This window comes from Plectropomus leopardus, chromosome 11 (assembly GCF_008729295.1).
Source record: "Plectropomus leopardus isolate mb chromosome 11, YSFRI_Pleo_2.0, whole genome shotgun sequence".
In the NCBI taxonomy this organism is placed as follows: Eukaryota; Metazoa; Chordata; class Actinopteri; order Perciformes; family Serranidae; genus Plectropomus; species Plectropomus leopardus.
This window is the reverse complement of record NC_056473.1, coordinates 16218639-16362817: the sequence shown is the minus strand read 5'-3', so window position 1 is coordinate 16362817 and position 144179 is coordinate 16218639. Positions and strand designations below refer to the sequence as shown.

The window sequence follows — 144179 nt, the reverse complement described above, 5'->3', positions numbered from 1 at the left end:
CCATGACATGCTGCATTAAAAAATTCAAAATCAACAATCACTTTCACATATGCGCACATAATGATTATTTCGACAGTATGACAAATAAAGAATACACTGACGTCACTGAGAAGGCAAAGCCAGGAAATGACCTTGTTTGACAGCAGTGGCAGCAGTGGATGTGAACTGTGAGCTCCAACAGTGAGACGCAGACTGTTTGAGTCTGTTAGGAAGTGCCGTTTGGTGTGTTTCTTCTGTATGTTTAATGATGCCGTGTAAGTCAATTTCCCCCAACCGTTAATGTTTCACAACTTTAATTTCTTTCGGTCAGTGGGGATACCATGTGCTTTGAATTACCAGCAGGCAAGCTATAGTGCATATTTGATTCTTTTTGCGTCATCCCACCATTTTTATTTTTTTGACATTACGGTAGCGTATGAATATAGTATGAATGTAAATACATTTTCCAACTTTAAGAGTTAGGTTTTAAAAAGTAAAACACCATTGTTAAATTGTTTAGAAGTTTATTATAAACCCTACTATTTACAGGCTTCCAGTCTTGTTCCCACATCTTTACACTACTCGTCCATGTTATTGTTACAGCTGTCAACTCTCAAGCACAAACCCTGTCTTAAACCATCAAGTAGTGATTTAAAAAAAACCTGTTCCAAAAGCTACATTCACGTGTGGTCTGGACCAACATTTGACCAGAAGGATTGGAACTGATTATAGTTGGTAAAAATAAACTGATTTCTATCATTGTCAGGGTTTATGTATTTTCCTTATTCGACTGCTTGTTTTTGTGTTTTTTTAACTGCTTCATAAATCAAAATATGATTATGTTTGGATATTCCTTTCTGCTCTCCATCTACTATACTCTCTGGGATTCAGCTTACTCTGACCAACCACAGCTGTGTGGGTTGTAAGGCTCTGGCACAGACAAGTTCTTGCTCCCTGAGGTCTACATCAGGCATATAAAATGTTTCACTTTCTGCCATAGGCAATCAATGTTAACGCTCTGTTTACTCGAAATGAGCCACACAGGCAGTGTGACTGACCGTTTTTAAAAACTTTTCCCCTCCTTTCTGCAATGCCTCCATGATGTTCACTGTGCCAGCATCCAACATTCAACACTGAATTCGGTTCTTGGTTGTTGTCATGTGAAATTACTTAAGTGAATATTTTATCAAAGCTTAATGCAGTTAAGTCATGTGTCTTTGGAAATAAATAGTCTTCATAATGATTGGATTAAATGTTCAGTTGATGGTTTATTAAAGAACATACCTTCCTAATATGAGCAATTCAATGATTGTCTGGTAGTTCACATCATGCAAGAAGATGTAGAAAAGGCAGACACATACGGCATGCTGAGTGAATCTGTTATTGAAGGCTTTGCAGTTTGACTTTGGAATGCACTTGAGGTCTTTGTCCTGTATTTGGCCATATAGATCAGACTGTGTTATTATATTGTTAATGATGGATGAGCCCAAGTGCCATCAAGACAAATTTCCAGACATTCAGCATATATGTATGGTCAAAAGATGGTCAATCTGTTGTTTATGGTCAGTGGCGGTATTCTCTGCCTCTTTATGTTTTACCTCACTCTACAGAGGAAAATAACAACATTTAAAATAAGGAACTTACATAGAAAAATGTCAACATCTTATGTAAGGGTAAACCAAGGAAACTGTCTTTCAGTATGTGTGTGTGTGTGTGTGTGTGTGTGTGTATGTATGAATAAATGTATGTGCGTGTATATATTCGTATATGTATGTTTGCATGTGTATGTACAGTATATGTACAGTATATGTACACACACACACACACACACACACACACACACACACACACATACATAACTAAATTTATATTAATTACATTTTCGATTCCATGAATAACTAAAGCTGTTAAGCACTGCACTTGCCTCTGGGCCTTCCCACAGTCAGAGCCAACATGACAGTACAGTTCTTCTTGCTCTTTTTTATGTTTCATTTGAAGTCTGTTACACATCAATGCATCTTGACAGTTGATGTGCAAACACACCAAATGTAATTTATTTCAGTGTTTAGTGTCACCCTTAGAAACCACTCATTACATGCTAACAGTCACCCACTATACATGCCAACAGCTGTTGTTTTTTCTGTTTAAAGTGCTTTCATATGATAATTTCTGCTGCTCCTTCTATTATTTCCTTATGCCCTACAGCTTGCAGGGCTGGCTCTAAAACCTTTGGAGCCATACGCCATATCTGTTCGGGGGCAACTTTTCTTCATTTTTCCCAATTTATTAGTTTCCCATTAAAGATATGGTGCTGCCAACTTTCTCAATCGGAAAGCAAAATTCTCCTAGAACTCATAGAGACCTCTAAAGACAAACCCTGTTATCTGGGTCAGCAGGTGCTGCCTTAGAGGACTCACTTGTTGGTGGCTGTGCTCTCACTGTACATTATGTAGCATGATGTAGATGGTCAATATGGGGCTGGTGGTATAATTTGTGCATCTGCAGACAAAGACAGACTTGAATGCTCATAGTTATATACCCACTGTTTATGTTGCTCAAAATATGGCACATTATTGGAAATAAATACCATTTAGTATGCAACTGTGTTTTGCAATAATAGTAACTTAACTCAGTTTCACAGTAAACTCAGCACCTTGACTAAACACCTGCTACAGGCAGTGTTGGAGCAGCAAAGGATGAAGAGTTTATACTTTAATTTTCCTTCCACAGTTGTAGAGCCGCTGGGCTGTGCCAACATGTTTTTGCTCCCAACTAGTTAACTACCTTCACTTGGTCAGTGGTCCTTTGACCTGAGATACTCGTCCAGCATCAGTTTTGGTATGTCAGGGACAGTGATTTATGCTCATTCCATGTATTGTGTACAGTTTCTACGCATTATCCATATAAAGTACCTTTAAAAAACAACTTATAACACAGGTTTTAAAAAAAAAAACTTTCAAGTTTTACTTAGTTCATTTTAGGCAACAAAAGCAAGTAGTTCACTTTTCAGTTTGCAGTCAGACTATAGTCAATGCACATGCAGAACGCCCATGGGTGAAGTAGCAATACATGTTGATTGTATTTGTGTAAACTATTTGCAGTTGTGTTGTTTGACCCCATCTGTTGTGCTGAGATCACTGAAATTTAATTCTTCCATTGCAAACCACTACTTCAAACACATCCTGCTACACTCAAAACACTGTATATGATCCAACAAATACAGTCAGAGGCAGGATAGGCTAATCTTGCACTTCCTTTTTAAAAGATCCCCTTGTGTTCTGTGAGAAAAGCTATATTTAGCCTGGTGGTCACTGGCCTAGTCTGACTTTTTATAGCTAACACTCAGGGTCAGAACAATGATGGGAATTAAGTAAAGAGAAGATGGAGCAGAGAGGTCTGCACCCAGTCATTGTGAATACACTGGACTGCACAGCCACAGGTCAAACTCTCTCAGTGTGTGCTGGTTTTAAGTGCTACAGAGCTATTTTTGTGATACAAGCAAATTTGTACTCAAAGTATAACTGCAGCAAATCTTTACGTATTATTTATCAAACAATTCAGATAAAACATCCTAAGATGCTTAACGAATGCAAAATATAGGACTGAAATAATCAGTGCGTGAATGAATTACATAATTATTAATCTTCAAAAAAATAGATTACTGTAACTTAATAATGTATACTGAATACTGTGAATCATTTTGTCAGTTGTCAAGCAATGATGCTAACAATTTGCTGGTTCTTGCTCCTCAGATGTGGGCATCTGCCACGTTTTCCTGCTTCACATCTAGTCATGTAACCTTCAGATTTAATGGCAAAAAAAGAAGAAAAATACACAGATGAGTAATAAATTCAAAGTTAATATGTGGAGGGTTAAGTCAGAAAGGAGTGTGGCCAAGGATCTTCTTTGATGTAACCACATATCAAACAGACAAAAAATGAAACGTGTATAACTCCACTGTGGCCTCTGTATTTTCCTTCTTCACTCCCTCTCTGAATCATCCATCTCTTCTCTTTACTCCCGACTTCACGCAACTCTTAACCCACACATGTGCTTTTCCTCAGGGGCTGCCATCCATCTCTCTCTCTCACTAAATCATATGACTGCTTCTCTTCCCTGAGAGCTGCACATTTGCTTTGCACCAGAGCAGGAATATGGGAATCATTCAAACTACTGGCTGTGGTAAAAACATAATCTCTAATGTGCCCTCTCATCTTACTGAAGACAGCTCCCAACTGTGTTGTGTTGAATTAGTTGTGACCTAAACAATCCTTTACACACTGAAACCGCTCAGAGAAGGACAGTCAGCCTTGTTGTTTATTCCAAGACTCCATTATTGTGGCCTGGCCCTGCCAGATCAGCAACAGCAGTGCGTGCAGTCCAAGTTATGACATTGAACTACTACTGAACTAGGGACGGGCATTTTAAGTAACTTCAAAATTCAAGCACTCATATTAAATTATCGTAGAGTACTTGAAAACTCGTAAAAAAAACCACAACAAAAAAGTCTAACATAAGAATAGGAATGTAAATGGCTGTAGTTTGCCTATTAAACAGTCAACTGATGGTTTGGAAGAGAGAGTTAATTAAATTTTTTCACAGACATGGATGTAAACTGTAAGTGCAACTTGACTGGAAGAGGAGGCATACAACCACATGTCAATGTATCCAATAGTTTGTCATTATTTTGTGTCTCTGCAGTTTCCTTGCATCTTTTTGTGGTCTTTTTGAGTGTCTTTCTGAGTAGTACATATTAATTTAAGCAACATTTGGCAGGCCCGTTAAGTAACTGATACATGTACAGGGATCACTGTTATTGATTACGGCCACCAATAACACTGTCAAACTTCTTGCAGTCAAGTGAGAGTTAAATTAAGATTCTCTTGAAAAGTTCCTTTAAAAGGAAGGAAAAAAATGTTTGCCCCAAAATGTTGTATTGCATTTAGTTGTTTTCAAAATATTCCTGGATTTTTCTGATCACAAAAGTACACGTTCTATGAATTGCAAAATGTTTAAACAAAATGTTCTCACAAAATTATTATTTGAACTTTGTCTAACCAGCTCTTTGTGTAAAACATTTATTACTCTTTGGATTCACAGAGGCAGCATAAAATGTTTATATATATTTACATTTAAAAAGATAAATTAATACTAGTGATTATGTGTGATCCACAGAGTGGAATTTCCATAAGGGAACACAGGAGGAGCTACTAAATATGTTTTTATGTAAAGGGCTACATTATAGCAAAGAATAAAAGGGAGATTTTGCATTGGCAGAAGAGAGCATCTTTCATTTTTTTGGCAGGGAGGAATGTGGGAACACGTGTGCAGCACATGTCAAACAATCTACAATCTTTGAATGACAAGAAAAATGCATGCAAGCCCCAATTAATAATACAATGAAAGAAAAGAGCTTTTCCTCATATTTACAAAAAGCTTACCTTACCTTACCAGCTCACCTTAAAGTGAGTCAAATAGGTCAGAGCCCTGAATCACACATCTTAACACTGTTCTTTCCTCTACAGGTTCAAACATAACTCAACACTTAAACAACAGTGCATTTGTGCACACAAAGTTTAAGGTCACCCATGACTGCCTGCAAATGGTAAAAATGCATGTAGTTACAATAAGAAACCACTTATGCCACTCCTCACATAGCTTAGATATTCTTTTTATTCCTCGAAACTCCAAACTACTGTCTGACTTTATTTATTTAGTTGCAGTCTCAAGAGTATCCTGTCAAAAAGTCCAAAAACCTGACTCACAATATTCTTCCAAATCTGAGAAAGAGCCAAAGCGGTCTTCAGAGGATTGATGGCGTTTTGAACTTGGTTGCACTGCAGAAATTGTTTTTATAGACTGTGTTTCATGCAGATGGCACTTCATCTGAGCATATCTTGCCAAGTATAGTCACAGCAATTTAAAATAGCTATTTTTACATGGGTGGGATGGCATGATGGCCAACAATAAATTAAGTTTTCTTACTGTGCAGAGGAGCCCTTTTGTCCCTGTCCAGACTGTGCTTTCGTCATCCGGCCACCTGTCACATGATCAGACTTTGACAAAGCCTAAAGGAATGATCCTTCTATCCTTCTTTGTTTTCTGGTAGTTTCAAAACTGGCTCAAAACGCAGACACTGAATTTATTCTCGATCAGGATGTGCCTGAAACAAGACTGTGCAAGGACTGTTAGCATATAGGTATAGCTTTATTCATATGAACAAACAGACAAATGAAAAATAAGAGAGAAAATAATTATTGCAATAGTATACATGCAGCCGGACAGCACATGCCCTCAGGCCCAAACTCACACCACAAAAAAAGTTAATACTTTGAAACTTGGGCAAATTGGCTTGATTTCTTTCAAACACATGGGAAGAAGACTGAGTGACAAAGGAAGACATGACCCAAACATTTGTTAAAAAATATATATATAAACCAGGAAATTGCCTGAAATTTATAAAATAAATAATGAAACTATCATAATTATAAGAACATTATTTTTTCATAGCCCAGGCATTTTTCCCTAGCTTCATTTTCTAAATCTACTAATTTCTTGCAATTTGTGAAGCAGCACGATGAAAGTGGTGATGCTCCAGGTTTTAAGGCCTAATGCAATCAACCATTAAAGGAATATTTCACCCACAAAATGATTCACAATAGTAAACATTAAACAGTAAAGTAAAAGTACTGGTTTTAATACCAAAGCATCAGTCTGTGAGCATCATGTTACTGTTATAGTTGTATGAGGTGGACCTCATACCTGATTACTACAAAAAACCAAAAAGGTTGGAGACCACTGGTTTTAATGGTAATCTTCAACAATGTGCTGTATTTAAAAAGCTTGTCATAGCTTCCATTTTGTCAAATCTTAATTTAATAAGTTAATAAAGCTGTCAAATAAATGTAGTGAAGTATAAAGTACATTATTTCCCTCTGAAATGTCGTGGAGTAGAAGTATAAAGTAGCGTTAAATGAAAATACTCAAATGCAAATTTTACTTAAATACAGTACTAAAGTATATGGATGACACTGACACCTAACCTTCTGTTAATTTTACAGTATATATATCTATAATGTTTGATAATAATCCCTAAAACAGGTGCAATAGATCCTGATCCATTAAGGAAACATGGAGGATTTTATTATCAAAGGTTTTTTAAAGGTGTTTATTTTGCCTATTATTTTGGGGGGATTTTGTTCTATTATGAAACAAATTTAATCCATACATAAAATGTGCTCTTTTTTGTTGAACTTTGTCATCACTATGGGATGACCCGTTCTGCAAGCTGTTGCAGTAGTTCATTAGTTGAATATGGTGAATACTGTTGACTATATTGGGTGAAAGCATGTGTTTAGACTTAAATGTATGATATGCCCTTGTATGTATCACTCAATTATTTTCAACATTAATCCCAACTAGACAGGACTTTATTTCCCCAAATCATCTTTGTCCTTGGAGTTACAATGGACGAAGATTGTTTCAGCCTTAAAATGCCTTGGGGAAATACATCCACATGCTGAAGACCCACCTTGCAGTGACACTCACCAAGAAATTAAAACAACCAGATAGACGCACTTGAGTAAACTGAATGCTATAAAGTGTTTCTAATTTAACTTGAAAAGTCAGAAACATTCAGACATGTATAACACTAATTCCTCCTCATCACAGTTTGCATTTACAGGGGCCGGGGAGGGAGCCTCTAAACTCATTAATTTTGCAGTGATAGTCTAACTTTTACAATCTGACATTATTTTTTAGTTTAATCTGTGCACCAGCTGCATCTGCAAATGTTTCTATAGCATGGGCACACTGCAAAACAAGGCTAATTTCAGCTACATGTATTATGTCATTTATAATATCAGTCAGAGGTAACAAAGCAGTACATTTACTGTAATACTTAAGCATAGTAATGACATAAGAATCAGATCAGATGTAACATACCAATCGGATGTAAGAAGAGAGCAGCACAACAATTTAAAAAAAGGAATGGATGCAGTCTTCCAATTTTTTTCATTTTAGATGTGGAAAACTGAACTGATAAGCATTACATGGACCAATGTTAACCCAAAACATGTTTCTTTCTTACACTAACTACATTGTACATTTCCTGTGAAAAAGGAAATGTAGTCTATTTTAAAGACACAATGCATGGAACCAGCTTAAATTGACATACAAGGGTGGAGCATCATATCTTGATGTATACGTCCGTTAACAAAGCCGCATTACTTGACCGATTAGGACGAGAACGTGTTTTCAGCACAGCCTCACAGAGCAGCTAGTGTAACTTTAGACTTTTAGACTTGTTATAAGACCTGAGTCACACCACAAAATGACAGAGAGAAATGTCAAAAAAAAACAGCCTTGCAATAAAACACTTCTTGTAGCAAGGTATCAGCTTGCTCATGAAGGATTTTACAAGTTTTATTTCACTCTACAGAGTATCTGCCCCTTCAGGCTTTAATTATGTAAACACAGTGTGCTATCAGTGGCAAATCAGGGTATCAAAGTTCACTGAAGTTGAAGTTGACAAGAAAGTTTTGCATGGATGTACAGCACTCTGCCTCGAGGACCAAATTCTCTGATTGTGACTGAAGTATTCTATTGACCCACGAGCATGACCAGGACCTACAACTGTGTGCCCATTTGGCATCCTTGCTGAACAGAAAAGGGCTGTAAGGTGAAATAGCTGTTTAAATCAACTTCAAGTTATTGGAGGCAGCAACATAAAAAAAGTTTGAAAAACAACACTGGTAGGACAGTGATCACTCACACACTTTTAAATGTCTCGTTTCATGTATCAGAAATATAGCCTGCTAATGATGACTGTTTCCAACCAGCAGTTTGTCTATTTTTTGTCTGCAGGTGTGTGCTTTCTCCATTTAAAGGTCATAGGTTAGAAAGCTATTGTTTAGATGAGCTGGTAGAGGCCACCATCCCTTTCCCACATGTGAAATATTCCAATCATTCAGTGGTGAATCTGTAGAAATACTGGCCTCACTGGGACACTTTACCTCCTCTGCTGGTGTCACGTTACATTCTTTGTTTTAGAATCACTTAGTCTTTGGTGCATTCTTGTTTTCTTAAAATAGATAATAACCTTCATTAACATAGTTTAAGACAGTTGACTCCACGAGTCTTTACTTGCTCCACTGTGTCTTCATTTCCATCAGTGTTGTCGTGAACGTGGCTGGTGCAGGATTGCAGCAGAACATTTGAGGCTTCTGATGTGGGTATTTAGTAAAAATCTGAGTTCAGGCAGATTTAAGAGGGTCTGAAAAGATTAATTTCCCTCTAGCATCATCCTGAACAGCCGGAGACAAGTTGGGTCTGTATGACAGGGGAGTTTACTGGGTATAGGTTTAACTCTCCAACATCAGGGTGACAGACATCCAACCGGCTCCATTTACAGAAGGAACTCATTACTTTTGTTGTTTGTTTATGTGCCTCTTTGTTTTGTCTCCAGGAGAATTCATGCACTTCCTCTATTTCCATATTCCCTTCCCTTATGAAGAATGCCAACAGCCAGACCTTCTTTATCCACACAAAGAAAGCTGAAAGTTTTTACCCAATTCTGTGCAGATATTCATCATGCACTCATAACCTACACTGGACTCCAACCTATTGATTCTTTCTCTGGAAAATGATCCCTTTAATTTACATGATTGCTGAGCAATTTTTTCTGTTCAAGTTTTACACGAGTTTCCAACCTTAAAGAGGTTAATGTTACCCTCCACAGATTAATGACACCTTTCTTCATGATGGACAAATTGTATATCTAAGGCTGTATAACAAACATTTAGAGTGGATTTGTAGAGCATATTCAAGTGAGGGTTAAACCTTTTTGTGTGTTAATTATTCAGTATGAAAGTGCCCCAATCTTCTGCACTGTGGAGTCCACAGAGCATGTGGACTAGAGACTTAGAGCTGCCAAGCACGGCCGAGCAGCCAACTTTCCCCATCCGAGTGGCTGACTTCCACATTAACTAATGTGACTGAAGGTAAAATTATTTAATCTTGTGGTTCTTCTAGGCTTTCCAAATATTATTGGAACTAATGGACCAAATGTTGATATTAAAAGAAGCCTGGGGGGGGGGGGGGGCACTCTGGGGGCCTGGCCTGATCTGTTAACGTAACATGATGCACATGTTATATGTCAGACCAGAGGCCGACACTGTTGTGTTAAACGTCACAGCTGTCATGCCTCCTTTGCTTTTGTGATGCTGGCATTCTGTCTTTTATCACACATTGGAGCAGCATAATGCCACATTTGTTGGTTCTGTGTAAACCATAAAAGCTGCATAAAGTGGGAATCTCTGTGTGAAAATGGCTACTGTCACATCTACATCCATGTCAGACTTGTTAAAAAATTTTAATCCAATTTTAACATTTGAATGATTACTTAACAAAATTCAAAACAGACAAATACTTGACTTCAGAATCACTCTTTTAGGTGGACCTGTTATGCTAGGGGTTGGAATTTAACAATAATTTGCAGATGACAGTTACACAACTCTCTGCCAGTCTCTGAACACAAACAAAAAAATGCATCATTTTCCCTGCTAAATCATATTTTAAAGGACTATAGAGATACAGAGGAAATGTTTTTCATGTTAATACAAACACAATTAATGTTTTTTTCTTTCCAGAATAAAAGAAGAATATATGTGGTGCATTTATTTATCCCTGCACCCATAGCGCAGTTGTTGAATTGGTCCAACCTGCTTTCATGCTGCACAAATAAGAAGCATCAGGAGGCGGGAATGGTGTTTGTCTTCAGTCAGTATAATCCCAAACAGACTTCAGTTTTGTTTTTTCTCTTTGTAAATGAGAATTTGTGACATGATATTTATGACAAATGGCAGTATGAAACACAAAGCAGACACTCCTGATGTACAACTGACTAATTTTCACAAGAGAGGGAACTAATTTTTCCCAGAGAGGCGATGTAGCCACATCTATGAAAACTTTTTATATGTTGTTGTCTTTTTAGGGTATAGTGTGTCTTGAATTGTAAAGGGAATTAATTGTCTCTCTTAAAGAAATGTTTGACCTGATTTGTGCAAAAAAAGATTTCAGCACATTTACATCTATACAGTGAAACACTACATTACACTTCACTCTAAGTTTGGACTTCTTTTTCGGCACCTTGCCAAAACAGAGCTAGGTTGAGCAGCGGTTGTCCTGCGTGACCTCAAGTTTGCAAATTGTCTCAAACCAAATTGGGAACAGAGCTATGAAGACATATGATGCATTCACATGAGAAAAAAAAACCTGCTCTGTGTTTCTTATGAAACGAGATAATTATGTAAATAATACTGAAAAACATGAGCAGATGTTTTTCAATGAAATCTTTTCTCAGAGTTCTGAGAATGTCTTACGTGCATATACACGCAGTGGTTATTTAAGAGGTTTAGAACCAATCCAGATCTGATATTTTTGAATTATTACAATGGGCTGTAACAATATTAAGCCTTTCTGAGACTGAGCTGATGGAGCTGTGTAAATGATTAAAGGGTCTTTTCATCCATAATTACTTGCTGCCCCCTTATACATGAAGGAGAATTTTGTTTTAAAGCTTTAAATGAATACTTCCCCTCATAAATAATCATTTGTATACTAGTAACTCACCCTTTGTTACATTGAATTTGTGAGGAAAATGTTGTTTGTGTAGGTCAAAGGGGTTTAACAGCAAAACTTTGACAAAAACATGAGTAAACAAACTTTCACACAACCTTTGCAGTACAATGCAAGTGTTGTTTATCAGTTTTATCTTCAGTACTTTTCCAACGGACAGCCTTTTCTGACAGGGAGCTGACCTGAAAGTGAGGCTCATCTATGCTCTCTCCAAAGCCAGACTCCACTGACAAACACAGTATCTGTTTCCTCTCTAAACACAGGGCCTGCTGTTGCCTGATATTAGACAGACTTATCAACCTTTTTACACCTCGTTTCCATCTTCAGTCTGACATTGCATTCACTCTAACTGAAATCTGTGGGGGACCTGGATTCTATTTTCCCTAATCAATCAATAGAGACCAACGTTTCGCCTGAGTGGAGTTAAGTAAAAACAACCTACAATGTCAGGCAATATTAAGAGGTCATCTTGATTTAGAACAACCTAGATAGCAGTGGTTGCCTTGTCTGTAGCATTGGCCATTGTTGTCATTACTCCTTGTTGGTTACGGCACACCGCATGACAAAAGTGTTGACTTGGCCCATGGCACTGAAGGCTTATCATTACTCATCATGCATCACTCATTGGTTAGTTTTTTATTTCAAAGTGTTATTGCAATGATTTGTTTTTATTTTTTATCACTAACTAAATATCCAAAGAGTGCCTCACTCATTGGTTATTTTTTTAATTTCAAAGTGTTGTTGCAATGTTTTATTTTAATTTTATTGTATTTTATTTTATTTTAGTCTCTACCTATGCAGGCCTCCATATTAGTTGAAGTACATTTTGTTGTATACATTGATTTTATTGTATGTTTCTAATGGTTGTAGTATTTTCAGCTCAGCACTGTTATGTCTGTTTAAATTTTGGAAGCCTAACCAGGGGCAGGGATTGCAAATTAGCCTTGGCTAGAAACCTGTATGGATAAACATCTACTTTGTATGTCTTATGAAGCAATGTTTCATGCACTTGTCCCTATCAAATAAACATGTAAATAAATAAATTGTTTGATGTCATGACGCCAGGCGAATCAGTCGATTTAAACTCTGTGGAGTGGGCAGATTCCAAGGTGCTGACCCAGCCAAGAGCTGCTGGTCTTCCGCTGCCTCAATCAGTTAGTGTGTTTTGTTATTGGACAGCTTTTGTGTTGTAGTTAGTTTGGCTTCAGCAATGTCACAAATTACTGATTGAATGCAGTGGTAGACCAGCAGCCAGTGTGTTTGGCAAGGTACAATGAAGTCTGGCTTGGAGAAGAAGAGCATAGATTAAGTTTTACTATACGTTCAGTTCCCTGATGGACAGGGCTGTCAGCTTGGGAAATACTCAAAATATGACAATAATTAAGCCTAGAATAATACTGCATGATTTTTGTGAGAGTTTTCAAACAGAAGTTTAACTGTTGTGAAATACAGGCACCTGTCATCAAGAATTTTCTTTATTTTGGGATTCTTCATTTATTGGAGGCATGCTAGAAAAACAAAGTTTTCTTCATGAATTTAGCGTAACAGTCATATGGGGGGTAGGGGGTTGAAGTATTTCTTTAAGCAATGAATAAAGACATTTATTCAACAGTAATGAGTCTCCTCATAAAAAAAAAAAAAACAATGCCCCATGTAATCAAGATAAGACTTTTCAAAGAAACCAAAGAAACTATTTCAATGAAAACCTTTTCACAGAAATGTTTATTCTATTGACCACTGAGACTCGAGATGGTGTGAAATTATTTTTAGTGCAGGAAACTAGAACTTTCTGTCTTTCTGACTTCCTATTTTCTCTTTGTCAATGACTCTTTGAGGTTTCAGGCAGTGTGACTTCAGTGTTTGATATGTTTCCAGAATTTAGTTTTGGCTCATTTTTAGTTGAGTGTCAGTGTGTTTCTGTTTGTGTGGGGCTGTGTCACATTATCAAACACGGGGTTACAGTTGTTTATTTTTCAAAAGTGACATTATCTTCCCCCTGCCCTTCCACTACCTATGGCTCATGGGTTAGTTTAACTCTCAGACTGGAAATGAGTCCCATCCTGCTCCTGGGCCTCCCTGTAAAACCTGTGCAGGCAGCGCACACACTTCCTCTGAGGAAAGAGCTGTAAATGTAGGGAGCTAAATTAAAGCGCACACATTGGTTTGATGGCACAATCTAGCTGCAAACAAATGACAAAAGTACAGACATTTAATTATTTTTTTAAAGTTAATCCCAAGTGAAATATGTTTTAATGGACTTTTTATTTGGTTTCTAAGCCCTTCCCTGTACTCCGTATGAAAGCAGTATAGAGGAGACATACATCCATACTTGCTGCAGAACTCTGTCTTCACCTCTTATTCCGGTGATGAAATTAGCTAGCAACATTGTCTAATGCAGAGTCGCCGTGATGGCGAGCTTCAAGTGTCCTGAAGGGTTTAACATTATCTGAAACCAATTATACACTGTTAAAATACCTGATTAAGTTCATAGTCCACAAAACAAAGTTGACATGCTGAAGAGACACAAAGTTTTTGCCTTGGAGCAAAACTCTTTGTTTTTCTCTAAAACACTTTGCCTAACCAGGCCACACAAATCTCTCAGAGCAGGTTTCTGCATGCAACAGTTTTGTAAGCATGTGAGCGTCTCACCGTACAAAAGTATTGGGCAAAATGACAGCAAAGATGTCTAAATACAAATGCATCCACCATTAAAGAATTTTTGTTTCTATATGTTTGCTACTTATTATAGTTTTTATCTGTTTTGGATTCACCCTGCATTTACCAAATCCCTAGGTAATTTTTTTTCACAGATTTCTTGTTAACTTCTGGGGCATCTCAGTTTGATTGTATTCCCCTTCTTTGCCTGGGCTATTTATTGAACTTTTATGTTATTAAAATAATATATTGTTATTATTATTGTTATTATTATTATTATTATTATTATTATTATTATTATTATTATTATTATTATTATTATTGTTATTACTACTATTGTTGTTGTTATTGTTATTATTATTATTATCATCTTTGTGTTTTCTTGTGTAGTTTTATAGTTTTTTGCTATATTTTCATTGTACAACACTTTGATCAGTTCTTGTGCATGTATGGTCAATAAATTAATTTGGATCTGAATTTTTGGATTTTATTCAAATGAGGAGAACAGCGCCCCCGTGCACCGCGACGTCACTTCCTGGCCTCCAGGTGAAGCTCTGTCCTTTAATTAGATGAATTTGAAATTAATGCCACCCGGGCAGATTGTGAAGGAAGAGGACGTTCGAGGATAAATCAGAGTAGAGGTGTCCAAACAAACTTGAACGAAGTTTTTAAATTTAAATAAGTAAGCTCGTTGTTCAGTGTAGGAAATTAAATTAGGTGTAGGTTTACAAAGCTATGAATGATTTTTTTTGTGGCGTGCTCGCGCTCAGCAGTGGAAAATGGAGACACCAAATGCCCTGGGAAATCATATGACGTGGATATGAACAACTTGACCTCCTTTAAGGTAAGAAATAATGCCACCTTAAAAATGGCGTGACTCAACATGTCTCTGTGTGTCTGTTGTGTCCTGGGGCGTTTCAGGTGGTTAAATACCCGCTGCTGCTCTTTCTGTTGACGCGCTGTTTATTTGTTGACGTTTTAACGTCAGTGTAAGTGAGATGTTAAAGTGTGCCACGTTTGTTTGTATAATTTGAAACTGTCTACACATGCAGACACAGTCAGCAGAGACTGGGGCTCTGCATGCATTTCCACATTTTTGCTTTCCTCAGTCGTCCTCGTCTTTTTATTGTTCGTGATGTGTTGTTGTGCTGTAATGTTAAGCCTGTTCAAGGGTCTTGTTGCTGTTGTTTCTGAGCTGTGCTGTACAATGAGTTTCAATAAGTCACTCAATAATATGCCAGTTTATGCTGAAACTATTTTAGAGTTGTGTTCAGGTGTGGTAATTTTGGATGCTGTAGTCTGTGGTGCTACTGCTTTGCATTGAGAGATCTTTTTAATATTTTGTCCATATTATTTATATCATGTGCAGTAGTGGATGAACCTAAAAGTCATACTTTAGGAGAAGTACAGATTTCTTACCAGAAAAATAACATTGGTTGAAGTCAAAGTCGCCTATTGAAAATATTCCCCTACTTGAGTAAAAGTCTCAAAGTATTTTGAGATTTTTTTATGTACTTAAGTAACAAAAGTAATTTTATGATATCAATAGGCTACACTAAAGTTTTGAAAGTAAAAAGTACAAGTAAATGCTGCTAATTAAAAAGCAAGTAGTCAGAATTTTGTGAGTAATTACATTTATTTTTCCGTAACACATTCCACCTCAAAAACGAAGTGTACATTACACTTAAAAAAATGTTGTTGTTGTTGTTGTTTTTTTTTTTTTTTTTTTTTTTACAACTAAATAGTTACAGAAAACATTTTTTAAAATAAAAATCAGTTTTTCCTTCCCTCCCCTTTCTTTATTCATCAGGACATAAAAGACAGACATAAAAACTCAAATGAAGCACAGATACATTTAAAAATTACTAAAGTACTGTAGCAAAGTATTATTTCCTTACATAACACCACTCGCAACGTCTTTATGTACGTATCATTTTTGTTTTGCTAGACGATAGATGAGAGATACATCTCTCTGCTTGTGATGGACAGAAGGCAGGCTAGATAGTGTTCATGCAGTCATTCTTTCTTTAAAGTGTTTGTATTGTCAGATTTAAGGGATTGTTGAGATTTTTTGAAGTGGAGGTGTATGGGGTACTTATCCCTATTTAGTGTGTTTCAGTAGATGTCAGTCGGCACACTTCAGTTTGGAGAAGCAGGAAGGAGTCTGACATGGAAGCTAAGCAATCTGCTGCTATGGACAGAGGTAGCAACAATACATATATTTCCACCTTAAAAAAAATCGATGTTAGCTTAAAGGTACACTAAATCAAAAGTATTTTCACTGCTTTACCTTTCTGTCAGACAGCCCATTTCAACAAGGAAGTTATGGACGGCTTCAGATACCCATCTATGCTGTCTATGCTCCAAAGTCACAAAATAATACAAACAAGCTAACTGATAGAGGCAGCAGAAGGCCAGCAGCTCCTAGTTCAGCGATATTAAATCACAGTTTCTTCACTATGGTCTGGCTTTCAAGAAAGTGACATAATGGCCTAATTTTCCCATTGGAAAACTCTGACTGTCATGAAAGTAAAGCAGTTAAAATATTCTACATAAAGTGCAAACTTGCATGTTGGAGTTCAGTCAGTTGAAAAACTAAAAAAATCTGAACTATGCTTCAACTCATGGTTAATTTAAGGACGTTTGCATTGGTTAGTGTTATATATATATTATATAAGATATATATATATATATATATATATAACCTAGATTTATCTTTGGGCTAATTAATTCCCATCTGTGAACTATGACCTTTTTGAGTAGAATAACCTATCACAGGGGAACCTGCGGCATCTGTTTCATGTTATTGTATCCTTTAACAGTGTTTTTACATGTCCGGGACCTTAACAAATATACTCGTAAATAAAATAAAATAAATACATGTTTAAAAGCCAAAGTCAGTATGCCCTGTGCTAACAAAATATTTCACAGATGTTGGTCTCCAAGGTTAGAAAAGAGCCAGATAAAGAATATTTTAAATGCCCTTCCTCTTCCTCCTGGAGTAATGTACAGAAGGACCTCAAGCTGTTGGAGTTAATCAGTTACTTTTAGGGAATTTATGTCTATTTTTGATTGCTCCTCTTTTTTTTAAAACAAAAAAATGATTCGATAGGCAGAACCATGTTGTGCTCATGTTTGTACTTCAGCTAGGAATGATTAAGTGTATTCTCTAACCTTAATGAAGTATTTCACTGCTGGAATGATGGCTTTTTAATAAAACTAGGGTGTCCATGCTGTAGAAAGACAAAAACGCTTTTGAGAGATCTCTAGGTGTTGGATAGATGGAGGAAAGTTTACCACAGTTCATCTGCACATACTGCTGACATTGTTTTGATACAAAGCTGGTTGAAAATCAGCAAACTATCCCTTTACCCATTTGCATGCTCAACATCAAGCATTAACCGTTAACATAACGCATCTAAATCTCATTCTGCCCTTAAATGTAATAGCAGTTCTCAACTCTTAAATAGCCCTTAAAAGAAAATGGTCCTCGCTTTCAAGGTCATACTCATAAAAGTACAATAAGGGCTGGGACACATTGTGTGTCTTTAACTGCCTGAAAACACAAGGTTGGACGCTGGATGCTACTCTTGTGCTTAGCCTATGCCAAGTTTCAAGTGCTTGGAGGCAGGTTGTTTCTGAGGTTGGCAGGACCCTGTCATAGTTTACCAGAAATCCTGAGTCTAGACCTGATGTTCTTTTCAGATGCTTTTTTAAGTGTGTATTAAAATATTGTCAGTGGGACAGATGTAAAGCGCTGGGTAGCCCTGCACTCAAACGGAAAAGATATCTGGCAGTGATTGGTTGTTCCTTTCACATGACATGCATTGCAGGCTGCTTCCAAAAGCTGAGTTGAGTTAATTGATTGACTGATTTATTTACCAAGTTAAGGCTTGTACAGCCAGGAAGAGCATTTCCTCTCTGACAGCCAAGTTTGGATCAAAGCCTGAGTCCTGTCCTGCTTGTCAGGGGATGCAGTTTCAGTCAAGTCAAGCCAAGTCAGTTTTATTTATAGAGCACATTGTCACAAAACACGGTTTGCCTCAAAGGGCTTTACATTGTACGACATCCCTCTGCCCTTAAACCCTCACATCACCCAAGGAAAAACTCCAGAATAAAGAACCCCTGTAATGGGCAAAAAAAAAGGAAGAAACCTCAGGAAGAGCAGTAGAGGATGATGAGGAATCCCTGTTCCAGGACGGACAGTTGTGCAATAGATGTCGTAAATAACAAATGAAATACAATTGTGGCAAAAAGGAAAGAGAAAGAGAGAGGGGGAGGGGGAGAGAGGCACAGCAATAGTGGAAACAGACGCATGTCATATTACAATAACGATAGGTGTGAAATTATCAAATGCAGTTTATGATGATATTGTGGGTGTTGAAATGAGTCTCATGCTTTTATTGATAGGGAGGTATCCAAAGGCATGATAACGCCATCAGTGCAGTGAAAGCAGGAGCACAACCAAAGGAAGGGTTCAGCAGGAGAGCTGGTAGTGCTGTGTTTGGGACCTGCAGCATGAGAGCTGCTGGCACGCTGTCTGGTATTTTATAGCTGCAGGGCTAATGTTTGCATCCTTGCCACTGATGTTAGTTTCATGTTGTGTGCGTCTAAATAAATGCGGATATTTTTGCCTGTTTTTCAGATGGTTGGGGTCAACGTCTCTCCATTAATAATTTACTCTTTGGCTTTTAGAATATGATTTAATATAATATGTAAAATATAATGGTAGGGGAAACACTGCGCAGTAAATTTTACATTGATGATAATGTCCTCTTAGTAACTTTATCCAAAGCAATCCCTTTCTTTGCACACAGCTTTTGTGTTTGGTTAAAATAAATCTGTCGGAAATTGTGGTGTGTTTTAGTTATGTTAAATTGTTTTTATTTGATTCAGTGAGACAGACCGTTGGGCGCCATGTGTATTCACTGACAATACACTGTGCACATGGTAGATTTTACCCTCAAGGACAGAAGGAAAAAAAAAGAAAAATCACATCGTCAGGGAATGTGCTTGCACAGTTTTGTAGCCTTGAAGTGTTGACATATACACGAGGCCATCTTCATACCGTGACTGAAGAGGTAACACAAGCATGCATGTCTTTTTGATTAATATTTAACTTGTCATCACATAATGGGAGATGAAAGAGTAGGAGGAAAACTTGACTTACTCTTGTGTTCTGCTGAGATGGGTGTGATTGATATTTTCCAAGACGGGTAGCATTCTGCTTGTGATAAATGAAGCGTCTGACAGCGAGGACCTCAGTTAGTATCATTGAAGTCACTCCTATGGGATTCTGCTGACATCTGCTAGAAAATCTCCAATAACATAGCACAGTTCTTAGCTGTGAGTGTCCGCTTCTCTGTTGGTCATGATCTTCTTGATCTTAAGTGCCTTGTATTTATGCAAGAACAGTTTATATACATGCATGTACATGTTTATTTTTGATGAATCTGCTCTTTGAGCTGCACGGATATTCTTGCTTTCTCTACAGTTATCTGATCAGCAATAAAGGTCCTTAAGGCTGCAACCAACCTTTTTTCATAATCTGTTGACTGGATTTTGTACAACAGTGAAAAATGTTTTCCAGATATCCTCATATGTCTTTCAGTTGTTTGTTTTGTCTGCTTAACATTCAAAATCCCACTTATTCAATGTATGAGTGTTTTGTGCAGGTATTCTCTTGCTAAAGACTGTATGTATGGAAAAATAAATACATATTTAAATAAAAATACAATAAGAAAAAAAAAAAAAGAAATAATAAAAACAACTAAACATTAAAAATGAGTTTTAAAAAAGCGTATTTGTTATAGAACTACTTTATTCCCGAAGCCATGGTAAAGGATGTTCAAACCAGAATTCCTGCCTTGCAAAACACATCCAGAGATCTTTGCCTTTGCGTTGCAGTGTGAAGTCTACCACCTAGGACCAGGCGGAGCTGAGCACCCAGGTGAGATGTGCTAGCTCTATAACCTAAAGGTCCTTTTGGTTGGCAGACTTCACTGACACTTGAATTATGTACTGTTTGCCTTCCCAAAATAAGCATATCTGCCTTGTTTGCTGTGCGCCTCATCAATGAGACCGGGTCAAAGGTATCAGGCCGAGAAAATAAACAGGGTGACTACAGTTGCCTTTCACTCTACAAGCAAAACTACTGTTTGATGGTTTCTGGGAAACTGGAGGACCTCCAGCAGACACCCTGCTAGCTACTTTTAGTCCTCTGACCTACAGTGACCTCAGCAGGTTTGTGTCATCAGTGTTGTGTCAGGCTTAAATGAGTCTTGGTTAAAGGTACAGGGTTCCCACAGTCATGACATTCCTGGGAAAGTTACCAGATTAGAAGAACTATTTTCCAGGCATGGAAATGGTTAAGAGTGTTTTGGAAAGGTTTTGATTATTGTTTTGGTTTTTGTTTTGAAGATGTTCATAAAAATTCAAAAACATGTCTAATGTTACGAAAAATACATTCCTTGTGATTCTACTTTCAAGTGTAGTGCTGTGCTGTGTTACTATTAATATTACTCAGCGATGGCAGTGTCAGAAGCCGTTACCTGGGCAGTTTATGTGGCGCTATTCTGGGGCACCATTCATCCCAAGTCTCAGCTGAGTAGAGCATGCGAATGCGGCCGGATGTATTTGATGGTTCTAGGTTGGGCAGATGCTTGGCCGTGCCATTTTTAATAATGGCAGTGATGGCAGTGTCGGCAGCTGGAATTGGGCAGTGTGTGCAGCCAAATCTGGGCCAGATTATTTTGGGTTATTTGGGATTCTGGGATGTCATTCATCCCAGTCTCAGCCAAGTTGGGCAACCAGACAGGGCCCGATTTATTTCTTCTGGTGTGCTGAGAATGGATGAATATATAGGGAATGTAAAACAAATGAGTAAAATAAGCAAGTGCTTGCAGTTGGCTTATCCTCAAATGCCTGGAAATTGCGTGTTTAGCAATATAGTTTTGGAGTGACAAATATAATACATGACTCAAAAAAGAGAGGCAGCCTCAGCCAGCCATGCTGAGAGAGATCCCCACCCCGAAACTAAAGCACCACCTAGTTTATACGCAAATCATAAAATGTGATCCTCTCTATTACCTGCTATAAATCCTCTTGAGAAGACTGTTTCTCCTATTTAATCAGTCATCAGCCCTTGAGCTCATCATCACATTATCACTTTCTTTTACAGTACATTGTGTCATTTGTGTCAGCGCTCATCTCTGATGCAATCCTGCAATGCAGACAGACATTCCTGTCAACCACACACTGTGGGTGCTACTGTGAAATCCTCTTCTTCTCACTTAATATTGGCAGTTCTGTAGGCAGTCGTTCTTATTTGTCTGTTCACCCACGGTGGCTCCAATCCAATGCTTTTTCTCTGACTCGTGTGTTTTCTCAAATAGAATGAGAGTAACAAAACTTAGATTTATTTATATGTAAAAGCTTTGAATACTCTGAACTCATGCTTAACAAGAGGACTATTAAGCAATGACATTTATTTGATTAACCTCTGTTTATTCAAAATTTAGTTACAACTGATTCAGTCAGTTAAAAATAAGACTTAGCTTATGTCAGAACAATAAAATAGCAATAAGAACTTAACAACATATAAAAATGTGGTTTGAAATGTAATAAAAATAGATGAGGTAAAGAAAAAAAGAACCACTTAATGCAGCACAGCAAGCCTATAAAATAACTTCACTATTAGCAAGTTGAAATAAGACAAGACTGTTCAGAGCTTGAGCTTTTTCTGGGCTGCTGGGCCTCTTAGTAGCAGTTAAGACAAGGATTACTGTTTCTACAATGGGTATAGTGATATCAATATCATAGACAGAATTATGCTTTCAAACTCAAAAGGGCTGAAATGCTTTGCTTTATTAAGTTATGTTCTCTCTCATTTGTTCTCATGTGGAGTTTGGTGGCAACATTCTTTGTCAGTTGGATATTTGGTCTTCAGATGCTGAATATAAAGTTACAATAATCAATTCTGGGAAAAACTAAAAGAAAAAGAATGTCTTCAAGACGGAAGATTCTTTGAAATAAATCTCTTAACATTTTTTATTTGATAAAGACATTACTCACTTAAATTTCTTGGCATAAGCAATTTATACTGATGCAGTGCTTGAATTGGTTCGCTTCTCACTAGTACAGAGAATTGTTGGGCAAAATGGGCTGAAACAGGCTGCAAGAGGTGCAGCAATGCAACTCTCACCCGAGCCAGATAGTGCACAGTGCAGTAAATGTAAGCGAAATTAACCTGTAGACCGACATGTGTAACCGGTCAAAAATATTCCACTGATTAATGGTCAACCATTGACATTTGACAGTGGCCAGTTTAGATTTCTCCCTCCAAAATCTTCTGTCTATTGATTGTCTAGAGAGCCTTGCAGGTATCTGAAACAAATTTGTTTAATGTGGACAAAAGTTAATGTCAGCATTTTGTCATTTGCACCCTCAAATAAGTAGTTTTGTGCATAAAGTGTGCCTTTCAGAGTACTGGTATTTTTAAATTTCAGGTTAAATGCTGTGCTGACCTCTGTGATTTTATTTACCGAAACTTCATTACTTTTGTGGGATGGCCCTCCAAGATTTGTCAGAGGACAGTTTAGTTGAGCCAGAATTATGTTCTCCCTCCTGCTTATTTTTTGACTTTGAAAAGACGCTAGCAATTGTTGGTGTTTGTTAAATAGCTTAAGGCTCACCATTAGACATGCACATACTTAAACGCCATACAGCCATCAATCGTCGAAAACTTCTTAGATAAATATTCCCCCGAGTTAGTAAAAGGTCGATAAACTTTTCATATTTATTTTTTTCTCAGGAAATTCTGCCATGCACTCACACATTTTTCTTTGAGAGCTGCAAGGTACCTTGTTGTGTTCTTCATCAAGGGCACACCAAAAATAGTTAATCAGAGGACGGGAGAGTGGTCCTACAGTACAAGGCTTTGCTCGTCAGTCTGGATATTCAGTCCCTTTAAAGCGTGTGTTTGCGTCTTTTACCTTGACCCTGTCCCCCAGAGTGGAGTAGCTTTGTTGGGAGTGAAACTTTCTTTTCATTCTTACAGTTGAAAAAACAATTTCAAAGCACACAGCTGTTATTAATTAAAACTCTTGTAGTTCCAAATACCACCCAGAGTTTTAGCAATTGCCTTGAGCATTTTCTTGTGAGAGGATGCTAATGTTGTTGAGTGATGGGGAGACCCCCTTCGGCTGCGTGTGTCTCAACAGCACCAGCTATGACATTCCTAACAGTCAACCAGCAGAAGCTATAACTAAAGTAAAAAATTTAGTCTCATGGCATGTTCTGCATACAGCGGGCCCCTGAAGTTACTGCATGTGTGTGTCATCGGCTCATGGTCGCACGCACCACCCTTGAGAGTTTTGGGAAGCCTTTGAAAATTCATGGACAAGAGAGACAATGTAATTTATTTTCTGCCTTCAACAAATAATTGAAAATTGGTATTTAATTGGTATGCAGTTAAATTTCTCATTAAAAATGATTATTTTATGTGATTTTATGTGATTGCATCCACCCAATAAAGTGCTGCTGGTATAATCAGGCACATTTCCTAAAGATTTATTCACCCAACAATAGTGTGTTCAGTAGATGTTATTTGTCAACTTTTATTTAGTAAATTGTTGTCATATTCTGTGACAAAATGTGCAACATTAATAATGCATGTTGTGCAACGCATTTAAGGGGCACTTAAAATCTGATGAATGTGTTAAATGATTTCAAACTGCTCATATAATATGCACCTTTTTCGAAAAATGTTTAACCTGATAGATTAAATTGTCATCAATTTTGACTGATTTCTGAGTTAATTGCTACTCTTAGACTAGTCAACTAGTTAATTTTTAATCAATTTATAGAAAGAGGTCATCAGAAACATCCCTAATATCCAGATATTGCGTAACCCCAATTTACAATGTTAAAAAACAAAAACAAAAAATATCAGTTGATATATTATTTGAGTTTTTCTTAGCTCTAAAATATTGATAAATTAAATCAAGTATTCCAGTTTTGATAATCATACTTAATCATTTAAGGTATTCAGTGTTTCCCCTAGGTTTACTGGTTTGGGTGGTGCCTGGGCTGGATGAGGATGGTCTCCCACGGGACCCCTCTCTGCTGATTACCCATGTATTTGCTATGTATTTTATTCATCTATAGCTTATTCATTCATTTAGCCAGGAGGAGGATTTCCTCTCTGACAGCCAAGTTGGATCAAAGCCTGTCATCCTGCGGTGAGTCCTGTGCAGCTTGTCAGGGGATGCAGTTTCAGCAGAAGAGCTGGTAGTGTCTGCTCAGGACTTGGGCCTGGAGCAAGAGAGCTGTGAGCACTCTGGCTGGTGCTTTGCCAAGCAGCAGGGATAGCATTTGCATCCATGCCATTAATGCTAGTTTCATGTTGTTTACATCTGAAAAAATGTGGATATTTTCACCTGTTTATCAGATGGTTGGGGTCGACTTCTCTCCATTAATGACTTACCTGTTTTAGACTATCACTCTTTGTCTGGTGATGTATCACTCGCAAAAGCTGCAGTGCTTTGCAATACACTTAATACATGTAGAATCTCTCCTCTGCTCCGCTCTACTCTCTGTCTGACTGTGTGTGTGTGCGCCTATCCCTGTGTGTGTGTGTGTGTGCGTGCATGTGTGCATGCGTGTAGGGGCATGGTCCACAATATAATGGTAGAGGAAACACTGGTAGTTATTAAGCACAAAGATGTTGTTTAACAAGTTTAACAGCTGTCAGGATTGCTGCCTCTCTCTGTTCCTTTTAAAATGTTAACTGTTAAATGTTAAAAAAAAATATTGAATGTAAGGGTTTCAACAGCTAGTTGGACAACACAAGCAAATTCTAATATTAAACTATTTTCTGAGAAATTATTGACCGAATGATTAATCATCATAAGTGATTGTGAGAGAGTTGAAACACTATTTATTCACAGTAAAATGGAAGTGAACATCAAAAATGTCTGACACCCTTGAAGCACAACTGAGTCCTGCATGTTGTTAGCCTTAATGTTTCAGTTAGTTCATGTTTCTTCTCTCAGCAGAAATGCTTGAGGTACCCATTACATTAAGGAAAACTTGGTTATGTATGTTTTTTAGTCACCCGTGACTGTGTGCAAACTAATTATCTTTAACTTGTTTTTATCGGAAAAGATTACATAAATCCAGCTGAAGCTTCCAAGAATCATAATGCCTAATATTGAATGCAATATTTCACATAATATAACTCCTGGCAAGAAAGCTTTAGATGGTAACCGCACAGCAGGTGTAAGTGACAGCTAAAGCCCTGAAGCAAAGTGTTGAGGCGGCCAACAGCACATCACACTGCATGAAAGGCACATTGTGACTGATAGCATGACAGTTACACTCTTCCTCCAGTCAAGCTGACAGATCAGGCTCCGGCTCGGCTCATGGGGTTGACAAGTTCTCACTCTGATTTGTGATGCTACATTCTCACACTGTTCAAAAGTAATTACCAGAGTTTTTATACATTGGCATCGGCTGCTCCGTCTTTCTTTTATGTCCCAACACCTGAAGAATACAAACTAACTACCCAAGACAGCAAACAAATCCATGGCAGGAGACCAGGGAATGTGAAGGGAAGCAGGGTGTAACTTTATTTAACATTCATGGTTTAAGAACATTGATATTTTTTCCTCTGAAATACACTTAGATATTAAAGGGTCACACAGGATTCCTACAGCTTGGGGCAAGTTAGATTTAAGACGTTATCAATGCCGTTTCAGAATGAAATTTCTAATCAATTTTACAGCATGAACCAACATCAGTAGCCCTTTTTACATAGAGATCATGCTATAGGAATGCTACCTAATCCTTTCTTTGGCCCTTTGCAGAACTAATCTTTGGCATTCTGCTCCAGTGTGTAATTTTAAATTGGTTCTGGCATACCAGAACCAAAGGAGGCAAATATTAACAAGGGCATTTAAATGTAAAAAAAATAATCATTTATCTTTGGAAGAAAAAACAAACAAAACAACCCCCCTCTCCCCAAGTGACAGCTGTATAGCTGACAATGAATCCTCTGCTGAGAGCATCGTGTCAGGAAGTGCTGTTGGTTTTCCTTTCCTGATTTGCATGACATTAATGCCAGAAAACAATCACATTTAAGAAGCTGGCACATTTTTTCTTAAAAGAGTATCTCAAATGGATTTATCATTTCGCAGATTAGTTGGCGATTAATTTAATAGTTAATAACTAACCATTAATCATTGCAACTCTAAAGTAGGGTTACTATGGTATACGATTTTCATTGTATGATAACTGTTTGAGAAAATATTGCGCTTTCTATCCAGGTGCACTATTTTTCCAATACTGTAGATAAGCAAATGTAAACGGTATGATAGCTCTCAGTTTTCATACCACAGTATAACTTGACACCAGTGTGTGGCCTCAACCCTTCTCCATTTACCTTCATTATATTGAAGTGGGAGCAGAAAACTCAAAACCTGGCTAAATCAAATCAACGACATAGCTAAATACCCCAGAGGTAATAAGAAAATGTTGTTTCTTTTTATATAATTTGGGTGAACTGACGCTTTAAAACTATATCCTCGAGCAGATCTTTACTCCGTATACACCTCCAGCTTTCTCTATTGTCAAAAATCCTAGTTGACACATTGTTACAAACAAAACATTTGAATGTTCTGCACATTTCCCCACAGACACTGAATCAGAGCAGGAAGTCAAATGATGCCAAAGGATAGATAGTTGCATTAGATGCTGTGTTTATGCCTTGTATTCATAAATTACATTACATCCAAAGTGTAATTGGTCAGAGGGACGAACAACAGCATACTTCTGGTACATTGGATTTCAAATTGGAACCTAATTTAGGATTTAATATTGGATTGGCCCTGGGCTTGACATTCTGTGAGGGACGGCACACTGTTTCTGTGCCATGAAATGCACAAAAGAACATGATGCTTGTCCCTCATCACATATATTTCTGCAGCTCACAACCTGGGATGCTGCACCTAGGATGCTGCATGCATTGGCTTTACCTTAAAAATTGCAAACAGACACAGGAGAGCAAAAGCAATGAGTTGTCATCTGACTTTATTTATTAACCTAAACCCCCACCACCCAGGGCTATTGCATAAAAAAAGAAAAAAAAAATTGTACAAAAATCAGCCACTCAGAAAAATGAGGTGAAACAGAAAATGTTGCAAACGAGATGTTTTCTCATTCAAAGCTGTACCTATTTTTTGGGGCGGACAGTTGGCTAAATAAATTTCATACATGTTTAACACTGACATGGCTCTGTTGTTTAAAAGTGAAAAACATTTATGAAAGGTTTTACAAGTGGCATAATGAAAATTAATAAAGACAAATAATGCACCATGAATTTAAAGCATACTGTAAGTGGTAAACAAAAACATCTACAGCATTTGCAGTGCATAATAACATATAATAAATAACACTGGATACAAGAACACTGTAAATATATGTACATAGAATTTCAGGGCTAAACAAAGTCAATGCATAGCAAGGCTCCTTAGTACCACCACAGTGCTGCTATCTTACAGTGATCACTCTTCTTTCCTGTCATTCCACTATTTCGAATTGCACTGAGCAGGGGGTCGTCGTACTGAAACAAATTATTGCACTGTGAAGTAAAATCAGGAACACTGTGGGTACTGTGAGGACATTAACATCAGCTTGCAAGGGAGAATAATTTGAACTTAACTTGCTTTGCAGTGAGTGTGATTCATTGGACATTGTTGATATTTTTTGAGTTTATATCCAGTGGCAACCTCTGGGGTTTAAAAGGAAGTCAACATCGAAGTTCCAAAAACTGCAGGTTCTTGACTGGCCACCTAAGGCGTGCTCAAAGAGTAAGCCAATCCCTTTAGACCCTCATGTTAAAATGTCCAACTTTACAGCAGAAATAAACATGTACAAGAGGCAATTTTCTTATAGCTCACCTGTTTAAATGTTATTAAGGCTTAAAATTATGCATACTTAAAGGTGCTGCTGCTTTGAGTGACAGGTGAGTGCCGTCTGTTTAAAAGTTACTACCACAGCGACAATGTTGGTTGAGTAAAGTATCCATGGCATAACCCCTGATTGACACAGTATTGGCTAATGGTGTCCCAAAAGGTTTTGTCAAGATTTTTTTGTGATTAACTGTAGCTTGGAAGGGGCTTCATTATGTGTTCCTGCCCCTTTGTTAGCATGTAGGTCACAGTAACATTAGCCATAATAATCAAAAAAAAAAAAAATACTTTGCAAGGTGGCTAAGCTGCAGATGCAGTTTTTCAGGTGATTTGCCAAGCTCGTAGATTTGTGATAAGCCAGTTTTCTTTGGCATATCTGGCATCTGTAAATTTTGAAATTATTCTAGACGCTTAACTTTTTTCAACACTTTGCTAGTGCATCTATAAGCCCGTCACTGGCAGTTAAACTGTTGGAGTCACTTTAAATGTCATTGTCTGACAATAGCAAATAATGAATTTAAATTCAGAATTAACTAAATGGCAAATTCAAGGCTTCAAAATGGGAGTCCACACACCAATGGGGAGTTTCACATTGGCTGTGTCCATTATTTTATAGCCTGATTTTGACTGCTCACCCACTGCTGTCTTAGATGATGGTTGTAAGAACTTTTTATTGCAAGTGATCACGAGTGTTAATGCTGAATAGAGTCAATACAAAGGCTACTTCAAACATCCAAATGTTATTTTAGTGCCAGTGAGCTAAAACAACATGGCTTTGGAGCTGCATCAATAAAGTGAGCTGTTTATTTGCAGATGTGCTGTGAATACTCTCCTTGTAGAGTGGGAGGAACTTGAAAATGAGTAACACATGATGAAGCCTGATGCTGGGAACACGTGTGCATTATTGTTGACCATCACATAAAATGGCGTGGTCAAAGCAATGTGAATGGTAAAAAAAAAATAAAATAGGGAAAACAATCATCTGGGGTTGCTGTGTCTAAAGAATGGGAGACAGGCGCTAAGATAAGAGGAGCTAATGTGACAAAGGGAGTGAAATAATGGTGTTTAGATGGGATCACAATGAAATTTCGAGGTGAAGGCAGCTTTTAGCACAGAGGCTGATGATGTAGTGTCAGGAAGTGCTGAGCGAGATCAATAAAGATTAGAAGATGTGTGAGCCTGCTGTTGATGTAGAGTGGAGGGTTATTTTGCTGTTTGTGTGGTTTGGGTTATTTTGAGGCGCGAACTCTGCAGATATCATCCTGCCTTGAGGATATCTGGGGAACACGTCATTTCCTTTAATTGTCCAAGATACAATCAATCCGTTTTTAAAAACAATAACAAGTGAGTCACATCTTAGTGAAAAAAAAAATCCAGTGATAAACAATGACTACACATAGAAAAACAAATATTTATAGCTACTGCAGATCTACGATATGTGAAATCACATTCAGATGAAAGACACACGCTGGCAACTACATCTGCCATAAGCTTTAAATAGATTATCCCAAATTGGCTTTGTGCTTTGTTACATGAGTTTCATGTGCAGATCAACATTTCCCTTCCTTACATGATTAGTGTTAAATCAACAGGGCCATGCCGAGCAGCCTGCAAACATGTGAATGAATCAAAGGAATAAAATGACAATTGATTAGGAATACACAATTTCCAAGGGGGGAAAATGCAGTCTTATTTTGGAGCATTAAAGAGCTCTATAAAAGTAGTCCAGCTATAAATTACAACAGTGTCAATCACCACTTAATATGCGCTCAATCTCCTCTAGTCTCTTCAAGGCAGCTGCCCTTTTTTTCTCTATATCTTTAATCTCTTTAGTGGACTTACCCTTAGTCTGCTTGTCAGACTGGCTACTGTCCAAAGATTCTGATTGGTCCACACCCACACCTCCGAGGCTTTCTGTAGAGGATTTCCGCTCATTCTTCTCCTCCCCAGCCCCCTTCACAACAGCATCAGCACCCCTCCCTTCCTTCTCACCCTCAGCAACTTCCTCCGCTCCCTCTTTAACTCTCTTCGGCTTTTCCTCCTTAGCCAATATGGTGGCTCCACCTGCCGCAGTAAGAGGTTGCCCTGCTGCGCTCATGGCTGCCATTTTACTTCGAACAATATTCAAGTGACGACGCACGTACTCCTCGTTTGGTGCCAGGGCCAGTGTTTCCTCCAGGCAGCGCTCGGCACGTGGCAGGTCGCGCTCCTCAAAGTAGACCACGCACAAGTTATGCTTGCCTTGCACATTGGTGGGGTCCATGCGCAAAATGCGCTCAAAGCAGGCTTTAGCACCATGTGTGTCCTTCTTGTGGTTCATGAGGATGTCACCCTTCAGGATGAGGCCCTTGATGTGCTCTGGGTGGTGACGCAGCAGCTCGTCCAACACAGGCAGTGCATCCATCTCGCGTTTGGACTGAGAATAAAGCAGTGCCAGGTTAAACAGTGCACTACGGAACCCAGCTTGCAAACCAATGGCTTTACGCATCCACCGCTCAGCTGCTGCATTTTCATTGGCATCCATGGCCAGCATGCCAAGGTTGAAGTAGCCGTTGGCATCTTCAGGATCCTCCTCCACATAGATCAGGAAACGACGGTTGGCTTCAGGCCAGAATTTTGGCTCGCCTGCCACAAAAACAAGACAAAATACAAGGTGTCATTTATTTTTGCAATCCACTCCTAATATTCAACTATATAGTCTACAGCAGTGTTTCTAAAATGGTTTTGAGGGGTACCTGAGGGGTACTCTGGAGTACTACAGAGGATACATAAGATTTTTATCTCCACCGGGTGTAAGCCTGAAGGGGATCATGCGTTTGGTCATGTCAGTGGGCGTCTGTCTGTCTGCAGCTATTCATGCAAACTACTTGACCAAGTAGCCCCAAATTTTGTGTGCATTCATGATTATATGCTCAAGGATCTCTTGTGGTTGCAGTTATGGACATTTTTTTAAAAGTCCGTTTTATTGACTATTTAATATCGTCACTGGTTTCTTTTTGTGTATTTTAGTTGCGTTTATTGTTCTTATTTCCTACTTTGTTGTGCTTTAGCCTACAGACAAATTTAATACTATTGAAAAATCTTGATAAGAATGACATGGGCCACAGATTTGTGGCTGTTTTAATAATAAAAAATAGATTATTCCTCACAATTATATTGTATCTAAATTTCAGACACAGTTCATGTTAACAGAAGAAATGAATCTGCTTTATGCAATGTGCTACAGCCCTATCAAAAACAGACACCGTGTATATTTTTAATAACTTCTTGGACCCTTATGAATAGTGCTGTTGTGCTTCTGCTGGAATTACAAAATCAAAAAACTAGAATGGCCCTGATCTGCCTGGGTGACTGCCTTGTGGAGATTTTTACTCTACTGAGCGCACTTTTTTAGTTTTTAAAGTTTAATTACAAAATATCAATCATGCATTATTCCTAAAAATAAATACGCTATAATAAGTTCAATGCAAAATGTAAATGTTATTTTAATGAACCACATTTTATATTCGCTGTTTCTATTTTCATTTTCATTTTCATTTTCATTACTGCTGCAATAAACACAATCCCAGTCACTTTAGACAGAGTCTCTGAGGAGTCTCGCAGAAAAATACACTGCCATGCACTTGCAGTCGGTCATAAGTGATGATTGGGAGGGATTACTTCTGCATGAGTCGTGTAATGTCTTTTAGGAAAGTCCTGCAGCCTATATCTTTAAACGTATATAAAAGTGGGCTAACCTCATAATTGCTGAAGGCAGTTGTTGTGATCCATTAAAGTGAACACAAACTGCAGCCGAAGAAGGAATATGTTAAATGTGAAGAAAAGAATTTGTGGCATGTTTGGAGCGCTGCACACTTTAACACCTGTGTTACCCTGGCCACTTTAGCCAGAAAATTGAAAGTAAGATGAATTTGGTGAAACAGAATCCAGCTCCAAACATTCAAAAAGCTTTCAGACTGTCTGCAAAGGTATTTCTAAAAGAGCTTTTTCTAGCCATTAGGGTTACAAAGGCTGTAGTGCTGTAGCTTACTGTCAAATGACCCTGGATTGAACTTTGTCATCTGAGAGAAAGCGGCATGTCTGCAGTGGACTATACAAATAAAGAGCTGTGGGAGAATGCTGTGAAAATGTAACAACGATCATATCACATTGTGAAAGTGACGTTCTACTTGTGTTGTTGATCCATGTTTAAAATCTCTTATTACACAGACTCTGCTATGTTTTATATCCACACATTTATAAGACTGTAAAAGAGAGAATCATTTAAAGAATGTGACACATCAGTTGAAAAAAAATCTGCAGAGTGGAGGAAGCAGGCTCTGTGAGTTTGGCAAACATGAGCTTGTTGTGTAATGCTATTTAGCACTTGTTATGAATCATTTTCAAAAGGTACACTTGGCAGAACAAATCAACTGTTAAAAGCCCTTGATTGATAGAGTAGCAATGGAATACCTTTACACATGTGCTGACACATCAAAGGTTGGCAGGTAACAGTAACGCTCATACTAGAAAGGTAAAACACAATCTGTTGACAAGAACTATTGCTACCTTGAGGACTCAACTCCTTGTTAATTTTGTTTGAACCACCCAACAAAAAGATAAATAGACATGTCATCCTTAGTTTCTGTGCCCTCAACAAGTGGGTAGTCATATGTGTCTCTAAAGTCCAGATGCTCCAAATGGTCCAAATGTTTAAACTGGAAAAACCTGCTGCAGACGTGCTGGGGTTAAAGAGTGCATAAACACCGCAGCAAGATTTAGAAGAAGCATGGGTGGAAAAGCTTACACAAACTAAAAAAACCACCAGTCGAACTTGCTGTAAATATAACTGCTTATTAAATGTGTGAATTGTGATAGAGCAAATGAAGTGTGACTTGACAGAAACTTGGCTTCGAACTCTGCGCCAGTGCTCAGATTTATTGTAATGTAAGGGCCAATTCTAAGGAACCTGGTTACACCCTAAAGGTAACATCAGGTTATTTCCTTTGTTCCTACCTGTTGCTTTGAAAGATGCCTTGAACAAGTAGTGTCCCACCTTTTCTCCAGCCAAGGACAGGATTAGTTAAAACCATTCACATAGCTCACTCACCAGACTCCTGCATGAGAAGTGCTGAGTTGAATAGCGCCAGCTTGTGGCGTGGGTTTAGCTCAAGGGCGTGGTTGAAGTTCTTCAGGGCCTCTGATGGGTCCTTCATCTCAATGTTGACGATTGCTAGGTTGTACCACAGGTCAGCGTTGGTGCGGTCAAGCTCCAAGGCCCGGAGGTAGGCATCCCGGGCTTCTGTGAGCTTGTTCATCTTCAGCAGCAGCTCCCCTCTGAGACAAATAAAATTCATTAAATAAAAGCACACAAAAAGAAATCAGTAATCAAGGTGTGGTAAAATAAAGTGTGTAAAATGCTCAGTATATAATTTTTTTTCTGTGGCAATCAAAGTCCACTTTCACTTAATACTAGGAAGGCCAGACAAGTAATGGAAGCAGATTTTTGTGCCTCTGCCTGGGGTTGTCCGTCTGTCCGTCCATTCGTCCTTCTGTCACATTCTCATAAGCACATTATCCCCAAAACACCTTGGGGGAATTAAATCAGATTTGGTACACATGTCCATTTGGACTCAAGACTGAATTGATTATAATTTAGTGATCAAATTTAAAGGTCAATGTGACCTCACAAAACATATTTGGCCATTGGCCATAATTCATACACAGGGTAAAATGAAGAAATAATGACTTTTTATATACAAAAGGTCAATCGTCCACCTCACTGTGACATAATGTTCTACGAAAACACTTTTCTGGTGGATGTGTGTCAAGCATCCATGTTTTCAAAGACATGGATGCAAACTGTTGCCCTTTGTTGGGTTTACGGAGGCATACATTTGCGAGGTAGTAGTTTGAGGTGCAGGTGATAAATAGAATAGAGAGTCTAGAAACATTGTGGCAGTTACTACAGGCCTTCATTGCAGAGCAGGAAAAAAGAGTGTATTGAATTAAAATTCAAGAATGTGTGTGCTGTGTCCAGGGTTTTGGACTAATCATTTGGTATTTTGGAACGCTTTTCCTCCAAACTGTAGATGTCACTTAACGAATATGCAGATTATTATGGAAGAAAATCAATCACATCATTGCTGGTCAGTTTCAGATGGAGCTGCATTCTTGTGTACTTCTAGCTACTGTTAAACTTTGGATTTTATTCCAGAGGAACTGTTTGCTAAAAAACAGTAAATAGGAAGCGAACAATTATGTTATACACATTTTATTTAAGGAAAAAAAGAATAAAACTCCTGTCCAAATTGACATTAAGTTGTACCATTAAGTTATGAGTAGTGATGAAGTCTGCTAAATCATGCTCAAAGATTGACATGGATAGGTCCAAAGTAAAAAATCTTGCCTGCTGATGTAGGCCTGTTTGAAGTCTGGTCTCATGCTGATTGCTTGTCGGTAGAGCTGGTCAGCCTCCTCCAGCCTCGATTCGTTGGCCCGGATCAGATTGGCCAGGTTTATGTAAACGTTCAGGTGGTTAGGGGCCACACGTGTGGCATATTTCTTACCAGGAATTACCTGATGAGCCATCACAAAGAAGTCAGCGAGTAAGGTCAATCACAACATGTTTGAATACACAGTTCCTGAACAAAGTATTACAAAATAGACACACTTTGTCTGTCTCCTCTGACAATTCAACCAGATTAGATTGTAATGTTGACAATATTTTTGGGTGCTAACTTCCTGATGTGCCCAAGCCCCCAGGAACAGAGCTGGGCTTTGAAGCCAATTTGACATAGTGGCTAAACCATATAACTAAAACTTCCGAGTCCATCATGTGATGCCATTTGGTCTAAAATGAATAACAAGTGGGTAGGACGCAGTAAAAGATATGCATGGAGATGATCCAAGTGGTTTGGCTTAGCCTGACTGGTGAATGAAGAAGTGTTTTTTTGTTTGAACTTTTACTTAGCACTATGCAATTTGCTTTATGCAACTTGCTGCAGACATTTGTGCTCTGTCTTTGACATGATGAGATACCTGAGGCATGAGAGATTTGGCAACCAAGTAAGCATCTTCTGCCTCTTTGGACTTGTTCAAGTTCTTGTAGGTTCTTCCAACATTCATGTGAGCACCAATGTCATCTGTGGAAACATTGTATGGAGAATAAGAAAAAAAATAACTACAGGCTGAAATATGCAGAAGTCAGTGTTTTTTTAAAGTCCATTTTCGTAAACTGACCCTGTTTGTTTCCCATGTATTTTGACACGTTTCTCCCACTTTACTTTGTTTCCACAAATAAACTGAACTAATGTTAATTATACATAATGAGAAATAACACCTAAATGCAACTATGTTTTGAGAGGGAGCAAAATAACTGCTTCCGGGAACCAGTAGGACAAGTGAAACATTGAAAAGGGTCAGTCAGGGCAAGCAGAGTTGATGCTTGATGATTAGCATAGCAGGAAATCCTCATCGGGTTAATGTGTTTACAGTGTTAATCTTGGGGAAACACTCTTGGGTGGTGAACCGGCAAAACCGTTGATGTCTCAGCTGATGACGGGCTTCCTGAAAACTAAGCAATGAAGCAAAACAGAAATGCTGGGAGAGGCCTCACTTTCTCTAACAGGACATCTAATGTATAAATATTAAATATTAGTTTAGTATAAATTCTTGAGGTGAATGCAGTCTCAGTTATTGGAGTATGATTAATGGACTCATCAAACAACAGGGTGGCCAAGTGAAGAGGGAAGTTACTGGAAAATGAAATGACAATCCAAGACAAATATATGAACACAGCCACCCTTTATACAGTGAGATTCACAAGGCATCAAAGACTTAAAGGGGCAGTTCACCATAAAATCAAAAATACATGCTCTAGCTGTTACCTGTTGTACTATTTATCAATCTAGATTGTTTAGGCTTGTTTGCAATGAGTGTTGGAGATATCAGCTGTAGAGATGCCTGCTTAGTATCGAATATAATGGAACCACATGACAACCAGCTAGCCCCGCAAAGCGCCAAGAATTTGAAAAACAGAACAGCATTGTCTCTTACCAGATATCGTGACCCAGTGTCTGAAGATAATCCACAGACCTTGTTGAGAGCAGTTTAATCGGGGAATTATTTTCTTTTTACTGAACTACACCCGCCAACCACATAACCGTGCATAAAGTGTGCATATACTCACGGACAAGAGGCCAAGCCCCTTGTTTAGCAATTATAATAGTACTGTATTTTGTTTGCGACTTCTGCAGCAACAATGTGGGCAGTAACTACCTGGAAACCTTTTATCTCTGTGCACTTCCTCATGTTTTTTTTCATCTCACCCATTTAACTGAATATGTAAATGTAAGTGACAGTTGTTGCAGCATGCATTAAAAAAATAAGACACAAAGCTACAGCAGGAAAACCACACTGGCAAAAACAACCACACCTCACTGAAAGAAAGACTGGAAAAAAAGAGAAGCTCTTGAAAGGGTATCTGCTGAACAACTCAACACTTTAACACTGAGTTAAATCAGCACATCTGAAAGTCTTAAAAAAGGTTCACTAAATGAGTCTTTTGGCACAGGGCTATTGTATGGTAGGTCTTGTTTTGTCTAGCCCTCGTCTGATCATCTGGTCTGCATTTATCTTCAAAGAGCTGGTAGTGCAGTTTATCAGCTGACAGTGAAAATCTTATTGTGTCACAGGTGATAAATTTACAACATGAAAGATCTCACAATATCCTCTCGTACTCAGTTAAGACATATTTGGACAAGCCCCGGCAGATTTTTTTGTCATTACGTGTGATATCTCTCCCCAATGTCAAAATATCCTAATGATTTACAAATGGCTGATTTATGTTCCTTACCTGGCTGGACGCGAGTGGCCTGGAGAAAATACCGCAGAGCCCTTGCATAACTGTTTTGGTTCTCTAGAGCATGGCCAACATTGTTCCACAACTTGGCATTGTTCTTGTTAACCTGAAGCAGCAATTGAAGAAACATGTAAATAAGCTTATTTTGCCTTGTAAACGACTTGTTTTGAGTTGTTAAAGACTGATTCATCATTTGTAATCTTTTGACAGTTTAATCAGGCCTTTTAACACAAGCTGATCAAAGATTTGTTCTAATGTTGAAAAACAGCCAAGATATACTGGCAAGGTGGACAAGGATAGTCTAGAAACGGCGCCTAATTGTCAGTCAGTCTTACCTTCAGGGCTGAGGTGAACAGAGTATATTCTGACTCCCAGTCCCAATTCCTGTTGAAGGTTTTCACTGCATGTGTTGTTAAAAGAACTCCAATGATCAACCAGGAAACTTTCTTCAAGTGTCTACAAAGGAAGATATAAACAGTTTCAAATTATACTGGTTAGGTAATACAATAACACAACATGGTTTGGTGAGTTTTATTTTGTTTCTTTTGAGTTCGAATGAAGTGCATGTTATGGTGAGTTAACAAGGCAATTCAGCTGTTAGTCTTTGAGCAGTGGCAGAGTGAAACTTGGATTGGTGTATCATTGTATTTTTCAGTTGATTCAGGAAACTAGTTTGTCTGATACACTTTAAGGCCCCATTGATGTGTGTTGTCACCATAAGAACTAACAACAATCACCATTTTCTTTTGTGCTAGTCAAATAACCACAGCAAACAGGTTAATGTCCGTTTTATTCATTCTGTTTCTGTGGGAAGAGCACTCACCCTTTATGTGAGACAATCTTGAATCCATGCGCCACAAGGACACAGAATCCCATGCTGGGTACATAAAGTACCCGTTCTGCCACAACAAAACCCACAGGGAAGAAGAGGTTGGACGCAGGAATAAAAGGCAGGACGATCAAAGACAGGGCCTGAAGGAGAAAGACAAGAACTTATTTCAGTCTGTATGCAACGAATTATTAACGTGCACTTAATTTTAACTACATAGTGAAGTTCAGAGATCGTACTTCAACTGTCAAAAACATGTAGAAAAAATTTAAATGATTCCACTACAGCTGGCACATTTGGTTAACTGATCAAATTGTTGATTGACAGATTATCAGTTGACAGCTATTTTGAGAATTTAATTAACAATTTCAGTACATTTTCCAACAGAAACAGTTTTGATTCCAGTTTCTCAAATGTGAGGATATGCCACTACTCTCTGTCATCTGACAGTGGACTAGATAATTGTGTGTTGTTGTTTTCTTTAGTCTGTTGATAGGACAAAAGCCATTTCAAGATGTCACCTTGGCCTTTCAGAAATGATTATTGACTTTTTTTGTTTGGTTTTTTAGTCAATAATGAAAATAACCACGAGTTGCAGTCAAAGATTCAGCTTCTAAAAAGGTAAACTGCAGTAAGAGTCTCCACGCAAAACAAGCTGATGTTACAGTGGTTAATCAGATATGAGAGGTGGCAACAGGCAGGCTAAAATCTAACCATCTCATCGTGTGTGAAATGAGCTAAAGCCAAGAGATATGACACTGCAGGTTTTTCATACCTCTGCACAGGCTGGAGCCTGGGGTTTAGTCAGTTTTTATATATAGCATCAGTGCAATCAAAAGAAATAGCAATCCATGACTAATGCAGTTATATGGTTATTAAATAGAATGCTGTGGGAGTTACATGGTTGATATATGGGATACTGCCAGGGGAAGCGAAGAGTGCTAAAAATAATCTGTTTTCATATTTATTATAATATATGCCTTGGTATCTTATTACTTGTATTTCTAGAATATATATTGAGCCAAATGTTGGTTCTGTTTTCTTACACCCCAACGAAATAGTTTACTGCTCCATGACAGGTGGCATGATTTAATAGCACAGGACAAATTTCTCTGCAATAATCAACTGAATGCAACTCAAATTAAACCCATCAGGTTTAACTTCTTTATTTTCAATTGCAGTGCCTGGAAATCACATCTCTTATTCTGATGGAGAGTCCGTCCATAAAATCCTACTAAAAGTCATTAAAATGTAGTGTAGAGACTTATGGCCTCATTAGTTTTTATTTGCTTTGTTGACTTTTGAAAGATGTTTTTAGTATTATTGATTCCCATTATTAAAACCTATAAATCTGCATTTACTTTAGCAAAACTAACATCTATGAAAAGAACTGTCCACGTTTATCTTTCATTATTGCTAATCTCCCGTGTCTTCACAAGCAATAAGATTGAGCAAGTCACAAAAATAAATGCCTTATTGTGTCACATAAAATTGTTTAACAGAGTACGTACTGCAGTGTATGCCAAGATGAAGGCGATTTTAAGAAGTTTGTAACTCGTTTACATGCCAGCAACAGTATGTGTGGAGTAGGGCTGAAATTTTGAAAATCAGTTTTTCATTTAAGTAACTTTTAGGGGGAAAAAAATCACCTGAGCCAAAATGTTAAAATGCGACTGTTTGCTGGTTTTCTCAAGTCCTCTACAGAGTTGCAGCTGTATACAGCTTTCAAAGTATACTGTAATACAAAAATTGAATGTTAACGCATACATTTCCTTATCTGCGGTATTGAAAAAATTTGACTGGATGGAGAATCTCACCTTCATTTTTGTTATTTTCAAACGGGAGATTTTTTACACACACTTCCATTAAAAGTAAATGGTTTTAACTTTACATTATAGTAATAAAATGTTTGCTCAACCGAATGAAAAACCTTCTGTTTTCACTCCTTTGTGGGTCATTGTAACTGATGATAATACTAATTCTGTAATACCGTGATATCGCAATATTTTCTGAGACTGTGATCATACAGTGAAAATCTTATACAGTTGCAGCCCTTGTCTTCTATATCAATAGTACTGTAAAAAAACAAGAGCAAACAAACAAAACAGGTTTTTACTTGTTGGTCGGACAAAAGAACCAATGCGTAGATGTTAATTTGGGCTCAGGAAATTATAATGACACATTTTACCTTTTTAAAGACTAAATAATTAAAGGATTAATCATGAAAATATCCAGCAGATAAGTTGCTGAGGAAAATAATCATTAGCTGTAGCACTCTTGTACAGCCAACAGTCACCACGGCTAGGAAAGGGCAATCCAGAACAGGCCTCCTCAGTGGACAACTGTTATCTAAAACCATTCAATGTGTCTCATGCTCTGTGTGAGACAGCTGGCAGCCTTGCAGTAAAGCAAAGTAGGGTGATGTGGTTTGATATTGTTATGCAACATTTTTAAAAGGCTCTAAGCAAACCAGAGTAAACACCGCAAAGATCGTAACTCAGTTTATTTTGTGTTGACTTCTTGTGCCTTTTTCTAAAAATGAATAAGAGAAATACTGTTAGGAAGTTTACTGACCTTAAAGTAGGAGAGAGATGGGCTTGTTGCACAACAAATGCTAATTTGTTTCTGTGTGCAACAATGAACAATCAACATTCGCTCGAGTGAGAACTTATCTTTTATTTCTCATTATTCTGCTGACTGATATATTGCCTATTTTTGTCATTTTATTTTTTTCAGGTTGCTAAGTAATAAAAAATATCTTATTAGATTTGTTTTATTGATAAAGCTGTCAAGAATGTTCTGCAATCTGGATTTTGCCACAGTTAGTGCTTCAACGATGTAGCTTATGTCAAAAGAATTAAGTTCAATCAATAAAAACTAGATGGTGAAGAACAAATATCTTCAACAATGGTACTAAAATTCAGACTATAGAAAAAAAAAGTCTCTAGCAAGTAAATGTCAACAAGTTTAGCATCAGCAAAAATGTTCCAGTTGAGAATTCAATGACTTTGAGGATAAAGTATAATTATCTGGATTTTCTGTGGAACTAAAGTGGCTGATGAGCACAAGGAACCACTTTAGCTGAGAATTTGGTTAAAACCAGTTTATTGCCTTTAAATGGCCCCAGTTTATTATTTCTGAAAATAAAAGTAGCCCTTTCTGGACTAATAACATATAATGAAGCTATTCAACTAAATATGAGTAGTTCAAAGTGAATAAGAAAACATGTAAGATCATATTTACTGATCACAGACACTAAAATGTGTTATAATAATGCTCCACACAGAGCAGTCATCTATAGTTGGCCTCTATAACTAACCCTATACCCACCGATTTAAGACGACAGCCAAGAGGATCCCAATTACCCCAGCGACAAACTGTTGTGTTTCTCATTTTGTTTTTACTTGCGTGATCTTTTGGGTCAGGTATTGTTAAGGGAACTCCTAAGTAATACTAATACCTATAGAGTACTTAAACTGATGATTCAATACCCATCATGCAATTACAAGCATTCAGTTGCATAAAATGCGTGCAGATGCCACAGGGGTGTAGTATAGAATACTTTTGAATGTTGTGGTGCTGTCTCAGCTTGCTGAACAGCCAAGTCTGTAAAATACATTGCGCTCATCTTTACCACAGACTGTAATGGTTATAGCTGCTGCAGTAGTGAGCCAAACACACGTCACATTTAATCGAAGGCCGCTTGCAGCAAAAACATACCAACAGTCATTTTTTTTAGATCTGCGTACAAAAAAAAGATTAAATGCAGGTAATGTTTGACTAGAGAAATTTCAATAGTACTTGATACTGGGTTATTTCAGTTGATACCTTAAAGATATCAAGTACAGATACCCATCCCAAGAAAAAATCCTTTTCTTTACTGGAACTGTTGTAGCCTGAGACTAAAGATTTTAATTGCCAATGACTGCTTCTCTGTAATAGAGAAATATTTCAAAACAAGCCTGTTAGTAACAAAGCATAAACTTGGCCTCTGGCATTGGTGCCTGCCTGTTTCTCAAGAGCTGGGAAGTTACTTCCCACTTGACACTGCACTTTATTTGGTCCTGAGCAATACATCTGCTATGATATCGTTGCGTCCCCAAGCAACACTCAGGAATACGTTCATTTGCCAATATCTAGCTATTTCGGGCCAGGCTACCGGAACAAACGTGTTCATTCTGAAAGTTATATCTGTGATACTCAAATTGGTTGAGATTGCTACAATGTTACATCTCCAGGTTTCTTTCAATTTGTTGTTGAATAAGCTGAAGGGAGTGACGGAGAGTGAGCTGTGCCTAGCATGCTGCTCGGTGGTGTAACAGTTGATAGGGGTCCTCTCCAATACATTACACAGTGTGTACATAAAGCACTACTAATAAATGTATCCCGTAAATCTCAAGAGCTTGCACTGTATGCTGCACTCCCATGGGTTGTCAGCAATAAACCTGCCAGCTGTGAAGTCAATCAAATGAATAGTTGTCGAGAAAACTGTAGGACAAACACGCATTCACACCATAAACTGTGTAAATAATGGACAAAGCCACAGTGATAAAACCATTGGTTTGTTATCTGCTGTTTTAAAGCCTCCAGTTCGGCATTAGGGCTGGTTATGGTAGGGCTGTTCGGCATTTGGTTGAGAGGGTGAATTCTAAAAAAATTCACCCCCTGTACAGTTGTCATGAATGCTGAAATTAGCTATAGAGACCAAAACTGTTTGTTTGTGCCAGGCTGTAAGCATGTTTATTTCAGCTGTAAAGTTGGGCATTTTAACATGAGGGTCTCGGGGACTGACTCTGTTTTGGAGCAAGCCTCAAGTGGCCATTCGATGAATTTCAGTTTTTAGCACTTAAGCACTGGCTTAATTTTTCAGCCTCGGAGGCTGCCACTTGATACAGGCAAAGACTCCTTCCATTTTATTGAGCTCAGCAGAGAAGCATGAAAGTGAGGAGCACTCAGTCTGCAGCTATATCTCGGGACAGAGGGACGTCCCCAGAAGAACACTGACTGACAATACAAAAAAAAGACTGCTTGATTTGAAGGAATCTCAGTTGACTGAGGGGTCTCGACTGATTATTCGAATCGTCGAATTGTAGGAGGCAGTCCTAATACTAACAAACAAAGCAGTTTATTTGAATAATCTGGATAAGCATCTTCTCACCATGATGACAGTCTTTGCAGAGCTGTGTCTGTAACGCAGGCTGTGGTAAGCTAGCAGGCCCAGAAAAGTGTAGAACACAAGGGTGGCCAGGTTTCGCAGGTCTAGAAGTGACTCCACCAGAGGGATGGTTCCCATAGTCCAGTCACAGCAGAGCTCAGATGGATTCAGCAGAAGCCATGCATTCACAGGAAGTAGGTAGTTGAAAGTGAGTTGTCTAGCGGGAGTGGGGCTGACTGCTGCAGGGTTATCAAATCTAGAAAGAGAGGACCAAGAAGAAAAGTTAAACTGACCAGTAAAGCCTGACCAAACATGCCATGGAGCATGGTGTGCCCATGGAGCACTTTTTTTTCCACAGAATGCATTAGAATATATGCAAGGAAACACTTTTGCTTGAGGAATTTGAGGTCATGTATACTGAGCAAAACTAAAAAGATCACAAGTTAAATGTGGTTAGGAGTATGGGTTCAAGGAGGCAAAGAAGAGCTTAAATACAAAGTGTCAGGAAAGGGCATGTCAGCATATATTGACACCTTCGCACAAAACTTGTTATTTTAAACCTCAGAATTTCATTTGGATAAGACTTGGGATTTACACCTCTGTTTGCCTTTTAATGCCTGGAAAGCCGTGAAGAAAAATGTCTTATTAGAGAGATAAAATACCTGTGTTAAAAAATAAATACCATATAGCTAACCAATGACGGAGCACGGATATTAAATAGCAGTGGAATTTGAGTAAAAAATGATTCATTTTTTTATGATTGATGGTAATGTTTGAAAATAAAAACACAGGTCTATCATAAATCAAATGTAGCACAATTCATCTTCTTCAGGTTCTTTATCTTTTGCACAGCCTCAGCTGTCAAGAGAACAATCACCCATCTTAGTCAAGAGAACATGCACCCTTCATCATATCCCATAAAATACTGCATGTCAAGTTGATTTTGTTTAAAGTATCTTTATCTTTATCTGAGTTGTGAGCTTCTTTTCCATCAATCATAGTAAAAAAAGAAGGCTGAGCTATGATGAGTATGTACCCAAATACACTGATTTTTGTTTTCTACACCTTGAAATGCAGTATTTGTATCTCATCTACTATAACTATCTAGATCTATAAAACCGATATCTAAATAAGATATAAGGCTACAATATATCCATCTGCCGAAATCAATATCTAAAAAATTAGTACAGCAACAGAGTTGAGAGACAGCAAAGCACACAGCATGTGATATACAATGTAGATGCTTTTTATAGATGTTCACATTCAGAACAAAGATGTTATTTAATCTTGCTATATAAAATTTTGTCATTTAATGTGGTACAGGATAGAGGTTAACCGCTGGTGGATCTTTAAAGGCTGATAAAATAACAATAGTTTAGAACAGAAAAAAGCAGACAGACGCTAAATCGTGGAAAAGAAATGACAGTTTCAGATATGAACAGTCTTTGAATTTATCCAGCAACTGGATAACTGTTGAATTTAATATCAAACTCAAAGTAATAAATGCTTCAAAAAAAAAAAAAAAAAGAAAAATCTCAATCACTGAATATCAAACTCAAAGTGATAAATACCTAAATAAATATGAAAAGCATTAACTGAACAACACTAAACAAAATCTAGATGGGAGTTAGTTTTGTTTGCACTATTAATTTTACTCAACTTCAACCTGAGATTCTCAGGACACTACTTTGATGATCATAAATCCAACAACACTTTTTATTCCAATGCTAACTGAAAGTCCAAGTGGCCATCTAAAATAAAAAGGGCCTAATATTACTCTGAGAAGATGAGTGCTAAGAAAATTTCATTGGAATTTTCAATTGAATAATGAGATACCTGGAGTGCATGACTGTGTAGTAAATTTGTAATGTAAGTGACATAAGATAACCCTTTAAAATGTAAATTATTATTTATCACTATGAACATGTTTTGTCTATTCAAGAGCCAGTGAGACCCCCATATCCTCAACTTAAGATCTGTCTCTCTTTGGTGTCCAAGGTATGCATATCCAGCCGGTATCTAAACTGCTCTGGTACAGTAGGAAATTTGAACTACGAGACCACCTGTTAAGGCAACTAATCCCAACTGTGATGGAGATAATCTCAATGTGCAGTATTGTTATGACTTGAACACAGAAGTTCCTGCAGACAATCTGGAGACATCTTTAGGATTACGGCTAGAGGATTAGCCGATCGTGCTAATTGTCTGAATTTTATCTCCACTATCAAATGCCATTAGGTTGAGTCTGTGCAGAATCCTGTGCAGACAATTTTAAAATAGATTACACTCAATCAACACTTGAACTATTACCATTCATCGCTGGTTTAGTGTTCTTACTGGTCACATCCTTAATCTAAATATAAAAGATTTCTCCCTCTGAATTATTACTTGTAGCAGCTATGCCTCTATTTTGCTGATACTGAAGAGATACTGTGCACAGAATCTAAGCTGCAGGCACACACTGATTTTCCTCTCTTTGTTTAATTAAAGATTCAGTATTTAGGATTCAGATGAATATACTGGAAGAAATTAAATATAATACCATGAGTATGTTTTCTGTAGTATATAATCACCAGCAAATGAGTACTTGTGCTTTTGTTACCTTAACATGACCCCTTTTGAGCCATTTATAACTACACAGGGAGCGGGTCCTTGTCTACAGAGATTATCATGTTGCACCGGCAGGTTTTTACGGTAGCTCAGAACGGACAAACCAAACACTGGCTCTCCCGTCAGCCCCTCCGCGACGAGCACTGTCAGAATAAACAGATTTTTTAAATGTGAAACCTGTTTATAGTATTTTTTTATGGTTTAACTCATCGGCTCCATCTGTTTTGGAGAGTGTTTTTAATGTGAGACAGCTTTATTGAGTGTTTACAATTTTTAATAACCAGGTCTGTTATTTTTGCGTATAATTCGGCTCCTAGTAAAAACCCTCTGAACAATGAACATTGAAGGAATTCTGACTAGGAGAGCTTTCAGCTAGTTGTAATCTGCTAGAAACCACTAAACCCCCCTAAATTTTACACACTGCTCCTTTAAGTTTAAAACGTACAACTCATTGGACACTTGGCCCATTTGCATTCATAGGTAGGTAAATACAGTGTAAAATACAGCAGCAAGTATTGTAAGCAATTGTTCCTTATTGTAATTTGATGGTCCTTGGATTGAAACACAATATTTTAACAAAGCTGTAATGAAAACGAAACATCCATTTATAAATAAGAAATATTGTCTCGTCAGAAAGTAGGTTTAAGTAATCTCTTAAATAAAAAAGGAGCTTTTTTCAAAATTAGTTAATGGATTAATGAAATTTATATTTAGTCTCGTATTTTAAATGATATAAGTATTCTTCGACAATAAATTACATTACATAAATAATATCTAGAATGCAATATTAAGAAGATATGATACATTTCGGTTTGTTATTGTTGTAAGTATTTCGTTACTTGATAATATGTCAATATCTTATCTTATTGACATGAACCTAGACTCCCCTGCATTTTCAGGTTCATGAGGGTACACATACATCACACAAGTGTGTCACACTTGTGATGAACAGGGTCTGCATTCCATCCAGAGCAGGGCTGCACTGAGCCTGTGCCAAGTTCAACAGATGTTTTGTCATTATCAAAGGTGTCATGAACAAGAAGAGATGCTGTGCCCTCAAAATGTTCAGTGCACCTATCATGTTTGTGATTAACTTCCAGTGATAACAGTCTTACCGTTCACTACAACACCATAAATATCTCATTGCAGCATAAATATAACATGCCACATAAATTTACCTTACAGGGATATCAGCATGTGTTAAAGGGGGCATGGTATTTGACCGAGAATTGTCACAACGCAGTGGAAAGCATTTGAGGAATAAAAAGGATTTTTAAAAAAACACACTAGCTTTTTTCATGTAAGAGGATTACAAGGCCCATTTTTAGTTGTTTTCAAGTAGCTGCAGCTTTGGCCTTTGAACTCCTCACGACTGATTTAATTGTTCTTATCTGAGAAAGCAAATGTATATACAGTATGTATAATTCATTTTCATGTAATGTAGAACTCTGTTCACTACAAAATAGTTCTAGGCCTGTAAATAGCATCTGACAGCGGCAGGAAGTCAGAAGCCATGGGAAGATTTTCTACTTTAATCAAATAAAAAGACATTACATAAACTATTACATAATCTGAAATAAATAAAGAACCAGAGTAGTATAATGTGTTTATATAACCCTGAAATCCATTTACATTCAAATCATGACTTTAACTGTACTCCAACGCCCTTTAGTGTCTACAAATGTCTTTTCCTTTTGTGCAGATAAGAAACAGCAGCTGCAGACTCTTTTCTAAACTGTTCCAAATACAAACCACTAAAACATAATGCATTCCCCTAAAAATTATCATACCAAACCCTAACATCCACCCACCCACACACCCACACACCCACACACACACACAAAGACAAAAAAAACAAAAAGTAAAAGAAATGTACACTATTAAGGTCATTGATTTTTTGACACACCAATAAAAAAAAAGGTCGACAATCAGGGAGAAACAGCTTTAGCGGTTGTAAGGCTGAAATGCTATTTTAACAGCATATAGTTGCTGCTGATGGGATAATGCTACCTACCTGGTGAAGACAGGAAGCTGAGACTGGATGACTTGAACCCTGATGATGACGAGCAATAGTGTGCTGATGATGAGGACAATAAGCTTTAGCAGAGTTTGCAGGACAGCATAGGGGAAACCGTCTTTTCCTTGTAAGACTTGCCGTAATGTGTCCAACAGCATGGGCAAGGTAAACTAAAAAGAATAGTAACATGAAAGCACAGGAAGGAGGGGTCAACTCGACATTGTAATGTAAAGGATTCCTTCCTACACACCTTCAGATTTAAATCCCGCTTGTTATGCCTTTGCACCAGCAATAGCAAAGGCTGGAGCCATCATACTATCTGGTTCTCTATTTGTCTGTCAGTCCATCCTTTTCTCGTCAATATCAAACACTTTAAGGGAATTTCCTGAAATATGGCACAGACATCCAATTGGACTGATAAGATTTTGGTGGTCATAGGTCCAAAGTTCTGGTCACTGTAACTACTTATGTCTAATCCTCACATACCTGATATTTCAAGAACACCTCAAGGGAATGTCTTCAAAGTTGCCATATACGTCCACTTGGATTCAAGGATGAAATTATTAGAATTAGGTTGTCAAAGGTCAAGGTCACTGTGACCATATATCTGTCTCATTCTTGTGAAAGTGATATATTAACAACACCTTGAGGGCATTTCTTAAAAATTTGGCACAGAAGTCCACTTGGACTCTAGATGAACTCATTGGAAATTGATGGCTGATTATCCAAGGTCAGGGTCACTGTGACCTCACAAAACACATTTTTTGACCATATTCAAGAATTTATACTATATAAATTTTACATAAATGTCTGACAGGATAAAATGATGACATTATATATATTTCCAGAAATCAGTTTCACTGTGAGGTTACTTTTTACATTACTTAATGTCATAACTCAGGAACAGAGCGGGAGGCATTTGGTCGGATATTGAGTTGGTGACACTACTCCTAAAAATGTGGTGATTGTATAGATTTGTGCCACGGGGGGGTAAGATGTGTGTGAAGCATCCATGTATTCACAGACATGATGGTCAACTGTAAGTGCAACTTGGATGGTTTGGAGGCATACAACTGCTAGTTTTTACAATTTAATTGACTTTTCCATTGTGATTTAGGTTTTTGATGTGAAACATTTTAAAATCTCATTTCCCTGCCATTCAGGCTCATTCAGTGTTAGATATGTTCATTGTGTATCAATCTAATATACTGCCTAATCTGACTAATCTCATCCAGGTAGCAACTGCTTTTTAAAACTACCAATTTAGCAAACCAAAGTCTCAAGCAAAATCCAGCCATGCTTTGATGTAGCAAGTTGACCAAAAGAAACACAGAGTAACTAAGCTTCAGTGCCTTACCCCTTGTGCAACAAACACTTCATAGACACAGCAGATGCCGACGACAGTGATTCCCTGCTCCTTACACAGTGTTGCTGCAGCCACTAGAACAACTGTCAGAGCGATGGGAGCCCAAACTAAAAAAAGAAAAAAGAACAGACATAAATAACAAACAAAGTTTCTGCAACTGAGACTCCCAAAATACACAGTATTTCATGGTGCTTTACGTCCTGCATTACACAGAGTGTTCTGTGCCTAATGTGCGTTTTTGTCGGCTCGCATTGAATCATCTCATTGCTTTTTGAGAGAAGCTAGCAAAACCACAACCTGAAAAGTTGTTTATTGAATTATCTTTGCTTTAAAGGTGCATTATGTAAGATGTGGATGTAATTTTAGTTTAAAACATTCAAAAAAACCTAACTATCAACAGAGTGTGAGGCAGTAACACCTTTGACGTTGTGTCCAAGATGCATTGTATTGTAGTGCAGAGATATTCAATGCTAAACAGCCAGGGATGGGCGGCCCTTTCTGTAATAATACATCCTGGCTTGAGAGGTGATAGTGAGTCACTGTGTGATGCAGGAGAGGATGAAGAAGTTGAGCTGGCTGGAGCATAAACTCAATGGATACAGTGTAGAAGTTACAGTCTCAGTGAATTAGTTAGTGTGTAAGAAACACAGTGATGGCAGAAGATCCAGGAAAACAACCAGGTCCTGGCAGAAAGCAATGTTCCATGGCAAAGAAAAGAAGCGATGTAAGAAGAAGCAAAACTAGAGTAAATATTCGGTGTGGCTTTCCAACGCAGGAGACAGCGCTTGGAGAGTAAAAAGTTGCAGTTTGACGCTGAATTCGTAACGTTTCTTTAAGACTGGTATGTGACATCTAACGCTGGCTATTAACCAAATCATATCTTTAATTTAACTAATGATATCACCAACTGTAGGCTTACAGTTCATGATAAACTTTTCAAATGGCGGGATGCCACTTTTTTCTTGTTACTGTTGCGTCACTAAAGCTAAGCTAAGTAAGCCATAAAATAAATTATCTACAAACACCAAACGTGAAGATCATACGATACGATAGCAGCCTTATTTTGACCAGCTGTATTCTTGCTCTGCTGTCTGTTCTGAGTTGGCCTTAGTTATGACTGATGACACTAATTGTGGTTGTATGGACATAGAGAAACAGGGGCTTGTCGATTTTTTACTCATGCCATGTGCGTTTGTCAGCAGACACAGACAGTGAAAATGGTGTTTTGATGATTATATTGACTCTAGACCACCTTTTACTGCAGTTTAAAAGTCTCTCTCTGACACAGAGATGAGGAAATAAAACAATGTCTGTTTTACTTCAGCTTTCCTGCTTCCCTTCCAAAATAAAAACCCTTTGACATCGTCTCTGTGGACAGAATCCCACCAGTAGCTGATACGAGGCATTTTATTTTGAAACATTTGCAGGACCGTGTTAATGGCTGTGCAGGAGCTTGCACGACTTCATAAGTGAGTGGAATTTGTAGATAAATATGGAAATACAGTACTCATAGCAGCAGGAAGCGATGCAGCAGTGACGTTGCAACAATGCTGAACACCACAAGCATGAAACATGCTGCAGTTTGGCGAGGCTGCCGTCTGGCGAGGCTGCAGTCACACACAGATGATGCATGCTGTGTGAAACGGGCTTTACACTCAAAAATATGTGAAACTAAATAGTTATAAAATATACTGACATTTAGATGGACTAAAATGTTCCAAGCTTTAAAAATAAAAACAATAAATAAAAATATTCTTTGCCCATCCCATACAGAAGCTTTTACAGTGGCTCATTTAATACATTTCTTAGTACAGATATTTATCCAAATTTAATACACCAAACTCTAGTGCAATAAAACTTAAGCACAGCCCCTACTGAGGACAAAACCACTTGTCCTTAGCAGGCCCCATTTTATCAAAATGCATGATTTAATGGAGCATGATAAAATCCTCATCAACATATCAAGTAGGGAAATATTACAATCAAGCATTTGCAGTTAAGTGGCAATCAATCACTGTTAAAATACCACTTGAACTTTGCTAGACCATAGAAAGGAGCCAGGTTGAAAATAATTGATGCCAGACATTAAACCTTGCGTTTGCTCTTGTCAGCAGTGTGGGTGTTGTTAATCATTACAGGGAAATGATGTATTTTATGAGGATATATTTTGCATTAGCTCAGCATTCTATTTCCCAGTCATCAACCTTTTGTTGAAGTGAAATATCACAACCCGTCCTGTAAACACCACTATGGATTTTAATCCATATTCCCAGATGCCCAGCCCACAGTGTTAATTATTCATTGGTAGCCAAGAAGGGCCAATTCATGATGAATCTTGGTCATAAACTTTGAAATATGTGACTTTGTGACTTAATAAGAACTGCCTGGACTGACCATTGTTTTAGGGGAAAATTATCTTGTTAGGGGGGGAAGACCCGTTTTAGCCCCGTTTTAGGAAAAGCACAGGTGAAATTGTTATCATTAACGATGTCTCAGTTCTATTAAATGCCCCAATAAGATATTTCAGTGAGCCAGCATGCACAATACCAGGGCCTCCCCTAAGTGGAATGCAGCTATCATAAATCATATTAAATACACCAGTGCTTTCCCTAATATGACATGTCATAATGTCTGCTCTGAAAAGGTTTCTCATGGGACACAGCTTAAATGAGCTGCCAGGTGTCTGAGCTGCCCCTGCACACTGTACGGCTAATCCTGCCTGACAAACCGGAAATTCAGCATGACTCATAAAATAAGTCATACGGCTCAAAAATCAGATCATAAACTGACTTAAGCCGTTAAGTGTAAGCCCAGCTTACATAAATTTAAAAAAATTGGTAGGGCTGTGGTTCAAGCTTAACAAGTCATTGCTGTCATGGTTTCTGTTGGTTGGCACAGGTAAACGGGTAAACAAAAGACTGACAGAAGTAGACCAATTCAATGTGAATCCAAAAGTTTAAAAGCCTTTGTTATGAATGGTTCGCACACATTGCGCATACAAAAGAAATAAAAGGGCATAGGTGTGCTGTGTCATTTTCCTCAGGGTGCAATTATAAAACAAATACACACAGGTGTATTTGATGACAACAAGCCCCACCCTACCCTACTACGTGAGAGATTTCATCGCACTGAGAACCACAAACACAATACCAACCAAATACAAAGCACAACAGACACAGGTCTGTCTGCATTATCATTTCAATATAAAAACTGTAACAATGTGAATATAATTACATGATCCTATCCCAAACCTTCCTGTTGCCACAAACATTTGACTGTGGACTAATACTGCTTATTAATGAATGAGGAGGGCTGCAACATTGCCAGAGATCTTCCGGGTCACTTGCGTCATACAGTGGGAATTTTGGGTTGGGTTTCCTGTCTCTGTCTTGAATGGATGGGCAAATGCTTAGATGACATAAACTCAGTACATCTTGTACATGGGTTATATTCAAGTGAGAGGTGTGAAGTACAGTAGACTTACCAATGGAGTGGTCTGCACCTTTTGATTTAGTGTAGGCCAGGAAAGCAGCCAGGAGAAAGATTGAAGAAAGAAGTTCAGCTCGGCCAACCACACCTGTGACCTGATAAGAAGTGACAGCAGTTAGTACTGTGGCTCATCTATACTGATTTGTTAGTTTTACGTCTCATAGAAGTGTAGGTTAATCTATTTATTTAAAAGTCTGCAAAAAATGGTGCATGTTCAATCATACAGATTGCAAACATTATTTCCTCACGAGAAGATACTTGATGAATGTCGTGCTTTTACAAATATTTATGGGTCCACATTGACAACAAGCTTAACTTGCACAGTTGTGTTGCAAGTGTAAGGAAATCCATCAGCGCTTCTATTTCCTTGGGACAGTTTTTGATGTCTGTGGGAATTATATGCTCATTCTTTATAGAGCTACCATAGAGTCTGTTTTACATTATGGCTTTCCAGCTGGTTTTAATACCATCAAATGATCAAGTTCAAGGCCTGCAGTGCTGGCCCTCGCCACCCCTTGTCAGCTTTTCTTCAGTCGATTCAGCATGTTGAATTGGTGTCGGAGTTGGCAGAGCTTGTAGGTGAATGAAATCACTCAAATTAGCAGATCAGTGTATCACACAAGAAGAGAAATTTAAGTGAGGAATGTAAACAAGAGCTAAAGTCAAGAGGGAGTAGGACTAAAACTAACTTGTTATGTAAGGTAAGATTGTTCTCATTAAGTCATTGAGCCTTTTAGCAGAAAGGTTTCCTGATGGGTTGTGTTTTTGTTCACTGGCGCACGGTAGATATGCTTTATTTCTTTCGTTATTGGATTGTGTTGTTAAAAGTGCATACTGGCTAAATATTGTCATAGTTTCCCTTTTTAAATGACAATTACAGACAACTACCAGCAGGTAGTTGTCTGTAATTGTAATTTCCATTCACACAGGTGCAGAATGTATGTGCTGGTTGGCCATCAGGTATATCTGTGTGTGTGTTCATGTGCAACTTTTTGTCCAAGACACGGGCAACATGAGGTGACACAACAGTTGGCTTTCACACCACTATTTGTTTGATGTTGGTTTGGTGTGTCTGTGCCTTTAAAATGCTGTTTTTCAATCGAGACTGTTTTGATGCGATTTGCCGAGTGTTGGAGATGTCAGCCGTAGAGATGGCTGCCTTCACTCAAATATTGTGAAACTAGATGGTACTGAGCTTGAGGTACTCACAGCCCCTAAAAACTTGTAAAATTGGACAGCAATGTCTCCTTTCGGAAATCATAACGTGGTTGCTGAAGCTAATCCACAGACCTTGTTGCTGGCAGTGTTGTGTAGGAACTATTTTCTTTTTTACCAAACGATACCCGCCAACTGTATCATAACGCAGAAGGAGGCGTGCATCTACTCATGGATGAGAGACTCATATTCGTGACAGCACAAGATGTAAACATTAATGGTGTCATCCTCAGCTGAGCCGTAACATTAGCTAGCTCAGTAATAATTGAGTGTTCCCTTCTGCGCTGTGATACGGTTGGCAGGTGGAGTTTGGTGGAAAGAAAATAGTTCCTACATGAAACTGCTCACAACAAGGTCTGTGGATTATTTTAAGTAACTGGGTCATAATTTTTGGAAAGAGACATTGCTATTGAGTTTTTCAAATATATTTTCTGGCCCTTTGAGCACCACAAGCCGAGTGCCATCTAGTTCCATCATAGTAAAGTGAATGGCCAATGTCTTTAACTCTTGGCAACTCATACCAAAACAATCTAGATTAATTGTAATTAAGTAGCTGGCTGTTTTATGTCAGGTTTGCATACGTGCAATGCAGCAGGTTCCCCCCCATGGCAGACAACAAGGTATCCATAACCTTGTTTTGACACAGGCTTTCAAGTGTCGAACATGTCAGCACATGACCATTCCTACCCTGAGTTCAACAACAACCACGTTTACATCCTCAAATACACTTCAAATAAAGAAAAACACAGAATAACTCTGATCTAATCTCTGAGAGCATTACACACATGTCCAGGGCTGGCAGTAACCAGAGCCCACACGTTTAAGCCCTCAAATCCAGCTGTGAAAACAGGTCCAGTTGGGTAAATCTTTTGAATAGATGACAAGCAGATCTCCGCAAAGCAGCCTCTCATGAACATCTGTCATTTGTGTAAATGATGACTGCCCTCGTGTGGAAGAAATAACATTCTCACTTAAGCCGTAACTAGAGGCCTGAAGTTGTAGAAATAAACATACCCTAAAACCACATGAATGATCCCACAGACAGTTTTGCAAGCACTTTACAAAAACAAAAGTATCTCTTAATGCTGCAATTGATAACTTTAGTGAAAATACATTTTTGTCATATTTTTTGAAACTGTCAGTATATTCAGTCAGCACAAATAATAATCTGTGAAAAAAAATCATGTCCTACCCCCTCTACCGATTGCTTCAAATGGCATTTGCTGAAATCTACTGCTGTGCATGGAAAATCTGCTATCAATCATGTCAACCATGGCGGGTGACCAGCAGTCAAACAAGGTAGTGCTAATCAAAATTCTGTTACTGCATTGCCTATTTCTAACTTCAAGTGTTGTCAGAAACATGATTTTTTTTTTTTTTTTTACCAGGGTTTCCCACACATCCCTTTATTTGTGGCAGCCTTCCACAATTAAAACATTTGCTGCCACATCTAGATTTTTTTATTTTTGGAGATGGACCATTCATTAGGAGCACTTTGGGAATATACGTATATATATATATGCCTTTTAACATCAGGCAAGGGATTACCGATGAAAATAAGCTCCCCAGGTAACACACACACACACACACACATTATATATATATCTATATATATATATATATCTATATATATATATATATATATCTATATATCTATATATGTTTTTTTTTTATAGCATCACACTGTTGGAGTGCAGAGTACAGCCAGGGCAGAGAAGTTAATCATAAATTCTGCTGGGTCTAAAAATTGGCATTGCAGCAGCTGCTCCTCTCCTCCATTGATCTGTGCTGATCAGCTCAAGATGAATTGACTGATCAATTATCTGCCCCCTGCGACTCACAAACTGCTGCTGAGGAAAAACACTCATGGAGAGCCCCGCCTGCTCTGCGTTCACTGACATGCAGAAACCTCAGAATTTAGAGAGGGGACACAGAAAGAAAACAAAAACTAAATTTTGATCACAGTTCACAGGGTGATTGATATGATTGACAGCTGTGTTAGAGACTCCTTGCCTCTGATTGATTATTTTTGTTGACTTGCCATAAAGCCATTCGCGGCACTAGAATGCAGAATAGGCAGAGGAGTATCACTTTTTTCACAGATTATCTGTCTCATTTAGTACTGTGTGGATGAAGTGACATGAAGTTTCAGCCAATATGAAGTTTTTTTTTAAAATAAAAGTTCCAAACCACAGCTTTGAAGCTAAAACCAGCAATTAGTGTATATATATATATATATATATATATATATATCACTGAGTCCTTTGAATGGCACTGCCTACTATTAAATAAAGACATTTTCAAAAACTGCACAAACATGGTCACAATACCAACCTACACTTACTTTATCAGGCAGTCACACCACTGCATTAGCTCACTTGATAAAGTGGCTAAGTATGCAGCGACCCATTTTGCTACAAGAACACTACGAAACATGTATGCCCCTGTGGCTCATTCACTGTTGAAGCTTGATTCCACTGATAGCTGTTAAAGTAAATAACTGCATTATTTAAATAAGTCTGGAACGTTTTTTTTTTGCCACAGTGTTCCTAATAAGTTAACACACTGATTTGCTCACATAACACTGAGAGGATAAATTCACAAGGAACAAGGAAATCTTTGAAAAAAATCTGAAGTTCATGCAGTACATCTACTTACAGACAGCCTCAAAACGTCTTTGTTAGCTTATTAAAGCTAACATAGCAGAATGGTAGAAAGGTTGACCACAGTTTTGGTTTGATTAACTGAACTACTCAGACTTTAAATCCCATATTCTCAGTGTGTCTGTGTCAGAGTGAGCGCTTGCCCCCTAATGCCATTTTAGAGCCTTAATATACTGTATTGTTGTGGAGCACACTAAATAATTTGTATTTAGAGATACTTGGACATACTAAAAAAATCCTGAAGTCCCCAATCCAAAAGACAGATAACCAAAAACACACTGAGAAAGACATGGGGACACACAGGGACTCTTTGTACCCACGTACCATGAAGGGACCTTCAGTGCTTGGAGCATAACTCAAAAACAAATGATCCGTTCAGAGAGAGATTCCAGACGGCGATAACATGAAGGGCATTTGCTGGACTAACTCTAAGGGCTCATTTGTGAGGCAAATTGTTTCCATTCAAGAAGTCTGAGAGACTCTGCATAGATTAGAGAACACCATGAGGACGACTGGCACAGCACTGCATGCTGTGTAACAGTAGCACTCCACCCCAAGAAGCAGAATGTTTTCTTTGTTTTTCTGCTCTGGTCAGGGCCTGTCTGGTCATCAGTTCAGCTATGCTGAATAGGATGAATTACAAATCCTAATTGGGGAGGAGGCTTTTCAGACAGGCCCTGCAGAAGAGATAAAGATCATATCATAAAGTATACGCAAAAGGTTTTTGGTTCAGTGAACATTGTGGTCCCAATAAAGTTCATGATAGACTGCTATAGCAACTATTTTTTTAAATTCAAAAAGGATCAGCACAAAATAGTGTCCATGGGCATAAGAGGAGGACTAACAATAATTGCTAAAGGAGTCTGAATACTGGAGAAGGCTGCTGAACTCAACAAATACTCCCCTCCCGTCAATGCTCTTTCAGAACCTCCTGTAGTATCTCTGATGTTTGATAAAGTTTCATTTCTATGGTGTAGCCTTAGGGAGGACGGGGAAGGAGAGCAGCCAACATAGTGTTATGTGGCTCGGTCCAGTCTACTTTGTTTGTTCCCCTTTATGGAATCAGGGCTGTGTATGAATACAAGGGGCCAGATGCATGAAATTCTGTATAGACTGATGACTAAAACTGTGTGTATGCACAATGACAGATATATGCATCAGCATTCTTTTTGTCAGATTTATAAAGCTGCATATATGCATGTACTGTTTTATAAATCTCAGCCTGCAAAAATAACACCATCAGTGAAATTGGCAAACAACTAAAACCAAGATGCCCATCTCCTTAAATTATATTAAATCTCCTCATAAAATCACCTGCAGCTATCTCACCTGTATGCCTAGTCTTAAGTCTGAGTGAGGAGCACACTTCCTATTCTTCATTTATAAATACCTGTTTGTGTGGGAAAAGGCATGTGTGTGGTTTTTGCATGCATGTATTGTTTATATATCCTAGATTTCTCCAGTGCATAGAACAGACAGTAAACAAACCATTAGGAGATATTTGCTGAGTTTGACAAAAAGGTTAGATCAGAATCACTGTCTCCACCTCTAACAGAGGGCTTAAAATGACAGCTGCGGTAACTGGAGTTGACCTAATCCCGTTAGAAGGGAGTTCATTGCATGCAGGTAAACACATTCCACCATGGGAGGGGATGTCTTGGATAAGGTATGATCAGACCCTTTGCAGGCCACAAGGGCTGGATTTAACAATATGTTACGTGTGCAGTTTTTTCATCTGCTGCTTACTGTCATATTATAAGTAGTTTAATCACAAAACAATGTCAGTTTGACATGGCTTCTTTGTGTGTGGAAAACTTTTGCTTTTTGTTTGTGGAGAAGTCATGCAGCCAGAAAAATATGACCTGTTTGATAACCTGTACGATAACCTGTTTTGAAGCTGACTAAGATGCCTCATCCCGCAGACAGACCTGGTGGGCATGTTGAAGCAACGGTGAGGTGATGATTTTATAGAGGTGTTATAAGCAGCAGATGAGTGATGTCCCCTAATCCCCCTCCTCTGTTCAGTGAAGACATGCACCTTGTGTACATATACACATGGCTTATACACTATAGCCTCCTATAGACCTTTTTTTTTAACCTCAAAGCCATGCTTGGTTTTCTGTTAGTAGAAGCACTACTGTGTTCTGGCCTGATATACTGACTCTTTTTGTTTTGTGTGATGCATATTTGGATACATTCATTTAATGACACAGTTGTTGACATGTTGTTTGAAATATATCCAAAATGTCTTGTCTTGTTGCCCAATTTATGGTCATTTAGAAAATCAAAGTCAAACAAATAATGGTGCACAGGTAAAAAAAAAAAAAAGGTTTGTGTGGACAATTGCACTGTAAGACCACTGCTGCTAACAATGTACTTCACTGTCTTAGCATTTTTCCAATATCCCTACTGGGCCTCTCCAGTGTGGTGGAGCATCAGCTTAATTTAGAAAAGGCCTCACATTTGCTTGAGGACAAATGCTGTGTATTTCCTGCCTAGTACTGATGAAGTCTTATGAAGATCCCAGGAAATGGGCACTTCAACTTCTTCAAATGTTGCTTCCTAGAAAACAGTGTCTTCCCTATGGTGACCTATGTTTTGCTGCACTTGTGGTAACTTAAAAGTCCAACCAATACACAAAACTAATTAATTTCTATCAGTACTAAAAACCCATTACCTTTAGGGTTGAGTTCCAAGCTCTATAATTTAAAATGTACCATCCTAATTAAGTAGGTACTACCAAGTGAGTATTCACATTAATATATCTGTGCCAGATTTCAATAACTGAGAATGCAGCTGGGTGAAAGAGTTGAGTTAAGAAAGGAGGCGGAAGCGTTACAAATTCTTGTGCGAGCAGCTGCCTGGCTGTTTACACCAGATGTACATTTTTTCACGCCGGTCAACAAGGAATTCTGCTCCTCTGCTCTTCTCTATTAACACGTGAAGCTAATCTTTATCATAAGTACCTTCTCCCTCTCTGTCTACCTGCATGTGTGTGTGTTGCAACTAACAAATATTTGGTGGAAAAAGTATGTGATCACAAAATACACAATCACAAACTGGAGTGAAACTAGATTATTTCTCATATATATTTTGGATGGGCAGAATCTGTAATTCCATCGTGTGGGGTTAAAATCATGTGAGATGGGAGAGTCTATGAGCATGGGGTGTATATTTTGTCATTTATCATAATCAGATAATTTACAGTATATCATATATATCCTTTATATTATTTATAATAAAGTCTGTTGTTAAGCCACATTTAGTTGCACAGACGCCAAAACTATCACTGCAGATTGAAAGGTGACCACATCTTCTCTGAACAGCCCAGTTGGTTAATAAGGGTGTCTAAAGGAAGCTGGCAATGTTTTCCAGAGCTTCCTTGCATAATTAGGAGAATAGAGAGAAAGAAAAAGAGTATGAATGTTTCCCCCTTGCAGCTTTTTCAAAATTTACATTTTTTGTACGTTGGATGCTGGTACCAAATCCTAGTTATCAGTACCAATTAAAATGTGAATGATACCCAATCCTACTTCACACGTACAATTAATCACTCACTGATTTTTTCAACAGGAAATAAAACAAACTTTGAAGAAGTAAGAAATATAATTTCAGTGGACCTTTGAACTAATAAACTTCAAATTTTCAGCTTAAGTCAAGTGGATAAGTTTAAGACAGCGACAGTCATTTCATTTGGTAACTGTGTGTACTGTATGTGAAGTTATTTTCTGCCATAGCGTACATACATTGCCTTGACCCAGGAAATGTATACTTACAGCTTCAGTGTGGATGGGGTGCACAGCAAACAGCAATGCTGCCACCAAGCTGGAAGTTTTGTCCAGGAACAATCTGCACACTCGCAGGAAGAGCACACATACTACAGCATGTAAAACAACATTGAGCAGATGGTAGGAAGCTGCACTCAGCTCACTGAAGAGGTAGTTCAGTCGGAAAGTGAGTACAGTCAGGGGTCTGTAAGATTTATGGCTCCGCTCCTGTAATTGGAAATACACAAGATAATATTAGATTTAAAACATTCAGAACATTTTAGAATAACAAACACACATTCACAAAACAGGTCTAGAGTGTTAAAACTACAGTTGACAAAATGAATTTAATTGACAAGGACAATGTTAACAAGTCAAAGTACAGCGCTTATATTTCTCAGGGTGAAAATCGCAAATGGAATGAAAAAATTACGCCATGTTGGGAGTTGCTACCACAGAGTAGTACGCCCATGCAAATGACTCACACTTCACTCACTATATACAGTAAATGCTGTCAAATGGAGGTCTATGGCTGAGGCTTGAAAGACTTGACCAGAGTAAAAGAACATATTCACCACCCCTTAAACTAAATAATTGCTTGAGATATGCCACCTCAACTTTTATCAATATGATATAAACTGAAAGTAAGCCCATACTGATAAACCACAGGTGTGTGTCATGGCCCATTACTTACCTCGGCCATGGGTGTTCCCCAGAAGTCATTGAGGAACAGATTGCGTAGAGGGGTAAGGGGCCGCAAGTCCTTGTTGTCAAGGATTGCTGAGACATCATCAAAAACAAAGCCACACGACAGACTGTTCCAGTAACATCCCACCACCAGTCCAGTCAAAAGTAAAATCTCCTTCCATGACACCACAGCCATGGCTGACCAAAGCCGTCATTGATCACTGTATAGGAAAACACAGAGGTGTAACATATATTAAAATTAGCATACACATGTGAGAACTATAAATCACTTGTATATTTGTTTCCTGATTTGACTATCATTTTAAAAGCAAGCATTTAATCATACCAACAATAAAGCTCTGAAAGGGATTTGATATGGCAGGTTTATGTAGCAACCTCACTCAATAATTGCGTTATAGTAAGTAACACAAGCATGGCTCACAGGTCTCTTTCTGATTTATGTTGCTGCCTGGTCACAATACTCACTCACCCTTATGGTGGCTTAAAATCTGTGGTGACAATAGTATCCCTCATCTGAGATAGGCCTTGTTCTTGTTTCGGATTCTGGAACATAACCGGGCACATAAACTGTCCTCCAAGTAAAACTACGGGTGGGGATATAGGCCCAAATGCTGAAAAGTCAAACAGTCGAGCTACCGGAACAGCTGTCTGCGAACGAGCAAAAGCAATTCAGGGTGGATCTTAACATTAAAAAAAAACCTAAACAAAAACCCACCATTGCCAATATTATCATCTTTGAATGGCTGTAATGTCAGATAGTGGATACACGATTAAAACCATCATAAGAGTTGCTCTATCGCTGCGATATAAACGTAAAAAAACCCTTAATAATACGCTCTGATGATCAGCATAACTAGCTGGCGATAAAGCTAGCTAACGTTATGCAGCTAATGCTAACTAGAGTTATACCAGATTTTACGACGGAAACTGTGGACACAGACGTATTAAAAATCCTCTATTGTAATTCCTACCTATCGTGTCTATAAAAGAGCAGACAGTGGCTGCAGAGTGGATATCAAAAGCCAGAAGTGGTCAAAGTTTGCACACTTACGGGGTAAACAATTCAGCCGACGGCATTCCAATTGTGAAAGCTAGCCTCCATACATCAGCACTATCACTTCCGGTTCAGAGGTGACCGCGCGAGTCAAACGTTAGCAACATCAGACAGACTGAAATGAATACGCCCGATACAAAAGTTGTTAAAATTACGACTTAAAAGCACCGACGTGTCTCCGCAGTTTGGTAAAGTTCCCTGCAATGGTCCACTCTTCGCTTCTCACTTATTGTATTTCCTGAGTGACGCAATTATTCTCTTGCGGACTCAATGTTAGCATAACAAGCTAACTAAGTTAGCGTTGTTGTTGTCAGTGGTAACCGAGCAGCTGAAGCACCACATCATAGAAACCCCAGGGTTAATTCAACGTACCGTTAACTTGATGTAACGTGACTAAAAAGTCATTATCAATTTCGTTAATGCTCTCATTTCATTTTAGCATTTCTGCGGAAAGTATGGCACATTTTGAGAAGCGTAACAAAGTTTATCCTTAGCTCCGTAACTCCAATGAGCTAGCTAACCAGCTAACACAAACATTGCGTAACGCTAGCTAGCCCATCACGTCGGTTTCTGTTTGATTCCTGTTGAAATCTTTGCAACCACTCTACGGCCAAGATGCCTGCTGCTCTTGATTGGGAGAAAGTGGCCACAATCGACCCAGTGCGTCTCCCTGAATGTGAAACAGACCAAGTGGACGAGGTCTTCAGCATGTTCGTTTTGGTAATTGTAAACACTTCACACCAGTATTAATCACACCTCAAATTAGTGCTCTGTTGCCCAAACTTAAAAAATTCTCTTGTTTCAAGTTACAAGATGATCACAGTGATGATGTGTTGTTAATCCTTGACTACTTGCACAAACAAAGACTACCGTCCTGCTGATCCGAGATTATTGTTAAGGGTATTACAGCTCCGTAATCAATGGCTTTGTCAGCAAAATGTATGCATCGGATTGTTTTGCTTTGACTCCCCCTTTCCAGTGTAGTCACCCAGTACGTTTACATGCACAGTTTAGGCCATTTAATTGGACTAATGACCTCGTCCCAGTATACATGCACCAAAGGAGAATAGATTTGTTGATGGAAGTATGTGTTACTCCACCAATGAGATATACCCTCTTTCAGCTAGTTGCAACAGTTAGACCTGCATTTTTATACAGTCTATGCAATTGACAGAATCACAATCATAACTGTTTATTTATAATAACTTCAGGGTAGAAAACTACAGAATCACGTACACATGATCAAATAGCACTGAGCAAACTCTGCATTCATCGAACAACAATTTTAGTTATAGTGTAGCCTGCGCTATATTTACAATATTTTCACTGCTTTACTTTGCTTTAAGACAGCCCTTACAGATGGGGATTTGAAGTCATTATATCAAAAACACCAGACTCCATTGAGAACATTTTATTTTACTCACAGAATGGCAGAATTGTCGATTTATTGCTGCCTTGATCAGCTATTGTGGAATGTAAAGAGGAGGAAATATTCAAATATAGTAATCACTTAAACTGACTTTTTTTTTAGTTGGCTAAAGTAGCTTCTTTTGCTGGGGCCACATCCACAACAGTGCATTGCTTAGCATCTGTGCCAGTGTTGTGGGACTGTGCTTTATTTATCAGACGAGGGGGGTGGCTGCGGTGTGACTTTTTTTATGTAAAATATATATAAATGACTACGTTTTCAATTTGTATATCCCCCAACTAAGCCAAAATTAAAAACACAAGTCCCTCTTCAGTGCTTACATTTTTCAATGCCTTACCCTTTTTGTAGCACCCTTTCCCCCCCTCACAAGTAATGAGTAATCGCTATGGCTAACCACCAAGGGAGGCTGGCGTGGCGACAAGAAGCACGTACAGAACGCAGAGTCCACTTAAAATCTGATGCATTTACAGGACGGAAATCTCAAATCACAATGTCTGTGTATGTTAGTCCAATTTTGAGAAATTTGATAACAATAGAGAGAAAACAATAGTTTTGCTGGTGTTGCTTTTCTAGCAACACGTCCTGGTGTGATCGACCCTTCAGTTGGCCTAACACAATAATTCGACTTCTTCTAACATCATGTAAGTGTACTGACTGCTGACTTGGATATCTCCCATAGTAGCCCTACATCTGCATTAGATCATTGTTTAACTTAATGCAAATCTAAAGTGAGTGCTGTCATCTGAGCTTTGAACAGGAGAATTTGTTTGACATGCCTCCCCCTTTTTGCACAGCCTGCTACCCTCTTAAAAAATAACAAACAGTCCCTTAGCTGTAACACACACAGATAAATCTGTGTGTATACACACACACACACACACATACATATATATGTGTACTAGACAATTGTTAAAATAAGTTAAAATGACTATGCATTTGACTGTTTTTCCACTTTGAACCATGCGCTCCATGCAGACGGAAGATTGGGACGTGAACGATAAAGCTCCGGAGGAAATTATTCAAGTCCTCAGAGTGTTTCAGTCCCTATTGAAGGTGATAATTATTTTATTTGTTGTATTGTAATCTCTCCCATGCACATCTACAACCCTATTAGCAGCATGTATAATCTATTTCATTAAGCAGGAATATTTTGCTCATATTTACTAACTGTAGTTTTTTTTCCACCCTGATGCTATTTTATGGGCATATATGTTACAAAAAAAAAATCTAGGTTTGACATTTTCGACATTATTGTCTTCTTTTCTCTGTTTTTTTAGATTAAGGATCGGGAGGTTTCTATTGCTTACAACTTTATTGAACAAATTGGTGTAAATAATGCTAAGAGTGGTAAGTGCATTGATGAAGTTTGGTAGTCAAAATACTTTTTGCTAAGAAAGACCATCATTTACATTAGTGCTTATGTCTTACAACTGTAGAAAAGGAACTCCGCGGCCAGTTGTTGAGGCTCGAACAAGAGCACCAGGTAATGCTTTTCAGGATCTGTCTGTGTATTTGTCTATACTCTGTAAGTCAACATGGTTTCTTACTGTATGTTTTTAATCACTGGGATGAATTTCAGTACAAATATAAATTTCTCAAGTTGGAAATTACGGCAACAGTACCAAATCAGCCAATCATAGAGAGTAACCCTGGCTACAAAGTGATTGGTTGTGGTGACTACTGAATGACATCCCCTAAGAAGATTACAGCTAATTCCTTGCATGCTCTTAGCCATTACCTCTTGTGTCAACGTCATTGTTATTTTCATTTTTTAAAGTTTCTATGTAATCAGAATTTCCATTCTCACAATTGTTATGCAAAGAGGAAGGTAATCCTTGTTTTAGGACTTAATGACTGTATGCATATATTCATGTTTATGAACAGATGGAGGTGATGGGAGACTAAGAGGTTTCTTGGTGGGGGTTGTTTGGGTGTTTGTTTGTCTTGTTTCCGGTCCATACGATTCAGCTCTGCGGCACAGTGGCAGGCACCCGCTTTCTGAGAGATGAGGCTCGGCAGCTCGAGACCCAGCTGGAGCAAAAGGACAGAGAGTTGACCCACTTAAAGAAAGAGATGGGCAAGGGAAAGAAAACCAACGAGGAGGTATGAACATGTTACCCATAATTTCCACGACTAGCATAGGACTATGGATTCAGTATTCTGTCCTTAGATGACCTACAGATATTAGCTCATAAGTACATGCTGGTGCAACTGAAGTGCTTGATATATTAGTAAGACATTGTACTGGTAAGTCCTTTGAAGTATATGTTAGTGGAGATAATTATATTTGTCCCATAACATCACTCATGCAAAAAGATATTGTCAGTTGATGTGATTGGACTGCACATATTTATTTTTTTAATAAACTCAGGTAATAGATATTTACTCAAATACGAATTTTTCAAAACTAACATTTTATTTAATTTATGGTTCATAAAACAGTAATGTAAAGTAGAAGAAGAACTAAAATCCTATATAAATGGGTGTGTTCTGTAGCAATACATTTTGATATTAACTTTTAGTCACTGAGACAGATTACATAGATGTTATTGGATTAAAACTGCTATTATTTGCTATTAAAATAATTATGTAAAATAAACTGCAAATTAATAATGATCATAAGTGTGCTACATTATACAATTTTTGTATAATTTTTCAATCATGATGGCCACAAATATTGACAAGTCAGCATGAAGGTATTGAAAAATACTTTCTTTGTTTTGTTATTTAAACAGTAATACATTATAGATAAATAAGTCAGCACCCAGCAGGTAAAAAGAAGGTTTGGAGATGAGCTCATTGTTCTCCTTTTGCCAACATCGAGTCAAACTGAGTAGGAAGACTGGAAGACTTCTCTGGGTCCACAGTAAATGTGTGTTGAATATCCAACTTCCAAACTTGCTACAGTGCTGCTGTTGTGCTGTGATGTTTTGTCTGTCTAGGTGCTTATGGTGCGCTTATGGTTGCGCTGCAACATTATCAGTTATAGATTTGTTTGCTACTTTAATGAATGTCTATAAAATGGAGGGGTGGTGTGAGAGCTTAAGAGTAGTGTCAGTTGTGTGAGGCAATGTGTGAAAGTTGCCAGCTATACCATATTACATGCACTGATACATGTAGACCTGAGAATTACATTCACAACTCAAATTGTGCGTACACTACCATGTATATGCACAGGGTATTTTGACGCATGACAGTATTTATATGCATATAAATATTATGACTAATAATCTGCCATTGCACTAGTCTTTGTCATCATAGTTTGCCATTTATTATTGCCATGTGCAAATGTAAAATATCTGTTGTGCATCTGATGTGGTTAAAACTGTTTTTTTGCATTTTGTACTCTATTTTGTTTTACTAGTTGGTTGTGCGAGCTGAGGAGGCTGAGGATGAGGTCAAGAAGCTGAAAAGAGAGGTATGTGGCCGCTAGCCCTACATGACACAGATTATAAATATTTTTTCATTCATTGCTTCTTCTTCTCTGTTCAACATATATTCTAACATAATTTAAAACTTGTGTAGTCTCATGTGCTCATCTAAATGCTTTCTCAAAATTCATCATCTCTCTGTATCACTTTCTGTTCCATTGGCAAAGGTAAAAAAGCTTAGGAAGAAGGTAAGAAATATAGGTAGTGAAGTAAAATTAGTTTTCAGTGATACAGTAGAAGTAAAAGTTTGGTAGTATTTGTAGCTATAAAATGATGCAAGTGTGTCAGTAAATTTAGAACACATTTAAAAAAATCTCTCTGCAAACAGTTATTTACTGCACACGATACTGCTGCAGAATTATTTAATGTTATATTGACACAGCTTTTCATAGAACTCCATAAAAAGTCAGAAAGAAGAGAAATCTTAAGACCACATATATTGTATGTTTTCCCACACAGATGGGTGCCAACAATAATAATAATGAGAATAATAATAATAATTGGTGTGCGTCCAGGAATGTTGTCAGGGCCAGCGGACTTGTTCATATTCACTCTTAGCATCTTAGAGTTTTCTCACATCTGCTGTGGTCACTGAGAGTGCCTTAGTCCTCTGGAGGCGGCGTGGACTTAACAGCTGAGTAAAATTAGTTCAGCTCGTCCAGAAGTGTGGCCTCACATATGATGGGGGCACTCCAGCTTTTGTAGCCTGTAACATTTTGAATCCCCTGCCACATATCTTTAGTTCTGTTGCTGTTGAGGTCTCTCTCCAGTCGCTGCTGGTGTCTTCTCTTAGCCTCCTTGATGCCAGCTCTCAGTTGTGCCCTGACGTATGCCTAGTTGTCCCCTGACTGAAAGGCAGCTTTTTTGCTCTGAGCCTTCACCTCGCCATTCATCCAGGCTTTCTGGTTGGGGAATGATCTCGCCATCTTTGTGATCACCATGTCATCAAACACATTTGCTGATATATGGTGTCACATAAAATGCATATTCTTCAAGATTGATCTTGTTATTTTCAGTGGCAGCATCTTTAAACATTTGCCAATCTGTGTGCTCAAAACAGTCCTGTAGGGCTGCTGTGGCTTCATCTGTCCATGCTTAAATGGTTTGTTTGACTCTTTTTATTAGCTGACAATATGTCTGCAGAAGGAGCAGAGAAATATGATCTGACAGGCCAAAGTGAGGGCGTGATAGGGCTTTGTAGCTGTCAGGAATATTTATATACACGTGGTCCAGGATGTTTCTTCCTCTTGTGGGGATCTGGACATGCTGGTGGAGTTTAGATAAGACAGATTTGTGGTCTGTTTGATTAACATCACCAGTTACTATGAAAATTCCATCCGATTGCTTGGTGATGTTGCTGCTGATGGCATCATACAATTCCTGCGGTGCATTGTTTGAATTTGCATTTGGGGAAATGTAAAAAGCAACATTTCAACATTTCAGATCCAAAAATAAGACAAATCCATTGTTTCTTATCACATGTAGTGCCTCTAGATAAGTGTATGACCACAGGTTCGGGTCCAGTTCTTTTTCTAAGTCTAATTTGGTCCTTCCTACACCAAAACAGAATGAGCAGCTCCAGCAGGATGTGGACTTCTACCGCGGAGAGCTGGACCAGAGAGAGCCAGTCCCATCCAGAGATGAGAATACTGAGATCCAGAAGAAGCTTAAGGAGAACAAGAGACTTGCCGATCAGTACTATGAAGAACTTAAGGTACTTTAGGGAATCTATTTGTCTACTATACCTTGTGGTGTATCAGGTAACAGTGCTGTGCAAAAGAGGGCTAATAAAACTAGCTAGCATTAGTGAGCCGGGTTACGACTAGCCATGATTTGTGGTGTAATGGTGTATACATTATATTTACATTTTTTTACATGACTAGCTGGTAAAACAAATTTCAACATGTCAAAAATTAAAGGGAAAATTATTTAAATTTGTTGGAAAGGTTGCAATCATGCTGCTCGCTCTCCTCTCATCCTTCGGATAGTATTATGCTATATATTAAATGTGAGCAGAGTATCACAACACAAACAGCCATAAACTGTTTTGTAACATATTTTATTTATTTGGGTAAAATATGCTCCATAAAGTAGTATGGACTTCTGACTTATGGTCACGAATATGCGTGTCGGTATTTGTTATGAATGGACCACCAGCCATTGTTGTCACTTTAAATGTCATTTATATTGTTTAGAAAGCGCAGCTGACGTGTATATTGCATATCATAGTTGAGGCTGATGCTGTTGTTACCAGTGTGAAAATAACACACTGGAGTGGTATCATGCTGCTGCTGTTTGGTTCTGTAAAAATATGGAAAGCTGGCATCAAGGCGAGACTTTGTAGCATGCCAATAGTGCGAATCTCTGTGTAAAAAGAGCTACTTACAATGGTTGAGAGAACTAAATGCTCAAAAGTCAAGTTACACCTCACTAGAGTCAGTGCTGACAATGCTCATTAATAAAAGCGCTACAAGGCTTTTACAGGTAAGGGCAGAAGCATGGGTCACGGTTTAAAAGTAACCACAAGTCAGCTGTTTTTTTTATCTATGAATATTGCCACATTCACGATTCATATACAGTACATAATAGAAGAAAAGCAGTGTTAACTCTGTTATTAATTTGTTTCCTATTTTTTCTTATAAAAAAACAACAAAAAGAGTCAATGAATGTACCATTAAAGTACCGTATCAATAAGCAGTATCAAGGTCTTACTACTGTAGCTTGTGAAGCTATTTGTTTACAAATTAATTAATTGGTGTCCACTAGCAAGCAGAGGATGAAATTGAACACCTGAAGACACAGAATGAGCAGATGCAGAAAAGTCTGGAGGAGTCAGTGAGGGAGATGGAGAAGATGACAGATGAGTACAACAAGATGAAGATCATCGTACAGCAGACTGACTCCATTATGGACCAGCTCAGGAAAGAGAGAGATCATGCAAAGCTGCAAGTAAGGAACATCCTCAATTAAGGTCTTTATAATATATATATATATATATATATATATATATATGGTATATATATATATAATAATATATATATAAATATATATAATATATATATATATATATATATATATAATGTATGTATGTATGTATGTATATATATGTATAGGTATGTATGTATGTATATGTATGTATATATTCATTCTGTTCTCTCCTTAATCTGTGAGTATGTTGTAAGATATATTTTCATGCTGAGATGAGTGATCTGACATGATTAATCATTTAACTGCTAGGAGCACTGGATTATTGAAAAAAAAAAATACACTGCAATGATGAAGCAATCAAAGGTCATGTGTGTGATTTGCAGGTCAGGGAGTTAACAGATAAGATTCATAGCATGACTGAAGAGGATGACCCAATTATGGCAGCAGTCAATTCCAAAGTGGAGGAGTGGAAGGTGAGTGTTAATCTGATGTCTACACCTCCCACATAGGCACCTCTTTTCTCTTTTTCTTTTTAAAGCATATGAAGTTAATTAAAATGCTTCTTTGCTTTAGTAACTTTTTTATGAACTCAGCAACATTACCTACTTTTCAAGTGCAGGAACGTAAGTCTGAATTTACATCCTGCTCCATATTAAGTCCCTTTTTGGCAGCAGAAATTTCTGGAGGCCAATATTTTCCACACAGCTAAGGATTTATTTATAGTGGCCCAGCACAGTGTCAACATTCACAGCCACACAATGATTGACTAGATTTTTTTTTTTAACTATTTAAAATGCCCTGCTCTCTTGCCCTTCCCAGTGGACAAAAACCCACTAACACTCCCTAACTTCTGGATTTTGTTGTTATTGGAAAGGTTACAATCTGCATTCATACGCAGGAAAAAAAGACTGCGGTTGTCATATTTATTTATTGGCTCTAGCTCCAATTGATTTACAATAATGAAAAATATGATACACAGATGGACATGCTAATTTTTTGTCCCTTTACCAATGTGATGCAATGATGCACCACCACAAAATACTGTTCGGCTTCGTCTGAGCAGCCCAGACCTCAACCATTGTTAAAATTATGTCGGCATTTGAAAGAGAGACTAAATGAGTAACTGATATAAAAAAAGTAACCACCATAAAATTGCCACCGGCCTTTTTGCTGCTTCCTACGGTTTACCAACCTTGTTTTCCAGCATGTTGGTGATACAGGGTGTGACACGTAAGTAAAAACAACAGAAAGGCATTGTTGTCTACTGGCAATGGGAACAGAGTCGATCATATATTTAAGTGGGTTTTGCTGTGTTAAAAATAACCTACATATACTGTAAGTGCTAACTTTCGTGGAAAAAGGGTATCTCTTTCTTTCTCTCTCTAAGAAAAAGACACATCTGTGACTTAAGATGAAACTAGCTGTGTTCCCATGGAAACCCACTCATGTGGATCCATAAATAGCAAATTGGGTACTGAATTTGATGAATTTTATTATTTTTTCAGACCAAAGATGAGAAAAGATTGATCTAGTTAGCATCGCTTGCTGTCTCTCTCTCTGCCTCACTCTGCCACTAGGACCTTCCATGGTTGTAGTCACACAATTTCAGCAAACGCAAACCCCAGTGCTTTGGGTCACTGGTGCTAGATCCAAAAATGTGCAACAGCAGCAACAGAAACATTGGCAAATCACCACTAAAAGAATTTAATTCTGTGGGAAACATTGTGAAGGCCCAGGAACTGGAATCTGGATAGAATTTGAGGGACTGAGGGTCACTGATTTATGAAAGACCTCCCTCAAAGCTGACACCAGCTCTGTACAACCTTATTCATAATGTAAGCAAGTACTAGTTGTCACTAGTATAAAATAGAATTCTTATTTTATTTTAATGACATTAAAAAAACCCAAACTATATAATCAATTTGCCAGATACACTAAAAAAAGTCAAACAACAGAGAAAGAAGGGCAGTTATGTCAAGTTACTTTGGAGACCAGCATTCTAGCATTTTCAGTTTACCTCTCCAACTCTGCATATCTCCTTCGACTTATTCATTCAGATATCACAGTCACACAGAAAACTAACTAATATGAGGACAGTGTCTCTGTTGTTGTATTAAACAAGTGACCTATTTTTATAATACACAACTGGACTACTTTGCTTAAACTTCACCGCTGTAAAAAAGTAATAGAGGCACAAATAGGAATGCGTAATACAAACTTACTCTCTTAATTTAGTTCCTGGTGTTAATTAGTTCCTGCGACCAAATTCATGTCCATGTACACATGTACACATGCTTCTTTACCATCACCATTGAGTTTGGCTGTTTGTTGAATGGTTCTACAGGACCGCCATGAGTCTTCCATTGTGCTGACATGATCTTCTCCTCCCACACAGAGAGTGCTGTCTGGAAAGGACGATGAAATTTTGGTGTACCAGCAGATGATCCGAGATTTGAGGGAAAAGCTGCGTTCGGCCCAGTTGGACTTGGACAAAAGCAACATTATTGCCTTGCAGCAGGTCTGTCCAAAGCAGGCGAGAAATGAATCCTCGCTGATTAAGTCAGATTTTAAAGCGCTTTAAATATCACTTGATATTTATCCCAGCCATGTTTTTTGAAAGAAAATATTTGCACGTAAAAACATTATTTCACTTAGTTTACAACATCATCACAGTAAGTGATTATATTTTAATATAGAACAAAATATACAACAGCTTATTATATTATTTTATATAATAATATAATTCTTTCAGACCCTGCATACTTAAATGATTAAAATCTAATTAAAGTTTGGAATGTAACTGCCTTTATTTGTGTTCTTTAGAGCAGGTGAATGCTGAAGTGGAATTTCCTTTTATGTTTTTCCATCTGGCTGTCATTTTTCCAACTTTCTGCTTTTTCTTATTGTCTTGACATGCTTTATCAACCTTTCCTCCCTTCTGTCTGTCAATTGCTGCTCTGGTCAAGGTCATATTTGAGCTTTGCAGTGTAAGTTTTATCTGTCCTGTGTCTGTCAACCTCAGCATTCCCTTTTTCACTTCATAAATCCCCTTAATAATGGTAGTGCCAATGATATAGTGAGGTGCAGCTGTGCTCAGTCTCACATTTAAAGCATCATGATTTTAAAGTGTTGGTGAATGTCTTCAAGGCTGTCCAAGAGAGAGACAATCAAATCAAGATACTGAGTGAGCAGGTGGAGCAGTATACAGGCGAAATGGAGAAGCACACCCAGCTCATTGAGGAGCTAAAAATGTCCACAAAGAAAGACAGAGGTGGGTTGATCACTGCTCAAGATTCCTTACTTGATATGATGTTTTTAACACTCATTATTGGATTGCTGCAACACTTTTATCAGCCTTTATTCTGTCACACGTGGCCTACAAGTGTGTGTAGTAAAATAGAAAGTAGTCATTTAAGTAATTTACAAATTTGAGTTCTTGTATTAAATTCTTATTGAGTACTGCATATGTTCTCTTTTACAAAGCAAAAAACAGAAAAATGCTATGACTCTATATTTTGAACGATTACCAAACGTCCAAATCAAGTACTTGAGTAGTCATGCCCATCCCTGATGGAGAGGTAGAGATATTAGCCCTGGTCAACAACTAAATGTTGTTAAGATACAAGTTTATTTGGTCTCACTGCTGATAAAAAGCAAAACAGAAATCATGTAAAATAAACAACTATGAGCACAACTCCATTGCGTTATAAGTGCCTTTAAAATGTCCAACTATTAAAAGAGAAAAACAATTGAAGTAGCATCGGAAAGCAAATGCCAAACATTCTGCTGTTTCTTGCTGTATTTTTTAACAAATTCTCTGGCTGAACTTTAGTGAAGTTCGTAATTCTGTAACGTTACGCGTGCTTGTCATGAGGTGACCTAGAAAAACTGTAGTAAAGTAAATTCTGATGTCTTGCAATCACCACCTGGTCACTTGTCTGCAGTTAAAGAAAGATTTCCTTATCTTGTCCTAGGCTTACCATCTTCCATACAGCAGAGAAAGATGGAAGAGCTGAAGTGCAAGTTGGAAGCTGCAGAGACACAAGCAGTGGAAGCAGTGCAGGCGGTAAAGCTTGCAGAAGCACATGCTGAAGAAAAGGACAAAGCACTCATTGAGGCGTCAAACCGTTTGAGCCAATATGAGTCTGTAAGTCTACAAACACCCTCTTTCCCCTCTTTGTTTTTGTTATTCTGCTAATTTCAAAGAATTTTTTAATCTTTATCAAATTAATTGAGACACTAATTCTCAGAAGAAGATTTTTTCTCCTTGTCCATCATGACTTTTAATAGAAATCAAACTACAGTGTGTGACTATGTGACTGTGGTGTGATTAGCTTGCCTTTTGGGTCTACAAGCTAAGTGTTTGTCTTCCACCGTGTCTAATTTCATCCTGATTTCTCTAAAAAGTGTTAGCGTCGGAAAAGGAGACTAGAATAAAACATGCTTTCTGATAGAAGAGTAATGACAGCTGTGTTTCTGTATTACAGGGCTCTTATGGCCTTGAAGCAGCCATTGCTGAGATCAAAGAGTGTAAAAATCAAATTAGAATTAGAGACCTTGAGGCAGAGGCTATGACCAAAGACATCAACCAGCTTGAGATGAGAATCAACGACCTTATGGATGAAAATGAAGATTTCCGTGAAAGACTGGGTCAGTTCTTTTAGAAACATTTTACTTCCATCTCTCAGTCTATTTAGATAGTGATCTGACCTGATCTGACCTTGAGCACTGAATTTAATTTTGTTCTTTTTCATCCCAAGGTCTGGAACCAAAGCAGGAAGTGGATTTGACAGAGTTCAGGCGAGCCAGAGAGCTCAGACAGCGCCAGTACAAAGCAGAAAACCAAGTCCTCACCAAAGAGGTAAAGTTCAAAGGTTATAACAACTGCGTTTATAACCAGAATCTATGTACCCTAAACCACCCTCATGTTATTGCTTTCCTCCTTAGATTGAACGTCTTGAAGAAGAGAGACTGGAGCTGAAGAAACAAATCAGACGGATGGTGAAAGAAAGAGGTGATGGAAAATACAAGGAATTAAATAACCCCTATTATTGGATTTACAATCTTTAGTCATGTTTTTCCCCTAAGGGATAAAAGGTAACTTGAGGATTTTGTTTTTCCGTCTGTTTGATTCAATGATATTATAGACAAGACCTGTTTGTCTTTGGCAAAACTTGGCAAATTTATGTGTTTTCATGTTGTTTCTAAAAATGTATTGGCCTTATGAGAGCAAAAAGCTATTTCTAAGTTTCTCAGAACCTCAAGGTATAATTCCTATAACTGACTTATTAAAAAGAGTCTCTTTGAAAGAGGTTCTTTGGATTTTTGAAGTGGGTTTGTTAAAGGTTCTTAATTGCATGGGAGAAAAACTAATGCACTGCTGTGGTTTGGGGCATCGGCATTTTAGCCACCTACAAAAGTGAAATACTGTCTCCACAGTGAACAGTGTTTTGTTGTTCTAAATTTTATTTTCTTGTATTTGTTATCTCTTTGATAAACAGCTGAAAATCTGGTCCAAAGAGCTGACCAATAGTGTTACACAGAGCACAGCATAATAGGTTCATGCTGAGGAATAAGGAAGTTCTACAGTTCAGATAGTGTAGTCCCAAAGGAAAGGGCTGTCTGACAGCAAGGCAAAGTGGTCAAAATATTCTCTTTGCAGCGTGCCATTGAACTCACGTTTTATTTAGGTTGGCCTTTTTTTAGGTGACTAAAATATGTTTTGTTGCCGCCCACCTAAATGGCAGCACATTGCTTAGCTTACAGTTAACTTGTATTCATCTGCACTGTTGTTTACCAACCTTGTAATGCAATGCAGTGCATCGGTCCACTCAGATTACACAAAAGCATTTTTTGTACAGTTCCCTTATTTGTGACTTTCTTTGCACATGTTTTGAAATATCACCCTCTGAAACTTCTGCTTCCAGCTCAATAAAATGGAATACGGGGGATTTTATTAGGGGGCTAAAATTTAATTTATCATTTTTTTAATACTACATTGCAAAGATGATTGATTTAAAACATTAAACAGCAATGCATCTTTCCAGAAAACCTGTTGAAGATGTTGAAAATGGGTGAGGTTATTGTCACTAACAAAGACAATCATTGACTTCCATGTTATTGGAAAGGAGGCAGAACTTTAATCCAAGAAATTCTAGAGGCAGATATCTCAGAACCTGAGCAAATAAGTCCAAAACGGACAAACCACGAAAACTGTCTCCTGTTGATGGAGAGTTGAACTTGAGAAATTTGTGTAAATCCACTCCAATCCAATCCATTTGTGTAAATTTTTCTTATTCGCCTTTTTTATTGCTGAATTATAGTCTTTTGGGGATTTTGTCTTTTCAAAGTGTTATAAGTACAGAAAAATGTCAGATATTCACATTTTGCTGTCTCTTAAGTGTTTGTAACGATCAGCTTTGTCTGCAGGTATGCCACATTCAAGCTTGCTGCTGGAGGAGGACGTTAAGTCCAGCAGGACTGTACAGCTGCCACATACACAAAGCAGCACTTACACAGATGAAGAGATCCGACGCAAAGTAAGCTCATGGGCAATGATGTAATTTCTTCCATGTCGGCTTCATTTAAGGCCCAGTGTTTCAAAGAATCGCGATTTCCCAGTTAAGCCACAGGCTTAAACAGTTGTTGGAGGTGATTGCTATCCGAGCACAATGGTTTGTGGTTTCAATAAGCAACAATTTGTTTTGTGTAATTTGTTTTATTCATTTCTGATCATTATCTAATCGGGCTAGTCTGGTTAAGAAGAATTTCCTCTATCAAGACAGACTTGGTTACAAGATTTATGCACCAAACAAAAGAATGCAAATGTCATCAATATGCATAAAAATTTAAGACATGAGAAAAAAATGAAGATAGAATGGGGAGAAGAAGGGGATGTGTAGATGGATATTTCATGAATTCGTCATCTTTTCATTCAACAAGTGCTAAAAGTACAGGTTTATGATATATGTATTTGGAGTGATTCAGATGATGTCATGTTCAGAGTCTGCATTCACATATAAATATCTGTCTAAATAGATGAATGAAATGAAATGGTTACATAGATATCCATTGTAAAGAAAGCAGCAGAGTATCCTGTGTTGAATCCTATCAGGAGTTCGCTAGAAAAACACAAGTGAATCTAGTAGAACTTAAGATGTTTGTCAAGCAAAACTGTTTCAATTAATAATTCGTGATTAGCATTTAAACCATACATCAGACTTTTTTTTATACCATGAAATATGTAAGTATCAGTCCAAATTCAGTCCAATATCAGTACTTCATTGCTGTGTCTTTTTTAATGCCAGTACAGTTGACAAAATACATGTTGCACCTGAAGCTGAACGGTTTTAAGGGATTTACTGTTACATTTTACATGATATAAATTTCTCTTTGCAGAATGAGTACCTTGAAAAACAACTGAGCAATAAGGAGAGAGAGTTGGAACTTCACAAAACTCAGTTTCAAATCAAATGTGAGTATAGCCCTGCTGTCATTCTGATTTGCATTTAAAGTTTACATGGACAGATTTTGTTTGTCTGAACACTTAAAAGTAAGAGAATATGTACTGGAAGGATTATTATTGTAGTTTTTCCACAACATGAGAGATTTTAAGAGAATGAAATGCATCAGAGTTCGAATTTTCACCGATGTTGTTCCTCCCTGTGTTTTACCTCTCAGTGGATGAACTGTTAAAAGTGAGAAGAGACCTTGAGGATGCACTAAAAGATGTCCTCCAAGCCATGAGGATTAATCAGGAGACCACTCCATCTGACACTGCCATTGATATTTCCCGTCTGGAAAGGCTGACTAATGTAAGTGACTGCCATGTACAAAATTATGATCAGCACAAGGGTAAATTCCAGTATTTTTCAACTCGGACCCTATTATCCAATGTTTTTATGATTAAATTACTCTTGGAAACAACAATTTTTGGAATCAGTGGAGTATTTAGCATTTGTTTTCTCCCAACAGGCTCAGATTGTTATTATGAGTGCCTGGTAACATTATCAAAAGTAACCTACAGAGAAATTAAAGGTTTGTCCATACCTTTAGCTTGTTAAGATAAGATAATCCTTTATTAGTCCCACAGTAGGGAAATTTACAGTTACAGCAGCTATGAGATACAGGATTAAAAAGAACAATATAATAGTAAAAAAAAATTTGAAAAAATTAAAATTACAAATATGAAAAAAAAATTGAATAATAAAAAAACAAGATGCCAAGTAAATAAGAAAACAAGGTACAAAATAGTAACATAGAGTTACAAGGTGCAAACAAAAGCTCAATAGTCTAAAATGTATATATGTATATATAAAATATGTGCAAACCAGTCTATGTGAGAGTTCGAGGGAGGAGTGATGGTAAAGGCTTGGACATACTTTCCACAACTGAATTTCCTGGACAGCTGCAGTTATACGCACACGCAGTTCTATCTACAGTACAACTGTCAATGTTAGCCATTGGCTGTAAGCAGGAGGACAGTAAGTTCATCTCTTGGAACAAGAGATTTAATGTGGACAGTTTGCACCAGTCCACATAGGGTCCATGTGGACCTTCGCAGACATTGGTGGATGACAACACTTACATGGCACATATCAAAGCAGACCCACATGCACATATGGACGTGAATACTATGAATTGGTCTTAAAACTTTGTTGTTTATGACTCCAGAAAGTGTGTCTTATTCTTATCTAAAGGTGTTCAATGGAAAAGAGAAGTCTCTTTATGAAATCTCAGACTTTTACACATTCTCGGAATTTGCCAAATATCCAGCCGTGGCTGAAATTAAACACAGAACGCGATAAAGACTGAACCTCTGGGAACCCAATTTACCAAAGATTTTGGACATAAAATGCAGTGGAACAAGTGGAACTTGGTACAGAAAAATGTTTAGTTTCTCTCAAGGGTCCTCTTCCTTCAGCCAGGTTCCTTAGGGTATTTACATGAAGTTACATAGTTTATATTTACATCTTGTAAAGACACATTTTGCCCCACAGAAGTCATTTTTATATAAAAGTTCACATAAGACGCTCAGATCCAAACTTAGCCCACTACAGCCAATATCACCTCAAACATATCCTTTCAGACACAACCGTGAATGATGAGCTTTCTTCCTTAATATATTCAGCTAAATATATGATACTCCTGCAATCTGTGATCACATGAGTAACACCATATTTTCCACAGTTTCAATGTACACTGTGTAAAATGCTTTTATAATTAGACTTCCCCTCCCATGAATTTCAATGCTTTTTGTCTGTTGAAGAAGCAGATGGCTTGTCTCATAGCAACCAAATAAAAAACAAATACATTGAAAGACAAGCAAGTTAAGAGGAGTCAAACTTTTGGTGGATTATGCTGTGCTGTTGTCCGTCATAAAAAATCTAATAAGTCAAATTTAAGACAGCTTAGAAGGACGTTTGTTTGGCTTTGACATCACACTGCTGGGCTCAACATCAGATACGTCCAAAACAAGTGGAAGTAACAGGAAGTACCGCGCAGGTGCAAACCACATGCAATCTGACAAACACCAAAATAAGTTAGTAAGTAGTAAGTAAGTAATTAAGTAGTGTGTTCAGCAGTTTGATTTTGGACAACAAAAAGTACGTGCACATTTTTGTACAACAAGTGTTAGAAAATGTTAAACGAATATGGTTTTAAGGCGGTTACACTGACTGTAAGGCAACACCTCAAATGATCTATTCTATTCCACAGATTGGGTCTATTATTTATCATTCAATGTTTTGGGGTTTATTTTGATGGCATTTAAATTGTTCTCCAAAATTATTTTGGCTGACTGAAACTACATGGAAAAAACAGAACAATTTGTGAAATAATGTTTTAGTTGACTGAATTGACAATAAAAACTAGATTAGAAAAAATGAAAACTATCTGAAACAATAATGTGTTCTTACAAAACTAGCTAAAATATAATAAAAATATACAGGAAGTGTCTATAGTTTTAGTCTGTTAATTTGAAGCAACAACAACAACCCATTTTTGATTAATAAAAACTAGCATAAACTAGCCTAATAAAAGCTGAACGTAAGTTCATAAAAAGCAAATTAAAACCTAAACTAAAAAAAACTAATAAAAACCCAATCTAATAAAAACTAAACAATGAAACATCAACTGTAACGAGCAAAAACACTTTGTAAAATAACTGAAACTAAACTGAACTGAAAACACACATCTAAAACTAAAATCAAAAAGCAATGAAAAATAAAAAAATATATAAAATATATTTGCTTTGCTCATCCCCCAAACCACAGGTAATAGATGTCAGCAATATGAGCGGACAGTCTGAGTCTGCCGTGTACCTCAAGTCCCAAATCCATCAGCTGGTCGGGAGAAATGAAGAACTGAGGCAGGAGCTGAAATCAGCCCGGGAGGAAGCAGCCAGCACTTTGAGTCAGCTTGCCAGAGCCAAAGAAAAGGTACATCTGTATTGTGTTGTGTTAACATAAAGAGATAGTGGTGTTGACTGATATATTTTTTTAAATCACGACTGATATGATCACATGGACTTTTCTTTCTCACCCTTAAAAAAAAAAAAATCAGTATTGTCCATCTTTTCTGGCTCCACATTCATATATGATTTGACAAGTCGTTCAAGTTCAAGCTGCTCATAAACTCTGGTTATTGAAGGCCAGCTCCAAACCAGAGAAGTGTATGTAATTAAGATTCATAGAGACAGTGACAATGTCTGCGTGCTCTGAGTCCCTGAGAGTAATAAGCAGCAGTGAAACATTTCTTCATGTGATGCCTTTGTTTCATGTAACAAGAAAAAGTAGGGAAAAAACTTGTCTCCACTTTTCATCTTGCATTCATTTTCAGTATTTACGCTGATGCAACACCTCTGATAAATATGTTTAACAGAAACAGTTTTTCAAAGAGAAAAGCTGGCAAAATGTTTGTGGGATCCTTGTTCTAAAAATGAGAAAGCATTTTGTTTATACCACCAGGCATTTATCAAAACTCATCTTTAAGTCCTCCACTTTGTTCTTTTATCCCATCCAGTTTCTTTTATGTTTTTATTTTATTGTCTGGTGGTCGTTTTATTAGTTTGTCTTTGGTGGAGTATGTTTCACATTATTTTTATTTAAATTGCACTGGTATTTGAGTTAATCCCCTGATCATAATCTCTGTAAAAAGCCTTTTTTCTTGTGTGACTCACGCTTAGCAGTTTGAATTGATTCTCCAATTGCTAAACTATTGTTCTGAGTCAGCTTCTGAAGTTATCTAGAGGTAAACTTGGGAACTATTGTGATAGACAAATAACATTTTTAGTGATACTGAAGTTGGTATCATAAAAACAAGGGTTGACTGCTTTTGATTTGCCTGTCAGGTGAGCCACCTGGAAGGTGAATTGGAGCTGTTGAGGAGGTCGGGCAGCAGTGGAGTTGTTCTCCGTGCTCTGGCGTTTCCTGAGGGCCAGGGGCCCAGCAGCACAGAGGTCATCAGTTCGTTGAATGAGTACACTGTTCGACTTCTTCAGGTCAGTGTCTCTGTCTTCTTAAAGGAATAGTTTGGATCTTTAGAAGGTTGGTTATATGGGGTATTTATTAATAGTCAGTATATTTCCTACAGTGGATGTCAGTCGGCATGCCCCCAGTTTGGAGAAGCAGACAAGAGTTCTGACACAGAATGTAAGCAATGCACTGCCATGGACATGGGCAGCAGCAAAACACATTTTAGCCACCTAAAAATCTCCCACCTAAGTGTACGCTATAATAAGAATATTTTAACCGGACAGAGATTTTCAAGTTGTTAACTGCTTCAGTTCCTCATCTGTTATCTCATCAAAGCCACCAGAAACGTTAGACAAAAGAAGTAATTTTAGCTCACTTTTTAGCAAATAGGTTTTGTTGCTGCCCCCGCCCACAGCAGTACGCCATTTTGCGTCACTGGCAGGACTGCCTGCTTCTTTACAGTAACATAAAACAAAAGATATACTCATCTACTGCAGGATCCTGTGCACTTAGAAAGTAGATTAAAAAAGGATGGAACAGGGGTTTGTAATACTCTGCCTATAGATCAGGACCTCATAAAACCTCTCTTCAAAAGACCTAAACTGTCCCTGAAAGACCTGGATTGAAAATCTGCAAATCAGCAATATGTCTCAACTGTAAACATGCATTATACTTGAATTTATTAGGAGCTCAAAAACCAGGAGGAAAAAAGCAAGAAACTCACAGGAACTCTAGAGGAATACAAGGAGAAGTTTTCTGTTATTAGTCACCAACAGGGACTCCTCTATAAAGAATACCTAAGGTTTGTTGAAAAAAAGTTTCTTTTGAGTTGTAGCTGGTTTGTAACCCTAAGAACAGCATTTGAAAAACATTTTACTGTGTTTGTCTCAGTGAGAAGGCGGAGTGGCAAAAGGAGAAAGACACATTTACAGAGATGAAGAACAAGCTGGAGGAGCAAAAGCAGGTGGACGCAGTTAAAATCCAAGAGTTCACCGTAAGTCAGACAAATAAATGCTTATAGGGTTAATGGTACTTAAGTACTGCAATATGGACTGCTTTTTTGTACTTCCTTTATTTGAAGTGCTTTATTCAAGGTGTCAGTGTTTTTGTAATAGAAAAATGGGTGCAGAAAATGTAGATGTAGAGTCAATGAATATGAGGAAAAAGTACCTAAGTAATTCATCATTCTTTCTTTCACCAATCAGGAGCTGCTGAACAACCTTCAGAAGGACCCAGAGGAGATCAGGAGACAGTTGAGCGAAGCGTTGCGCAAGTTGACTCTTTTGAAGGTTAATGAGAAGAAACTGACGCGACGCTACAGCACCCTGCTGGAGCAAGAGCAGCATCTCCGCAAGGAGAACAGCAAGCTGAGAGACGACAGCAGCCACATGCAGGCCTCTGTCGCCCAGAGGATAGGCTACCTGCAGAGATACAAGGTAGACAAAGAAAATGTTACACCGGTAGACCTAATTCTGTTTTCCAGAGTAGAAAAATAAAAGGTTCAGCCTGATCTACTAATAGTTCATGTATGACATGAAAGTCAATCCTGCTTTTGATAGACAGTTTAAGTCTGAGGACACCAGATAGCTCACTATCAGCTAGGGGTTTTCGAGTTTTACAACTATCTGGATTAAAAAGTGACATAAGGTAGGCCAGAGGTAGAAAATATGTACCATTGTTGGAACAAGATGCAACAGCTCATAGAAACAAGCACAAGATTACATAAAAAAGTCAATTTAAACTCGTTATATTTTCATTTAACAAAGTACGAAAGACTGCTGTTGTATAGATATTTTGGTATTTTTCAAATTGGGTCTAAGAGCCAATCTACAGCATTTTTGGAAGACCTTTTTGACGTCTGTCATCCGTGTGTCTCATGGAAAAGATACTTTTCCATTTAATTAAACATGTCAAACGAATCCACACTGACTCTGTAAGACATGCATCTCATGAGATTCCCCGTGTCTATTTTGTTGTGTTTCGTAAAGCTAATCTGCATAGACAGCTGTTTAAATCTCAAAAATATCCTGCTGCACACGTGTCTTTAACTTATTAACCACATCTTCATCGACTGATTAGTTCTGCTAGTCAGTTAGTGAGGTTGCCTGTTATACTTAGGGCAGATTTCCTTCACTCACAACTGTGGGCGGGAAATAAAGTCAGTGAATCAATACTTGAAAAACACTGTTGATTTTTTCACATGAAACAACATGAAAAACTGTTCCAGTTTGGTAAATTTCTGCTGTCAGTCAGCTTGTTGATGGCAGGTTAGCCCTGTCCACTCAGCTCTCCAGGAGCTACAGCTGACAGACAGCTAAGATGTTTACAGAGGACAGGGTTAGTTTGGATTGGAAACGGGACGGTCATGCTCCACTCACACCTCGTTTACGTCTCGCCTCCAATGGGGATTTACAAAAAATCATGGACAGAAATGTGGTAATAATACCCAGATTTCCAAATACTCTGATTTTGTTTTCAAAATCACAAGTAAAAGTTGCTTTTGGGTTTAGCCATCATTACCAACATACAACTGCCTTTTACTGACACTGTCTTTTGTTTTGTCATCAGGAAATGGCTGCATATAAGATAGCAGCACTGCAGAAGGCCTTGGATGATAGTGTGCCCACATCAGACCTGGAGAGGGCTAACAAACAGTTCACAGAGCTAACAGTGAAATACAGAGACATGCTGCAGAGGGACAGCCGCCTGATACAGAGAACCACCAACCTCGAACATATGGAGGTAGAACAATTTAATTGCCCTAATATTTTATTTAAACCTCCAATACACACACCATTATTATTTTTACCTCTTAACTGTTGAATGACCATACCCTGTATTTGTCCTTTTTTCCCGTCTCTTAGAGTGAGAATGAGTCTTTACGGGAGCAAATCTCAGCCATGAATGAAGAAATGAAAATCACTAAGGAGAAACTGAATACTTTAGAACAAGCATGGGACAACATCAATGCAACTGGTAAACTATATATGGCTGATTTTATTTAGCTCAGTTCTTTCTGAAACCTATAAACTGACAACCAGAACAGTCTGTTATATTTTTTATGTGTTCTAATGCCAAACACTGCAGGCTGCAAAGAAACTAAGACTTTCTGTGACTCACAGAAAGAAGGAATCTGTTGATGATCAAATAGTATGTCAACACAGACTGACTGGACCATAAAAGGAAATGTTCAGTCTTTTACTCGACTGAAGTTCTTGCCATTATTTTTTATCAACAAAACATTTCCTTGGTTATTGCGACGCCACTTTTCACAGCTGAGGGCGCAGGCTCCCCACAAGGCCAAAAGTTTTAGTTGTTTATGTCTATTGTATCGCTTTATTTGATGTGAGCTGTGGCTTGTGGTGTCATCACATGCCTATGACAATGTGCTTAAGCTGTTCACCTCCTTAACATTACAAACATAGCATGCAGGCCCCTCAACAAGCTAAAGGTTACCTTTGGTGATTTTCAATTTGGACAGTTTTGCGTCATAGTGACAAAATTTTAAAAATAATCTAGTGTTCAGTGAGACTGCTGCAGCAAGCTGCAGCAAATCAGACTGCAAAGTAACCACTTTGGGCATTTATGCCCCATCAATTAACATCCACTAAATTTGCTTGTTTTTGCCTCTGACAGACTCAGATTATTGAAGTGTCTGATAACATTATGGTAAGGATTCCTTTAGAGACAGACCTTTGTTAAAGGGCATACTCTTTAACAAACGGAATCGTCACACCCACCAGACTCCATATATAAAGGGTTTGTTTTACCAAGCCAGAGTTGGTGATTGTTAGAACAGTGGAAAGAACAACCAAGACAGTTTATGTGAGTTTTATTTTGTTTCTGTCAACTTTCAACGAAGTGTGTTTTAAAATTATAAAATGAGTTTGTTTAAATCAGTCTGGTGGGTTTGGTGATTGAGAAGCTGTTTTTGGTTAAACAAAAATGAACTCACAAAAGAGCACCTGTAGAGATATTTTCCATAATGTGGTCAGGCACTGAGAATCACAGCCTGAGCCTGTCAGCGGCAAAATCAAGCACTGTTAGTGGACAAGTGGTTACTTTTTATGGCTGTTTTGACACAGTTTTGCCGCTGTTGGCTACAGCACCAAAATTGTTGTTCCCATTAGTCACTGATACACAAAAACATGGGAAAATAGGGCCCAGGTTAAAAAATAAAAAAGTTATCCTTTAAAAAAATAATGCAAAAGGGCTAACGTTTATAATGCACTTGAAGCCTTTTATCTAGTGGGCCATTTGTAATTTCTTCTTTGTTGAATTTTTTTTTATCCATTTTTTTGTTTGACACTTTTATGATTCTTTTATGAGCATGGTTATTATCTATCTGTTTATTTACTTTATTAAGTGTACTTTACATGTAAATGCCATTACTGTCTTTTTTCCCCCCCTGTTTTTTCAAATGAGCTTACCAAAACAGTTTCCAATGAGTCATGTTGACATGGCAGTGAAGTACTGAATCTTAATCGAAAGACTCAGATTGCAAAAAGAATAGGTCAGGTTTTAATTAACTTGTGTTTAACCTTGTCCAAACCAGGACTGCTGGCAAAGATCGTAAGAGGAACAATCACTGCTGTGTACTAAAACAGTTATATTATTAAAGTAGCAAATTAGTATGTACCGTTTTAGTTTGATTCCAGTGTTATAGCATTCATGCAATGCAGTGAATCCTGATTAATTAATCTGAGAGTTATCCTAGTTTGTGGATTCCACCCTTAATGTCAAACTCTCGTCCCAAATAATGTTTTTGTCTTTTATATCAGGGGGCGAAAATAGCATGGATAAGGCCGACAAGGCAATGGCCAACAAAGAGATGGTGTCTGCAGCGAGGCGCATCACTACTCTGGAGATGAAGGAGCTGAACGAGAGGCAGAGAGCCGAGCACGCCCACAAGATGTATGAACACATGAGGAACTCCCTGAGGCAGGTGGAGGAACGTAACTCAGAGCTGGAGTCCAAGTTTGCAGAGGTATGAGGCTGAGGGAAATGACAGATGAGTTGTTTCTTGTCATGCTCCTGAGACTTGCTGTTGCATAGGATGTCTTTGTGACCAATTTTATTTTATTTTTTTAATAAATTGTGCTATTTGTAAAATGCCATACAGTTCACGTTTTCAAGCAACGGTCCCTCTGCTTATCTGCAGTTGAGCAAGTTGAATGTAGAAGCCCAGAGGGTGGAGCGGGAGCTGAGAGATGAGCTGACGGACAGTGTCAGCAAAGCTGTGAGCGACGCTGACAGAGCCAGGGTTGCAGAGTTGGAGAAGGCTGAGGCTGAGCTTCGCATTGAAGTTTCTAGGTAGGTTTGGCAATGTGCAGGTCTGAGATTCATTATTTATGCTCTTATCATGTGATGTATGTCTGATTAAAATTTTCATTCACAATATTGGTTTTAAATAAGGTTTTTGAGGTCACGGTGTCGAGTGTCGTGAATTAATATGTTCAATGGTTGTGTCATTCCTTAAAAATGCTTCTCTGTTATGATTTCCTCAGCTTTTATTTAATATTTTATTATATTTTGCTTATTTTTTTTGTACTGTTGATTATAATGTTGGTAATAAAGGCATTAAGGCTCATTCTACTATTGAAGGCAAAGAGTGTAATATGTGTTATTTTTTGTTATTTTTTTACAGGCTTCAAGAGGTGTCTGATGTGGCCATGATGCAGGCATCTGCTCTCCAGGCCAGACAGCAGTCCAAAGAGAAGGAAGTAGAAGCTTTGAGAAGACAAATATTTGACTATCAGGTAATTAGGGCCTGAGCAGCAAAAGCGGTTTCAGTAAGGCCCTTTTTGAAATTCTTGCTTTTGTTATTATTTCACGGAAAGACTTGCCTTTTCGAGGGCCCAAACATGCTCATGATCTTTACAGACTAATCTTAACTGGTGAAAAATTTGATATTTTATAGATGTCAAGTTTAGGTGACAAAAGCCCATATACAGTACGTAAGGCTTCTGCAGCGACCTGGTTTCGAGTCCGACCCGTGGCCATTTGCTGCGTGTCATTCCCCCTTCTCTCTCCTACCTTTCCTGTCTCTTTCAAACTGTCCTATAAATAAAGAGAAATGCCCCTAAAAAATTATCTTCACAAAAAATTAAAACAAAGTTTTCGGCACAAATTCAAGGTAACACATGGTAAGTAATTGATAAACAAATTGTCATTTTGTGGAATAAGTATACCTTTGACTGCACTTTCTGTCACAGTTATGTATTCATAGCAGAGTTAAAATTAGTCATTGTTTTTGGTATTGTACACTGATCCATGAAATTTCTGGGTTTTTGCTTTCAGCATGAAATGGGGAATGTAAAGAAATAAAGTTAATAAAGTAGTTTTCAAGTTTTTCCAATGCTCTAGACAATGATAAAAAGCAAAATCATAGTACAAACATTTGTATAGTAGCCCTTAATATTGGAATGGTAAAAAGTACATTAAAATTTATCAAATCAATCAATCAAAACACAAACAACCAGGTTTTGTATCAGGCAGTAACGCACTTCAGTGAGTTAAAAGCATGTCTTCACATCTTTTTCCCTCAGTCACAGTCAGATGAGAAGGCCCTCATTGCAAAACTCCACCAACACATTGTGGCTCTGCAGCTCAGTGAGTCATCTGCGTTAGCCAAGTTGGAGGCCGCCACCTCTCACATCCAACAGCTGGAGGCATACAAGCTGCGTGCGGAACAGCGGCTGGATGCCAGCGAGCGCACTCTGTTCCTCGCCCGCCAGGAGGGCAGAAATCGCTCCAAGCACCTACGGCAGACCATCCAGTCTCTGCGTAGGCAGTTTGCCGGAGCGCTGCCTCTTCCCCAGCAGGAAAAGTTCTCCATGACCATGGTGAGCCTGCAGGAGGACAGAGCAAAAGCCCAGGAGGAGAAGAAGAAGGCAGAGGAGGAGAGGAGGAGGGCAGAGGGCAGGGCAGAAGAACTGGAGCTGAGACTCAAAGGCCTGGAGGAGCTCATCTCAACACTGAAGGATGTGAAAGGGGCCCAGAAGGTCAGTCTGTTTAACTGTTTCAAAATAGTTGAATAAGAGTCTGTTTTCTTCTGATTTCATTTATTTGTGTCACATCCTGCCCACAATGAATCTGCAAATGCTTAAAACCACTCCAACCTCTCAAACAGGTAACCGAGTGGCACAAGAAGATGGAGGAAGCTCGTCTGCAGGAGCTGAGGAAAGGCAGGGAGCTGGTTGTCCAGAAGGAGGAGATCAGGTACCTGAGAAACCTGGTGGAAGAGCAGGAGCGGACCATCCGCACACTAGAAGAGGATATTGTGCAGCAAAACATGGTGAGTGAAGAACTCTTGAGACTTCCAAAAATGATCAGAGCATTACAGTTATATGCAAAGGCATTATAGTGGTGAGAGTATCTCAGTTAAAAGAATGGTGAAAAGTGTAGCTGTAAAAACCTCATAATTTTAACTGCCTCATTTGTGAAGGAGCTTTTGAGCACATAAGTGTTAGAGTAGTATCATAATATTCAAGGAAAATATCAAGGTAATGTCAAAAACCTTTTTTTTTTGCCACATCAAGCTTCAAGAAGAACGCCAGCTTGCATACGATCAGCGAGAGGTGGAACTGGAGCGCCAATTGGACCAGTACGAGAAGCACCAGCGTGAAATTTTAAGCAGTGCAGAAAAGGTAAACTGTTCACAGAAGGAATTGTTCAGATGAACAGCAAGTAAAACATGATGATTCAGAAACAGACTGTCCTTTCAGCTCTGAAGTATTAATATATTTTTGATTGGTTTCAGTATGAGGATGGTACAGGATCACTCCCAGACCCGAGTCTACCTCTTGCTCATCAGTTAGAGTTTGCTTTGAGTAAAAACAGAGAGCATTTCCGCACCATCTTGGAAACGCAGGCCACCTGCAAAAGTTTAGATGAGGTATAGTGTTCAGTGTTTCTACATTCAGTATTTCTTATATATCAGTTGATAGCACATTGTTAAAACTCTTATTCCCTCATATGCAGAAATTGAAAGAAAAAGAAGCAGCTCTGTGGAAGGCAGAGCAGAACATCGTGTCCAGGGATAAGGTGATCAATGAGCTGCGTCTTCGACTTCCAGCTGCTGCAAACAGAGAGCGCCTGCTGGCCGACCTCGCCAAGCATGAAGAGGGCCAGTCTGACCACCAGCCTGCTCTCAAGGTGGCTCACCAGACCATCAAAGACCTCCAGGGTCGACTTGACAAAAAAGAGGACGTGCTGAAGAAATACCAGAACCAGCTGACTCAAGCCAGACAGGTACAGTGATTCAACGATGCATCCAGTCTCTTATATTCTTCCTATGTGCTTTTTAAGAGGCATTAAATAATTTGTGAGTAACATTTTGGCAGTGACTAGTTGTAGGGTCTGTTGGAGTTTAGGGTTTATGAATTTCTTGAATCTTTAAGTGGTGGAAAAAATAGATTTCAGCACTTACATTAGATATTTATTAGCAGTCTTTTTTGGGGGGAGTTTTTCGTTAGTCAGCGTGAGGGTCTAAGGACAGAGGGATGCCGTGTGCTGTAAAGCCCTCTAAGGCAAATCGTGATTTGTGACAATGGGCTTCATAATTAAAATTGACTTGACTTGAAATATAACTCCATATCACATCTCCTCTTATAGTCTTTAGCTTTAAAGACAACTGGTTGCCACAGTTGTGGCGCAGCAACCAGAAAAGCAGTCACCTTTTAGTTTTAGTCACAAGATGAGACACACAAAACAATTTTATTTTCAGTAGAGATGCAACTAGTCGAATGTTCGATTAGTAAAATTTTTAAAGCAAAAATGTCAAACATTTTTAGGTGAATTGAATATTAGGGTAATGTGGATACACTTTATAGTACCAGTCACCATCCTTACTGCTGCATTTTGAACCATCTGTAGGCAAGATATCGATGACTATGAAAGGCCTAAATATAGGGAATCACAATAGTCCAATCTTTTTGTAATGGAGACCCAAGTTACTTTTTCCATCTCATTGAAGGACAGACTTGGCTTGATTTTTCAAAGGTTCTTAACTAATTGTGGCTGACGTTAACAGAACTGATTTGTTTGTTAAGACATAACTTTGAATTAATTATAACACAGATTGTTTTAGCATGAGACTTCACATACACAATGACTCCTGGACTAAAAGCAAACAAAGATTATTACTTCAGTATTGTTACTGTTTTATTGAAGGAAATCATTTGCCATCCTAAATGTAATATTCTCAAATAAAGTATTTCTTTGTTTCATTTAACTACACCCTGTTGATCCCAGGATCAGGAGGAGATGATAAAGAGACACCAGGAGGAGCTGAGAGCACTGCATCACAAGTTGGACTTGCACTCGGACACCTCACTGGACCGCTTTAAACAGACGGCAATGGTACGCATATGTCCATGTCTTGTATTGTTGCCTGTTTTTGTTCATGCCAAAAATGCTTTGGTTTGGTGCCTGTCTATTCCAAAACGTCAGATGCACATTAATGTCCAGAGGTGTCTCCTTTACATGGCTTACATCCCATATTGCATTCTAGGTGTACTGAACATTACCTAACATTTAACATTTGATCAATCAGTGTTTAATGAAACAACATCCCATTTTCTGAGTCTAATTTAGATTTCCCTCCTTATTTAATACTCTTTCTTTATCCAGGAATTAATGAAGAAGCCCACTATCAGGGTGCCAACTACCAAGCATTTGGAGCGTCTGGCTGAGCTGGAGCAGACAGTGGCTGAACAGGACATCTCGCTGTCCTCTGTCACAGAGAAGCTGAAGCTTGCCACTGCTGAGCTGGAGCGACAGAGGACCACCATGGAAACACTGGCGAAGAAACACACTGACGAGATGTCAAAGTGATTATCCTTTTATTAAAGTTTAGTTCTGAAGTTTCGGCAGTGGTAAAATGTAGAGATTAATTTTCAAACGGAGTCAGAATCCTTTATGTTTTATTTATCTTCGTTAATGTGAGTGAGTGCATGAATGATTGATGCAAATATTATCAAAAGTGAACATACAGGATTTTAACAATTCCATTTTTATACAGAGGCTAACCTAAAGCTACATTTGAAAGCCTCTCTCTAGACACATTTAAAAAAAAAAAATTAAACTTAAACTTATACTACCAGCAGCGTTTGTGTAACATGGTTTTCCCACATAAAAAAGGGCTGGAAGCAGATCTACTTTTTCTCCCCAACTGAGAATTTTAGATTGTACCTCTGCCCCGCCCAATATCGCAGTATGTTTCCCTTTCTCCAGCTCTGTTTGTGCTCATTTGAACAGTGGAAGAGCAGTATGCATCAGGATGCCTCGCACTAGCATTAGAGGAAACATTGGAGATATTGAGTCATACATGTTTGAGCCTCAGATGAGAAGTCTGTTGTGCACCAAAATGGGTGACAAACAGAGCTAGTAGAAAAGTGTAGTTAGCATCTTTTATTGTTGATGTTGTTTTCTTAGCTTGTAGGCTAACTGGCAGTGGCTGACACTGTGTAAATTGTTGTGAAACTTAAAGTAATATCTGCTACAATATTAGAGTTTATTCGGATTGGTCTGATTGACATCCAAAAACCTAACCGTGTTTGCTGTCAAAACTGTGCTAATGTTAACTCTGCTCTCTGTACTGACAAGTCTGCTCTGCGCTGGAGGCTTTGGGTTTCTTTACCTGTGCTTTGTGTTTTTCATATTAGACAGTAATTGGCCTTCATTCATTCATTCACTGAATGTCTGACAATGTCATAAATAGGAGGACAGGTGGTGGTGTGTACAAGACTGCTGATTTGTAACTGATTGGCTCAGGTTTGAATCTCACTCACGGCGCACGCATTACCTAAACTTTACAATGAAGATGATAACAGTAGGCCTACTTTACTCAGTTACAGCGTGAAAGCCTATTTTAATGCAAAAATGAATAAAAATACATAGGCCAAGAAGACCACGGAATAATTATAAAACATATTTATTTCCGATCGGAATGACAGCTGACTGAACAAATCAGGCACCAGGATTAAACAAGCCTGGCTGTCAGGCTGGGCGGGAACAGGCTAAAATCCCCAAATCCTGGCTTAATCCGTTATTTAGGTTTTGTACAACAGCCCACGGGAGTCAAGACCAGGGCACAGTTCAGGTCCAGGGCACAGTTCAGGTCCAGGGTACAGTTTGGCACCCTTCATGAGGTACCCCTAAAGCCTGAAAAAGCTCCTGAATAAATGCTCTGAACTTAAGGCGTTGGAAAATTTCAAATACCATAAATCAACAGTTTAAATATCACTATGCAACAACAGATTTCTTTATTCCCTTTAATGTAGAATTCATAATACAAGGTTCCATATTATCTGCTTTTAACTGTGGATCATGGATTAATGGCTTTGATTATTTCACATAGTACAACACTTCATCATATAGCTTTAAGGAAGACATGGAACAAGCTGGTACTGTCAGACAGTGTTGAATAAGATGATTTTAACAACCCTAAAGCAACTTAAGGGTAAATTCAAGGGGTTAAAAGTTTAATAACAAGAGGCTAAAGAAAAGTAGATTAAAGAAAGCTTTCAAGAGTTCAGTAGTGCACTGGGACATGTGAATTTCAGCCACACCAGAACATGCATAACTGAGGGTGGGCAGAACATTAAAAATACCTTTCAAAGGGCAAGTTGACTTAGCGTCAGCACTTAAGTGCCAACAAAAGCTGAATGAGACATAAGGTATATTACAGGTTAATTATACTAAACTGCTTTAGGATTTGCTAGGTTGGATGTTTGCCTAAAAAACTCATTGTATATCTCAGCAGTTGTAAATTCCACGGTAGCAGACATCAGGTAGCTTTCCAGAGCTGAATGTTAGTCTAATAGAAGACATGGAAGAAAAATAGCCCAAAATCTCAAGATTGATGAGCGTATGGAAAAACTATGTTTTTACTTGTTGTGTCTTACCGTGTCGTTTCAGTAGTTTTAGACGCCTTTGATATTTTTACAGAAGGCATGGCTTTATAAGCATTTATGTGTTTAACTCATTGTAAACCTGGAAATTTTCCTGTGATAGCTACAGGTTAACATTTAAATTATGTTCCTTTTATATGTGTATGATTTTTATTTACTCTAATCGTGACTACACCTCCTGCCAACCCCATAAGTTACTTTTCTACTTCGCTATCAGGTTCGAATTAAAAGCCATGCTAAATGTATTTTAAATTGATAATGAAAGTCAAGGAAATGTGTATGTTATGAAACTAACAGAAGGGATTTGTTGCAGGCTGGAGGAGTATCATGCTGCCCAGGTGAAAGCTCTGACCATTGAGACCGAGGATCAGAGGAGCCAGATGGCCCAGATGGAGAAGGAGATGAACTACCTCCGAACCGAGCTGGCAGCACAGAAGGAGGCCAATGTCCGCTCCCCCACCAACACCATGAAAAACCTGGTAGAACGACTGAAGGCGCAGCTAACCCAGAAAGAGAAACAGCTCAAGGTTGTTCTTTCACCACATAAGTGTATCTTTTTTTTTGGTCCATCAAATAGTGGTGAGCAACATAAAGGCATTAGTCCTGTTTCTTTGCTAAAATTCCCTGGTTGATATCAGGAAAATGATGTTGATGAAGTGCTGCTCTTTGCACTTCCCCCGTAATTCTGTTCCCATCACGTCCTAGGATGTGCCTCATGGGTGGACTGACTGTTGTAAATTCTGTGTGATGGACTGATGACATGGATATTTTCCTGCTGTTCATCCAATGTATGCTGCTACTGAAACTTGAATTAAGTCAAATAAATACTGCTTTTTCAGCTTTTAGCTGCTTAACAGGTAAGCTGATCGGGGTATTAGTTTTAGGATTACTAAAAGTGCCCCAAGCATTTTTGATGATACATACTGATTATTTTTATTTTGTTATTTTGTCAGAACTACAGCTAAGTTTTGTGTTTGTTCACCACATACAGGAAGAAGATGCTTTTTGTTAAGTTCATACTAAGAATAAGTGTTAGGAAGTAGACAATGAAGAAATGAACAATGATGCATTAACTAAAATGAGGTCTGACATCTTCACTTGTCATATTTATTATAGCTGACACCTCTTTGTTCCCTGTGTTCTCAGGCTCTCAGTAAGGCTCTCCTGGAGCTGCGGGCAGAGCTGACATCTGCTGCAGAGCAGCAAGTCATAGCCAGCGCTGCACAGAAAGAGGAGAGTCTCAATGTACAGATGTTGGTCGACAAACACACCAAAGAGCTTAAGGTGGGACTCCCTTTATCATAACAACACAATTGTTTTTTATTGTGGTGTCTGCAGGTCCTTAAAATGTCTTAAATTCAATTCTGTATATATTAGGCTTTAAATGTCCTTAAATAGTCTTGATTTTGAATTTGTGAGCTTAATTGGCCTTTTTTTCTCTTATTTAATTTAACAGTCTTTTAATTTTTATTTGTCAGTGAGTTGATTTCCTCTGCACAAAAGTTAACATTTGTTATGTAAGAAATTTCTAAACCAGACACTGAAACTGAATACTTTATACTTGCACATATCTATTGGTTAAATAAAGATTAACAAAGCCTGCATGCTGCACCATATATGTACGAAAAGGGCAGGCACCTATGGGGTCAATATATAGTATATATATATATAGATAGATAGATATACATTTACTGATATGATATGATTGATATTGTATATGTTGACCTATTAGGTGCCTGCCCTTTTTTTTTCAAAAACAGCTGGGTACAGTAGTCTTTAGTAAATGTTACTGAAAAAAGGAGTAACTACTAATGCATTTGCAGAGGACCATTGAAAGCTGCAGACTGATACAAAGTATTATGTCTGTGTTTGTTGTATGGAAGAATTGATTTTTCATTGACTGGTTGACATCATTATCTTTTAATACACAGACAATATTTGTTTGTAGCATCAATTCTTTTATGTTTTCTGTAAGATTTGCTTTCAATAAGAAAACTACAGAATATCCCTAAGACTCTAAATTGAAAAATCCTTCTTCTGATAAAGGTGCGTGCGCAAGAACTCAGTGAAGAACTTAAAGCTGCAAAGGAGTCCACTAAAGCAGCCAGAGGCCGGGAGAATACCCTGAAAGAGGAAGTGGATGGCCTGAACCAGGACCTTCAGAAGAGTCTGAAAACCCAGAGACGCCTGCAGACTGAGAGGGAGGAGAGAGAGCAGGAAATCCAGGAGCTCAGGCAGCAAAACAAAAGGCTCAGCAGTGCCCTTCAGGTTAGTATTTCTAAGGAGAGTGGAATTACACAACAAGCTAGTGATTTGTAAGGAAGTATGCTGCTTGGATTGATTTTGATCTGCAGCTTATCGCTGTTGCTGTTATATAAGCTTTAGTGTAATAAACTCAACAGCCTCATGACAGCCAATATCAGGACATCGTGTAAACACATAGCAGGACGTTTAGACCCTGAAATGTCATGAAACAGTAACATGTAAGACACGCAAACCCTGCTCTGCTGTAAGTTAAGATATAATGAGGAGTACATCAACAGCAGGATGTTACATTCTTCTCAGATTTATGGTAAACTCCCGCAGAGGTGTCACAGGGCTTTGGCTTCATCTCTTTCTTCTCATATCCTTAACATGATGCCATGGGTTGTGATTCTAACCTTTGCAGTGTTTGTGCCTACACTATCTAGACAAGTGAGGTGCCATTTGGATGTCTTTTTTATTTGCTGTTCAGAATCAACCAGAACCAGATGTGAAGGGGCCCACCATTGAGAATCTGCAGAAGAGGATCAGGAAGCTCGAGTCTGACTTGGAGAAAAGAGCAGAAATGACGAATGTTAAGGATGGTCATGATAAGGTTTGGGCAACAATGTGGATATTAGTGAGGTCATTTGTTTGCATGACAACTTTATGCGTGACTTGTTTTTTTTACTTGCAGACGAAAGGTGAAATAGTGCGTTGGGAGGAGGGCAAGAAATGGCAGGCCAAGATGGAAAAGGTGAAGCAGTCATTGAAGGAGAAGGAACGAGAGAATGAATCACTGTCGAAACAGCTCACCACTCTTAAAGACCTCTATGCAAGGTCAGTATGTACATTATACTGAAATATTTGCTCAGTATTCCTCGATCTTGCTCTTAACATGAAGAATGACTTCAAAACTGCAATAAGCTACTTGGAACATCTGGGTCCAGATGACAGCATGAGGGACAGAAGTTTGCAAACATGAAATAATGATAAAAATCAGGGCTGCAAGCAAGGAATATTTTGATCATTTTGGTTTTTCGTGACTCTACAGATAATTTTAGTATTTAAAGCCATTTCTCACCAGGCATAGATTTTTGTCCAAAAAAAAATTGGTATGGAAATTTATGAAACCTGATTTTCATATGAATGTTTACAAACCTGCGAAGCATTCTTGCAGGAAAAAAAAGTTAGACCTCATATCAGTAGATTTTACTGCACGTTTGTCTTTGACCGATTCATTCCTTTTTCCAACTCATGCTAACACCTCAAGATCATAGCTAGCTTGCTGCCAAATTGGGGAACCTCAAATTAGTTTCTCAACACCTAATATTGTACAACAAACCTTGTGAACCAAATGAAAGACCATAAAATGGCTTAAAGATTGCCCAGCGGCTTTCTAACATTATATGTTGGTCATAGTACAGGACTAGCCAAGACAGTTAGCGCTAGCATCAAATTTGGGGTTTATGTATCATGTACTTAACATTGGCCCCTTACATTTTCTGTCTGGATAAGTTTTTATTATGTGGCGTGGCAATGGACACAACTTAACAGAAAGTCATTGGGCCTCTACACGTTTGTTTTACAAAAATGGAACTTGGCAATGTGGATAATTTGCACTGTGTTTAGTTATTCGTGTATCTCATATTGTCATCACACTGTGAGAAATAACTTTTAATCGCTTTGTCAATAAAAGAAAAATTACAGGTACAAAGGTCCAACGGCGGTGAAATCTTCAAATTCCTGACCCACGATTAAAAAGATATTCAGTTTGTTTTTATTTTAAACAAACAAACAAAAAGAACGCTTCAGTTTTTATCAGAATGGTGGCAGATTTATTTTCAGTTAAACAACTAATTGATTTATCATGTATACAACTATTTGTATTATCTGACAATTCCTAAGTGTCTCACCCAAAGTTCATTACATCCCTTTGTTTTTATTTTTTTTTTTTTTTTGCGCTGGGTGCCTGGTAGCTCAGTCAGTGCTGTAAACTATAAACTTTGTACTGATGTTGACCACCCTTTTGGAAGTTAGTACACACAAACCAGTGTACTTTACTATTTTATTCGATCAGGAAATTTTAAATGTGTCTGAATTCTGTCTGACTATGAAAGGTTACTGCAACTTTCAAATTTGAAAATGTCAAATCTAGTAAGTTTTTACATCTCTAGCCCTTCTGTTTCCATTCTGTGCTTTATTTTGCATGCAGACTGGAGCAAGAGAAAAGTGTGCTACAGAGAAAGCTGAAGGGTCGAGGTGTGACTGCTGATCAGGTGGTGGGAGTGCGGTCCACTGAAATGGAGAAGGAGATGGAAGAGCTGAAGAAGAAGAACTCAGACCTGGAGGCACAGATCCTCACCATAAAGTATGTAGCAGTCTTTAAGATTAGCCTAAACAAGATACTTAAATTAGGGCATTTTGAACAAAGATATTTTTTTAAGATATTACAAAGTCACAGTGCGTTCACCTACGTCAATCTAGACAATTTAAGGTCCAGTGTGTAGACTTTCAGGGGGGTCTGTTGGCAGAAATTGAACATAATATTTATAACTATGTTTTCATTAGTGTATAATCACCTGAAACTTATATTCATGTCTTTGTTAGCGTAGAATGAGCCCTTAATGTCAACATAGGCTGCTGTTCCTCTTCCATGGAGCCCTCCACGCAGCACTGACATGTTTCTACAATGGCCCAGAATGGAGAAACCAAGCACTGGCTCTAGAGAGAGCCTTTTGGTTTTTTATGAGACTTGAAGGCCACCTGGACAGGAAGGGGCATTCAGTTGGCTTCAGTTTACAACCTTTAGGCTAGATGGAAAAAATTCTGAACAAGTAGTAGTGTTCATAGATCAACTCAGTACAGAAGCCATTGAGTGTTATAGTTTCAAATTTAGGATTGTCAGTACATCAGGCTTTTTTTACAGTGTTAATGTTGCATTTAGCTGATTACAGCCTCAACTTAAAGCCCTAAAGAATTATCCATGTAACTGGTGATCATTCCAATCTGAGCCACAACGACAGATATTTATGACCATGAAATTTGATCTTATATCTAAATGTCATGGCATTCTGCAGTGTTAATATTTTCAATATATTATACAATCTGTTGTCACCATTATTAGAAATAATTGGATCATTTTGTGAGCCGAGAAATTGTAAAATTACATGCATAAATTACAGAAGTATTAATGCAGGAATTTAACATAATTTTCCTGATGAAGAGAATGACTGATGCCGAATTTTTTTAAGCTAATAGAGAGGCGTAATCCCTACCCTTTTGCCAGACCTAAATGGGACCTTATTTCAGAAAAAAATATGTACAGAAGTCAACAGTGGAAAAAAAAAACTTGATCCTTTTTGAATTGTCCAACATGCACACCTGTATGGGTAACTAATATTTATGATGATCAAACATATGTCAGTGGAATAAACCCTTCAGCTGTGTCATTCTCTAGAGTCTAGACTGTTGAACTCCTCCCAAGTCTTTTTACAAAAATGCAAAATTTGAACTTGCAGACAGCACCAGGCTTTACCTCGTGATGATGCCATTGAGAATCTGACTGTGATGAACCGCTACCTGGAGGAGAGAGTGCACTCCTTAGAGAACCAGATATCCAAAGAGCCTCCATCAAGACCCTCTGTGAGTGCTCATCCACATGCAGATGATGACTGTAATTAATGTGAAAGACTTTGTCAGATATATCCAGGTAATTCACACTGTAACATAAATATATGCTGGAACACATAGAGCTGGACATTTTTTTATCTTAGGGATTTGTTAACCACAGAAGACATTTATTAAACAAATCTTTGATTTCAGCCTTTCAAGTGAGATAATATGTTTTATATAGTGTAAGATTGAAAAATGTTAGGTATTCATTCACGTGACCTTTGGCTCCTTGGACTAATGATGGATAATTTTCACATTTTTGGGGGTCCGTTTTATAATTAGTGCTTTGCAGTATGATATTAAAGACGACAAAGATAAAGATCAGATATTTCTGTTCATAAAAATAGAAAAAAAAGTTCCAATGAAAAAGCAGAGAAGTAAAGGTGATAAAAATGGTACTAGAGAAAGATAAAGAAATACTGAATCAATAGGTCCTCAGCAGATTTTTAAAGATGTCAACAGAGCTTGTGTGTGTAATATAACTGGGCAGGATATTTAATATTCTGGGGCATATTAGATGGAAGCAGTTTTACTATTTGTTTATTGGATACTTTAGGAAGTGTTAAACCACCAACATCAGAGGACCTAAGGGCTCATGTAGGTGATAACAAGATAAAAAGTCAGAAATGTCAGAGGATGCAATGCCAGGGGTGTTCAACATTTTCCAGTCCAAAGACCCCTTAGCTAAAAGAGAGATGGAGCAGGGACCTCCTACTGCAAATATTGTATAAAATTGACTTGCGTATTAAACGGTACAAGTAATACTAAGCTATTAAAATAAGAATCATTGGCAGATTCACATCTTTATACATGTTTGATGTTGAGGGAGACAGTTTTCAGAGTCTCTTGTGTGAAAAGTTCCAGGACGATCCATTGTGGCTCACATGAATGCAACCCAGCTAACTGACTAATAGGTTTCATGGTATATAACTATGAGCTAACTAGTTCGCCTCGCAGTTATGGACAGGTGCTGCACAGGAAGAAGTGCTAGTTTACTAACAAGATTGCAAAAAGATTTATGGGTAAAAGTTAGTCTTGCATCGTTGTTGTGTATTTTATATTAACCCTTTGAAACCTGGAACTACATCGGTTTTCTGATGCTGCATTCAGCACATTTTACATTAAAGGCGACAAGAAAATTATCTTAAAATTAGTTTTTAAAAAGAGAGCGATATTATTAAAAGTTAATAATTCTAAAAAAAAATACGGGGAAATATAAAGAAAACTGTATTTATAATAATAAATAAATAAATCTCTGTTGAAGACCAGGTGAAGAGGGTATTACACCAACCTGCTAGTAATAAAAACATGCATCAGTTTCTCTGCATGCTGCTATGTTAAGAACAGGCTTACTTTTAAAATAGTTCTCAGGTGGAAGAATGTTATATGCTTTGAATGATGCATCAATTAATTGAAAGAAAGAAAAAAATAATATATAAATTCTATATGTATATACTTTATGGATAAAAGTATTGGGCCACCTACACATTACATCTACAGGAGCTTCTATGATATCCCATTCTAAATGCATAGGCATTAATATGGAGTTGGTACTCCCTTTGTAGCTATAACAGCTTCCACTCTTCTGGGAAGGCTTTCCACAAGATTTTTGGAGTGTATCTGTGGGAATTTTTGCCCATTCATCCAGGCGAGCATTTTTGAGGTCAGACACTGATGTTTGACGAGAGCGCCTGGCTCACAATTTCCGTTCTATTTCATCCCAAAGGTGTTTGATAGGGTGGAGGTCAGTGCTCTGTGTGGGCCAGTCTTCCACACCAAACCCATCCAACCATGCCTTTATGGACTTTGCTTTGTGAATTGGGGCACAGTCATGCTGGAACAGAAAAGGGCCTTTCCCACACTGTTCCCACAAAGTTGGATGCATAGATCTGTCCAATATGTCTTGGTAAGCTGAAGCATTAAGATTTGCCTTCAGTGGAACCAATGGGCCTTGGCCAACCCCAGAAAAACAACCCCGAAGCATTATCCCTCCACCCAACTTTACAGTTGGCACAATGCAGTCAGGCAAGTAATGTTCTCCTGGCATTTGCCAAACCCAGACTCATCTATCAGACTGCCAGCTGGAAAAGCTTGATTTGTCACTCCACAGAACACATTTCCACTGCTCCACAGTCCAGTGGCGGCGTGCTTTACACCACTCCCTCCGATGCTTGGCATTGTGCTTGGTGATGTAAGGCTTGCATGCAACTGCTCGGCCATGGAAACCCATGCCATGAAGCTCCCAGTGCACAGTTTTTGTACTGATGCTAATGCCACAGGAGGTTTGATTTATTGAGTCGGCAGAGCGTCTGCAACTTTTACGCACTGTGTGCCTCAGCACTTGGCGACCCTGCACTGTAACTTTATGTGGCCTGCCACTTTGTGGCTGTGTTGCTTGTGGTGCCTAAATGCTTCCTATTTATAAAAATACCACATACAGTTGATTGTGGAATATCTAGGAGGGAAGAAATTTCACAAACCGACTTGTTGCAACAGTGGCATCCTATTACAATACCACACTCGAATTCAGTGAGCTCTTTAGAACGATCCCTTCTTTCAAAAATGTTTGTAAAGGCAGATTGCATGGCTAGGTGCTTGATTTTATACACCTGTGGCAATGGGACCGAATGAAACACCTGAATTCAGCGATTAAGAGGTGTGGCCCAATACCTTTGTCCATGTAGTGTATATTATATACAATATATCATATGTATTGCAGGTTGTACAGTCCACAGTAAATATCACTACATGTACTGAACAAGGCATTTTTCCATCTCTGTATCATGTGTGTCTGTTCTATTTTGAGGAGCAAAATGTGTTTTTCTTTTATCCCTCTATTCATCATTCTTTACTCTTTTTCTTTATGTATCTTCTTCACTGGATTTAGTCTGAGTCAATGCCTGTGAAGGCTAAAAGCTCCTCCTCCTGGACTTCCAGAGGGATTTGTTCTCTCACATTTGATGTTGTCGATGGGTCACGCGAAGGGAATGCAGCACCCCATCCTGCTGTGTACTACAGCCGCTCTGTTAGCTCTTTAACTGTTGAAGACACTGCTGACCAACAGAGGGAGCCAAAGCTAAGCCAGGTAGCCAAAGAAACTCAAACCAGCATTGTGGGAGCAGAGGATGTTCTAACAGAACAAGAGCAGTTGAGTCCAGATGTTGCTGAAAACACAACAGTAGACAAAACTGGAGGGGAAGATGTCGACACCAATGAGATAGAAGCAGATATTTTAAAAAGTACACAAGACATCACAGGTGAATTAGATGTCAGTGAAGAAAGGGAAGAAACACAGGCAACAATAAAAAGTGAGCCCGAGCCTGAAAATCCATCAGAAAGACCAGGATCAGCTATGTCATCTTCTGAGCCAGCTGTAGCAGCAAGTGGCTCTGAAACTGTGAATGAAGAAGGTGTTGGTGAGCAACATGATCGAGAGGGTACAGATAATGATAATGATGTGGGGATCTGGGAAGAGAAGCCAGAGGAGTCTGAGGAACAAGACAAGCTGAGAGATGAAGTGACTGGCAGTACAAAGGAGGAAGCAGAAGATAATCCAGAACAGTCCTGCTCAGCAGAGCCAGATGTGGACTTTGGCTCCAAACTGAGAAATCAAGCAGAGAAGTCAATCAGTAAAGAACAGGATGTTCATGTACGAAAGCGAGGGAGCAGATCCCTTAGATATCTGAAGGTACTTCGAGCTTCTGTTGTCCCCCAGTGTAGTGGTAGTGCTGTGATAGCTTAACGGTAGATGTGGCAGAGCGACTTTTTAATAAAAAGTCAGTGTAAGTGGCTTGTTAGTGTGTTGTTTTCTCTCCGTAGTCGTGTGTAGGCAGAGACAGATCCAGGACCCTAAAACAAGACTTTTTCAAATAAAGCTCTTCCTTTTCAATTCCTTAGAGCTTCAAGATTCAGTTTTTTTCCTTCACAGCAGTGTTTATACCTGCCACATTTTTTTATTAAATTCACCTTGCTGATATAGTGTCTTTTACATCCGGTAGACTTCAGGACGAGGGACTGGTACTCCCTCACAGAGAGATCAAGACCTCCAAAAAGAAAACCTCAAGCTGGCCTCTGAGAACCTTGAGCTTCGTTTCCAGCTGGAGCAGACCAACAAAGATTTACCAAGACTCAAGGTATACATAACCTCCATTAAGAAGTAGTTGGTCAGTGCTATGCCATTGTTTGATATTGGTGTTTCTTATAAAGGCCCAGATACACCAAACCAACATCAGAGAACTACTTACTAGTTAAAAAGTCTAGTTGCTTCGTCTCGTCCAAAAAGTTGCATCTGAACAGACCAAACCGACTGCCAATCAGCAATTATGCTCTGTGCTTGCGTTAGAGGGGATATCCCTTCATACCAGCAGATGGCGGTTGTTTGTTGTCATTTTTCAAAATGGGAAACAAGAAGACTTGGTTTATGGCGTTGGTTAGCCACTTAGTCAAGTGTATTTACCATGCAGAACAACAACACAAACCACCAGGAAACTTTTCTGCTAATGGCAGCTCAATGGCAGACGAAAAGCAATCTTACCTCATATAACAAGTTTGTTTCGACTTCACTTCATGTTGGCTTTAGCCCTTTATTTACATTTTTCACATACGTTTGTCCTCTTGTGAGCTGAGATTCATATTTAGATACAGGGATGGTATCAATCCTCTCATTTAACTCTTAGCAAGAAAGGCAAAAAGCATACTTACAAAAATGGTTAAGCATTTCTTGAAAACCTAAATAAGGGCTTGAGTTTTTTCTAGAGATTGAAGACATTTGTCTTAAATTCTGTATCTAATTATGTGCTAGATGTATACAATGCAAGATTGTTGGTTACCAGTAAAAGTAAAAGCCGACCCAGAGTTCACTCTTGTTTGGCGTTTCACTTTGCTATATTTGCATTTTTGTGGCAGTGTCTCTTGAATGCTTGCTGCTTACAGTCTGGCACCTGGTTGCTAGCTGTTTATAAAACGCCAACCTCACCTCAGCACTGAACACACAGATAATTTAAAAATAAGAAAATAAGAAAATACAGGCAGAGGGCAGAGTCTCTGCAGAAAAATACCCCACCACACACAGTGTGTCATAAGTGATGATTGAAAGAGATTACACCTGTATGAGTCTATGCATTGTTTTTTTTAGGAAACCCTGCATAGCATATGTTTTAACATTTACAAGTTTTAGATACAAAATCTTTAATTAAAGTGATTTTATTTATTGTCATAAAGTATTTTTCTACATTTCAGCATCAACTTCACTTTATACCATTTTTGACAAAAATGTGTACAGTCCTGTATTAAGTTTTAAGGTACAGTTCAAAATGTTTTATTTTAGCCAATAGTGTTTTATATGATTGTATCTTTGTGTTTTCACAGAATCAAGTTGCAGACCTCAAGGAGATGTGCAGTGCGCTGAAAAAGGAAAAGGCTGAGGTGGAAAAAAAGCTTGCACACATTCGTGGAGTATGTTTATCTAAAGTCACCCATGTTCTTTCTATACACGAGTATTTTCCCAGAAACAATTAAACACAGAGATAACAAGAAATCGAACTATACATGTCTACATTTGCGGTTAAAAAAAATCCCAGTCACCTTAAAAACATTTAACACATATCAAGTCTGTGATGGCTCTACTTTGGAAATTCAATCACCAGCCCCCTGTTCCAAATATAGTTCATGGAAGTGATTTGTATTGTGTTCCTCATCAGGCCGGTCACAGTGGTAAAACAGTGCCTGAACTGGAGAAGACCATTGGGTTGATGAAGAAGGTTGTGGAGAGGGTGCAGAGAGAAAATGAGACGCTGAAGAAATCCAGTGCACCTGCAGACCAAGACAAGGTTTCTGCCTTGGAGCAAGAAAATGAGAAGCTAAAGGTTGTTGACTGTCTCATATGTTATATGTCTTATAGCACACTCTGTTCTGTTACTACAGCTGACATTTAATAGTCTTTCCTTTTTTTCTAGGCTGACTATAGGAAACTAAAGAGTCAAAGTGAAACTGAGCTGAGTGCCAAACTTGAATCGAAAACCAAAGGACTTGAGAAAATAGTGATGGAAAATGAACGTCTACGCAAGGAGATCAAAAGGGTGAGTACATATTGTATACATTAAGGTAATTCCACAATAAAATGTAAATATAAAAAAAGTGTTTTCTAAAGAAGAAAACATTGTAATAATAATAAATATTTTCTATTTAAAAGCTGGTGTCCTAGTATTAAGTCACTAGTAGGGCTGACACATTCTGCTCAGTTGGTCAATTGGTGGGTTATATTCTCTTGCCCAACCAAATTCTCAATGACGGACAATTGCTGGTGTTACATTCATAAGGCCATGGGTACCAAGTATCCCTCTAATTATAGAGCTAATTTTTCTAATAACGATTTTATGACAGAGGTTTTTTTTTTATTAACAAGGATTTCTCTTATATAATAAAAACCCTCGTACCACACATTTTCATCTCTGTTATTCCACCATGTCTCATATTGTTACAGGAAATGGAAGCTGCAGAGAGGCTGAGAGTGACAAAGGCGAGTCTGGAAGTGACCAACGAGAAGCTCGAGGCAGAGCTGGAAGAGACCAAGCAAAGACTGCGGGCAGCTCTTTCCAAACCCATCACAGAGGGAGCAGACAGTAAGACCTGGAAGGCATCTGTGGTAACAAGGTCAGCAAAAATATTTAGCATTATTATTATTATTATTATTATTATTATTATTTCCAATAGTTTCGTCTTATTGTAGTGGATGTTTACAAAGTGCATTAATCAGCATTACGAATGAGCATTATTTAGGACCAGTATTTATAAAAAAAAAAAACAATCTCCATTACCTCCTTCATACTCTGTCTTTGAAGTGTGGGTTCAAAACTTTGACCTTGTTTTCTTTGTAGAAGTTCGAAGCTATAAGTTACAGTTTACAGAGAGTGAGCACACTGTTGTTTTACTACTTCCGCAGAATGTTTGAGAACAAGATGAAGGAGCTGGAGAAGGAGCTTTCCCAGAAGACCTCCAGTCTGTCTGAACTCAAACTACAGCTGAAGGAAGTGAATGAACGTGAGGAGAGAGCTCAGATAAGCATCCGAAAACTTGAAGATCAGGTAAAGGCTATATTGCTATTTCATTTTATGAAAAATTTCAATTAAAGACTATCTTCTGTTGGTTTGCCATGTCAGTTCCCGAGAGACTCTATCGCATATTTGGATTTGGCCTCAGGCATGTGTCTAATATGGAATAAATTATTGAAACACATATACTAAACAATTTTATTCAGTAGCTGTAATAATTGTTATATACTTGTTACAGTTTTCATGAATCTGTGTGTGCTTCAGTGGTATCTATTTTTAATACCTTCCCCTAAATTTTACTGGTGTATAAAGTGTAGGAAAGCATTGTGTGCAGAGCTGTAAGATTGCAGGAGAGCTCCATTAAAAGAAAACGGCCTAGTCTTACTGTACAGCTTATGTAAAAAAAAAAGTTATTCATGTTTTGAAAAAGTATGCGGTAGATGTATATTGACTGTGAGTTTGTCATTTCATAGGCTGACATGTTAAAAAGTTTTCCTACCACCGCAAAGACAGGAGGAGGGCTCACCAGGGAATTCCAAGCAATGAGGTTTGTTAAACTATGTGCAATATTGAAATCACAAAATGATAATTAAGTAATATTAAGGCTGTTCATAGTCCAATTTGACAATGATAGTATTAACATTTTTATGATATCCATATATATACCATATTATGGTAAGAATTGTAGAATCAGAGACAAAACTGTTTTTGCAACTGCATTTAAATGCAATGTTCGACTTATACAATTTGGAAATTTGTTAAAGAAAAAAGTTATAGGACGCCATCAAAAAATATTGTTGTATTTGATAAAAATGAAATCAAATTGTCAAAGTCAAAGTATATTATACCACAAAAATAAAAATAAAGTATAAATAAAATAAATAAATTTACATAAAAATATTAAAGTATAAACCAAAGTATAGTATGCCAGAAAAAAAAAATCTGAAACAGTAATAGCATAGTATATCACAAAAAAGTTGTAGTATAATAAGACATAAAAATGTAATTAAACCTATTTTAAGTTGTTTTAGAAAAAAAAAACATGTCATAAACAAGTCGGTTTAGTATAGAAAATAGTTCATAGAATCACAGTTTGGTGTGTTAAGGAATTCATAGTATGTGATGAAAATGAAAAAGAAGTCATAGTAAAGTATGTTATAAAAATGTAAAAAAAAAAAAAAAAAACATGATGAAAAAAGTCACAGTGCACTGCTTTGAAAGAAGTCATAGTACACGGTTATAAAGATTTAAAAGTCTCAGTATAGTCTGTCAAAAAAAAGTGTAAAAAAAAATATTGTATAGTATGTAGAAAAAAGTCTTGTAAAGTATGTCATAAAAATGTAAAAATAATATTATCATAGTATTTTTTGAAAAAATGTAAAAATAAATAAATAAATAAAAATATAGAATGAAAAAAGTCATGGTAAAAAAATTATTGGACATTATGTCATACAAGTGTACAAAAAAGTGATAATCATCGTTATGTCATAAAATGAAAAAATACAAACCAAAATAGTTCATAGAATCATTGTTTGCACTTTTTGTATAAGTCCAGTTGGTGTGTGTGTTCTACTGGTAGCAGTGCTGGTTGTACAGTCTGACAGCAGCAGGAAGGAAGGACCTGTGGTACCGCTCCTTCACACACTTTGGATGGTGCAGTCTGTCGCTGAAGGAGCTTTCCAGTACAGTCAGAGTGTCATGCATGGTTTGGGAGTCGTTCTCCAGCTTGGTAATCATCGTCCTTTCTCCCACCGCCTGCACTGGGTCAAGCAGGCTTCCCAGGACAGAGCAGAGGTTTTCCTGACGGTAGCCGTGATGCTGCTGCCCCAGCAGACCACTCCATATGAAATGGCTGATGCCACTACAGTGTCAAAGAAAGTACTCAGGAGCAGGCCCTGTAACCCTAAGGACATGTGAAAATATGTAATTTTCAATCATTTTTATGACATGTCAAAATTTGCTATTTTTTCAACATATTATGCTATGGCATTTTCAGTCATTTTTTCAACATGCTAAATTATGACTTTTATGGCCTTTTTTGGCCTTTATTTCCACTTTGTATACTATGACGCGTCTCTCCAAGCTATAATATGTGGTTTTCAGACGTTTTTAGAAGCAGGTTAGTGTGCCAGAGGTTGCTGGTTCAAGTCTCATCTGGAATATATGACTTTTATGGCATAAATTAAAAACATAAAATGTTGGCTGATATATGTGTCTGCTCTGCTGATATAAGTCGGCAATGGCATACCCTGCAAGGAATACTTAAAACAGTTAAAAAACGCACAATTGTCTCCCGAATATTCATCTACTGAATACTGATTTTCCTTGCTAAGAACTTAGTTGATTATCGGTCTGACTCGTATATCAGTCAAGTTTTTGACAGATGTCACTTCCGATACTGAAGGGAACATCGAAAGGTACAAAGAGTCTAGAGGTTTGGTTCAGTGGGTAATCAGGGGGTTAGTATACCGGAGGTTCATGTTTCAAGCCTCTCTTCAAAATTTTGACTTTTGACTGATGGCATAAATCAAATAAAATATTGGCTGATATATGTGTCTGCCCTGCTGATATAAGTCATCGATGGCGTATCTTGCAACAAACTCTTAAAACAGCAAGGAAAATCAGTACTGAGTTTCTGAATATTCAGGAGACAGTTGTGTGTTTTTTAACTAACAACTTAGTTGATGATCAGCCTGACTCATTTATCAGTCTAATTTTTGACAGATGTCACTGCCGATACTGAACTGAAGGGAACGTCGAAAGCAGGTAAAGTGTCTGCAGCTTTGTGAGTAAACCAGTTTGTTAGTATACCAGAGGTTGCTGGTTCAACTTTTGCCTAAAACATCTTACTTTTATGGCATAAATATAACAAAATATCGGCTGATATATGTGTCTGATCTGCTGATACAAGTCAGTGAGGTTGAACCTTGTTTCTCGTGTCCTGAATTTTCATGTACTGAATCCTGAATTTTCCATGCCAAGAACGTAGTAATGGCAGTGACATCTGTCAAAAACTCAACTGATGTGAGCTGGGTTGATAATCAACTAAGGTAAATGGAACGTCAAAAGCTTCTGAAGTGTCTGGAGGTTTGGCTCAGTGGTCTGGTCAGGTGTTTAGTATATTAGAGGTTGCTGGTTCAAGTCCCACTTGGAACTTTTGTCTTTTATGGCATAAATAAAATAAAATGTTGGTTGATATATGTGTCTGCTCTACTAACATAAGTCAGCGATGGCGTACCTACGCAGTACTCAAAACAGTTAATAAACACACTGTCTCCTGAATATTCATGTACTGAATACTGATTTTCCTTGCTAAGAACTTAGTTGATTATCAGCCTGACTCATATATTTTGACAGATGTCACTGCTGATACTGACATGAAGGGAACATTGAAAGCTATGAAGCACCTGGAGATTTGGCTCAGTGGGTAAATCAGGTGGTTAGTGTGCCACAGGTTCCTGGTTGAAATCTCACTTGGAACTTTTGACTTTTATGGCATAAATAAAATAAAATATAGGCTGATATATGTGTCTGCTCTGCTGATATAAATCATCGATGGCATATCTTGGAATGAACTCTTAAAACAGCAAGAAAAATCAGTATTGAGTATATGAAAATTCAGGAGACAATTGTGCCTTTAACTAAGAACTTCGTTGATGATTAGCCTGACTCATTTATCAGTCTAATTTTTGACAGATGTCACTGCTGATTCTGACATAAAGGGAACGTGGAAAGCATAGGAAGTGTCTGGAGGTTTGGCTCAGTGAGTACATCAGTTGGTCAGCATGCCGGAGGTTGTTGGTTCAAGTCTTGCCTGGAACATTTTACTTTTATAGCATAAATAAAATAAAATATCTGCTGATAAATGTGTCTGCTCTGCTGATATAAGTCAGTGAGGTTGAACCTTGCTTTTCGTGTCCTGAATTTTCATGTACTGAATCCTGAATTTTCCATGCCAAGAACTTAGTTGATTATCAACCCAGCTCACATCAGTTGAGTTTTTGACAGATGTCACTGCCATTACTAAGGTAAATGAAACGTCAAAAGCTTCTGAAGTGTCTGGAGGTTTGGCTCAGTGGTCTGATCAGGTGTTTAGTATATTAGAGGTTGCTGGTTCAAGTCCCACTTGGAACTTTTGTCTTTTATGGCATAAATAAAATAAAATGTTGGTTGATATATGTGTCTGCTCTACTAACATAAGTCAGCGATGGCATACCTACCAGTACTCAAAACAGTTAATAAACACACTGTCTCCTGAATATTCATGTACTGAATACTGATTTTCCTTGCTAAGAACTTAGTTGATTATCAGCCTGACTCATATATTTTGACAGATGTCACTGCTGATACTGACATGAAGGGAACATTGAAAGCTATGAAGCACCTGGAGGTTTGGCTCAGTGGGTAAATTAGGTGGTTAGTGTGCCACAAGTTCCTGGTTGAAATCTCACTTGGAACTTTTGACTTTTATGGCATAAATAAAATAAAATATTGGCTGATATATGTGTCTGCTCTGCTGATATAAATCATCGATGGCATATCTTGGAATGAACTCTTAAAACAGCAAGAAAAATCAGTATTGAGTATATGAAAATTCAGGAGACAATTGTGCCTTTAACTAAGAACTTCGTTGATGAAATCTCACTTGGAACTTTTGACTTTTATAGCATAAATAAAATAAAATATCTGCTGATAAATGTGTCTGCTCTGCTGATATAAGTCATTGATGGTATACCTTGCAACGAACACTTAAAACGGTTAAAAAACCCACAATTGCCTCCTTGTGTCCGGAATTTTCATGAAATGAATACTGACTTTCCCTGCCAAAATCCTGGACCTGACTCACATATCATTTAAATAAAATATCGGCTGATTTATCTGTCTGCTCTGTTGATATAAGGGTCACATGGTGTTAATAGGCAAAGTTCGGCAGTGATGCTTGTCAAAAACGATTTTATTTTATTTATACCACAAAAAATCTTTTGGCTGTAGATTCATACAGTTTAGACACTGATTGTGATATTGCAGAACAAATTAAGGCAGTAAAGTTGAGTGATAAATTGTTTTGACGGATAAATCAGGTGAAGTGGTCCAGAAACAGGTAAAACCAGTATTGGCAGCTGCGTCTGTCGAAATCACAGATATCGGCCTGACTAATATATCAGTCTAGTTTTCGACAGCTGTCACTGCCGAAACTGAATTTTTTTTTTTAGTAGAAGTTTTTGGGAGCAGTCAAAAATTTGACTTTTTTCAACACTCTATACTATTGCCTTTTTGGCCATTTTTTTGACATGCTAATTTATGAGGTTTGGGGCCTTTTTTGGCCTTTATTCCCACTTTGTATGCAAAGACGGGTCTCTACAAGCTTTTCTAGGTTGTTTTAAACCGTTTTTAGGAGTGGTCAAAGTTTATCTTTTTGACTATAGCCTTTTTGGCCATTTTTTGACATGCCAAATTATGAGGTATTTGGCCCTTTTTGGCTGTTATTCCCGCTGTTATTCCCAAACTGAATTTTGCCTTTCAACACCATGTGACCCTTATATCAACAGAGCAGACAGATAAATCAGCCGATATTTCATTTTATTTATGCCATAAAATATCATACAGTTTAGACACTGATTGTGATACTGTGGAACAAATTAGGCACATAAAGATTAGTGATATAACGTTTTGGCCAATGAATCAAGTGAAGTTGTCCTGAAAGAGGTAAAACCAGTATCGGCAGTGATGTCTGTCGAAAACCCAACTGATATATGAGTCAAGCCGATTTTCCTTGTTTTTGAAAGACGTATCTGCCAATACTGGTTTTATCTGTTTCTGGACCACTTCACCTGATATATCGGCCAAAACAATTTGTCACTCAACTTTACTGTCTTAATTTGTTCTGCAATATCACAGCGAGTGTCTAAACTGTATGAATCTACAGCCAAATGATATTTTATATCAGTTAATATATCTGTCTGCTCTGTTGATATAAGGGTCATATGGTGTTGAAAGGCAAAATTCAGTATTGGCAGTGATGTCTGTCGAATACTCCACTGATATATAAGTCAGGCTGATAATTAAATGTCACCTGTTCCAGATAAGACTTGACCAAGCAACCACTGGCACACTAACCACCTGATTCACTCACTGAGCTAAACCTCTAGACACTTCTAATGCTTTCAATGTTCCCATTAGCTCAGTATCGGCAGTGACTTCTGTCAAATACTGATATATAAGTTTGGCCAATTATCAATGAAGTTCTTGGCAGGGAAAATCAGAGTTCAGTACATGAAAATTCAGCGGACAAGGACACAATTGTGTGTTTTTTTAACTGTTTCAAGTGTTTGTTGCAAGGTACGCCATCAATAATTTATATCAGCAGAGCAGACACATATATCAGCCTATATTTTATTGTATTTATGTCACAAAAGTGAGATGTTACCGGCAAGACTCAAACCAGCAACCTCTGGCACACTAACCACCTGATTACCCACTGAGCCAAACCTCCAGACTCTTCACAAGCTTTTGACGTTCCATTTAGCTCAGTAACGGCAGTGACATCTGTCAAAAACTTGACTGATATGTGAGTTTGGTTGATAATCAACTAAGTCCCTGGCAGGAAAGATCAGTATTCAGTATATGAAAATTCAGGAGACAATTGTCTTTTTTTTAACTGCTTTAATTGTTAATTGCAAGGTATGCCATCAATGAGTTATATCAGCAGAGCAGACACATTTGTCAGACAATATTTTATTGTATTTATGTTATGAAAATCAAATATTCCAGGCAAGACTTGAACCAGCAATCTCTGGCACACTAACCACCTGATTTACATACTGAGCCAAACCTCCACTTTACATGCTTTTGACATTCCTTTTATGTCAATATTGGCAGTGACCTCTGTCGAAAACTCGACTGATATATGTGTCAGGCTAATAATCAACTAAGTTCTTGGCAGGGAAAATTCAGTATTCTGTATCTGAAAATTCAGGACATGAGGACAATTGTGTGTGTTTTTCTTTAACCGTTTCAAGTGTTAGTTGCAAAGTATGTCATTGATGACTTGTATCAGCAGAGCAGACACATATATCAGCTGGTATTTTGTTTTATTTGTGCTATAACAGTTAAATGTCACCTGTCCAAGTTAAGACTTAAACCACCAACCTCAGGCACATTAACTGCCTGATTTACCCATTGAGTCACACCTTCAGACACTTTGCAAGTTCAAGTTCAACAGAATGTCAAAAACAGACAATCTTATGGTTTACAATTAAGTGTTTTAACAGACCATGCCACTGCATCTCACACTTCACCATCCTGAATGAGGTTTGAACCAATATCTCATAGTCTGGTGACATGCCCTCTGACCCATTTCAGACATTTTAACTATGTTTTAAGTTGCTCTTCAGGCTCTTCTCTGGGAAGCAGCCTGTAAAACATATCTGCCCTGGATACGGTTCAAACTCAACATTCTAAATAGTTTTTTTTCTTTTAATATTAATATTATAATATCTTTTAATATCAATTTGGTCTAAAAATGATGTACAACAAAATGACGTTGAGTTTATGTGCACTCCACTGTCAATTAGTGGGCACTGAAAGTACTACATTATGTGAAATATCTCACTCCAGGGTCCAAACCCTTTGCGTGCATTATTATTATTATTATCATTATTATTATCCGAAATGAACGACCGCTTTAGCTGGAGTTCACCAGTACCCCGACATATGTGGGGGTGTGAGGGCCCTTTCATCGCTGCTTGCATCTTTAATTTAGCCTTTATTCCCACTTGGTATACTATGGTGGGTCTCTACAAACTATTCAATGTTGTTTTCAGCCATTTTTAGGAGCAGTCAAAATTTGACTTTTTTCGACATACTGTACTATTGCCTTTTTGGCCACTTTTTTGACATGATAAATTATGCAGTTTTTGGCTGTTTTTGGCCTTCATTCCCACGTTATATGCTATGACACATCTCCATAAGCTATTCTACGTTGTTATAAGCTGTTTTTAGAAGCAGTCACAATTTGACTTTTTTGACATACTATGCTATTGCCTCCCCTCCCTGAGCTACCACCTTATCGTGGTGGATGGGTTTGCTTGTCCCAATGATCCTAGGAGCTCAGTTGTCGGGGGCTTTATGCCCCTGGTAGGGTCACCCATGGCAAACAGTCTTAGGGGAGGGACCAGGCAAAGAGTAGCTCTCTGGACCCCTTATGAGAAGAAATAGCAAAGGTCAACGGTTAAAAAAAAAAAAAAAAAAAAAACTAGGGCACCCCCCGGAGCTGGTTCTCGGGTGGGGGCTTGGGGGCGGGGGCCTGGGGGCCGGGGGGGGGTGGGGGGGGGGTCCTGACTGTTGTTTGTGCCAGTGGACAAACAGCAGCTCAGCTATAGGGTGTCCATATGTGCACTTGGCACCAGGACACCCTAGGCCGCAGTTCGATGATCCACTTGGTAGTCATGTCATCGGACTTACTGCCGCATGTCTTGGACATTTGGGTGAAGAGAGGGGCGGGGCTGTTAACCGATCACCACCTGGTGGTGACTCAGCTCCGATGGTGGGGGACCAAAAGGCATTGTGAGGTGTCTGCTGGAAACATCTGGCAGAGTCTTCCATCAGAATGAGCTTCTACTCTCACCTCTGGGAGAGCTTCGACCATGTCCCAAGGGAGGCAAGGGACATTGAGTCCGAGTGGGCCATGTTCCGTGCCTCCATTGTTGAGGTGGCACATCGGTGCTGTGGCCGTAAGGTGGTCGGTGCCTGTCACGGCGGCAACACCCGAACCCGTTGGTGGACACCGGCGGTGAGGGATGCCGTCAAGATGAAGAGGGAGTCCTATCGGGCCTTCTTGGCCTGTGGGACTCGGAGGCAGCAGACAGGTACTGGTAAGCCAAGCGGAATGCAACTACAGTGGTCACCGAGGTGAAAACCTGGACATGGAAGGAGTTCTGTGAGGCCATGGAGAAGGACTTCTGGAAGGCTTTGAAGAGGTTCTGGACCTCTTCTATGGTACCCTCATCTATGGTAGCGAGCTTTGGGTAGTGACCGAAAGAACAAGATTGTGGTTACAAGCAGCCGAAATGAGCTTCTTCTGTAGGGTGGCTGGGCTCTCCCTTAGAGATAGGGTGAGAACCTCAGTCATCAGGGAGGAGCTCGGAGTAGAGCTGCTGCTCCTCCGTGTTGAGAAGAGTCAGATGAGGTGGCTCAGGCATCTAATTAGGATGCCTTCTGGACGCCTCCCTGGTGAGGTGTTCAGGGCACGTCCCAACGGTAGGAGACCCCGGGGAAGACCCAAACACGCCGGAGAGACTATTTCTCTCAGCTGCCCTGGGAACGCCTTGCGATCCCTCAGGAAGAGCTGGATGAAGTGGCCGGAGAGAGGGAAATCTGGGCTTCCCCTGTTTCGGCAGCTGCCCCCGCGACCCGATCCCTGGATAAGCAGAGAAGAAGGTGAAGGTGATACTATTGCCTTTTTGGCCATTTTTTTGACGTACTAAATTATGAGGTGATTGGACTTTTTCGGCCTTGATTTCCACTTTGTATACTATAACGCGTCTCTACAAGCTATTTTAGATCATTTTCACCCATTTTTTAAGAGGGGTCAAAGTTTTGATTTTTTTAGACCTACTATACTATTGACTTGTTGGCCATTTTTTAGATATTCTAAATTATAAAGTTTTTAGGCGTTTGTGGCCTTAATTCCCACTTTGTGTACCATAACACATCTTTACAAGCTATTCAACATTGTTTTCAGCCATTTTTAGGGGGGAGCAAAATTTGACTTTTTTCAACATACTATACTATTGCCTTGTTGGCGATTTTTTTAAAATGCTAAATTATAAGGTTTTGGCTGTTTATGGCCTTAATTTCCACTTTGTGTGCCATCACGCATCTCTACAAGCTATTCTACGTAATTTTCAGCCATTTTTAGGAGGGGGCAAAATTTGACTCTTTTCGACATACTATACTATTGCCTTGTTGGCCATTTTTTTGACTTCCTAAATTATGAGGTTTTTGGCCGTTTTTGGCCTTAATTCCCACTTTGTATACCAAAACGCGCCTCTACAAGCTTTTCTAGATCGTTTTTATTCATTTTTAGAAGGGTTTAAAATTTGACTTTTTTCGACATACTATACTATTGCCTTGTTGGCCTTTTTTTTTTTGACATGCTAAATTTTGAGGTTTTTGGCAATTAATGTCCTTTTTTCCCACTTTATATACCATAATGCGCCTCTCCATGCTATTTTAGATCGTTTTTAACCATTTTTAGGAGGGGTCAAAATTTGACTTTTTTCGACATACTATTGCCTTGTTGGCCATTTTTTTGACATGCTAAATTTTGAAGTTTTTGGCCGTTTTTGACCTTAATTCCCACTTTGTGTACCATAACGCATCTCTACAAGCTATTCTACATTGTTTTCAGCCATTTTTAGGAGGGGTCAAAATTTGACTTTTTTCGACATACTATACTATTGCCTTGTTGGCCATTTTTTTTGACATGCTAAATTTCAAGGTTTTTGGCCGTTTTTGACCTTAATTCCCACTTTGTGTACCATAACGCATCTCTACAAGCTATTCTACATTGTTTTCAGCCATTTTTAGGAGGGGTCAAAATTTGACTTTTTTCGACATACTATACTATTGCCTTGTTGGCCATTTTTTTGACATGCTAAATTTCAAGGTTTTTGGCCGTTTTTGGCCTTTATTCCCACTTTCTGTGCTATAACGCATCTCTACAAGCTATTCTACATTGTTTTCAGCCATTTTTAGGAGGGGGCAAAATTTGACTTTTTTCGACATACTATACTATTGCCTTGTTGGCCATTTTTTTTGACATGCTAAATTATGAGGTTTTTGGCAATTTTTGGCCTTTAATTCCCACTTTGTATACCATAAAGTGCCTCTCTATGCTATTTTAGATCGTTTTTAGCCATTTTTAGGAGGCGTCAAAATTTGACTTTTTTCGACATACTATACTATTGCCTTGTTGGCCATTTTTTTTGACATGCTAAATTATCAGGTTTTTTTGCCGTTTTTGGTCTTAATTCCCACTTTGTGTGCCATAACGCATCTCTACAAGCTATTCTACATTGTTTTCAGCCATTTTTAGGAGGGGTCAAAATTTGACTTTTTTCGACATACTATACTATTGCCTTGTTGGCCATTTTTTTTGACATGCTAAATTTGAGGTTTTTGGCCTTTTTTGCCTTTAATTCCCACTTTGTATGCATAAATGTGCCTCTCTTATGCTATTTTAGATCGTTTTTATCCATTTTTAGGAGGGTCAAAATTTGACTTTTTTCGACATACTATACTATTGCCTTGTTGGCCATTTTTTTGACATGCTAAATTATCAGGTTTTTGGCCGTTTTTGGTCTTAATTCCCACTTTGTGTGCCATAACGCATCTCTACAAGCTATTTTACAACGTTTTCAGCCATTTTTAGGAGGGTCAAAATTTGACTTTTTTCGACATACTATACTATTGCCTTGTTGGCCATTTTTTTTGACATGCTAAATTTCAGGTTTTTGGCCGTTTTTGACCTTAATTCCCACTTTGTGTACCATAACGCATCTCTACAAGCTATTCTACATTGTTTTCAGCCATTTTTAGGAGGGGTCAAAATTTGACTTTTTTCGACATACTATACTATTGCCTTGTTGGCCATTTTTTTTGACATGCTAAATTATGAGGTTTTTGGCCTTTTTGACCTTAATTCCCACTTTGTGTACCATAACGCATCTCTACAAGCTATTCTACATTGTTTTCAGCCATTTTTAGGAGGGGTCAAAATTGACTTTTTTCGACATACTATACTATTGCCTTGTTGGCCATTTTTTTTGACATGCTAAATTATCAGGTTTTTGGCCGTTTTTGGCCTTATTTCCCACTTTGTGTGCTATAACGCATCTCTACAAGCTATTCTACATTGTTTTTCAGCCATTTTTAGGAGGGGTCAAAATTTGACTTTTTTCGACATACTATACTATTGCCTTGTTGGCCATTTTTTTTTGACATGCTAAATTTGAGGTTTTTGGCAATTTTTGGCCTTAATTCCCACTTTGTACACTGTAATGTGCCTCTCTACATGCTATTTTAGATCGTTTTTAGCCATTTTTAGGAGGCGGTCAAAATTTGACTTTTTTCGACATACTATACTATTGCCTTGTTGGCCATTTTTTTTGACATGCTAAATTATGAGGTTTTTGGCCGTTTTTGACCTTAATTCCCACTTTGTGTACCATAACGCATCTCTACAAGCTATTCTACATTGTTTTCAGCCATTTTTAGGAGGGGGCAAAATTTGACTTTTTTCGACATACTATACTATTGCCTTGTTGGCCATTTTTTTTGACATGCTAAATTATGAGGTTTTTGGCCGTTTTTGACCTTAATTCCCACTTTGTGTACCATAACGCATCTCTACAAGCTATTTTACATTGTTTTCAGCCATTTTTAGGAGGGGTCAAAATTTGACTTTTTTCGACATACTATACTATTGCCTTGTTGGCCATTTTTTTTTGGACATGCTAAATTTCAGGTTTTTGGCCGTTTTTGACCTTAATTCCCACTTTGTGTACCATAACGCATCTCTACAAGCTATTTTACATTGTTTTCAGCCATTTTTAGGAGGGGTCAAAATTTGACTTTTTTCGACATACTATACTATTGCCTTGTTGGCCATTTTTTTTGACATGCTAAATTTCAGGTTTTTGGCCGTTTTTGGCCTTAATTCCCACTTTGTGCTATAACGCATCTCTACAAGCTATTTACATAGGTTTTTTCAGCCATTTTTAGGAGGGGTCAAAATTGACTTTTTTCGACATACTATACTATTGCCTTGTTGGCCATTTTTTTTGACATGCAAAATTCTGAGGTTTTTGGCCGTTTTTGACCTTAATTCCCACTTTGTGTACCATAACGCATCTTTACAAGCTATTTTACAACGTTTTCAGCCATTTTTTAGGAGGGGTCAAAATTTGACTTTTTTTTCGACATACTATACTATTGCCTTGTTGGCCATTTTTTTTTGACATGCAAAATTCTGAGGTTTTTTGGCCAATTTTTGGCCTTAATTCCCACTTTGTATACCATAAAGTGCCTCTCTATGCTATTTTAGATCGTTTTTATCCATTTTTAGGAGGCATCAAAATTTGACTTTTTTCGACATACTATACTATTGCCTTGTTGGCCATTTTTTTGACTTCCTAAATTATCAGGTTTTTAGCCGTTTTTGGTCTTAATTCCCACTTTGTGCTATAACGCATCTTTACGAGCTATTTTACTAACGTTTTTTCAGCCATTTTTAGGAGGGGTCAAAATTTGACTTTTTTCGACATACTATACTATTGCCTTGTTGGCCATTTTTTTTGACATGCAAAATTTCTGAGGTTTTTGGCAATTTTGGCCTTAATTCCCACTTTGTATACCATAAAGTGCCTCTCTATGCTATTTTAGATCGTTTTTATCCATTTTTAGGAGGCATCAAAATTTGACTTTTTTCGACATACTATACTATTGCCTTGTTGGCCATTTTTTTTGACTTCCTAAATTATCAGGTTTTTTGCCGTTTTTGGTCTTAATTCCCACTTTGTGTGCTATAACGCATCTTTACAAGCTATTCTACATTGTTTTCAGCCATTTTTAGGAGGGGTCAAAATTTGACTTTTTTTCGACATACTATACTATTGCCTTGTTGGCCATTTTTTTTGACATGCTAAATTTGAGGTTTTTGGCAATTATTGGCCTTAATTCCCACTTTGTATACCATAAAGTGCCTCTCTCTATGCTATTTTAGATCGTTTTTATCCATTTTTAGGAGGCGGTCAAAATTTGACTTTTTTCGACATACTATACTATTGCCTTGTTGGCCATTTTTTTGACTTGCTAAATTATCAGGTTTTTGCCGTTTTTGGTCTTAATTCCCACTTTGTGTGCCATAACGCATCTCTACAAGCTATTCTACATTGTTTTCAGCCATTTTTAGAGGGGTCAAAATTTGACTTTTTTCGACATACTATACTATTGCCTTGTTGGCCATTTTTTTTTTACATGCTAAATTATGAGGTTTTTGGCAATTATTGGCCTTAATTCCCACTTTGTACACTGTAATGTGCCTCTTTATGCTATTTTAGATCGTTTTTATCCATTTTTAGGAGGCGTCAAAATTTGACTTTTTTCGACATACTATACTATTGCCTTGTTGGCCATTTTTTTTGACATGCTAAATTATCAAGGTTTTTGGCCGTTTTTTTGACCTTAATTCCCACTTTGTGTACCATAACGCATCTCTACAAGCTATTTTACAACGTTTTCAGCCATTTTTAGGAGGGGGCAAAATTTGACTTTTTTCGACATACTATACTATTGCCTTGTTGGCCATTTTTTTTTTGACATGTAAAATTTTGAGGTTTTTGGCAATTATTGGCCTTAATTCCCACTTTGTATACACTGTAATGTGCCTCTTTATGCTATTTTAGATCGTTTTTATCCATTTTTAGGAGCGTCAAAATTTGACTTTTTTCGACATACTATACTATTGCCTTGTTGGCCATTTTTTTGACTTCCTAAATTATCAGGTTTTAGCCATTTTTGGTCTTAATTCCCACTTTGTGTGCTATAACGCATCTCTACAAGCTATTTTACATTGTTTTTCAGCCATTTTTAGGAGGGGTCAAAATTTGACTTTTTTCGACATACTATACTATTGCCTTGTTGGCCATTTTTTTTGACATGCAAAATTTTGAGGTTTTTGGCAATTATTGGCCTTAATTCCCACTTTGTATGTAATAATGGCCTCTTTATGCTATTTTAGATCGTTTTTAGCCATTTTTAGGAGGCGTCAAAATTTGACTTTTTTCGACATACTATACTATTGCCTTTGTTGGCCATTTTTTGACTTGCTAAATTATCAGGTTTTTTTTGCCGTTTTTGGTCTTAATTCCCACTTTGTGTGTGCCATAACGCATCTCTACAAGCTATTTTACAACGTTTTCAGCCATTTTTAGGAGGGTCAAAATTTGACTTTTTTCGACATACTATACTATTGCCTTGTTGGCCATTTTTTTTGACATGCAAAATTTTGAGGTTTTTGGCATTTATTGGCCTTAATTCCCACTTTGTATACCATAATGTGACTCTCTATGCTATTTTAGATCGTTTTTATCCATTTTTAGGAGGGGTCAAAATTTGACTTTTTTCGACATACTATACTATTGCCTTGTTGGCCATTTTTTTTGACATGCTAAATTTCGAGGTTTTTTGGCCGTTTTTGACCTTAATTCCCACTTTGTGTACCATAACGCATCTCTACAAGCTATTTTACAACGTTTTTTCAGCCATTTTTAGGAGGGTGCAAAATTTGACTTTTTTCGACATACTATACTATTGCCTTTTTGGCCATTTTTTTTTGACATGCTAAATTTCAAGGTTTTTGGCGTTTTTGACCTTAATTACCACTTTGTGTACCATAACGCATCTCTACAAGCTATTCTACATTGTTTTCAGCCATTTTTAGGAGGGGGCAAAATTTGACTTTTTTCGACATACTATACTATTGCCTTGTTGGCCATTTTTTTTGACATGCAAAATTTTGAGGTTTTTGGCAATTATTGGCCTTAATTCCCACTTTGTATACTGTAATGTGCCTCTCTATGCTATTTTAGATTGTTTTTATCCATTTTTAGGAGGCGTCAAAATTTGACTTTTTTCGACATTCTATACTATTGCCTTGTTGGCCATTTTTTTGACTTCCTAAATTATCAGGTTTTAGCCGTTTTTGGTCTTGATTCCCACTTTCTGTGCTATAACGCATCTCTACAAGCTATTCTACATTGTTTTCAGCCATTTTTAGGAGGGGTCAAAATTTGACTTTTTTCGACATACTATACTATTGCCTTGTTGGCTATTTTTTTGACTTCCTAAATTATCAGGTTTTCGCCGTTTTTGGTCTTGATTCCCACTTTCTGTGCTATAACGCATCTCTACAAGCTATTCTACATTGTTTTCAGCCATTTTTAGGAGGGGGCAAAATTTGACTTTTTTCGACACACTATACTATTGCCTTGTTGGCCATTTTTTTTGACATGCAAAATTTTGAGGTTTTTGGCAATTATTGGCCTTAATTCCCACTTTGTATACTGTAATGTGCCTCTCTATGCTATTTTAGATAATTATTATCCATTTTTAGGAGGCGTCAAAATTTGACTTTTTTCGACATACTATACTATTGCCTTGTTGGCCATTTTTTTGACCTCCTAAATTTTGAGGTTTTTGGCCGTTTTTGACCTTAATTCCCACTTTGTGTATCATAAAGCATCTCTACAAGCTATTTTACAACGTTTTCAGCCATTTTTAGGAGGGGTCAAAATTTGACTTTTGTCGACATACTATACTATTGCCTTGTTGGCCATGTTTTTTTGACGTGCTAAATTTTGAGGTTTTTAGCCATTTTTGACCTTAATTCCCACTTTTTATACCATAACGCATCTCCACAAGCTATTCTACATGGTTTTCAGCCATTTTCATGAGGGCTCAAAATTTGACTTTTTTCGACATTCTATACTATTGCCTTGTTGGCCATTTTTTTGACATGCAAAATTTTGAGGTTTTTGGCAATTATTGGCCTTAATTCCCACTTTGTATACTGTAATGTGCCTCTCTATGCTATTTTAGATTGTTTTTATCCATTTTTAGGAGGCGTCAAAATTTGACTTTTTTCGACATACTATACTATTGCCTTGTTGGCCATTTTTTTGACTTCCTAAATTATCAGGTTTTTGGCCGTTTTTGGCCTTAATTCCAACTTTGTGTGCCATAACGCGTCTCTACAAGCTATTCTACATTGACTTCCTGATTTTGCATAACTACTTTGATGTGCAATAATCCAGTGCAATAACTACATCCATGTGTAATATTCTATATTCAAATGTTGGTAATATGTTGTTTTATTTATCACATATTAGAAACAAGAACAAAATGTACATTTATATTTTAGTGTTTAGATATTTTTATTTTATATTAGTACTTAGTTTAAATTTTATTGATATATTCTACACTTTCCTACTTCTTTTAAGACTTTTGAATGGGAGCATCTGTAACTAAAGACAATTTCCCCTTGGGGATCAATTAAGTATTTCTGATTCTCATTCTGTTTCTGATGTTATTCATCTTGTGTTAAGGTTGGCAAACACTGACCTGGAGAAGGAGAACACAGAACTTAAACAAAGGCTGAACGAGTACGGTGAGCGATTTGGTGAGACATCTTCTAAACTAGGTGAGATTCAAAACACAGTTTTGTTTTTGTTTTTTTAGATAAAGCCCTGTTATAGTAATTTGAGCATTCGTGGTGCTGCAGTCATTTTTTTCAACACCAAGTGTTGTTAAACATTCTCAAACTACAGGATGATTTATATATTTTGTTATTAAGTTAAAAAAGAAACGTTTGACATGTAGTCAGTTAAGAATTGCTGCTGACAAAAATAAACATGCCACATACCTCTGACTGAAACCTGACACTGAAAACCATGATTTATGTTCATGAGCTAGATGTTTTCTGTATATTTATTCCAGTTGTCTCTCTTGTTGTGCTCTTAGATTACGGAAAGCTCAAACACCTTCTGCAGGCAGCGCAAACAGAGAAAGCAAAACTTCAAACTGAGGTTAAAAGGCTGAAGAAAGAACTTGAAAGCTTTGACCCAACGTTTTTTGAAGAGATTGAGGACTTAAAATATAACTACAATTTAGAGGTCAAGAAGAACATTCTGCTGGAGGAACAGCTGAAGAAAGTGCGTGATCAGTTTGATGTAGAGGCTGAACTGCCTACTGTGTCCATCAGTTAACTCAGGGTTTCTGTGCCTTTTAATGATGTTAGGACAGTTAAAACTAAACTTGTGTTCTTTTTTTAGTCAAGCCATGCAGCTCCTTCAGTTTCTTTCATAAGTCAGCTATTTTTTGTTAATTCTAAGTACTTGGTTTGGTGATGTAACTATGTAGCATATTTATTTCTTTATATTTGTACAGTTCTGACATATTGTTAAATGTATTTGTCAATAAAACATCTTTTGTACTAATAAGTAACATAAATGTTTACATACTTGTCATGATTTATTCATTTAGCAATGAAATACCTTAAACATACAGTATTTACAGGATATTAATGGAACATTTTGAACAACTTCACTTTTTGAAAAAATGTCCAGTTGGTCAGTTTTTTGTTTACACTAAAGCTGTACACACTTCTGCAAATGTCAAACTTTAACAGATTCCTCTGTATACATCTGGAATTATTGGCAAAAATATCTGGCAGCTCTCACCAAAGTGACAAATCTTACAGGGTCACAGCAGAAGCTTCGGAAAAAGGAAAGTCAAACTGGATGTCTGTCAGTCGGCTAAAACATTGTCCATTCAGTCTGTTGAAGGAAGCAAACAAGTCCTTGCTATTGTTGTATTCATCAACCGTCCCATCAACATTAATGACCACCGACCTGTCCCCAAGAGTGGTCTCCCCGTCTGGCCACCTCAGTCCCAGGTGATGACGATGCACCTGCCAATACAACAGCCAATGAACATTACAGTTTAAGGCCCTTAATGGTATTAAAGCCAATTAAAGCATATATTCAAGAACCACTTCAAGGGGAAAAACTTTCACGCTCTATCTGTCTATGAAGTGGTGTTCTGTACTTCCAACCAATTCAATTTTTAGTTTATCAGTTTCCCTTCTCAAAACTGAAATTGCTTGTATTTGGTCAGTTAGGAAAGAGCAGCAATATCTTGAGCAGCGCTGCAGACACTGAATGTTAAGTTTTCTCACCTTAATGAGCGTACCGTCATTGCAGTGCCAGACGATGCCCTCAGCTTTGCCCTCTGGATTCTCCTGAAACCAAGAGCACAGCTGCTCGAAGTCAACAGGGGGAGGGTTTCTGATTCGAACACTCCCATGTGACACGAGGCAGTGGATCGGCTGCTTCTTATTCCCCAATCCTGTTGAGACAACATCATTTTGTTTTTTTGAGCAGTTGTTATTGTTTTCTATACAATGTGTTGATATGGTTGAAATATCTTAATTAAACATTAAGGTGGTTTAATTCCTGAGTGAGTCTCTCAAAAGGTAACCTGAAGAGTTTTTGATCACTAGTAGAGCTATTGAGCAGGTATTCATTTTGCTTTAATGGCACTCTACAACTTTATATTTTTTTGTTTTGTTTTGGTCATACAGTACTGTTATGTTTTTATGCCATACTACACTATGACAGTTTCAAGGAGTACTTTAATATGACTTTTTGTAACATGCGATACTATGATGTTTTTTTCCATGCTATACATTTTTTTTGCCATACTACACTATGACATTTTTTGTCAGACAATACAGACATTTTCGCCATATGTGCTATGTCTTTTTTGCCATGTTGCCATGCCACCTCGACAGTTTGGGGTTTTTTCGCCACACAATACTAAGTCTTTTGCTAAACTATAGAATGATGTTTTTTGCCAACTTATACTATGACATTTTTTCTTCCATACTATACTATGATGTTTTGTTTTGTTTTGTTTTTTGGGGGGCAGGGACACGTAATACTGACATGTTTTGGGTTTTTTTTTCATAATACACTAACGTTTTTGGCACACTATGCTGTGATGTTTTTATGTTGTTGTTTCTTGACATATTACACTATGACGTTTTTGGGTTGTTGTTTTTTTTCTCAAAAACTACACTGTGACATTTTTTTGCCATATTTTAATACTACATTTTTTGCTATCCTATAATATTGCCATTCCATACTGTTGTTTCTTTGCAATACAATGATGTTTATATGGCCCTCTAAAACATTAATTTTTTTTTGTCATAATATACTATCGCATTTTTTTGCAACTTTATACACTATGACTTTTTTTCCATACTGCACTATGACATTTTTATGGCATACTATACAATCATTTATTTTATTTTTTTTTTGCCACACTACACCATTACCATTTTATGGCATACTATAATATGACTTTTATGGCAAACCATACACAGACATTTTATGGCAAATAAATACTATGACATTAATATCCCATGCTACACACTATGACATTTCAATAGAATTTTCAATCAATGTTTTTGCCATACTTTACTGTGTCATTTTTGTGACATGCTATGTTATGAAATTCTTACGACATACTTTATTATTAAATTTTATATAAACATTTTTTTTCTATATTTTTTTATATGGATCCAGCTGTCATGTGAGAAGCCCTTTTTAAGACCAATCTACCCAAAGTAAATCAATTTTTAACATTAATTAGTTTTAAATTCACAACCAAAAGCTGAGATTTAAACAAGTGCTCCCTCGACATTATTATTATTAATCTTAATGACATTAAAAGGAAAAATGAATCATGACATTACCATAAGGGTTTCCGTTGACGTTGGTTCCAATTAGCTCCAGCGTTTGTTCCATGAGGTCAGCCAACGGGACCGCTGCAACTTCTAGCATGTCTTCATGGTCAGAGCTGGGCCTGAGAATCAGAGCTGTACCGATGTCAGAATCCACCACAGAGGAGTGCCAGCAGTACTGTTTGTTGTCCTTCTCTACCGGAATCCAGCCTGAACAGTTACGAGGACAAAGTCATTATTTCTGCAGGCAGCATTGTTTCCATTGTGTGGCATGTCGGGAATATTAATGTTAGTCCTTTATTAAATCAAGGAACCTGGATCTCTTTATAGCATCTATGTACCAAATCTAAGAAATCTTTTAAAGTGCTTTTGATAGTTTTATACCAAATTCGTATTCGTAATTCACTGTAGGTACTTACTTTTGCACACCCTATATTTCTGCATAAGGCACACCCGGATGTCAACTCCCTCTGCTGCGTGACTGTATTTGTGTCACACTGCAAACCCAGAATATTCCATACTTTTTTAAAATAAATTTCATTAAATTCCAAATTCCAGTCCAAATCATGGCTCAGTCATTCGACTGTTTTCTGTACCAGCTTATACTGCTCTGGGCTTAAGGATGAGGTCATTGTGTTTCTGAAGCGTAAAAATGGCTGCTGTTTATCTCTAATGGTGTTACAGTTTGGGATTTTTATGCCTCACACTGCTGCATTAATAACTCTGCATTCCATCTTCCATGCGGTAAAACTAACGTGGCCTGGAATGGTACATTTGCAGAAAAGCTGCTAAATAATCAAAGATAATCTCTATTTCACTTTCTGAGTAATGGTTAAACTTCAGGACCTGGAATGTGTCCATGTTCGTCAGGCACTGGATGGCCACTGTGATGTTTGACTCTGTGGGCTGGGATCCACGTCTCTGGCATCATCTTAAAATCTTCCTCTACGTTCCATGTGAAACCTGAATAGGACACAAAAACAATACAACTTGTCCACCCTCCCTGAGGAAATAATGCAACTGTCTGGCCGTAAGTACGAAAGTATTGGACATTAAATACCTTTAGAGCTCCTGTGAGAGTACTGATACTTTCTGAACCTCCTCTCTGCCTGTTTGTTAGGTTTCCTGTCGAGTCGAGCCCAGAGGTGAGGCTGCCCTACAGGAAAAAAGATAAACCATCATTTAGTTTAGGTCCTCTCCACTGCAAGAGAATTCACAAAATGAACAATGAAGGTAAGTTGTAGAAGTCATACTAACATTAATGCCAGCACAGCAATTATATAATCAGTTCAAATTACAATGCATTAATAATATGAAGCAAATAAGGCAACACATCCCCATATCTGTCAAGCTTAAAATATATTCTCCTATGTATTTTTATGTTAAAAAAAAACTACACAGGCAGAACAAGCACCCCCAGTGCCCTGCTCAGGAGGGCGTATATGGTAGTTGTAATTCTGAGAGACACCCACCTTTATAAGCTGTAACATAACAGCAGGTGCCATCTATTTTTTCGGTTGCGAGTGCACAATCGATGCTGGCCTCCAGAGCAACAGGGTTCACGTTTTCTGTGGCGACCACCTGAAATTGCTAAAGAGAGAAGACGACTTTTAACCATTTTAAGTTTAAGAAAAAAAACAACTGCCTAACTGCATCACAAGTATCATTCCTATACCTGTTAATTTTAACATGGAGATGAAATAAATTAAAAAGGCACAATTATGTATGTTGTTTAAAAATAAATCATCAATAGTTCCACACTGTCTAAATTTCATCTCGTTCCTCTAACAATAGCATATTTCTAAACCCAGATTACTTTTATTGTATCCAGCAAGACAGATCATGTTTTACCTTCTCAGTAACATATAAATAACTAATGTCACTGTACTAACACAGTCCTAGTATTGTACATTTATCTGACTGAAAGGTTGCATTTTGAGTTATTCCTATGGACTAATACAATCATCAGCAATACAACACCAATCTGCTGATGTCAGTTATCAAGCAAAACAATGTCGCTAACAGCTTCTAAAGTGAGCACAGTTTTATATAATTACATTAAATATCTTTAAGGTTTAATGGAATTATTATTATACAATTCACCTTTAGATCCGGGATCCTCTTTTTTGATTTAAGGATGAAATAATCAATTAGTGGTTAATGTTGTTATTCATTCCTCTATGTTTTTTTTTTTTGTTTGTTTGTTTTTACTGACTGGTGCTGTAGCCCTTGGCTTCATGTGGAAACCCTTGGTGGCACATACTCATACCAACTGTTGCACTGGCCAGATTTATATTATTGATTTGTTGGTGGAAGAAATAAGTAAAACAAATGATATATATAGAGAGAGAAACATATCGGCAGAGAAATTAGTGTTGATTCAGTTTCCAATTCTGCAGGTTCAATAAGTTATCCACAGTATTTACACTATTCTGTGCTCTGTAAATAACGCTATATTTCAGTTGAGGGTTTGAGTGTTTATTTTCATCGCCATTGGCTGACTCAGCTTCAGGAGGATGACACGCTCATCACTGAGAGGGCAACGTGCGTCACTATTAGCAAGTGCATTGAAACACGAGCACCATATCTACCGGGAAACACGTCGCGTAGAGGTTTTCAGCGGACATACTTTGCGTGAACGTCGCCGCGGTTGTTGCTTCATGCAGCAGCAGCAGCAGCCGTTTGCCGTTTAAAAACCTGGCTGCTGTTTGCAGCTGCACTCACCTGACCGCCTCGTTTTCTGGACTGTTCCTCTTTCACCTCCGTCAGAAAAACACACGGGATCTTCTGCTGAACGGAGCCCAGGCGGCGCATTTTTGTTGGTTTAATAACTTCCACCAGAAACCTTCAGAAACGTCAACGTTAACCTCTGAGTAAAGCACGAGCTGTGGTGTTGTTGTTGTTAGCGTGGATGGGGGCGAGATTTCTGGTCACGTGATTTCTTCTTCTCGTTTCTGTAGGTTCGCAAACAGTGATATGGCTCATTAGCGCCGCTAGTGGCTGAGTGGATATGAATCCCTCCAATAATATATTTGTTCTGTTTTATTTCTGTATTTCGAACTTATTCATAAAAAATAGTAATAATACAAATAATGACTTATAAAAGCAGAAAACCTACAGGGAAATTTTTACATGTCCATAGGTGGAACTATATATTGTGTTGCCCTACACCTCTAAATCAAGCAATTTACTCAGTAGGCAACCTATATATGATAAACAACATTTTAGAAACGTATTATTATTGTTGCTGTTGTTTTTTGATTATTATTAATCATATTACATTGTTATTGTTGTTGTTATAACTACAATATTTCTGTTATAGTTAGTATTTGTATTTAAAATCAAACTTTTAACATATGTATTATATAAAATGATATAGTTAATTACTGACTGACTGCTTGGCTTGAAAATTAAAAACAACAATAGCTGTATTTTTCAGTTAAGAATTACTTGTTACAATGCCATTTTCTGACTGCAAAAGTCACACTGGTTGTGCCTGGATTGTGTGTTACGTTATCTTTTTTGTAATATGCTCAAATCACAGCCTGAATGTGTTTTTTTTTTGTTTGTTTGTTTTATTTTTCCTGTGGGTCTAAGGGTAGTTAAACAATGAAGTAACAAATATATTATTATTTTTTTATCAGTTCAGTGTAGGCCATTCAACTTTAAAGATGCATTAATAAAGTGGTTTACAAAGATCAGCAACATATATTTGATTTAAAAAAAAAAAAAAACTAGGTATATTTATTTCAAAATTATAAGAAAGATATTTTGAGGTGAATGCACACAAACACAAAAGGTAAAAAAATAAGTGCTGCTTTTCAACCTCAGTAATAATTACTTTGACTTACCAATCAAAGAATTCACTGGCAACATAGGGACTGTAAATCATTCAACCTTACAAATTTTCCCCATAGAAATACCAAAGAGCTACTCTGAGGAGTTTGTTTTGATATCCGGATTCACGCACAGCGTGATATCACTGGAATACTTCCTGTCTGATTCCTCTTCTTCTCCTTCATGTTGACTGTGCAGGTCTGTCTCACTGTCTGCGTGCTTCCACATTTCTGTCTCTATGTCGTCCTTCTGCAGCCCCTGAGACCACATGGTGAAAATATTCCTTTTCCAAAATAAGAAAAAGAACAATCATGTTAGAAACACGACATACAAGGATTAATAGAAACATATTAAGTTCTCTCTGAAATTCTTTCTCATCCTCTCTGAAATCAGTTTATTAATAAACTGTCTTCTGCTAAAAAGTACCAAGAGGAAAGATAGTTGTACTTGTGTCACCTCCAGTCTGTCAATAGCAATGAAACTAAATTTCTCCTCCATTCTGGAGACACTAAATCATTTGTTTGCTTACATTCTTCAGACAGCCCTTTCTGTTTCCAAATCATTACACGTTTCACTGAGAGGAAAGCTGTTTGACAACATGACTCACAGTTTGTAGTACCACACGATGCCTGCTGCTGTCAGGAGCAGAAGGATAATGCCAAGAATGATGAGCGTTGTAGGTACATCTGGAAAATGAAGGAAACGTTTACGAATTAAAATCAGATTTATATGTGCACTCATTCAAATTCAAGCTGCATTCATAAACAAATTAAAGAGAATTCATGTCCTCCTACATTTAATCCTGTGATGTCTTCCTTTTGCATTAATTTCTGATTTGTACATTGATTGGATATTTGTGATATATGATATTTGTAATTTACATTATTTCTTTAATTTAGTTTGTCTATGTTTATTGGTAATTTGTGATGTGTACATTAGCTAACTGGTCATTTCTGCTTTTTTACTGGTTAAAATGGGTTTTTCACATCAGTTGGTAACTGCTTGAATCAAACTCTGACAAACATATTTGAGCAACTATAAAGGTTTCTGCTTCTATCACTTGTTGCCTCCTAGTGGCCAAAATTAGACAAATGCAGCTTTAAAGTTGGCATTTAATTCAGGTTGGCATGGAACAGATTTTTATTCTGGTAAAGGAGATAAGATGTGATAAACACAGTTTTTCTCAAAATGAAATGGCCTTTGTCAACTTAACCCAGGTCGCTCCAGTGTACCTCCAAATCCACTTAAGGTTTAAATCTTACTGTGTAGAACCTGGAGCCCCGACCTCCAACTTACAAGTGTGTTATTATCCAGTTTGATTTGGATATACATAAACAGCCAAAACGCGGTTTCTGAAAAATGTACAATACTATATTTGCTTCATACGTATTATATTAATGTTTCTTAAGTGTCAGAATATGTGAGCTGACTTTAAAATCAGGAGGTGGAGGGGACACAGGATGGCGTGACACCTCGGCGGGACACCTGCCAGGCTGCAGTGTTTAAGACCAACAAACAATACAACAGCTTGTTATTTGTGAGTCATTAGTGAATGTTAGTGACCTGTTGATCTCTTTCTTGACTCTTTTTCGCCTTCAAATATGTGTATTTTTTAAGGGATACATTACTGTTTCCATCAGGGATAGTGCCACAAAAAAATGCTTTTTTTTTTTTTTTGGAGACATTGCTACTTCTGCTGGGCATTGTGCCCCTAACAAAATCTATTTTAAGCCATAACTTGATCTTTTCATAACCATAACAATAGACTGTACACACACACACACACACACACACACACAAAGCCGTAACCCTATTATATACAGTCTATGACAGTGTTTTTGCACCTAACCAAACATTTAACACAACCTTATTGAAAAGTAAAGTTTCAATGAATCAAGTGCAATAAACATTATTTGCAGGTTTCCGTCTCTCCCCTCCCCAGATTGTTTTGCCTCTTCTTTGGAAAACTAATCAAGAGATCTTCACAACAACCTAAACCAATAGAAAATTTAAGAAGACAAGGTCTCACCTCCCAGAGAAGGTTTTGTAGAGTTTGTCGGCCGCAGCGTTGCTGACTTGGAGGAAACAGAGAAACTGGAGGCATGAGCAGAGGTAGAAAAGGCCAAACGGATGGTGACAGTTGGTTTTGAGGTGAGAGGGTGAGAAAGAGAAGTAGGAATATGGGTGGAGAGAGGCTTAGGAGTGGTGGTGGCTAAAATCCTAGGTGACCGTGTTGTCTGAAAGAGGAATTTGAAAGCTGAAGTGAAAGACGTCTGCTCAGAGAACTTTGTTGTCAGTGAAGGCGGAGACTTGGTTGTTGATCTTGGTGGAGATGTAGCAGGTGCTGAGGTTTGGGTCAGTGCTGTCGGTGTGGTGGAGAGAGCGGAGCTTTGTGGGCTGGCTGTTGATCTGTCTGGAGTTTCCTCTAAATCTGCAAGTGGTGAGCAGCAAAAGATTTCTGTTCCAGTCATTCAGTCACATACACAGCATGCAATGCAGTAAATAAAGAGTACCTGATGCATTGAAGCAGAAGACACCAAACATCTGTTCTGGCTTTGCGTACCACAGCACCACCCCAGTATTGCCCTTTCCACAGTTTTTGTCAGATGTAAGTCGTGGAACGACTGCGATCCGTTCAGCTATCCAGCCAAATCTGTTCAAACAGTGAATAAAGTGCAAACAATCCAATGAATGGATGCATTTAAAAACATGTGTCTACTTAGTTTATGCATAAATCTGTGTGGACCACCACTTCACCCCTTCACCCCTTTGAAAGCTTGACCTCACTTTTCTTGTGCTGCTCTCAAAAGCTTTTCCACAACTATTTAACCCTTTGAACTCTAAGCTAGTTGGTAAGATTTCCTTTAAAAAATGGAAAAAAGCAAAGAGCAACCTGATAAGAAATGTTCCACAAACTGCAAGAAATTAGTAGATTTAGAAAATTATTCTATAAAAGTGAGAGAACAATGTCGAGAGGGAAAAAAGGAAGAAAATTAAAGAAAAGATATATTTAGAATTATTTTAACAGTTATTCCTCAACACCAGAACAGTCGTCACGTGCTCTCAGCTTACTTGCATGTTTCCAGTCCGTGCTGCACTGCTCGCTCCATCTGGGCTTTGGTTGCTATGGTGACGTTCAGAAAAAGACAGGCAGCTCCCGCAGTAGTGAAGTTGAAGGTGTATTTTCCTCCTTCGACAAGCATGAAGACGCCTGCAGCTTTAGGACTTTGAGGGACTGTGGACATTTTTTTTAAAAGCACATATTTAGAAAGCATGCATCAACATCAACATGTCAGACTGAAAGATTATTAAGAGCTCTGTCACTAAGAACAACATTAATTCTGCACTAAATATAAAGTTCATACTTACATCTATGTAAACTGAAAGTATCACATCTTATAAAGGGTTACTGCCCTTTAAAATCATCATCTCTTGTGTTGATTCTGTCATTAATGAGAACACTTTAATCGAAAGTACATTATGTACTATATTCTGAAGTAAATAGTCCATAATATAGGTGCTAATAGGCCATGGATTATTGTGGGTGCAAAACATCAACAAAATAATGATAATTTTCCAAATTTAACTCATGATAATATTTGATAATTTTACATTTTTCAGTCTTTAATCCTTTTAGTGTTTCCCAACTGGTGAGTAACGGTCCAAAATTGTGTTGCAGGGCCATTCTGAGTGCACTGCAAGTGATGTATAAACATGTCAAGTTTGTGAAAACACACTTTATTTTGAAATACAGACCTACAGATTTTGTTATTGGCCTAATTTATCACACCAGCTGTTTTTTGTTTTTGTCCTCCCCAGTACAGCAACTGTCTTATTGTCCTGTTCTTGGTATTACATGGACTGTAAACATGTTGTGCCTTTGCAATGTTTTTATGCAGGTTGTTCTGTCTCTGGTGTTGAAGCATAATGTGCTCTTATTTTTGGTTGCAGTGCTATATATTTAATTGCAGGTTATTCTTGCAATATGCTTGTGTTCTGAGCCTGCGTGTTATTTACATTTTGTGAAATAAAACTGAATATGGTAATTTATCATTTGTGTGGACCTTAAACTAATGACAAAGCAGAAATCTGGACCACATGGCTGGACCAGTAGGAAACCACTGTTTTAGACCATAGTGACCATAGATATAATTTCTTAATGTCACAAAAAAAAAAGTAACCAAGAAGATGAGACAAAAGTTGTAGCCAAAGCGTCCTAAAAATGTTCCTTTAACCATAAAAAGTCATGCATAAAATATATACATATATATAAAAAAGTAAAATGTACATTCATGCATTCATATTTATTTCACACCAGCAAAGTAAAAAGAATCATAATGACAATGTTCCAGTATCTAAATGTGGTGCTCTACCTACATCAGAAACAAACAACTTACCTTTAATCAGACTGGTGTCAGACGCCAGCAAAAAGGCTGCAAAAGACAAAAGTAGGAGTTGAGTAAAAAAACTAAATCTTGCCATGTTTTTTGTAAAATACATGGAACTGAAGCGGCTGGAGGTAAAGGACCAAATAAGCGGATGGATCAGCCTCAGAACAAATGTGATGTGGATGAGATGAGGAAACAGGAAGCGGAGGTCAAATCTGCTGGACGCCCCTTTATGAGATAACATACACACACACACACACACACACAACACACAACACACAACACACAACACACAACACACAACACACACACTCTCTCTCTCACACACACACTCTCTCTCTCTCTCACACACACACACACACACACACACACACACGCACAGGAGAAAGACCTTGACTCTCGGTGTGTTTGATCAAAAGCATTGTTGTTTGGGGTATCAAATCACAGACATATACAGCACATTCAACACCAAACTAGTTAAAAATAAAAACTAATTGAGGATTTCCAGGAAATATTAAAGCAGGACGACAGGAAACATCATCTTAAACTGGTGTTCTGAGAGAAATAAATAACAGGATACTCCTTTATCAAACTGGTGCCTTTTCTGTCAAACAGGGATGAAGAGATATACTTGAATAATGGTTTATTTTTTGGTTTGGAGTGTTTTTGCTTTGCCAGCATCTATCTTCCAGACCTATGTGTGCTCTGACAGGCTGGTCGGAAAGGGGACTTCCTCCACATTGTTCATGCATGTTTTCTTTCCGTTTTTTTAAAATTCACTTTCTATCATGTCTATCTGTCCTCCTGTTCTCTGTTCAACTGTGGTATTTGTCTATAATGTTTCTGCTGCACCACATTGCTCTCAGACCTAAAGGAAGAGCGCTCTATCATCTTCTGTTTGGCTTAAACTGTTGATGGCAAACTGTCTTTGATCTGTTTTCATGTTCTGAGTTGGAGGATCGAACCTCTCGCTCTGGCAGTGATGGGATGAGTTCACTTTACACACTGTTATGATCACTTTAAAAGGGATCATTCAGATTTTCTGTAGTGGGTTTGTATTTAAAATTATAGATTTGTTTTATATTATGAATCAAGTTTTTTTATTGTGGACCCCAGGAAGACCAGATGCTACCCTGGTAATGTGCAAATGGGAATCCAAATGAATAAATAAATAAAGACCAGCAGCTCCTGCGAGCTAAAATGACGGTGAGTCTGGTGGACTTGACGAGATCATAGACAGAGAACTAATGTCATTAATGGCTTTCCCATCAGATATCACTGTCTACAGCGAGGTAAAGCAGTGAAAATACTCTCAATATAACAATTAAACTGATTTTTTTTTAGGTGGCCCTTTTGTCAGCATCACCTTTACTTCTTAATTGCCAGGGGTCCTACAGAGCCTAATGCTGTAAGTGTACTGCTACCAAACAGCCCAGTCACCAGGAGAAACTGCTGGCATTTTACATCTATGTTACATTCGTACATTTCATACCCACCATTCTAGAAATTACATTTTTTTATGTCACTTAACCGCTTTCTTATTGACATTTTGTGGCAAATGTAATCGCTGCCTGGATTAAGTTCAGAGGTTTTGGTCAGATAACGCAGCACACAGTCATGTCTCGTGTGGGCTTCACTGGGAGGTGGCTGCGTGGGATGGTGGAGTTAGGAAGTGCAGGACTGTGACATCAGAACACTGGGTTCACATCCAGACTCCTGTCTTGGGTTTGGGCAAAAATATATTGTAAACTGTAAAACAAAATAATGCTGTAGTCAGTAGAAAGCATATAGCAAGACTGCCTAATCTTGTGGGAAAAGTAATGTTCAAACGTACCTTGTCAGTGTATCTAGTGTGAGGTAGTTCTGAGCTGACTTTGGGAGGCGGCGGGGATGGTGGACAGCGTGTCACCTGGTGAGATGGTTGTCAAGCTGCAGACCACTGTTGAAGACCAACAAACAACAAATCAGTTTGCTTTAAGTGAGACATAGGCAGCATTTCCAGCCATGATAGTGACATCAAAAGTGGGCCGTTTAAGCCAAAGCTGAACTTTTCCTAATCATAACCATGTGGTTTTTGCACCCAAATAAACCACACGTTAACCACAGTATGGTGAAATGTACAGAAACGTGAAGTTTCCGCTACATATAAAACAAACGTACTGGTGGTTTGCAGAAACGTACAACACAACATTTATTCTGGTGAATGGGTTGTACTACAGCTATTACCAATAAATTAAAAAAAAAAAAATCAACCTCTTTTCTTTTCTTTTGTCATTGAAGACATAAATTATTCCTTCATTTGTTCCTATCTGTGCTGTAGCAACACCTGAGGATGTAAATTACAGCAAAGTGTGCAAACAATCTGTCAGCTAAAGTTACGTAGAGTGACATCAGATGTGTTTTGACTCCTTCAGTTCACTGACCAGACAGGACAGGTGAGATTATCACCCAGGGAAAGTTGGTGACTGCCTTAGAGCTCCGAGTGCCCCAAGTTTGGGTTTGTTAGAATATGATTTAATCTAATTCAGGCAAATAACTGGTAAAATGCACCACTAAAACTTAATATGAACTGAAAGGGTCTAAATGTGTTTCCTCCATTTCAAGTTCTTTAGAAGCTGCTTCTCATACAGCTTGTATAAAAATCTAGTTTTTAAGTTTAATTTTAAGTTCTGAAGGTTCAGTGTATAAGATTTTAGGGGGATATATCAGCAAAAATAAAATATAATAAAATAAGTTTCCTTTCTTTAATTTCGAATAAACTAAATAATCCCATCAAAACAAGAACTTTCATGATTTTTTCCCTCATGATGAGACGTTCATATCTACACAGGCACAGACCGTCAAAAACAAATCAAATCCATCCTCACTCTAAATTGTCAGAACTTGTTTGTTGAATACTGACAACAGATATGATTTGTACTGACATCATTTTTATGAGCTTTTAATAAGAAGTTAAATTTTGCAATTTCATTATTCAGATATACTTTTGAAGCTTTTGTGGCAGAAAAACATTGATAAAATGATACTGAAATCAAACATCTTTCTCTATTCAATCAGTGCTTAATATTTTTACCTTATTACAGCAACTCTGGATCAAAATCCTGCATGCTCATCTAATCTGTGGACGCCTGTCTTAGGAAACCTGACCATGGGAGTAATAGAGGTCTGTTGGTTAAGTGTATTTACAGTCCCATGCTGACAGTGTGGATGTTTTAATGTACAGCAGTGCAGGGAGTTCCACATGTCCTACTTTCACGACTCGGTGCATAGTGTGTGAATAATGAAGCTCCCTCTCTGCTTCGGGCTGCAGCGTGGTGGGGCTGTAAGGGATACAGAGCTGAAACACAGATAGGAGCTGGAGGAGAAGCTAATTGGTCACACTTCTGTGGCCATGAAGAATATAAGCCTCAATTTTATCCACAGGGAGAGAAAAGCATAATTCAGTGATAAAAGTGTGACAGTTTCCTTCACACAGCCTGATTTTAGAAAGTCGTCCTCTTTAGGGATAAGAGGAAACTGTAATTAAAACAGTTTTTCTGAGGTCACTGGTCCAAAGCCAATTAAATACCGTCAAATAATGTACTTTTTCAAAATGTCTCTTAAAGCTACTTAGGCTTAAAATAAATATATATATTCAGTTAATGGGGTTTATTATGGTCACTGTTCTTTTAATTTTGTCATTCACTGTAATCATGAAGGAACGCTCTTCAGGAAAGCCTTGATGCATATTAACATTCATGCCATAAAGCTATTCAGTTGAAAAAATTTAAATGCTATTTAGCCTTGTTTTTCCTGGATTTTTCTTAGATTTTTTAACATGTATTTTACAGACACATTTTTCATAGACTTTTTGTGATACTTTGAGTTTAATTTTTCAAGCTATATTGATTTATTGCATATATTTAATTAGTTTTATATTTTGTTTTCCTGTGATTATAAAAATAAATGCAGTAATTTAGTGAGAAGTGTTTTTTTATGTTGAAATTCCACATCATAATCCTGATATTGTCACTTTGAGGTGGTAAACTTTGAGGTAGTAAACTCAGTGGTAAAAATGTATTTTTACCACTGAGTTTGGCTGATGATTCAAATAATGGAAATTATCTAATCATATTATCACTTGTAATTCTCACTCATCTTTTATTATTTAATATTTGTTCATTTTCTCTTTATTTGTGTTTTTCTGCATTTTTATCAATTGATCTGTTATTGACAGAGTGATTCACTTATTGAATAAATGTGAAATTGACAAAAAAATGACTAAAAAATGACCCATGTGAACATTTTCTAGTCTGGTGTTCCTATCAACAGGACAGCATCATCTGATCCATGTGATTCTTCTCTAATCTGCCATCACTATGTTTAAGGTTTGGTCAGGCTTAGGCACAAAAACTTCTTCACCTTTAGTCCAGGTTAAACCAACGCTGATGGGAGACATGATATGAACAGTGGTCCTCCATGTCAAAGTAAAAACACTGCATTATGGCACCTTTGGTTTTCTGTTCTTTTCAAATCTCATAGCAGTAATGGTGGAGAAATGCCCCTCACACATTGCCTTTATCTATCATGTGATTAAAAAAAGCAAAATAGCAATTTTGTCATGAAGTCATAAATAAAAGACATCCTATTTTTGACTTCATTTGAGTCCCGGTCACCACGAGCCCCGTCACTCTTCACCCCCGCTGCTCTGTCCAACTCAGGCCTGAAGATTGGCTCTGGAGTCCGAGGTTGTGAACTTTCTTACATTTTTTGCCACTGCTGCTGAAATTTCTGTGCAGACCAGTGTGACTTAACACGTGAAAATGCGGATTACATTCCACCGAACAAAAGATAAAAAGGGCCCTCATACCAAAACTCAGAGGCGGCTTGCTTCTGTCCCGTGCAGGTTCGTCCTATCATGTTACCTTATGAATAATGAATGATGGCAGGTTGGTGATAGGATCCACCCAATGAACTAGAGAACTTCATTCACATCGCATTCTGAACACACACTGGGAGCCCGACTGCTCATTTGAGATACGGTGAAGTAACATTTTAAAAAAGCTGCACCAATCTGGTTTTGAAATGTCACTCAAAGCCAAATCTCACACCGACCTGCAAACGGCTGGGAAGTCCTCATTGGATGACAGCCTGTACAAGTCTTTCTCCATGAGCAGCAGTAACGTCAACAGAGGCAGCCGCTTCGGGAACGGGACAGTCGAGGAGGTCAAAGGTCTCTCCAGGCCAACCAGGAGGCCCGTACGGGCAGTCAGACCGGTCAGCGCCATCAGCTCTAACAGCTCCTTCCTTCAGATCAACCATCTGCAGGGAGAGCTGGTCAGAAAGAGGAAGGTAAGGAGGTAGAGAGGGTGAGCAGTGGTGTGTTGGATCCTCAGACTGTACAACCATCCTCAGAAATTGTTAAACTTTTTAAACTCCCAGTGACCTACAGGAGAAAATATCGCATTTCCAATCACTTTAGTGGGATACTGTGCAAATACTACAACTAAACTCAACCTTTAGGAATGTTGCAGGAATATCAAAGTTATATTAATCCTATGTATTAATCCTGTGTAGAAGAGGCAGTGGGGCTACCCATCTGTGTTTATATTGGTTCCCTATAAGCCTCACTTTCACTCTGAATTCTGTCCGACACCGGGCACGATCTCCGGAGACAATGAAGACTTGATTTAGGGCACAAGGGAAGTGTGTCAACCATTGTAGAGCCAAAACAGGAAAAGGATAGCGCTTTTATTTTCTCCTGCAGCTATTGGTAGCTGTCCTTAGTGCAATGTTGTGGTGGTGGTCTGATATATTCTGAATATATCTGAATAAAAATTCTTCTGGCTCTAGACTAAGATTTGTCTCTAAACACAGCTAGAGTCAAGTGAGTGGCTGCTTATGGATCACACACGTAGACTTGTCATGTCATTTCACAAAAAGGGAAAATCGAGGTTCCTAAAAAGAGAATAAAAAGCGATGGCAAAGAAAGCAATCTGACTTTGTAAAAAAAAAGAAAAAAAATCTGTAAAGGTGCGTAACAAAGGTGTGATCAAGGGGGTTGATAATACCATTCAAAATTGCCAGGGTAGCATCTTGTCTGTTTCCACTTTAAGGAAGGTCACAAGTTTAAATGTTCATCAAACCATAATATTAAACCCAAAATGATAAGTGATGGTGAGAATTGATGTTAAAAAAATGTATTATTTGCTTTGATAAGTGGGGAAAAAATTGTAAAAAATGATAGTTGGAGTGAGGAATATCTTGCTGACTTATATCAGTCAGTGTCAATGTGAACTTTCCTCAGGAATGTGAGGATCTGAGAAAAGAAAACAAGTACTTATCAAATGAGATCCACATGGAGCGGATCATGATGCGCACAGAAAACGAGCTGACCATGAGGAACCTCAGGAACCTGAACCAGGAACTGCAGGCTCAAGTCAAAGAGGTACATGCAAACACTGGACATAAGAATAACCCTTTGAAACTTGGAACGGCATCAGTTTGCTTATGCTGAATTAAGACGCCTTTCATGTGCATTTAAACCTTTGAAACCTGAGCAAATTGGTTTGATTTCTTTTAAAAAGATGGCCAAAAAATTAATTTTAAAATCAAGAGAAAGGGAGGAAAAAATATTAGAAGTTGATAATAATTTGAAAATTAGGATGACATGTCCAGAAAACTATACTTAGATTTATCAACTCCCCTTTTTTAAAAAAAAATCTCTTTCCTCTTTTTTTGGGGGTAGGATAAATTCTAGGTAATTTTCTCATGATGTAAAACTTTTGCACATCTTCTTGAAAGAAATCAAGCCAGTTTGCTTAGTTTTAAACAGTTGAACAGACAGATTGAAAAAATGAACTTTCTCTCCTGAGCACTGATTAAAAAGAAGCTATAGGCCTAGCTCTTTGAAAAACCCCACCAGTATTGATTTGAATTAATAAAGATGCAGAAGATGCTGCGATATCCTAACTTTCAGTTTGTGTGAGTAAAGTTACGAAAGCCCTGGATCCTACATTGCCCATAATGCAAACAACGGCCAATTTTCAATGTCCGCTAACACAATAATCTGTGATAAAGTCATTGCCCCCAAACAACCACAAAAAACACCAAATCTGCTTTCAGAGTGGTACATGGACTTACATAAACTGACTTGATGTAATAATAGATGGAGTCCCCCTTTAGTGCAAGAAAAAGGCAGCATCTGATACATTTTCCGATTATATTTAGTCTCATATGATGGTGGTGATTTTACACAAATGTATAAAGGAATTTCATGTAGCACCATTAACCTATATCCATTCACGTCACAGAGTAGCTCACTGTGTTTGGAGTCATATTACATCGAGAAACAAAGGCAGGCGTGTAAAGTTTCCTGACCCAGTCACCACGGTATACACCGACCTCTCTTTCTGACCCCCATCAGCTGAAGCAGAGAGTGTATCAGAGCCAGCAGAGGGCAACGTTGTGCTCACGAGCTGCAGATGAGGCGGAGGAGTCAAGAGGGGAGGCAGAGAAAAGCAGGGCCCTTGCCGAGGCTCGGGCCCTCGGGTGTCAGCGGGACAAGGAGGCAGCAGAGGCCGACAGGAGCCGCCTGAGTGAAGAACTGCAGCAGCTTAAAAAAGAGGTACACAGTCAGACACAGGTATTGCCGGCTGATCAGCACAGTCACCTTTAACATCAGAACAGAGATAATTAGAGACAGCTATTAGTGTAACTATAGTACAACATGTAATCTATACACTGCTTGGGTGCTCCATTATGTTACACTGAAACGTCTTCCTAGATTTCAGCAGGTAGTTTCTGCAAAAGTACATTTATATTTAAAATACGCACAAAAAAACTTAAATAGAAGCGTCAAAGTCAAAAGTTATCAAATTAATGACAAAATGTCAAAAAAGTGGAACTGCCAGCTGCTTTAGGACAAAGGACCTCAAAGACGTCACAAGGCTACCCACTGCCTGCCTTAAAAATAAACAGTACAATTTTGGAATTCTGTGTTACACTTGAGGCCAGCTGAGTGGCAGTACATGGGTGATGTGGTCTATCTTTTCAGTGCCAGTCAAAAAAAAGAACATTAGTTTTCATGGACTGAGAGGAAAGACTTCACAAATATGTATACAAATCAACAAATTATGAAAAATCATCATCATTTCCATGATTATGTATTGATGAGCAGAGCAATGAACCTCAGATGAAATCTTTTTAACCAGATTGGATGTGGAATATTTTTTGCACACTTTTCCCACAGAGTTCCCTCTCTCCGTAACCAGCATCGATATCATCTCAATCAGCCAGGGCACGAACAGGGTATAAAATTATCAGCGGACTAAATCGACTTAATTAGGGCCTGTGACATTCATTTTGCATTTTCTCCTTCTGTAGCAAACTGATCTGCAGCTTTTATTGGCACAAACGGAAAAAAGTTACTTTGAAACCAAGATGAAGCTGGACAAGGTGTCTGGGGAGAAACAGGCTCTGCTGCAGGAGCACAGGAGCCTGGAGCGAGACAGAGAAGACCTCCGATACAAGCTGAGACAGACCACAGAGGAAAATGTCCAAATTAAACAAAGGTCAGTATATTTCATGGGCACCAGGCTGTGTACCCAAAGTACATTTTGGGACCTCAAAGCTGTGCTAGGCAAATAAAAAAACACAGCATTAAAAAGGCCTGCAACAGGAGACATTGCAAAAAATAACAAGAAAATTGCCAGAAAATAAGCCAGAAAAAAAGCTCAGCTACTGTAGCTAGCTGTTACTTTACTTTGAACATATCTTTTTTTTTTTAAATATAATTTTGTAATAATTTGCACCCTATAAATATAGATTTTTAGGTTATGTCACCATTTTTTGGACATTGCTTGCCAAGTAGGCCATTGCATTTTTCCCCATGCTTCTGAAAGAAATCAAACTAATTTGCTCAGGTATCAAGTTAGACTGACTGGACCAGAGGGGAATGATTAAAGGTTCATAATGTCACCTAGCTTTAAAAATGGGAATAGTTAAACAGCAAGGTTGAATGTCAAACCTGATTGTTGCCCGTTATCAACAAAGATTATGCTGGGAAAGTATTCCACCTATAGGAAGCAATAAATCAGCACACTATACGATGTAACTCTAAGGAAAATCCCAACAAGAAGACACTGCATTAACATGATGAGATTTTAGTGAGAGGAGGGTCCAGATTCATGCATGCACCTGATTTCTTTATGTTTTCTCTAGCATTTTTGACAGTCCTGTGCAGCATCATACATTTACTTTACAAGTAAATGAGCTCCATTTAAGCTCACATTTTTCAGTAACCAGAACGGACATATTCTCTCCTGCTGAGAGCAAAGGTGGGAGCATAAATTGTAAAAAGGAACATCAGATCACATGAACTGCTGCACATCTAATCTAAACACCGTTTTTCTCAAAACCTGGGGTATCAAAGCAGACAGCACGGCTAAAAAGTGGACAAGAAGACTGTATATGGGAAAACAAGGCTTGACTGGAGGATGGAGGAGCTG

At 38.0% G+C, this 144179-nt stretch overlaps 4 protein-coding genes across 7 annotated transcripts; 1 reads left to right on the top strand and 3 right to left on the bottom strand.

The window, feature by feature from the left end:
* Window positions 1-27343: 27343 nt before the first annotated feature.
* Window positions 27344-62037, bottom strand: tmtc3 (transmembrane O-mannosyltransferase targeting cadherins 3). Of its 3 annotated transcripts, none has more exons than XM_042496916.1 (14): window positions 61954-62037; window positions 60889-61102; window positions 60204-60422; window positions 52545-52644; window positions 49052-49167; window positions 47692-47864; window positions 43071-43323; window positions 37907-38055; window positions 37419-37539; window positions 37078-37189; window positions 35262-35365; window positions 34630-34799; window positions 33331-33557; window positions 27344-30866 (listed from the first exon to the last, which is right to left on the bottom strand). In XM_042496916.1, exons 2-14 carry the CDS (start codon window positions 61075-61077, stop codon window positions 29989-29991), a joined length of 2811 nt encoding a protein of 936 aa, XP_042352850.1. In that variant the 5' UTR covers window positions 61078-61102; window positions 61954-62037; the 3' UTR covers window positions 27344-29988. The 3 variants fall into 3 exon arrangements, with proteins under 3 accessions (XP_042352850.1, XP_042352852.1, XP_042352851.1); XM_042496918.1 differs by lacking the exon at window positions 61954-62037 and adding an exon at window positions 61874-61926; XM_042496917.1 differs by lacking the exon at window positions 61954-62037 and adding an exon at window positions 61372-61487.
* Window positions 62038-62174: 137 nt separating this feature from the next.
* On the top strand, window positions 62175-124090 carry cep290 (centrosomal protein 290). The gene is made up of 51 exons (XM_042496915.1): window positions 62175-62676; window positions 64361-64438; window positions 64663-64732; window positions 64822-64868; window positions 65354-65488; window positions 66750-66803; window positions 68384-68530; window positions 69583-69765; window positions 70128-70217; window positions 72140-72262; window positions 72892-73015; window positions 73719-73891; window positions 74232-74394; window positions 74505-74605; window positions 74692-74758; window positions 76174-76283; window positions 77143-77218; window positions 77425-77558; window positions 80019-80183; window positions 81095-81244; window positions 81905-82020; window positions 82110-82212; window positions 82424-82654; window positions 83787-83960; window positions 84083-84194; window positions 86000-86205; window positions 86380-86531; window positions 86866-86977; window positions 87767-88222; window positions 88351-88515; window positions 88760-88867; window positions 88981-89115; window positions 89202-89471; window positions 90474-90581; window positions 90852-91051; window positions 93447-93660; window positions 94280-94417; window positions 95180-95401; window positions 95868-95990; window positions 96072-96214; window positions 97590-97745; window positions 98896-99019; window positions 103048-103182; window positions 104417-104503; window positions 104749-104913; window positions 105004-105126; window positions 105531-105700; window positions 105990-106131; window positions 106572-106645; window positions 123267-123361; window positions 123682-124090. The coding sequence occupies exons 1-51, from the start codon at window positions 62572-62574 to the stop codon at window positions 123924-123926; spliced, it is 7299 nt and encodes a 2432-aa protein (XP_042352849.1). The 5' UTR covers window positions 62175-62571; the 3' UTR covers window positions 123927-124090.
* A 104-nt stretch (window positions 124091-124194) lies between these two features.
* Window positions 124195-129281, bottom strand: c11h12orf29 (chromosome 11 C12orf29 homolog). The gene is made up of 7 exons (XM_042496253.1): window positions 129191-129281; window positions 127939-128056; window positions 127527-127622; window positions 127313-127429; window positions 126479-126676; window positions 124898-125067; window positions 124195-124630 (listed from the first exon to the last, which is right to left on the bottom strand). The coding sequence occupies exons 1-7, from the start codon at window positions 129278-129280 to the stop codon at window positions 124415-124417; spliced, it is 1005 nt and encodes a 334-aa protein (XP_042352187.1). The 5' UTR covers window position 129281; the 3' UTR covers window positions 124195-124414.
* lyve1b (lymphatic vessel endothelial hyaluronic receptor 1b) lies at window positions 129281-134845 on the bottom strand. Of its 2 annotated transcripts, XM_042496251.1 has the most exons (7): window positions 134701-134845; window positions 133376-133538; window positions 132817-132956; window positions 132333-132734; window positions 130911-130989; window positions 130437-130586; window positions 129281-129420 (listed from the first exon to the last, which is right to left on the bottom strand). In XM_042496251.1, the coding sequence occupies exons 1-7, from the start codon at window positions 134801-134803 to the stop codon at window positions 129369-129371; spliced, it is 1089 nt and encodes a 362-aa protein (XP_042352185.1). In that variant the 5' UTR covers window positions 134804-134845; the 3' UTR covers window positions 129281-129368. The 2 variants fall into 2 exon arrangements, with proteins under 2 accessions (XP_042352185.1, XP_042352186.1); XM_042496252.1 differs by lacking the exon at window positions 129281-129420 and having other exon boundaries at window positions 130021-130586.
* Window positions 134846-144179: the final 9334 nt, after the last annotated feature.

What these genes read in the sequence shown, in the direction of transcription:
- lyve1b (XM_042496251.1), bottom strand. Translation starts at nt 134,803, where the DNA reads ATGTATTTTACAAAAAACATGGCAAGATTTAGTTTTTTTACTCAACTC. An exon ending in TACAAAACCTTCTCTGGGAG is followed by an intron (nt 130,990 to 132,332) that starts GTGAGACCTTGT and finishes TTCATTTTCCAG; the next exon opens with ATGTACCTACAACGCTCATC. An exon ending in ATCGTGTGGTACTACAAACT is followed by an intron (nt 130,587 to 130,910) that starts GTGAGTCATGTT and finishes ATTTTGGAAAAG; the next exon opens with GAATATTTTCACCATGTGGT.
- cep290 (XM_042496915.1), top strand. Translation starts at nt 62,572, where the DNA reads ATGCCTGCTGCTCTTGATTGGGAGAAAGTGGCCACAATCGACCCAGTG. An exon ending in ATGTGAAAGGGGCCCAGAAG is followed by an intron (nt 88,223 to 88,350) that starts GTCAGTCTGTTT and finishes CCTCTCAAACAG; the next exon opens with GTAACCGAGTGGCACAAGAA. An exon ending in TCCGAAAACTTGAAGATCAG is followed by an intron (nt 106,132 to 106,571) that starts GTAAAGGCTATA and finishes GTCATTTCATAG; the next exon opens with GCTGACATGTTAAAAAGTTT.
- tmtc3 (XM_042496916.1), bottom strand. Translation starts at nt 61,077, where the DNA reads ATGGCTGTGGTGTCATGGAAGGAGATTTTACTTTTGACTGGACTGGTG. An exon ending in CAGCTTCCTGTCTTCACCAG is followed by an intron (nt 43,324 to 47,691) that starts GTAGGTAGCATT and finishes CTCTCTTTCTAG; the next exon opens with ATTTGATAACCCTGCAGCAG. An exon ending in AAGATTGTCTCACATAAAGG is followed by an intron (nt 37,540 to 37,906) that starts GTGAGTGCTCTT and finishes CTTCCTTTGTAG; the next exon opens with ACACTTGAAGAAAGTTTCCT.
- c11h12orf29 (XM_042496253.1), bottom strand. Translation starts at nt 129,280, where the DNA reads ATGCGCCGCCTGGGCTCCGTTCAGCAGAAGATCCCGTGTGTTTTTCTG. An exon ending in CCAGAAAACGAGGCGGTCAG is followed by an intron (nt 128,057 to 129,190) that starts GTGAGTGCAGCT and finishes TTCTCTCTTTAG; the next exon opens with CAATTTCAGGTGGTCGCCAC. An exon ending in CGAACATGGACACATTCCAG is followed by an intron (nt 126,677 to 127,312) that starts GTCCTGAAGTTT and finishes GTAACTGTTCAG; the next exon opens with GCTGGATTCCGGTAGAGAAG.